Source organism: Silene latifolia, chromosome 7, assembly GCF_048544455.1.
Source record: "Silene latifolia isolate original U9 population chromosome 7, ASM4854445v1, whole genome shotgun sequence".
Classification (NCBI taxonomy): Eukaryota; Viridiplantae; Streptophyta; class Magnoliopsida; order Caryophyllales; family Caryophyllaceae; genus Silene; species Silene latifolia.
The window spans coordinates 37,447,759-37,591,937 of NC_133532.1; the positions used below are offsets into that span (position 1 = coordinate 37,447,759).

General features: G+C 38.5%; 1 protein-coding gene and 3 non-coding genes across 4 annotated transcripts; 2 read left to right on the plus strand and 2 right to left on the minus strand.

The window, feature by feature from the left end:
• Window positions 1-31,945: 31,945 nt before the first annotated feature.
• On the minus strand, window positions 31,946-32,052 carry LOC141593246 (small nucleolar RNA R71). Its single transcript, XR_012521348.1, has one exon. It is a non-coding gene; the product is annotated as a small nucleolar RNA R71 (small nucleolar RNA).
• Window positions 32,053-54,836: 22,784 nt separating this feature from the next.
• On the minus strand, window positions 54,837-103,694 carry LOC141589970 (uncharacterized). Its single transcript, XM_074410589.1, has 8 exons — window positions 103,287-103,694; window positions 103,173-103,226; window positions 102,988-103,128; window positions 102,733-102,903; window positions 102,413-102,618; window positions 101,423-102,326; window positions 55,600-55,749; window positions 54,837-55,136 (listed from the first exon to the last, which is right to left on the minus strand). Exons 1-8 carry the CDS (start codon window positions 103,692-103,694, stop codon window positions 54,837-54,839), a joined length of 2,334 nt encoding a protein of 777 aa, XP_074266690.1.
• LOC141593473 (small nucleolar RNA R71) lies at window positions 98,773-98,879 on the plus strand. Its single transcript, XR_012521554.1, has one exon. It is a non-coding gene; the product is annotated as a small nucleolar RNA R71 (small nucleolar RNA).
• Window positions 103,695-143,187: 39,493 nt separating the features above from the next.
• On the plus strand, window positions 143,188-143,294 carry LOC141593245 (small nucleolar RNA R71). Its single transcript, XR_012521347.1, has one exon. It is a non-coding gene; the product is annotated as a small nucleolar RNA R71 (small nucleolar RNA).
• The last annotated feature ends 885 nt before the right edge of the window (window positions 143,295-144,179 follow it).

A 144,179-nucleotide genomic window follows, 5' to 3' on the forward strand; every position in this document is an offset into this window, starting at 1 on the left:
GATCATATCGAGAGTGGTTTCCTCGATCTGGAGAATAACTGATTGACCGGATTTTATCTACCATAGATACCTTCCGAGCGTGGCCACGCATTTCCAGTTCATTGCTCCTCGAGTGGCCCTGAGATATTGTTTTAACCCTGACAAAGGGGTGGACAATTCCTATCGCACTTATTCCCTTCGACTAGCCACAGCCATCATAACCCAAAATATGCCCATTTGACCCCATTTACGAAGGTCGTAGTAACATAAATCAAAGTTAATCTGAAACTGTGCCACCTTAGGTGAACAGTCTTTAGTCAAAAGAATCGACTCATTAGAATACTATAGAAGCTCTCGCCACGACCAGGCTATATAAATTTGCCAGAACTCTATAAGCGGTCACTGCTCGACAAAGTGTTCCTAACAGTCTGTCTATGTGATCGACTAGTCATCTCACATGACTGTATGGCACTGAACTTGCCATCAATCGCATCAGACTCTAGTCACTTCGAGACGTCACCTCATACAAGTGACTATGGGCAAATATTATGTTAATCCGGGTTCACTTTAATGGGGTTCAATGTTGTCTCTACAACCCGTTTGGATGTAACAAAGTATAAAAGGAGTTTTTTTCAGCTTAAAAAACTCGAACGACAAATGTGATTATCACATATGAATAGTCAATACCTGATTACTATTTCATATTCTATAATCTAATTTGATCTTGTATGTAGTTATTGATCTCAATCCAATTGAAATGACATGACTCATCATGTTAAGCCTATGAGAAGGCTTTGGTTAGTAGGTTTTATCAACTTCTTGTACCTTACTCAACCTTACAACATACTCGTTTTCCTTTGTAATGTATACATTTGCATTACAAAACTTTCTGAGTACGTGTCGAGATCCAATCAAGACATAGGCCCTCTAGCCTTAGAATAGCTCCCACTATTTTCACAGTGTGCGGGACTCATCCTTCTTGCACATCTCATGATTGCAAGTGTACTCAATTTCCGTTGTAAATATTTCTCATTGTTCTTTATTGCCTAGAACGATTCTAGAAAATCTATTTCTTAAATAACATAGCCAAAATGGTATCTTAACCATCCTAATGTGTTTTGATTATGGTTTTGTCGGAAACCATGCGCAATCTCAATTGTCAATTGTCACTTGTGTAACACCCTTACACAAAATTGCATCAAAAACACTTTGCATTACATCCTTAATGCTTCTGCAAACACTTAAGGGTAATCTTTATGGCTTACTTGGTAACTATTACTTAAATTCGATTTGAAACAATTCATCATACTCAAATTATATGAAGTGTTATACATCATTTCCTATTTAATTGATTCGGCAGCGGAAGCAAATGGAATCAATCAAATATGTTCAACTCAATTGAACTAATCATGAATCTTATCAACATAAGACTTCTTCTTTGACGCTAATATCATGTAGATTTATCTCCATAAATCCGGATATTTAAAGATGTATTATAATACTCCAAAAGTCTTAAATCATTCCCAATGATCAATATGTCATCCACATATAAGACTAATTAAAATTTCCGTAACTCCCACTAAACTTCATGTATAAACATAACTTCTCAACCTATTGAGAAAAGTTTTATCACATGATCAAAATGTTGATTCCAACTCATTGATGTCCTACTTAAGACCGTCTCTTAAGTTTCACATTATCTTAGTATTGCAAGAATCGACAAAACTCAAGGCATGTATTGAATACATTCCTTCTAATATTAGAAGTGGGTTTTAGATTCACTTGCTATATGTATATCATCATAATGAAACACAATCCCTAAGAAGATCCAAATAGACTTAAGCATTTCAACCAGTGCAAAACCCTTTGCAAGCAATCAAGCTTTGATATCTAACAATTCACTTGGAATTTATTTCGGATTTTCATGGCTCTAAGCCTTGTATTGAGTTGTGACTTAAACATTCTCATGTAAGTCATATGTTCATTACTTTCTAGAAGTAATCAACTTGAATCAAACGATTTCTTTGTAACTTACGAGCTATTTACTTTCTTAAAAGTAACACTAATTCATCATCTTCAACAAGTGATGACTTTAACCTCCTAGGTTTTGAAGAAACAACGTTTTACACAAAACGTCTCATGTAGCCAAGAAAGACCAGTTTCTTGCGACATAACATTCTTTGGCACAATACAATTTGTGGCTCTTGAATATTTTCTCCCACTCTGTCTTCTAGAAATAAACTTGTATTTTAGGAAGAAAGCTTCACAAGCCACAAACCCATTGTACTCGTGATAATTGAAAGGGAAAAATGAGCATTTGTTTCTTGTTTAAGCTTACAAACATGGTACCCTACCATTTCATATCTCATATGATTCGTTTTAGATTTAGTGGAAAAATAATTTAGACAAAATGATAAAATCCCCAAAAGGATCAAGAGAGATTGACTTGTGATACTATATTACATTTCATTTGGCTTATATCAAAGTCTTCACTTTGATAATCCCATCACGACTAGATCGTGATTCATGGAACTCTTTGAACTCCTTCAAAGATTTCTCTTTTTAACTTATTAAGTAAACATATTGGTGTCAACTTAAATTGATGGTAAAATAAAATGATCAACCTATTCTGTATCAATGATTTATAACCTCGATCTCCTTTTCAACCAAAAGGCACGAGACATCTTGCTTTGAATACAAGATACGCATATACCATAAGATCTAATGGTTTCAAGAGTACTCGATAACTCTTTGCGTTCATCATTCCAGAATCTAAGGTTTAATCTTAGGTTACCAATTTGAGTCTTGCATCATCTTCATGATATATCATTCTAGTTTGGTTTAGAATATATTCACCTTGATAATGGGCTAGCCATACATCAAATCACGGTGTATAGGGTTATAACAGTGAAACCTCTTTTGTATCTTAACAAGTTTATATTCTTATTTAGAGTTTATGCACTTAATAGTCATAATTAAGTACAATTATAAACCCTAAACTAGATTGAGTACACAATGACTTTATCTCTCAACATCATTGTTGCTAGTCGTCATATTCTAATCATCCTATGTATCAAATACAATGATGAAAACCTCCATTGGTTTCTAATATTGACGAAGTAGTACTAGCAAAATTTATGTTAATCGAATAAACATTTAAAGAAGAAGGTCCCATTAGATGTCCCACAACTAACTTGTTGATTCTTCCATAATTTGGGGTAGTTTCCTTTCTAGCGTCTAACAATTAAGACAATGGAAACTTTATCGGTCGGGATTGAGGTTTAGTATTGTTATTCTCAATAACTTTAGTTTTAACATTACCTTGTATCAATTCCATTCTAATTTTACTTCTTTGAACCTCATCCCTTTCTTAACGGTTTAAAAGAATGCTCCCACTCATTTCAATGAATCTTTGCTTAGAGAAGCAAAATTGAATTTCATGAAGACTACTCTTCATTCGTTTGTTTAGTCTTAAAACTTTCATTGAAGTGGTTGCGGTATTTTGGTCAATTACGATTTCTAACAAATCTAATTACCAAAACAATTTATCATTTCAAGGTACTTAACTCAATTAAGCATGTGAGAAACAATCCATTGTAAGTAGATGTGTTTAGTCAAGAATCAAAAACCTGTTTGATAATGAATAACTTTAATCTATACTCTTTACAAGAGATCTTTAGCAATGGTTCATTTGAGGTTTTAGAAGCAAATTCATATTTGTCTTTAGTAACGATGTTTTAATGGAGATTTGAATCAAAAATCGAAATGATATCGTATATGAATTGTGGTAAAGAAATAGAACAATATGATAACGGAATAATGAAAACAAAATATTCATCGTTATAATAATACTTGTAAATAACAAGTAAAGCATTTACATAGTGACCTCTACCCAACTATGATAAATGATTCCAAGATCCAAATTCATATTAACTTGGGGCACGGTGTGCCGAAATACCCTTTATTAATATAACTCGGTGGATTAACTCTTTAATCGATTCTACTTTTAGAACTCTTGGTCGATAAAATTACATTAATATTTATCTCTAGCCCGAAACACATCCGGAAATCGTCGTGAATACTTTCGTTGAGTTCAACCCAAATTTCGAATAAATGTGTCCATGATCCAAACTCATATCAACTTAGGGCACGGTGTGCCGAAATACCCTTCATTAACATAAATTCGGTGGATAGACATTTATCACCCACTTCCCCTACGTAACAAGGTTTGTACCCCGGTGTGGCCGAGTGCACTCCCTCACGAAATAGGTTTTCATGGTTTCTACTTTTTGGTAAGGCTAAGTCTCAATTGTTTATTTAGCGAGAGATCATGTCAATTTATTATCTATCCCGTTTTAAGTGAACTAAAGCGGTGAACTACGATAATTGTAATTGACACGGTCGATAAACTCGATAAAATGATAATGCATGTTTTAGTTATGGCGATTTAGCGATGCATGCAACATATAAATAAAATGCAAAGCATAAAAATAAATCCTAGTATGGCCTTCCTAAAATAGTAAATCCAATAAACTATTACAAATTCGGAAACCAACTCCTTTGGTCCCTTGAACTTCGGTTTGGCACGTATCTCGAGGTAACACCGTCTTTAATGTATCGCCTTCTTGAGTGGCACCGTCTTCAAGGAACTCCGGAAAAAATAAATTACATAACAAATTACATAATTTCCTATTATACATTTGTAATTAAAATAAAATAAATCTATTCAATTACAAAACGATGATACGAGATCACAATAAATTACAACCGAATCGATATTCCCATACATTTCGGGTAATACCAATTAAAAAAAACGAAGGTCATACTAAGTAAAATTACATAATTCAAAAATTACATAAAATAAAATTATGACAATCATAAATAAAATGCAGCATTATAATATGTATGAACATGCCCAATTTTATGCTAAATCGCCTTTAAGGAGCCAATATCATATATTAATCTGTTTTTACGGATTTGCGTGATTTAACCTTTTGAAATCACTATAATTACATAAAATCATATTTATGCACAAGTTAATTACCCTAACCAACTTAGGACTCAAAATTAGTCTCCACTAACTATTTGACTATAATTAACTTATATTTCTTAAAATTGTTCATTAATGGACTCAAAATTACAATAAAATGCTATAAACTTCAAATACATCACAAAAAAATTCAAATAAATCCAAAATTTGAAATTTAAACTCATGAACATTCGGGAAAAATACCATGACACTCATAATGTCCAAAAAACTTAGGTTAAAAAATTTCAAAATTTATCGGGAAAAACAATGTTGCGGTTTATCGGATTTATCAATTAAAATCATAAAAACATGAGAAAAATTATATTTATCAACTTTTCAATTTTAGATCTGAAAAAGGTAATAAAATGCAACATGTGACGTTTTTTCTTAGTCATGAAGTATGTTTTAGCAATTATTCACTAATTAAAGTCACTATTTATGCTATTTTTCATCAAAAATTCATAAATCATGCATAAAGACTTCATTATAGCCTATTATTTTACACACATCTTGTAAATTTGCATGTGACAACATACTAAATTTATATGACCAGATTCGAAATATTTCTTATATTAACCTATTTTTGATTTAAATTCGATTTTTATTATGAAAAATCCATATTTCGAGCATAAGAACTCCAAAAATTATGAAAATTTACAGGTCATCTAAAAATAATATATGTGAAAACATATCCAAAAACCACTGGAAAAATCGAAGTTTAGCTATTTTTCGTCCAAAAATGATATTTTTATCATAAAAATCACATTTTAATGCCATTATTATATAAAATGAACAATAAAATCCATAAATTAAACCAAAATATCCTAAAACATTTTAGGACCAGAAACTTTAACATGCATAATAAATTTCGTGATATATCATAATAAACACAAATTTATAAGTTTTGTTTGTTAATCTTATAACTCGGAAAAACAATAACCGATTTGCATGCAAACAACCTAAGGCTCTGATACCACTTGTTAGAAATCTATATCTCATTAAACAACATATTCTTATAATGTTACAAATTAATTTAGTCATAAAATTAATTTAGATCTTATGCATGCAAACTAAATAAGAAGAGATAAGAAAATCGATTTCTCACCATCTAAATTTCGGTCATCATATGGGCACCAACAAGATCTCCTTCTTGTTAGTTCTTGAGCTTTCCAATAATGGATGAACATTCATGACTCCAAAATAGAAGCCCTCTAATTAGTAGCACCCAAGACTATCCCAAAATCCCACAAACTAATATGTACTAGATATTTGTAATGTGGTTTACCTTAAAATTGATTACTAATACTCATATACTACTACTAGTATTATTAGTTATTGATTTATACAAATTAGATTCATAAAACTTGATTTTATGATGAACAAGAGAGAGAAGTTTATGTTTTGTTTTAAACATAAGAGAATGAATGAATAATTGAGAAAAACTCTCTAATCACCTACCCAAAAACCGGTGGCCACTCTAGTATATGGACCATTTTTCTTTTTCCTTTTTGTCTTCACAAGACAAATGTGTAAACCTTTGTCCATAGTCATGTCACTATCAAGCATATTGGACAAATGAATAAGACAAATGGAAAAAGACAAAACTTCTCACATTGCCCACCAATTTTCGGTTTATATGTGTAATATGGAGTCCATTTTATTTTTGTCAATTGTACAATTGTATGTCATGTGACATGTGACATGTCTTATGTCATGTTTTAATTTAAAATGCATATTTAACAAATTAAATATCATTTACAAATTAAATAAATCACATTTAACAAATTGACTAGTAATTCAAAATTACTTTCTCATAAAATGGTCATTTAATTACTAGTTAGTATAATTCACAACATCTTGTAATTATAACTAACTTATCATTCTCATTTCGCGTGTTTCGCAAACACCGATTAATTTTAGTAATATAACTTCTTAAATTACTAAATAAAATCTTATTTAATCACATTATAATAAGATGTCATTTTCTCTCTTATGATAATAATTTGTTCAATTTTAAGGAATTAATTAATCTGTATCGGCATACAATTAATTAACCTTTTCAATTAAGGGAATCGTCCTTTAGGTGTGACCTTAAGGGATCAACTGATCACCACCGTCGCACGACAGTAATGTCAAACTCTAGCCAGCCAATCATTACCGATATGTGTGGACCAGTTGACTATATATGTAATGTATCATCCCTTTCGTATTCTTGTAATGAAATTTAAATATGTGATCAATATGATCGACAATTGTGATCGCATTATTGTCGGAGGACATATATTCCAACAGAACCTATCCAATGACTCGTTTATGATGCTTGAAAAACGTGCGGACATACTATCCAATGACTCATTTGGCTCCATACCGAATAGCTTATATTTCTGCATTAACAGATCTATGCGGTGTTTCATAGCAATGGAAGTACCTTCATAAGCTAATTCAAGTCCGTCCCATATCTCCTTGGCCGTGGAGCACGAAGAGAAGCGATCGAAATCTGCAGTTGTCATGCCATTTTGCAATAGACTTATTGCTTTAGAATTCTTTTCGGCTTTCTTGTAGTCACCCTCGACATAATCCTCTTCCTTTTTCTCGTAGGTAGTGCCTTCAGTGGAAGCAACCAATATTTTATACGGTTCACTTTGGATAATCTTCCAACACTCCCAATCATGACCTTTCACATAGTGAGTCATCATGTTTTTCCATAACCCATAATTCTTCCCATCAAAGACAGGACACTTGAGGTATTTGGAATCCATTTATCACGTGATAGGCAGCGGAATATAAAACGATAAGATAAATAAAGATAGACAGATCAGCCTCTTTGTGGTTAGGCAATCAAGAGCACGAGGCTCTGATACCAATTGAAGAGTATATCGATCCGAAATACTCAAGAGGTGGGGTGAATTGAGGATTAAAAACTTTGACCGACTTTTTCGATTGGAATTATATAATTAATTATTTAAAGTTTATTGATTAAACTTTAACTAGTTAGCTAATTAACGAATAAGAACAAAGCAAATAAACGAAAGGAGAAGAGATACACACGGTTTTTGAAGTGGTTCAGTTTCACAAATCGAAACCTACGTCCACTATTCTCGATTAATAAATTTAGTACCTTTCTACGGATTACAAATTTACTAACCCAACTCGTACAACTAACCCTAGCTGTAACTCAAGTGAGTACCGTTAAATACTCGAGTGACTAACTTACGCTAATAAGAAAGCACTAATGATTCTACTAAAAGTTCACGTTAATAAACGAGTAAGAAATCAATTGAGCACTATTATCTTATAACGATAACAAAAGAATGAATGCGCAAGTTTATAAACACACGACCTTTTCGAAAATTGTAAAAACGGTTTTCTTGTTTTGAAACACACGGTTTTTTGCTCTTAAAAATAAAATCAATTTATGCTTAAAGGTCTTACTTTTAAATGTGGCAAAGTGCAAAGTATTTATAAGAATGGAAGGATCATGGCACTCGGTTTCACACGAAACCCTAATGGCCGAAATATTAGATATGTAAATAATCATATCTTTGTTATTTCTTTCATTAAAACTCAAAGAGATAATAGAGAATATTCCAAAAGATAGTTATAAATTATTCTCCTATTATTCTTTCCTTAAATCTTAAGATATGATAAGATTTTCCATAACAAGAATATCCTTATCATAAATAACCATATTAAGCTAAATATAAAAGATATGTTAAGATAATTCTAGAGAATAAAATCTTAACAATAACAAATTTTATTCCTTAGGTTTACACGAAATAAACACGGCCCATATGCCTCGTTTTTTGTGAAAACCCTAGCTTGAAGTTAGATTAGATTTTAGGGTTTAAGAGTATGCCTTGTTAAAACCCTAATTAGTAATATGGCTCAACTCATAAGTTGATCCAACATAATTACTAATTATAAGTTTAAAGCAAAACCACACTCTAAAGAATTACGAGCTTCCTTATTAAATAAATACTTTTGCTAGAACATTTAAAAGAAACAAAAACATTTTTTCAAAAACAATTTGAAAACTTCTTGAGTCGTGTGTAGTACAAACTCATCATCTCAATGTTATAGTAGAAGAGCTATAACATTGAGCTCTTACATAAGTAATGTTATAGCTGTCAAGCTATAACATTACCAATATAAGAAATCCACTCATATGTTACCATTACGAGATAATCACCTACACTATTCTAATCTTCTTAGGAGATTTTCGAGTGTAGGCTACTTCATCATTCAAGTTTGATTAAACTTTAGACGAGCTTTGTCTTCTCATGATGCTTGAATAATTCTTCCACAATCTTGCAAAATCTTGATCCGTAGTTGAGGGCTTGATCATAATAAGTCTTGTATACTTTCATCACAATTCTTTAAGCTTGGCAAATAGTAAGTCTAATCTGAAGGGACTAAACAAACAATAACGCGCAACTAGTATATAAAAAGTAAAGCACTCTTGACATCATCAAAACATAAACATATATTCTATATGGTTCAACATAGGTAAAATTTTGTGAAAATGCCTAATTAGGAAATTTGACAAGTATATATAAGACAATTGTAGATACTTTTTGTCCTTGATACGTCGTTTGCTAGAATACCTCCAAGACACCCTAGGTTGTGTAATACTAGTATCTTTTGTCCCATGGACTAAGGCCTAGTCAAGGGTTTGCATATGAATCACCTATCCAACCCTATGATGTGAACGGACTTGGTTAACTTTTCTAGGGGACCTTGATTGACTCGGTGGTTTGGCAACCCAAAAATCATTTTCATTAATAAGTTTGAAGTGCCGCTCATTTCAAAAGTTTTGTAATGTGGAATCATTTTTAATTGACAAAGAAACCTCAAATGTTTTGAATTGTTGAATTACCGAGGAATTTGATGGAGGTGTACCACTTCGATGTGCTTTAGAGAGGGATCAATTGAATTGGGCCCCCACACGGTTGTGAATTCAACCGCCCAAAGACATCGTGACTATTACCCCGAAAAGCTATTGTCTAGAGGTTAACCGGTTGCCTAATAAGTGATTGGAAAAAACAAGGACATTAGCAAGGAAGGGACAAACCTCATCTTAAAATTTTGAAATGTGAAATGCGGAAGTTGAAATGAGGTCAAATTTTGAATGCTAGTCAAATTCACTCTCTTTTGTTTGATTGAATTGAGGATTTCATTTCCCAAAAACCTTTTGTTATGCCACCTTGTTGAACTTGGGACGATCCTTGGCCTTTACATTTGTAGAGAATCCAAGATTTGTCATATCATATGCCATTAACATCATAGGGATCATCCTTTCACCCCGTCCGATCACCCTTGACGAAAGCATTTAGCGATTGTGGACGAAAGTAGCCTAGTTTTACACCACTTGGAGGTGACTTGTTTGTATCCTCTTGGACTTAATGGCTTGAAAAACTAATATCTATAGTGGAGTGTGTACTCTTGAATTGTCCCTTTTAGTTGATTTCTGCCACTTGGATGAGGAAAGTGGTCATTCTTTTTATTGATGCATCCTATTGCCTATCTATGTGCTTCATGTTAGGATGTGTCCAATTTTCCGCAAGCCCCCACTTGCCTTGCAGCGAAGCACATACCTCATTGTGTTTCGTTGTGAGTTGAAGAGACGGAGAAGGCCCGTTAATAGCCTTTCATAAGATATTATTAGTTTGGCTAGTCTTCTTATATTAAGGGTCTCGATTTAGTTTAAATGAGCTTACTCGAGGATGAGTAAGGTTTAAGTGTGGGGAGATTTGATGAGTAGTATTTTGGTCGCATTTACCCCTCATTTATACCTTATTCCGACTCGATTTTGCGTGCTTAAATGATAAATAGCTCATTTAATTACTAATTATTATAATAATTAATCGCTTTAGATAGAACTAGTAATTAGTCGGATTCTTGTTTAATATTAGTATTACTATTACTTTATTATAATAATATGTAGGCAAGGAGGAATAATGAGACGGAGAGCGAGTAAAATGAGACTGAAATTGAGGAGCAAATTGGGTCGATACGGAAATAAGATGGGTTAAGACGAGTTATATGCTAATCAAATATTCAAATATATATAACAAAAGTCCATGAAACTAAAGTCAACCCACACCAAACTCTTGATCCATGCTCTTAAAAAAAAAAAAAAAAAAAAAAAAAAAAAAAAAAAAAAAAACTCTTGTTCCATGCTGCTACTTGGTTATATTGCTCTTCTCGCCTGCCTTCTACAGTTCTACTTCTACCTCATCGTTATCCCAAGTCCCAACACCATTTCGATCTACCATTTAACTATGCCAAAGTTTGGAATAAATAGCCAAGCATCCCATTGTTTAGTAAACCGTCCCAACCAACCGTACCTGCTCAACTCCGCCGAGATCACCAACCAACATCAACAAACACAACCACCATCATCTTCATTCCTGCCCACTAGCACCACCAATCATCACAACCTTCACCTCCATAACCAATTCAATCCATCATCACCGTTTGACCACAGCAGCAGCAACCCGACATCCACCATTCTGCCTCCACCATGGCTTACCTCGACAACCAAGAGTAGCCCCGAACATCGGCACGGAAAAACAACACCAATTGCAGCATCGAAGCCCCTCTGTCGGCCTCACTGGCTGCCGCCTTCCACCCCGGCTGGGACCACCCAAGAACTCAGTCCCTTTTTCTCCAGAAACTCCCCTGCCGGCAATGTAATACTCCGTATTTATAGTCTTGGGGGTACTCTATCGAGTAGCCCTTACTCTGTCGAGTAAGGGTAAGTGGCGAAATAAAATAGTTTCTGACCTGTTGGGCACTCGATCGAGTAGCTGGGGCACTCGATCGAGTAGGGGGGTACTCGATCGAGTACCTTGGGTACTTGATCGAGTGTCCGGTTTTACGGGGGAGTTTTCTCGGGTTTTGTTAATTACGCGATTAAGGTATTTAAACATATTCGTCATTGTTCTAAATCACTTTTTACAAAACCTAAAACCTGTTTAAGAGAGAAAGCAACTAGTCTTCTTCCTAATCGCGTTCTTGACAATTCCTGAGTTCGACGGACGGTCGTTCGTATCGTAGTTCGTGTCGTTGGATTCCTTGCGTCGAGGGTAAGCTTTTAATATAATTTATATAATGTTTTGTTAAGATTGGTGAAACCCTAATTTAGGAATTGGGGGTTTTTATGAGTAGTATTTGAATGGTAGCATCTATGTGTTGTATGATAGGAGGAGAATTCGTAGAGGAGCCGTTTTGATACAAATTGTGAGATACCGTCTGCGTGTTGTGCTTTCCGGCAGGATTTCCTACTCGTATTAGTCCCATAATGGGATATTGGTGATGTCTTTGTAGTTAGTTGTTTGATATGATGATTGTGATTGTGATTGTGATTGTGGTTGTGTTTGTTGATGGTTCTCGAGATGCGTTCTCGGTGAGTGGGGGTCACTTGCGGGAGTGATCTCACGCCCTAGTTTCGCCCTTCGTGGAACCCGCCACGAAAGGGGTTGTGCACATTAATGGACAGGGTTATCGCTCGTACGATGAGCGGGGCTTAGGTGGGAACGGCTGCGGTCCCCCATGGGGGCGGGTCCGGTGGACGGTCAAGATTGAGACGATGGGAGTTGGTGGTGTGTGTGTGTGTGTGTGTGTGATTCGGTTGTCTGTTTGTCTTATTGTTGTTATCTATATTGATTGTGTGATTAGTACTGACCTCGGTGTTGTTTTGTAAAACCTGCGGTGATCCATTCGGGGATGGTGAGCAGATATTGAACAGGTATAGAGATGATACTGGGATAGCTGGGATGGCCACGACATGACGATAGAGTCTTCCGCTGTAGTTTAGTATTTATTTACATTTCAGTTGAGTACAGATAGTTTGAATAATGTATCGTACCTTTAGTTGGTTTCATGGATTGTAACTATTCGTTAAACTATTTATAATAAACGTTGTTTCTGTTTTGTCTATTTGATTATCATACCTCGGGCGACCGAGATGGTGATGTCTTCATACCTGAGTGGTCCTGGTAAGGCACTTGGAGTATGGGGGTGTTACAAATGGTATCGAGAGACGATCCCGAAACCCGTAACCAATGAACTTAATGAACATAGGGAGTCAATTAAAATGAACCCGGGGTAAAAGTTGTAGGAGCTAGTGCAAAGGCTTGGGAGACGTCCTAAAGTCGCGGGGGTCGCCCTACAACTTTGAACCGGTCACATGGGGGAAATGTGTGTTGAGTTATGTGTGTGCTTAGTAACTTGCGTAACAATGTGATGGAATGTGTTGATGGTTGGATGTTCGAATTGGAAGTTGATGAGATGAAAGAAAAGTAATGTTATATATATAGACATTGTTGATGAAATGATAGCATGATGGAATGTTTTACAACGTGGCAATTAATAGCATGATTGTTATGATATAATGTGATTTATAAAGTTAGCATGTTAGTATACGACGTAATATGCGGGTAGCTCTTACGTATTGGTGGTACTTGATCGAGTGAGGCTGACTCGATCGGGTAGGTTTTTGGCGAATTTGAGTCCAGAATCGCGTTTTGGGGCACTCGATCGAGTAACAAGGGGTACTCGATCGAGTAGGGGGTCACTCGATCGAGTAGCCTAGATACTCGATCGAGTGGGTTAGAGATCGAAGGTCATTTGGTTCTGGAGTTTGGGTACTCGATCGAGTACATGGTGGCACTCGATCGAGTAGCCCGTTACTCGATCGAGTGGGTTTGGGTACTCGATCGAGTAGGTTCTGGGCAGCGCGTTTTCGTGTTTTGAGGATTAGTACGTGTGTTCATGTTTACCCTTTCTTATATAGCTTCAAGATGCCGCCCAAGAGAAATGCTTTGTATGCAAGAGCTGAGCTTATGACTACGGACGACATCGTCAAGATGTTAGAGGACCAGGATGCTCTTACTGAGACCTTAAAGAAAGTGAATGAGGACAAGAATAAGGATAAGAAGAAGGAGGTTGACCATGCTAAAGTCAGCCTCTATATTGCGAGGTTTAACCCGAAGGAGTACAAGGGAGTTGAGGAGCCTAACCTTCTTGATAGTTGGCTGAGGGAGATGGAGAACATACTAGATTTAGTTCGTCCCGATGAGATGAGAGTGGATCAGCTGCATTCTATCCGAGGGAGGCGGTGGGCAAGTGGTGGGATTCAGTGAAAGTGAGTGCCAAGGAGATATATACCAACCAAGGATTGCCTGCTATACCTTGGGAGGAGTTTCGTAGGGCTGTGAGGAAGGATTTCGTACCAGAACATGTGAGGAGTAAGTTGAGAGAGGAGTTCGACAAGTTTAAGATGACTGCTGAGATGTCCGTGGCTGAGTACTACAGCAGTTCAACGAGAAATCTAGATATCCGAGGATATGGGTTTGAGTGAGGAGAATCGCTTTGAGGTTTGAGAGAGGGCTAACCACGAAGATTATGGATAAGTTACCCGTGGGAGTCCTTATCGATGTAAAGGAAGCGTATGAGAGGGCCGGGAGAGCCGAGAGACTAGTGGAGATGGCTCGGAGAGGTCAGGTGGAGAGAAGAGGAAGTCGGAGAGCGAGGGTGGTGGCCAATCTAATTTCAAGAAAGGCAACCACAATCAATCTAAGGGATTTTCTTCTGGGTCTGGGTTTAGTGCTGGGGCTTCCTTTCGGCGTGGCCGTGGGAGTGCGAACAATAGTTGGGGAGTGACCTGCTTTGGTTGTGGTGGCGTAGGCCACAAGAGACATGAGTGCACAAGTGCACCAGGATCCTTTCAGAGACCTGCGCAGAGCTTTGCGAGCAACAGACCAGCTGGATCATGGCCAAACCGGGGAGGTCAGAGCTACCAGAGTGGAGGCAACCGCAACGGCGGTAATTCTTATCGGAAGACACCGATGAACAACAACAACAATCAAGGGTCGGGTGCTTTCGACCGCATCGCCTAGTATCTTGTCCAGGAGGTGGGCGGAAGACCGATGGCAAGTTGTTCATGATGGACAAGAAGGCGGAGGAAGATGTGCACGTTATCACCAGTATATTCCTTGTTAATGGTATTCCTACGTTTGTTTTGTTTGATTGGGGGCTTCTCGTCGTTTGTGTCTTGAGTCATGTAAAACAGTTGGGTTTGAGAGTATATGAGTCTGTTAGGGAGCAAGTTTTCATACCTTCGGGTGAGTCCGTATCGTGTGGGAGGTTGTTTAGAGATGTATCTTTGATAGTTGGGCAACTCGATTTCCCTGTAGACTTGCTAGAGTTTCCTTTTAATGGTTTTGAGATGATAGTTGGGATGGATTGGTTAGGAAAGTATAAGGCTAAGATAGACTGGCGTCATCAAAGAGAGTGTCCTTAGAGGTCCTAAGGGTGTAAGTGTGTCTTATCGTGGGTTTCTAGTCAAACCCAAAGTTAAGTTGATTGCAACTGTCACTTTGAAGTCGTATTCGAGGAAGGGATGTCCTTTGATCCCGTGCCATGTGAGAGATGACCGGATAGAGATCCCTATTGATGAGATACCGGTGGTGGGAGAGTTTGCGAGATGTTTTTCCAGAGGAGATTAAAGGGGTTGCCACCGAAGAGGGAGATAGATTTCACCGTTGAGTTGAAGCCGGGGACGGGGCCAATCTCTAAGGCACCGTACCGTATGGGTCCTAAGGAGATGGAGGAACTTAGGAAATAGTTGGATGATTTGATAGAGAAGGGGTACATTAGACCAAGTGTATCGCCTTGGGAGCACCGCCTGTTCGTGAAGAAGAAAGATGGGAGTTTGAGGTGTGCATAGATTACCGGAGCCGAACCGTGTGACGATAAAGAACAAGTATCCTTTGCCAAGGATAGATGACTGTTTGATCGTTGAGTGGTGCAACAGTCTTTTCTAAGATTGATTTGAGGTCGGGGTACCATCGGGTGAAGATTAGAGAGGTGGACATACCGAAGACACTTTCACGTCGAGGTATGGCCATTATGAGTATGTGGTGATGCCATTTGGGTTGTCTAATGCGCCGGCAGTGTTTATGGATTTGATGAATAGGATCTTCAGACAGTTCTTGGACCAGTTCGTGGTGGTGTTTATCGATGATATCTTAGTCTACTCTAAGACTAAGGAGGAGCATGAGGAGCATCTGAGGATCGTGTTGCAGACTTTGAGAGATCATGAGTTGTATGCTAAGCTGTCCAAGTGTGAGTTCTGGTTAGAGAAAGTTGCTTTTCTGGGGCATGTAATCTCTAAAGATGGGGTAGCTGTGGATCCGGCGAAGATTGAGGCGGTGACAAAGTGGGAAGCACCGAAGAATGTTGCTGAGGTGAGGAGTTTCTTGGGTTTAGGTTGATACTACAGACGGTTCGTGAAAGATTTCTCCAAGATAGCTAGACCGATGACAAAGGCGTTGATGAGGAAAGAGAATGGTTTCGTTGGGATGAGAGTTGTGAGACGGCGTTCCAAACCTTAAAGGAGCGTTTGACCACAGCTCCTGTCTTGGCATTGCCTGAAAGGAGCGAGAATTTCGAGGTTTATACAGATGCCTCGAAGAATGGGTTGGGATGTGTGTTGATGCAGAATGGTAAAGTGATCGCCTATGCTTCTAGGCAGTTGAAGCCTTATGAGGAGAACTACCCTACTCATGACCTGGAGTTGGGTGCAGTGGTGTTTGCTCTCAAGATTTGGAGACATTACCTTTATGGAGCAATCTTTAAGGTATGTTCTGATCACAAGAGTCTCAAGTACATCTTCACGCAGAAGGAGTTGAACATGAGACAGAGGAGGTGGATGGAGCTGATTGGTGATTACGACATGGAAATCATCTACCATGAAGGGAAGGCCAATGTTGTTGCTGATGCTTTGAGTAGAAAGAGTGTACATTCCTTGTGTACAGCTCTATCTTTGATGAGGCTGAGGGATGAGGTAGCGAGCTTTGGGATTCATATGATGCAGAAAGGAGATGCTATGGGTGATATGACAGTACATATGGAGTTTTATGATGACATTCGGGATAAGCTGGCTTTGGATCCTAAGATAGTGGAGTGGAAAGCTGGAGTAGAGAAAGGGACAAAGGCCCCGCTTTTCCATTCATACTGAGATGGTAGCTTCGAGGTTTGATGGTAGGTGGTGTGTTCCTAACGATGAGGAGTTGAAAAAGACGATCATGACAGAAGCGCATTGCACACCATATTCAGTGCATCCGGGTGGAGACAAGCTTTACAAAGATTTGAAGAAAACGTTTTGGTGGCCTGGGATGAAGAAAGAGACAGCTGAGTTTGTGTCCCGTTGTTTGACATGCCAGAGAGTTAAAGGGGAACAGAGAAGACCACAAGGTAAGGTTCAGTCTTTGGAGGTGCCTGAGTGGAAGTGGGAATCCATTTCCATGGATTTTATTGTGGGTTTGCCTAAGAGTCAACAAGGTAACAATATGATTTGGGTGATAGTGGATCGTCTGACCAAGTCAGCTCACTTTGTTCCAATGAAAGATATATGGACTAAGGCACAATTGGCTATGGCCTATCGAAAGAACGTGCTTAAGTTACATGGAGTCCCTAAGGACATAGTGTCTGACAGAGATGCGAGGTTTATATCAAGGTTTTGGAAGGAGTTGCAGGAATCGTTGGGAAAACTTTGAAGATGAGTACAAAGATTTCATCCCGCGACAGACGGCAGATCGAGAGAACAATCAAGACTCTTGAGGATATGTTGCGAGCTTGTGTGATGGATTTTGGTGGTAGCTGGGAGCAGAGGTTGGACTTGATAGAGTTTTCTTACAACAACAGCTATCACACTAGTATTGGTATGGCACCGTTTGAGGCTTTGTATGGGAGGAGATGTAGGAGTCCGATCTGTTGGGACGATAGTCCGAGGCAAAGTGGTTTTAGGACCAGAGATTGTACATGAGATGGTGGAACAGATTAAGATGATCAGGGAACGGATGAGAGCGGCTCAGATCGACTGAGAAGAGTTATGCAGATCTACACCGTCGGGACATAGAGTTTCAAGTTGGGGACAAGGTTCTTCTGAAAGTGTCTCCGATGCGTGGAGTTATGAGATTTGGGAAGAAAGGCAAGCTAAGCCAGAAGTTTATAGGGCCTTATGAGATCTTAGAGCGAGTTGGGGAAGTTGCTTATCGTTTGGCTTTACCAGTTGCGTTAGAAAGAGTGCATAATGTGTTTCATGTATCGCACATTTTTGCGGAAGTATGTGAGTGACCCGTCACATGTGTTGGAGGCAAAGAGCTTAGAGCTGGATGAGTCTTTATCATACCTTGAGGTGCCTAAGCAGATCCTAGACCGAAAAGTTAGAAAGACCAGGAGTGGTGAGACAGTTTTGCTTAAGATCCTTTGGTCTAACCATGAGACTGAGGAAGCTACATGGGAGGCGGAGGATATCATGAAAGAGCGTTACCCTTTCCTTTTTGATCAGGTATGTATGGTTACGGGGACGTAACCTTGTTTCTTTTAGGGGGGTAGGAGATGATCGCGAGAGTTTTTAAGAGTTTTTACACCCCTTTTATATGTTGTGTCGGTATGTTTGTCGGGATAAGTTGGGTTAGTATCATGCTTTACGTTGTGTTTTGTTTGACCTTCGAGTCGGGAGGCTTATGGGAGTACCTTTGTTTGGTAATGGTTTGAACTTCGGGGACGAAGTTCCTTTTTAAGGAGGGAAGACTGTAATACTCCGTATTTATAGTCTTGGGGGTACTCTATCGAGTAGCCCTTACTCTGTCGAGTAAGGGTAAGTGGCGAAATAAAATAGTTTCGACTGTTGGGCACTCGATCGAGTAGGGCACTCGATCGAGTAAGTACTCGATCGAGTACCTTGGGTACTCGATCGAGTGTCCGGTTTACGGGGAGTTTTCGCGGGTTTTGTTAATTACGCGATTAAGGTATTTAAACATATTCGTCATTGTTCTAAATCACTTTTTACAAAACCTAAAACTTGTTTAAGAGAGAAAGCAACTAGTCTTCTTCCTAATCGCGTTCTTGACAATTCCCGGAGTTCAGACGGTCGGTTTGCATCGTAGTTCGTGTCGTTGGATTCCTTGCGTCGAGGGTAAGCTTTTAATATAATTTATATAATGTTTTGTTAAGATTGGTGAAACCCTAATTTAGGAATTGGGGGTTTTTATGAGTAGTATTTGAATGGTAGCATCTATGTGTTGTATGATAGGAGGAGAATTTGTAGAGGAGCCGTTTTGATACAGCTGTAGATACCGTCTGCGTGTTGTGCTTTCCAGGTAGGATTTCCTACTCAGTATTAGTCCCATAATGGGATATTGGTGATGTCTTTGTAGTTAGTTGTTTGATATGATGATTGTGATTGTGATTGTGATTGTGGTTGTGTTTGTTGATGGTTCTCGAGATGCGTTCTCGGCTGAGTGGGGTCACTTGCGGGAGTGATCTCACGCCCTAGTTTCGCCCTTCGTGGAACCCGCCACGAAAGGGGATGTGCACATTAATGGACAGGGTTATCGCTCGTACGATGAGCGGGGCTTAGGTGGGAACGGCTGCGGTCCCCCATCGGCGTGGTGGGTCAAAGGTGGACGGTCAAGATTGAGACGATGGGAGTTGGTGGTGGTGTGTGTGTGTGTGACAGTTCAGCTGTCTGTTTGTCTTATTGTTGTTATCTATATTGATTGTGTGATTAGTACTGACCCCGGTGTTGTTTTGTAAAACCTGCGGTGATCCATTCGGGGATGGTGAGCAGATATTGAACAGTATAGAGATGATATCTTTGGGATAGCTGGGATGGCCACGACATGACGATAGAGTCTTCCATTTCGTAGTTTAGTATTTATTTACATTTCAGTTGAGAACAGATAGTTTGAATAATGTATCGTACCTTTAGTTGGTTTCATGGATTGTAACTATTCGTTAAACTATTTATAATAAACGTTGTTTCTGTTTTGTCTATTTGATTATCATACCTCGGGCGACCGAGATGGTGATGTCTTCATACCTGAGTGGTCCTGGTAAGGCACTTGGAGTATGGGGGTGTTACAGGCAACCCCACCGGCGGCCTACTACCCGGCTGACAACACACAACAACCATCGCAATTATTTCCCCAGCCACTCCACCGGCTGCCGACACCAGCACCGGCTCACACCACCATCAACAACTTCCATAAACCTACTAGCCGATTGCCTCACCGGCGGCCGGTAGGGCGGCGAGGTCCTCATGTGCGCTTTTCGTCCTTCGTTTTCCCGTTTTCTCCTCTTGTCGTGAGTCATTTGTGTGAGTGTGTCGTGTTTCGTTGTTTTAGAGGTTTTTATTATTAAGTCTTATATATATATATATATATATATATATATATATATATATATATATATAGAAATAGGATCTCGTGCGAACTTAAAGTTCGGTGCGAACTGTACGAACCAAGGTAGTCAGGGGCACTTTTGTATATCCAATAACATTCCCCCCAAATTAAACACACACTACACTTAAGTGACAACCACAAAACTCTTTTACTCTCTCTCACATTTACATCCACCACCACCACTGCCAGACACCGGTGGCCACCACCATAGTATCACCGCCGGAGCTAGTGAGTATCCCTTTTGTTTTTCTTCTCTTCAGCTTTCTCACTCATCAGATCTACTGACAAACCATCGCCACTGAGCGCGGCTCATCATCAACGCCTCCATTCCGTCATTGTGGGCGGCATTATTGGCTTAAGTTGAGGCAAGAGATCAAATTAGAGATGACGAGTTGCTGTATGTTTACGAGTTCTGTGGGGACTAAGGCATGGGTGGTGGCTTGAGTTGAGGTAAGAGATCAAATTAGAGATGATGGGTTGCATTGCCGGCGGCATTATTCGCCCAATCCCGTCGTCGTCCGATCGCCTACACCACCACTCTCGCTGAATTCATCTTAACATTCCTAATTTTGGTAATTATTTCCCCCAAATTTGACCTAGTTTAAAGAAATCGAACCTTAATTCGACACTTTGTATTTACTTTTCATCTTCAACCTTTGATAAAGTTTAGTTTCGCTTCGTCGATCATAAAACTTCTCATTATCTTTACTTTCATGAATCTCATTGTTTTAATTAATCATGTATGTTCGATTATTGCTGATTTCGTCTTTGTGAACTTTTCAGATAGTAGCGGAAAAAAGCGAACGAAGCCGAAATCACAGAGCAAGACTTACTTCTTCGGGTACGGAACTTCTCATCACATTAAGAACTCTTTCGATTATTTATTTATTTTCTAATTTTTTTACAAAAAGTCTACTTTTTTATGGGTGTTATGCTTGAAAATTGTTGAAGTTTTGATAAAACCACTTTTCTATAGCTTATAATAGTGTTCGAAATTTTATTATTAATTAGCAAGTTATTTTTTTCTTATTAAAATGTTGCATATTATGTTTTGTGCATCAGAATCGATGTTTCATGTTAATTAAGCTTGATTTTGTCGATTTGGTGCTGAAATTGTTTAGCTACTAATAGAAAATCTAATTAGTCTACGATACATCCCTTTGAATTACTAGATACATACATTTAGCTAGCTAGATACACTCCTTTAAGGTACTAGATACATTTATTTAACTTTCTAGATACACTTCTTTAAGATACCAGATACATTTCTTTAAATTGCTAGATACACTCTCTTTAAATTAATAGATACATACCTTTAGCTAGATAGATACACTCCTTTAAATTACTAGATACATTTCTTTAAGTTGCTATATACAGCCTTTTAAATTAATAGATACATACCCGAGTTTGATCTCATTCTTCTCATTTAGGGTTAACCTCCCCCTTTTAGGGTTTCCGCCCGCTTTTCGATTATAAGAAAAATGGTTTATGGTTGAATTAGATACACTCCTTTAAGGTAGTAGATACATTTCTTTAAGTTGTTAGATACACCCCTTTAAATTACTAGCTACATACATTTGGCTACCTAGATGCACTTCTTCAAGGTACTAGATACATTTCTTTAAGTAGCTAGATACATCCCTTTAAATTAATAGATAGGTACATACCCCAAGTTTGGTCTTATTCCCCTTGTTTACAGTTCATTCCCCTTTTTTGGGCATCAATACTAGCTACTGCCTCGCAATTTTGCAACCACCACTCGACATGAGTATGCAACAAGAACATGCCAGAGACATTCACTTGTTAGACACACTTATGTAATTGTAATTTTGCTAGATACAAGTTTTTACCTTGCTAGATACACTCATTTACCTTTTTAGTTACACATCTCTGGCAAGCTAGATACACTTGTTTATATTAGTGGATACATGGTTTCGCCTTGTTAGATACACTCATTTAATCGGTTTCAATAATTATTGTTAATTAAATGAGTAATTTATAATTCTGGTCAGTCATACGTCTATTTATTTGGATTTACTATAGTTTTCTTGTTTGATTTCTCAAACTTTATTTAATAAATAAAGTTAAGTTATATATCAGCTCTTGACAAGAAGGGTTTTGTTCACATAAGGAGGAGATAGATATTTACTCTGCTTCAGTTCTCTTGACACCACAAGCCTTTTAGATTCACTCTTCCCCTCTCTATTTTGAGCAACCAAAACGATACTATCTATAGCAAAAGAACACTTGGAAAGGACAGGAGGAGAATTAAGTCTGACCCCACCTTCATCCGTTAACTTCTTGGTTCTTATTTCAGTATCATCATCTTGATCCTGCATAAAGAGAGATTGTTTTAGAAGCAGCACTATCCTCACCTTTGGCAGGACCAAATATTCTAGAAGCATCAGGCTTCTCGGTTTCATCCCTGACGATATTTATTCCCATATTAGCATCACCATCCTCAACTTTCTTATGAGAGAGCACTTTAGCAGCGTCAGGCACCTCAGCGTCTTCCCTTGCATCATCTTTATTAAGTTCAGCATTGTCATTTAAATTTTCACTCGATGGTAAAACCTGGCTTAGTTCAGAAACATTTGCTTGTTGGCTCCTCTCCAAGCCCGAAATTCCCTTAGATGCATCCCTGGCAGCATTGTTTCTTCCAGAATCATTTATCTTTTCTCCAGAAGCTAAATTAGAGGTGTCAGTTCCGACATTCTCCTTCAAATTCATGCCTGTTCCTAGGTCCATTATTTCAGATTCGACATTAAGCTTATCTTCGGATATTATATCACTGCCTAGTTCAGATATATAACTTAACTTTATTTAGTAACTCAAACTTTCAGATGGCATAACTCTTGACTTAAGATGAACCACGAGGTGACCCATATACCAAATCAAAGCTAGTTGAGTTATATATCAGCTCCAACAAGAATCACCCACAATAATGACCTATAAATCGAGATATGGCGCTTTGAGTGGTAGCAGGTCAGCCATGACCTGTGCTATGACCTGTGCTGTAACATTCAGCATTCAATGGCGAATTTCAGATGGCACAACTACTGCCTTAGGATGAACCAGGAGGCCTACCCTATACTAAATTAAAGGTAAATGAGTTATCTATCACCTCCAAAAAAATTAACCGAAGGTGGTGTCTGGTTTGGGAGCTATGAACAGTTTAGTGCTGACAGGTCTGGTTTGTCGCCACTGAGGCATGAAATCGTATCAGTCTTTGAAGGCTTGCTGGGCAAAATCTACTCGGTGAAACTCGACCATTCCAACTCCTTGAGAAAGATGACATTCTCAAGATTTTATACATATAAAGAACACAAATTTTAACCATTTAAAACTCCAGATATGAGCATTTGAAAACGTAGCTGATGCAATGTGAACAAGGGTTACTACGATTATTACTATTACCTTCTGGCTTCTTTAAATGTCCTCAATTTACTGTACTATGTGTATTGTAGCTCGGCTTATGAACCAACAAAATTGGAGTGAATGGCAAAAGAAGTTATTGAGAAAGACACGGATGAAAGGTTGCCTTTGTTCAGGAATTCAGGTAATGTTTCGAAGACAGAGTAGCCAGAGGATTTTCTCTTTTTGGATTATGACATTTCTAAAACATGGATGAATTACTGTTTTTGTTCTAGCCGCACCACCACCACAATTACAGTCATCTTCAGCCGAAATGGAATCTATTTGACTCGAAATCTTGTAACAATGTCATTAGTGTGGTTAAAGGCTCGCCTCATACCCGGAGATCCAATGACTATTAGTGGCGATGAAGAAAAGAGGAGGAGAGTAATGAGATTGTGGGGGTAAGGTTGATGTGCTGTGTGCGGTGGCGGTGGATTCCTGGGGTTTTGTGGTGGTGGTGGTGGTGGTGGCGGTGGGCTATGATTAGTTGGGTGACGGATACACAAGCTAATCCTTCCGTATACACAAATTAATACTTGTAGATACACAAGATAATTATGTGTATCTAGGGATAATTACATGTGTATCTGGGTTAGTAAATATGTGTATATGACATTAGCCACTTGCCAGGATGTGATCGTGTCTACGATTAGCAGTGTATTGACTAAGCTTTTGTAATTTGTTAAGTTCTTGTGATATTTGCTTTAGATTCTGGTTTCTATTAATTAGTTAGTTAATTAAAAATTCAAAAGTATACATGCATCATTTATGGTGTACCACATCATTAAGCCATTTCACTAGTGAAAAGTTTTGTTTATAATTTAATAGTAATTTTACATTGTTATTTATGATCATCTTTTAATTTCAGTATTGTAAATTTGTAATTTGCTCAAGAGTGTATACACAAAAATTTCTCATAAATGCGGGCATTTATTATTTCCTTGCTTAGCGTTAAATATATTAAAATCATCTAATGTAAATTAAAATGGTTGATCCCATCTTGGAGATTATAATCCTTGCTAAATATACGTCTTTCCCGTACTGCTTAAGCCCCTTGTTTGATCTCATTCCCACTTGGAAATGTTTCACCCTTCCTTCCAAAGATAAATATCGTTAGCTTGTTAGATACACTTCTTTAAGTTACTAAATACATATCTTTAACTTGCTAGATACACTAAGTTACTAAATACACATCTTTAGATACACTCATTTAAGTTGTTAGATACAAACTTTTAGCTAACTAGATACATTCGTTTATAATAATATGTAGGCAAGGAGGAATAATGAGACGGAGAGCGAGTAAAATGAGACGGAAATTGAGGAGCAAATTGGGTCGAGACGGAAATAAGATGGGTTAAGACAAGTTATATGCTAATCAAATATTCAAATATATTTAACAAAAGTCCATGAAACTAAATTCAACCCACACCAAACTCTTGATCCATGCTCTTAAAAAAAAAAAAAAAAAAAAAAAAAAAAAAAAAAACATTTGTTCCATGCTGCTACTTGGTTACTGATGGGGCATATTCTGCACCCGCTGACCGAGTCAACATACTGAGTAAGGTCAAAGATATCCACAAGCAAGTCAACGACTTAGACGGCCCTAGCCGATCGGCTCATCGGCTTTGTCACTGGGTCTCGGCCGGGCAACTAGCCAGCCGGGGCACACATCCGCGAACTCATATCCAAGACCCCTCGGCGGCGAGTCAACAGGGCCCGCCGGCCTGCCATGGGTCCCTCGGTCGAGGGTAGATCAGTCTTTCCACCTGCTAGCCACTTGGCCACTTGACCACTACGTGACAAAAGGTGAAAGTCTATAAATACTCCTCAACCTTCATTGAGGAAAGGATGGACAATGGATCCACAACTTAACCTAAATACACTATTCATCTGGTAATATCTTCCTTATCTCTCTACAATACATACTTAGCCAAGTAACGCAACTTAATCCTTTAAGTTTACTGACTTGAGCGTCGGAGTGAGTACGCTTGGCACAAAGCCAAGCCCTCAGTTCGTTCATTGTTGCAGGAGAGGCCGAGAGGAACGAGTAAGGCAAGAAGGATTCAACTCAAGACATCATTCTACAAGCCGCGGGTGGTAACAATACTTGCTCTGGAATTACACCCGGAACAATTGGCGCCGTCTGTGGGGAAAGATACTAGAAGCTAGTCACATTCATTCCCAAACAAAAAAAAAAACTCAAAACAAAAACCCACCCAAAAAGCTAAAGAAGATGTCGAAACAACCAGAGAAGGTGTTGGTGGAAAACGAATTCTACCAAGACGACACATTCCACCACTCGGAAATCGGGCAGTTCCCCACCGGCCGTATCACTGATACGACGAACGGGACGCCAAAGGAACAAGATACGCCGCGTCGCCGACCAGGTCACCATCATGGGACATGTGGTTGATGCAAAGAAATCAAGTCGCTCCCTGGACCCATTGGTAGTAGTACGGCTCACACTGTCACACCGACAAGAGCGGCGGAACCCGTTTAGGAGACCAGGGCCCTAAATATAACTCCGAGAAACTTGAACGGAGTCCTAGAAGAAGCAGGCCGAACGAAGACAACGGGGGAGCCCAGAGTGCTAGTGGTAGACCTTAGTCCTTCCCGCACTCGCGGGAGGACGTCGTCGCCGCAGCACCGACGAGGCATGCCCCAGAGGAGTGAAAGAAGTCCGACTCACCAGAGTCGGAGAAGAAGCCCGACTCATCAGAGTCGGAGAAGAAGCCCGACTCACCAGAGTCGGAGAAGAAGCCCGACCCGCCACGGGGAGGGGAGCCGGATTAAGGATACAAGGAGCCGATCGCCGCGTGTCGTTCGACACGTGGTCAGACAGCCCCTCAATGACTATGTCCTTGACGTCCCGGTGCCGACTAAGCTAAAGTTGCCGCCCATATCATACAAAGGAGAAGGTGACCCAAGCGACCATGCCGAGGCCTTCGAGTCTCACATGTCGGTATGGTCACATGCCAAGCGACCATGCCGAGGCCTTCGAGTCTCTGTTGCCGAGGTCTTCGCCCTGAGCAAGAGCGAGGGTCAGAAGTGGGAAAGACCTCCCAGGACGAGGAGTGACGGTGACACGAGCCAGTACTGCGAGTACCACGGCCACACCGGTCACTTAACTGATAACTGCCGGCATCTGAAGAATGCCATTGAAGAACTGATCCGGAAGGGGAGCCTCAGCAAGTATGTAGCTGGAGGCCCAGGAACAAAGTAAATACAATCGAGCCAAAACCTCGATCACTTCGGCCGAAGCCAGGAGTGACGGGGGAACGAGCCGGTAAATGCAATCGAGCCAAAACCTCGATCACCTCGGCTAAAGCCGGGAGTGACGGGGGAACGAGCCGGTAAATGCAATCGAGCCAAAACCTCGATCACCTCGGCTAAAGCCGGGAGTGACGGGGAACGAGCGTAAATGCAATCGAGCCAAAACCTCGATCACCTCGGCTAAAGCCGGGAGTGACGGGGGAACGAGCCGGTAAATGCAATCGAGCCAAAACCTCGATCACCTCGGCTAAAGCCGGGAGTGACGGGGGAACGAGCCGGTAAATGCAATCGAGCCAAAACCTCGATCACCTCGGCTAAAGCCGGGAGTGACGGGGGAACGAGCCGAAAGATGCAATCGAGCCAAAACCTCGATCACCTCGGCCAAAGCCGGGAGTGACGGGGGAACGAGCCGAAAGATGCAATCGAGCCAAAACCTCGATCACCTCGGCCAAAGCCGGAAGTGACGGGGGAACGAGCCGGTAGATGCAATCGAGCCAAAACCTCGATCACCTCGGCTAATTAAAACCGAGGGCGACGGGGGAACGAGCCGATATGCCTAGATATTTACAACTAGCGATCGGAACGTAAACTCGATCACCTCGGCTAACTAAGACCGAGAGTGACGAGGGAACCACGACTTGCCCTCGGCTAATTAAGACCGAGCTTAAGAATGTATAAGTACCGTTGAGACGCAAATCTGACACCTCGGCGAATTAAGACCGAGCGTGAACGAGGACGCAATCAATAATGGTCTATAGATACGAACGCTGTCGCGCCGTAACCCCGATTCCCTCGGCCAAGGCCGGGAAGCAGCGGGGCCACAACGACCGATACGCTAACATGTTTACAGCGGCGGTTGGGACACACTCCTTGACAGAATGCCAATCGACGTATCTTCTTCAACACGTTCCTTGGTATCTACTTGCCAAACGGTCCACTCTCAACCCTGGTCTCGGCCAACGTCTCTCTCTTTTCCACATCGGATGTCCATTACACATCCATGTGGAGGGGGGATAGGGTACGGCCTAAGCAGAACCAAGCCGAGGTAGAAGAAGCCGGGGCAGAAAATTTTTACTTGCGCAGAATATACGCTCAACACACATCGGAGCCCATACCACGGCATAGACTACGCTGGGGGCAAATTGATGGGGCATATTCTGCACCCGCTGACCGAGTCAACATACTGAGTAAGGTCAAAGATATCCACAAGCAAGTCAACGACTTAGACAGCCTAGCCGATGCAGCTCATCGGCCTGTCACTTGGGTCTCGGCCAGGCAACTAGCCAGCCGGGGCACACATCCGCGAACTCATATCCAAGACCCCTCGGCGGCGAGTCAACAGGGCCCGCCGGCCTGCCATGGGTCCCTCGGTCGAGGTTAGATCAGTCTTTCCACCTGCTAGCCACTTGACCACTACGTGACAAAAGGTGAAAGTCTATAAATACTCCTCAACCTTCATTGAGGAAAGAATGGACAATGGATCCACAACTTAACCTAAATACACTATTCATCTGGTAATATCTTCCTTATCTCTCTACAATACATACTTAGCCAAGTAACGCAACTTAATCCTTTAAGTTTACTGACTTGAGCGTCGGAGTGAGTACGCTTGGCACAAAGCCAAGCCCTCAGTTCGTTCATTGTTGCAGGAGAGTCCGAGAGGAACGAGTAAGGCAAGAAGGATTCAACTCAAGACATCATTCTACAAGCCGCGGGTGGTAACAATACTTGCTCTGGAATTACACCCGGAACAGTTACATTGCTCTTCTCGCCTGCCTTCTACAGTTCTACTTCTACCTCATCGTTATCCCAAGTCCCAACACCATTTCGATCTACCAATTAACTATGCCAAAGTTTGGAATAAATAGCCAAGCATCCCATTGTTTAGTAAACCGTCCCAACCAACCGTACCTGCTCAACTCCGCTGAGATCACCAACCAACATCAACAAACACAACCACCATCATCTTCATTCCTGCCCACTAGCACAACCAATCATCACAACCTTCACCTCCATAACCAATTCAATCCATCATCACCATTTGACCACAGCAGCAGCAACCCGACATCCACCATTCAGCCTCCACCATGGCTTACCTCGACAACCAAGAGTAGCCCCGAACATCGGCACGGAAAAACAACACCAATTGCAGCATCGAAGCCCCTCTGTCGGCCTCACTGGCTGCCGCCTTCTACCCCGGCTGGGACCACCCAAGAAATCAATCCCTTTTTCTCCAGAAACTCCCCTGCCGACAACCCCACCGGCGGCCTACTACTCGGCTGACAACACGCAACAACCATCGCAATTATTTCCCCAGCCACTCCACCGGCTGCCGACACCAGCACCGGCTCACACCACCATCAACAACTTCCATAAACCTACTAGCCGATTGCCTCACCGGCGGCCGGTAGGGCGGCGAGGTCCTCTTGTGCGCTTTTCGTCCTTCGTTTTCCCGTTTTCCCCTCTTGTCGTGAGTCATTTGTGTGAGTGTGTCGTGTTTCGTTGTTTTAGAGATTTTTATTATTAAGTCAGGGGCACTTTTGTATATCCAATAACATTCCCCCCAAATTCAACACACACTACACTTAAGTGACAACCAGAAACCTCTTTTACTCTCTCGCACATTTACATCCACCACCACCACTGCCAGACACCGGTGGCCACCACCATAGTATCACCGTCGGAGCTAGTGAGTATCCCTTTTGTTTTTCTTCTCTTCAGCTTTCTCACTCATCAGATCTACTGACAAACCATCGCCACTGAGCGCGGTTCATCATCAACGCTGATGCGTGTCATTTATATGATGTTTTACACCCTATTTTACACGCATTTCAGAGCTCATTTATGTAGTTTATGCTACATTTCTCCCTATTCCCGTCTACTTCCGTATTTTTTGTACATTATTGCAGAAATGTGAAGAATTCAGCGGAAATCAAGCTAAATCCGTCCCAGAGTACCTTGCATTGCATTTGACATGAAGTTACTTACTCAAGGAACGAGCTTGGTGCGCATTTCGAGGCCCGAAAGACTAATACACGAAGTTTTAGAAGCGGACTACCAGCTAAAGCAGTCGATCGACCGATGCCTATGGTCGATCGACCATCATACGACTTACAGAAGCCACTGTACACTGAAGAGCAGTCGATCGACTGAGCATCATGGTCGATCGACCACACCGCTAATCAGACGTGAATAAGAAGATCGAGGAAAAGCAAGCCCATTGTGTTTAGGTTTTGATAATAAGTGTTACGTATATTTTCTATATAACATAACCTAGAACATCAAGTTTTACAGGCAGTTTTTATCAGTTTACTTCATAAAATAATTAGGGTTCTAAGTTGTTCGGAATTTTATACAATTTATCTTCGTTCGGTTTCTGATTCTTGCTCTGCAATTTCGGTATTCTTCTGCTCTTAATTTAGTTCGCTTTATTATCGTTTGTAGGAGAGAATTGCTAGTTAGTTTCCCGAAACCGTAATTATCGTTTTATGTTAATCGTCTGTTTAATCGTTTCAAGCATGAATTCAGTAGAATTATTAGTCAACTTATTCATTGTTGTTATTCCTAGTATGAGTAGCTAAATTTATTGTGCTAGGATGTAGGGGAATTATAGTGTAAGCGGCATTAGAATTAGGGACCCTGAATCGCGTGTCAATCGATCGACTGCCATACCTGGTCGATCGACTGACCACGTGAGGTATTACCTTCGTTTTAATTGATTTAATTCTATATTCGACGAATCAAGTGCACACGACTAGTTGAATGTTTAGGATATGACTGACCCATTAGATCGAGAGATAGGGACAGTTGTTAGATCACCAATTAAAATGACTAAACTATGCTGAGATCGAAAGATAGGTAAGGTTTAGATTTTTAGTCACTTCTCAGGACGAGAGTCAGTATTAGTGATATTAGGGACTTATAGCGAGATCGAGAGATGCTATCTGTTAAGAGTGGACCGAGAGGACCTCTTGTTTTCCCGCCTCATGTGTTTGATTTAGACCGACTTAGCTTGTTGCCGCCGAAACTATAGTGAACCGACCATCCTAGTACCCTTCTTTATATTTGATTTTATATATTTCTTTAGTTTAATTTTCATTGTTATTAGCTATAGACCAAATCAAATCAACCCCCACATTTGTTACCTTAGACTAAATATCAGACAACTATTGATTACATCTGCCTCTCTGTGGTTCGACCCGACTGCCACTGTCATTAGTAGTAGTTGGAATTATAAATTTATTTTTGGTACTCACAACGACGGGTATCAAATTTTGGCACCGTTGCCGGGGAGGCAATTGTTCTAATTTTTAGTTGTTTTATTTTAGTCTGTTTCTTAGTTTAAGGGACATTTGTTCCTTAAACTATTCTCATATTCTTTTTGTAGTTTTTTCTTATGCGCAGGTCACAGGGTGGTGAACTACTACCGATCAATCCTGAGATTGAAAAGACCCTGCGTGATTTGAGGCGATCATCTAGGATATTGCCGACAGAGGAAGAGCTGAGTACTCTATCTAGTTACTACGAGAACGCCCTATTTGAGGAGGATCCACCTTCATCTCTAGTTTCTAATTCATCGGCTGAGACAGTCACTTCTCCAGACTTTCTAGTAATGGCTGAAGAAGCAACTATTGCCAGTCACTCCGAGCCGACAGCCGCGAATCTTTATAAGGGATTTGCTTTACCTGGGACGGACCGAAAATTCGAGCCGAAGCCGTCCTATATCAACTTGGTTGAGAGAAACCAGTTTGGGGGAGCTGCAAATGAAGATGCAGCTAAGCACATGGAGACATTTATTGATTATTGATGTTCCATACCCCCACCAACCGGTGTGACCCAGTACCAGGTGAAGGAGACCATGTTTATATTCTCTCTTCGTGATACTGCAAGGGAGTGGTATAGAGACCTGGATCGAGCTGCCAGTGGGATAACTGACTGGAATTCGCTGGCCTTGGCGTTTTACAAGAAGTATTTTTCTGCCTCGAAGACCAATGCCATTAGAGCTCAGATCACGAGCTTTAAACAGGGGCCTGATGAGAACTTTCATGAAGCATGGGTCCGTTTCAAGAAGCTGGTGCGAACCATTCCGCACCATGGGTTCGAAAAGTGTAGTCTATGCAATCAGTTCTATAATGAGCTGTATGACGATCAGAGGGCTATCTTAGATGCTGCAGCTAGTGACCGATTCCAGGAGAATATAGGAGAGACTAAGGGGTGGAAGATCATTGATGACTTGGCCACCCATAAAGCTGAGTATGGGAATTCCAGGGGGAATCAAAGGAGAAGTGCTGAATCTCCTTCTGTGGCTGCATTAGAGGCTCTCACGGCAAGATTTGATAAGTACGAGTTGGGAGGAGCTTCTAAAGGAGGGATTTACCATGTGAATCTTTGTTTTTGCACGGTCCTTTCGTTCGTCAAAAGGTGTGGAGTTGAGGGACATGTTTCAGAAAAATGTCCTAGTCCCTTTGAGTCTTGTGCTGCCTTTCAACATTATAGGCAGACAAACACTTACTATGAGCCGAATGTCCACCCGAACTTGAGGTGGAGTAGCCAAAATGTCTTGAATCCAACTCAACCTCCACAGCATCAGCAGCAGCAGCCTTATGTGCCCCCTCATAAGCAGCAGCAGTACCAAAAGCCTTCGTATGTCCCACAAAGAAGAAGAAGAACAATCACAAGGTTTCGATTTTACCGAGTTAAAGAACTTGTTCTTTGAAAGAGTCCCAAGCTAGAGAGGCCGGGATGAAGATGCTAGAGAGCCAAATTGCTCAATTGGCCAGCAAGAATACAACTCGAGCTCCGGGACACTTACCGACTCAGACGGACCAAAAAGAGACCCTTAATGCTATCACTTTGAGGAGTGGGTCTACCCTGGAGGGGCCTGCTATGGTTGAGGATGCCCCTGAAAAAGATGAGCCGGAACCGAGTCAAAACAAAGCTAGAACGAGCAAAGGAAAGAAAAAGGCGTCCACCAGGTATGTTAGTCGATCGACTGACATACCCAGTCGATCGACCGTTCTGCGACAACCGTGAAGCTCATGTTTCTGACAGGTCGGTCGATCGATCGACCAACCCGATCGATCGATCGATCGGCTGCGATAGTGAACCTTTTCGTCCTCTGATGCCCGATAACTTGAGGGATCACTTGTTTTGGGGTACGACTACCCCGAAAATATTAAGGCCGGACCCGACTACTGATGGGTCCGTTCCGGTTCCGAAGTATGACCCTATGTCAATTAGTGGCTCACATTTGAGACGGTCTGAAGAAGGGTCAAGCTACAACAAAGAGAAGGTAGTGGACTTTCAGCCTAAGTCCACCGATGCCGGCACGAGAGATTTAGAGGAGAGGGCTAAGTTGCTTCTTACAGCCCCTTATCCAGAGAGATTGGTGCCGACGAAGGAACAGGTATCTTTTAATAAATTTGAAAATGTTGTTCGTAGTCTAAACGTACAAGTACCTTTCCTAGAATTAGTTAATCAAGTGCCTGCTTACATGAAGTTTATGAAGCAATTACTGTCTAAAAAGAAGTCACTTGAAACTGTGCATACTGTCGCACTAACTGAGGAGTCATGTTCTTATTTGACCCATACTGCACCCCTTAAGCTAGAAGACCCAGGTAGTTTTTCAGTCCCATGTAATATTGGCACCTTTCCTATTGAGAAAGCCTTATGTGACCTAGGAGCCAGTATTAGCGTTATGCCTTTGAGTCTAGCTAGGAAATTGAAGTTGAATAGGTTTGCAGTCACGAACATGACCGTACAAATGGCTGATCGAACTGCGGTCCAGCCAATAGGAGTCTTAGAGGACATCCCTGTGCAAATAGGGAAGTTTTTCTTCCCTGTTGACTTCGTCGTGCTTGATATGCCCGAAGATGCACACATACCTATCATACTAGGTAGACCATTTCTGCACATTGCTGGTGCAGTTATTGATGTTGGCTCTGGGACCTTGACCTTTAAGGTAGGCAAGCATTCCATTGTCTTTGCCCATACGGCTAGAAAGAAAGACCCCATGTGGCCCGTCACTTGCAATACGGTTTCTGAAAAGAAATCTTATTTTATACTTCCTGATATGCCCGTCTCTATTCCTACTCCTGTTGTGACACCTCCGCCCCAGATTGGGAGCAAATTGGAGGAAGATTCGTCTATTTCTAATATTGCAGGAGCTGGTTTGGGGAAGGAAGAGCCGGATGTTGCCCCAGCTGTGAAGGAGCCCATCGTTTCAAGGGGTGGTCTAGGATGCCTTAGATATGACACTGATGAGGAACTTGAAGATGAGCCAGTCAGAGTGAGAAAGTCCGACTTGGATTCTGACGAGCTAGAGGAGGTCATTGAGTGGGAAGATATCCAGGATGATCCGTTGAGTTCTGTGGGTGCTGAAGTTGTGAAGGGTGCAGCTGAGAAGATGAGCACCGTTGAGGCTACCTCTTGTAGCCAGAAGCCGACGAAGTGGGCCATTTCGTGGCCGTTCTTGATCAACTATTAGTTGATCACATGCTTTATCAAAAACCTTTATTTATTTGCTTTTGTTAGACTCTCTTTTTATTGCTTTTGTGTGCGCGAGACTTCGCATTTATTTATTTTGCTTAGGATTTTTAAGCACTTTAGACTCTACTTTGGGTTTTGCGCAATTTTGGGCGCGTATTATTGTGCACTTGCAGGTTTTTAGACCTCATTAGCTCAAGTTATTGAGCAAATACGAAGAAATCAGAAGTTACAGCAGTATTTTCAGTCGATCGACTGGTCTTTATGGTCGATCGACTGGCTGCACAGTTCCAGGAGCTTCTGTTCCTGTTCACTCTGGTCGATCGACTGGGCTATGTGGTCGATCGACCGCCCTGCATTGTTGTACCTGTTCACGATCTCTCCCCTGCTGTGTTTGGTCGATTTGCGGAATTGAGGGAGTTTTCTACTCCACTTTATCTTCCGTCCTATTATTTATTTCTTCTATTATTCTCAATTGTGCACATAATTACCGCTTCATATTTGCTTTCTCGATTTTATGCGTGGTAGTTTGTTTGTTTCTTTTCAGGCACTTTATGGTAGCACTGCTGGCTACTGAAACCTCCTAGCTCACGCTGGTTTGGGGAGGTTTCCTCTTGCTGCGCTTAAAGTCTTGTGAGTTTCTGAGCCCTTAATTTATGTCATATTTATTTATTTCTCGCAAATTCCCGTTTCTCTTTTCTTTCATTACATGATTTTGCACAATGGGGACATTGTGCGATTTGGTTTGGGGAAGGGTTTTGCATCGCATATCATTTGCTTGCATTCACGTTTACATTTTTGTTTTGCATCGTTTATTTCATTTCTTATATATACATAAAATCCAAAAAAAAATTGAAAAATTTCAAAAATTTCAAATAAATTTGCACGTTTATTTTAGCATATAGGTCGAGTCGGAACGGTAGTATTTCAATGATGACATTGCATTTGCATCTGTTTATGCCTAAGCCTTGCTAATTGACATGTTATTAGTAGAATCACAAATGCATAGTCTACGAGTTTTCGTTAAATTTATTGCTGAACTTGAGACTTGACTTAGATTTTTGGCAAGCTACATCATATTTCTGAGTTTTAGAGCCTATAACTGGTGACATCTATGACCAGTTTATCTAGGAATGTGAGTAGTTAATCCTTATGAGACATGTTTCATAAATTTGCATAAATATGAACTTGATCTACTTAAATACCTGTATGCATTCGGTTTGTGGTTTGTTGACACATGTGGTAGAGGTTTCCCCTTTCTTCATTTTGCCCATAAGCTCCACACTGCCAAAAATAGCCTTTTTGTTCCGTTAACTACACCCTACATTTAGCCTGCCCTTGTCAAGCTAGTAGTTTAGTTGTTGGGATTATCACTTTGTTTTTGGTAGCCTTTTGCTCTTTTGAGATGTTGTTGGGAAAATGAAAAGAAGGGAAAGAAAGATTGGAAGAAAACAAAAAAAAAAAAAAAAAATTATTTGAAAAAGAAGAAAAAAAAGATGCGCTGTACTGTTTGAAACGGTCGATCGACTGGTGTCCGAAATAGAAAAAAAAAAGAAATCAATTCGCATGATTCAAGTCTTTATTCAAATGGCGATTTTTGCTCCCATGTTGCATTTATATCTTATGGGGAGTTGATTGATTAGTTATACTGGAGATTGTGAGATTTGTGCTTGCTAATAGCACCGTTCTATTGGCTTATGAGCAAGAAGTTGGATGTCGCCATATGGTTCCGTTTTGGTACTAGCTTGATCATCTATACCTCCACATTCCCATAAATGTTTTGCCTCCTTCTTACCCATGACCTCACATATCCATATATACCTCGGCATGTGTCATGGTCATTTGTTCGGTTGGAATGCATATGTACGGTTGTAGAGATCATTTTCATATTAGATTGCATGCATGTTCTTATAGGTCGTAGTTAGGTGAGAGTCATTACAAATTACTTCTTTCTGTCTTTACATATATTCACCTTGTGCTTATTTGAGTGATTTGAGCGACCCGTGAGAGTCCAATTTGATAAGTCTCTTTAGTTGAAAGTTCAACAGGTTTTAACGACTTCATAATTCGTTTGCATGATTCACATTACTAATTGATTGTTAGTTGTTGCATTAAATTGGTTTAGGCTAATCGGTTTGCAATTCGCTCTGAGATTGAACTCGTTCCATTAGGTCATTAGATCGAGTCTAGTTCTTGCTTGGGGACAAGCAAGGGTTTGGTTTGGGGAAGTTTGATGCGTGTCATTTATATGATGTTTTACACCCTATTTTACACGCATTTCAGAGCTCATTTATGTAGTTTATGCTACATTTCTCCCTATTCCCGTCTACTTCCGTATTTTTTGTACATTATTGCAGAAATGTGAAGAATTCAGCGGAAATCAAGCTAAATCCGTCCCCGAGTACCTTGCATTGCATTTGACATGAAGTTACTTACTCAAGGAACGAGCTTGGTGCGCATTTTGAGGCCCGAAAGACTAATCCACGAAGTTTTAGAAGCGGACTACCAGCTAAAGCAGTCGATCGACCGATGCCTATGGTCGATCGACCATCATACGACTTACGAAGCCATTGACATCAAGAGCGCGATCGATCGAGCATCATGGTCGATCGACCACACCGCTAATCAGACGTGAATAAGAAGATCGAGGAAAAGCAAGCCCATTGTGTATAGGTTTTGATAATAAGTGTTACGTATATTTTCTATATAACGTAACCTAGAACATCAAGTTTTACAGGCAGTTTTTATCAGTTTACTTCATAAAATAATTACGGTTCTAAGTTGTTCGGAATTTTATACAATTTATCTTCGTTCGGTTTCTGATTCTTGCTCTGCAATTTCGGTATTCTTCTGCTCTTAATTTAGTTCGCTTTATTATCGTTTGTAGGAGAGAATTGCTAGTTAGTTTCCCGAAACCGTAATTATCATTTTATGTTAATCGTCTGTTTAATCGTTTCAAGCATGAATTCAGTAGAATTATTAGTCAACTTATTCATTGTTGTTATTCCTAGTATGAGTAGCTAAATTTATTGTGCTAGGATGTAGGGGAATTATAGTGTAAGCGGCATTAGAATTAGGGACCCTGAATCGCGTGTCAATCGATCGACTGCCATACCTGGTCGATCGACTGACCACGTGAGGTATTACCTTCGTTTTAATTGATTTAATTCTATATTCGACGAATCAAGTGCACACGACTAGTTGAATGTTTAGGATATGACTGACCCATTAGATCGAGAGATAGGGACAGTTGTTAGATCACCAATTAAAATGACTAAACTATGCTGAGATCGAAAGATAGGTAAGGTTTAGATTTTTAGTCACTTCTCGGACGAGAAGTCAGTATTAGTGATATTAGGGACTTATAGCGAGATCGAGAGATGCTATCTGTTAAGAGTGGACCGAGAGGACCTCTTGTTTTCCCGCCTCATGTGTTTGATTTAGACCGACTTAGCTTGTTGCCGCCGAAACTATAGTGAACCGACCATCCTAGTACCCTTCTTTATATTTGATTTAATATATTTCTTTAGTTTAATTTTCATTGCTATTAGCTATAGACCAAATCAAATCAACCCCCACATTTGTTACCTTAGACTAAATATCAGACAACTATTGATTACATCTGCCTCTCTGTGGTTCGACCCGACTGCCACTGTCATTAGTAGTAGTTGGAATTATAAATTTATTTTTGGTACTCACAACGATGGGTATCAAACGCCTCCATTCCGCCATTGTTGGCGGCATTATTGGCTTAAGTTGAGGCAAGAGATCAAATTAGAGATGACGAGTTGCTGTATGTTTACGAGTTCTGTGGAGACTAAGGCATGGGTGGTGGCTTGAGTTGAGGTAAGAGATCAAATTAGAGATGATGGGTTGCATTGCCGGCGACATTATTCGCCCAATCCCGTCGTCGTCCGATCGCCTACACCACCACTCTCGCTGAATTCATCTCAACATTCCTAATTTTGGTAATTATTTCCCCCAAATTTGACCTAGTTTAAAGAAATCGAACCTTAATTCGACACTTTGCATTTACTTTTCATCTTCAACCTTTGATAAAGTTTAGTTTCGCTTCGTCGATCATAAAACTTCTCATTATCTTTACTTTCATGAATCTCATTGTTTTAATTAATCATGTATGTTCGATTATTGCTGATTTCGTCTTTGTGAACTTTTCAGATAGTAGCGGAAAAAAGCGAACGAAGCCGAAATCACAGAGCAAGACTCACTTCTTCGGGTACGGAACTTCTCATCACATTAGGAACTCTTTCGATTATTTATTTATTTTCTAATTTTTTTACAAAAAGTCTACTTTTTTATGGGTGTTATGCTTGAAAATTGTTGAAGTTTTGATAAAACCACTTTTCTATAGCTTATAATAGTGTTCGAAATTTTATTATTAATTAGCAAGTTATTTTTTTTCTTATTGAAATGTTGCATAGTATGTTTTGTGCATCAGAATCGATGTTTCATGTTAATTAAGCTGGATTTTGTCGATTTGGTGCTGAAATTGTTTAGCTACTAATAGAAAATCTAATTAGTCTACGATACACCCCTTTGAATTACTAGATACATACATTTATCTAGCTAGATACACTCCTTTAAGGTACTAGATACATTTATTTAACTTGCTAGATACACTTTCTTTAAGATACCAGATACATTTCTTTAAATTGCTAGATACACTCTCTTTATATTAATAGATACATACCTTTAGCTAGATAGATACACTCCTTTAAATTACTAGATACATTTCTTTAAGTTGCTAGATACAGCCTTTTAAATTAATAGATACATACCCGAGTTTGATCTCATTCTTCTCATTTAGGGTTAACCTCCCCCTTTTAGGGTTTCCACCCGCTTTTCGATTATAAGAAAAATGGTTTATGGTTGAATTAGATACACTCCTTTAAGGTAGTAGATACATTTCTTTAAGTTGTTAGATACACCCCTTTAAATTACTAGCTACATACATTTGGCTACCTAGATGCACTTCTTCAAGGTACTAGATACATTTCTTTAAGTAGCTAGATACATCCCTTTAAATTAATAGATAGGTACATACCCCAAGTTTGCTCTTATTCCCCTTGTTTACAGTTCATTCCCCTTTTTTGGGCATCAATACTAGCTACTGCCTCGCAATTTTGCAACCACCACTCGACATGACTATGCAACAAGAACATGCCAGAGACATTCACTTGTTAGACACACTTATGTAATTGTAATTTTGCTAGACACAAGTTTTTACCTTGCTAGATACACTCATTTACCTTTTTAGGTACACATCTCTGGCAAGCTAGATACACTTGTTTATATTAGTGGATACATGGCTTCGCCTTGTTAGATACACTCATTTAATCGGTTTCAATAATTATTGTTAATTAAATGAGTAATTTATAATTCTGGTCAATAATACGTCTATTTATTTGTATTTACTATAGTTTTCTTGTTTGATTTCTCAAACTTTATTTAATAAATAAAGTTAAGTTATATATCAGCTCTTGACAAGTAGGATTTTGTTCACATAAGGAGGAGATAGATATTTAATCTGCTTCCGTTCTCTTGACACCACAAGCCTTTTAGATTCACTCTTCCCCTCTCTATTTTGAGCAACCAAAACGATACTATCTACAGCAAAAGAACACTTGGAAAGGACAGGAGGAGAATTAAGTCTGACCCCACCTTCATCTGTTAACTTCTTGGTTCTTATTTCAGTATCATCATCTTGATCCTGCATAAAGAGAGATTGTTTTAGAAGCAGCACCATCCTCACCTTTGGCAGGACCAAAGGTTCTAGAAGCATCAGGCTTCTCGGTTTCATCCCTGACGATATTTATTCCCATATTAGCATCACCATCCTCAACTTTCTTAGGAGAGAGCACTTTAGCAGCGTCAGGCACCTCAGCGTCTTCCCTTGCATCATCTTTTTTAAGTTCAGCATTGTCATTTAAATTTTCACTCGATGGTAAAACCTGGCTTAGTTCAGAAACATTTGCTTGTTGGCTCCTCTCCAAGCCCGAAATTCCCTTAGATGCATCCCTGGCAGCATTGTTTCTTCCAGAATCATTTATCTTTTCTCCAGAAGCTAAATTAGAGGTGTCAGTTCCGACATTCTCCTTCAAATTCATGCCTGTTCCTAGGTCCATTATTTCAGATTCGACATTAAGCTTATCTTCGGATATTATATCACTGCCTAGTTCAGATATATAACTTAACTTTATTTAGTAACTCAAACTTTCAGATGGCATAACTCTTGACTTAAGATAAACCACGAGGTGACCCATATACCAAATCAAAGCTAGTTGAGTTATATATCAGCTCCAACAAGAATCACCCACAATAATGACCTATAACTCGAGATATGGCGCTTTGAGTGGTAGCAGGTCAGCCATGACCTGTGCTATGACCTGTGCTGTAACATTCATCATTCAAGGGCGAATTTCAGATGGCACAACTACTGCCTTAGGATGAACCAGGAGGCATACCCTATACTAAATTAAAGGTAAATGAGTTATCTATCACCTCCAAAAAAATTAACCGAATGTGGTGTCTGGTTTGGGAGCTATGAACAGTTTAGTGCTGACAGGTCTGGTTTGTCGCCATTGAGGCATGAAATCATATCAGTCTTTGAAGGCTTGCTGGGCAAAATCTACTCGGTGAAACTCGACCATTCTAACTCCTTGAGAAAGATGACATTCTCAAGATTTTATACATATAAAGAACATAAATTTTAACCATTTAAAACTCCAGATATGAGCATTTGAAAACATAGCTGATGCAATGTGAACAAGGGTCACTACGATTATTACTATTACCTTCTGGCTTCTTTAAATGTCCTCAATTTACTGTACTATGTGTATTGTAGCTCGGCTTATGAACCAACAAAATTGGAGTGAATAGCAAAAGAAGTTATTGAGAAAGACACGGATGAAAGGTTGCCTTTGTTCAGGAATTCAGGTAATGTTTCAAAGACAGAGTAGCCAGAGGATTTTCTCTTTTTGGATTATGACATTTCTAAAACATGGATGAATTACTGTTTTTGTTCTAGCCGCACCACCACCACCACCACCACCACCACAATTACAGTCATCTTCAGCCGAAATGGAATCTATTTGACTCGAAATCTTGTAACAATGTCATTAGTGTGGTTAGTTTTTTAAATTTCTTCTTCATTTTGCATAAATCTATTATTTGAATCACAATTTTTTTTTTTTAAAATGAGACCTATTGTGGTCATGGAGGCCTGTTGGCACGATGCGATTTGTTATTTGACAGAGTTTTGTGTTGTAGTGGAGAGAGGAGGGCTAGTCACGGGAGCAACACCAGAATGGTCCGAGGTTGCCGGTGATATTGTCGGCAAGGTCTGTGGTTGCGTTGATGTCGCTAATGTTGCTGGAGTGGTTGGTGTTAGCTATCTTTGGCATTGGTTTACTACCCTTTGCTGGATGTTGGCGAGATATTTCCTCTTGCTGACGATCCTAACATGAAGCCTAGGTAAGACGATGCTGGCTTACACTACTTAAGTTTTGTGATTCTCTGATTCATAGTTGTAAAATCAAAGCGACACTCGTGTTGAAATTTCTGCCATACAATAAGATTTCAAGTTAACAAGTTAGAATCTCACATATGTCAGAGGCTCGCCTCATTTGTGTCTTGTTAAAGAACCGTCTTACATTATGAGGTGTTCTACAGGATTTGTATAAATGAACGTTCTACTGGCTCGCCTCATACCCGGAGATCCAATGACTATTAGTGGCGATGAAGAAAAGAGGAGGAGAGTAATGAGATTGTGAGGGTAAGGTTGATGTGTTGTGTGCGGTGGCGGTGGATTCCTGGGGTTTTGTGGTGGTGGTGGTGGTGGGCTATGATATTTTAGTTGGGTGACGGATACACAAGCTAATCCTTCCGTATACACAAATTAATACTTGTAGATACACAAGATAATTATGTGTATCTAGGGATAATTACATGTGTATCTGGGTTAGTAAATATGTGTATATGACATTAGCCACTTGCCAGGATGTGATCGTGTGTACGATGAGCAGTGTATTGACTAAGCTTTTGTAATTTGTAAAGTTCTTGTGATATTTGCTTTAGATTCTGGTTTCTATTAATTAGTTAGTTAATTAAAAATTCAAAAGTATACATGCATCATATATGGTGTACCACATCATTAAGCCATTTCACTAGTGAAAAGTTTTGTTTATAATTTAATAGTAATTTTACATTGTTATTTATGATCATCTTTTAATTTCAGTATTGTAAATTTGTAATTTGCTCAAGAGTGTATACACAAAAATTTCTCATAAATGCGGGCATTTATTATTTCCTTGCTTAGCGTTAAATATATTAAAATCATCTAATGTAAATTAAAATGGTTGATCCCATCTTGGAGATTATAATCCTTGCTAAATATACGTCTTTCCCGTACTGCTTAAGCCCCTTGTTTGATCTCATTCCCACTTGGAAATGTTTCACCCTTCCTTCCAAAGATAAATATCGTTAGCTTGTTAGATACACTTCTTTAAGTTACTAAATACATATCTTTAACTTGCTAGATACACTAAGTTACTAAATACACATCTTTAGATACACTCATTTAAGTTGTTAGATACAAACTTTTAGCTAACTAGATACATTCGTTTAAATTGCTAGATACACACTACTCCTTTTAAGTTTCTAAATAAATACATTTAGCTAGCTAGATACACTCATTTAAGTTGTTAGATACATATCTCTAGCGAGTTTTAAGTTACTAGATACATACCTCTATCTAGCTAGATACACTCCTTTAAGTTGCTAGATACATAACTATAAATAGCTAGATACACTCTTTCAAATTGTTAGATATATAGCTCTACTTAGAGATACTCTCTATCTTTCTCTCTCTTCTTTCAACTATCTCAACAAATTAATCAAAACCCATTTCTCCTACGCTTAAACCCACCTTAATCAAAACCCATTTCTCCTCCGCTTAAACCCACCTTAAATATTTAATCTTTTTTCAATTTCCGTGATGGAATTGTGTTCCCTTTCCTTATTCTAATTGAATTAGATTAGATTTTTGATATTTTTGTGATTAAGAAATTGTATTGTGTTTAGATCATAAAATTGGAATAAATAAAATGGTTTACTAAAGAGAAAAGAAGTGTAAACATTACTAGAACGCGAGTACTATATAAGGAATAAAATACAAAATGAAATGTTGCTATTGGTGGTGCCTAGTCTCGGTACCATTCTCTCATATACAGCATGTAGGGATCATTAAAATGATGATCCTATATAAGAGGCTTAAGAGCACGAGAGAGGATGGTACCGAAACTGGTATCACCGGTGACCCTATCATTTTTCAAATAAAATTAGTAGGGCAGGTCAAGGGATCCCAAACATACTACATTTTTATTAATGTCCTTGGTTACTGGTCAGTTTTTGGGTCGTAGACGCGATATAGAGTTGTGAAGGGATGGCTATAACGTTGAGCTCTCGGCACCATTGGATAATTTACCCTTCACTACGAGTTCCGAGAGGGAAAGGGTTGAAGAAAGTGTAAGTTCCACACTTCTAATCTGTCTTTAGGCTTGTAATTTTGCAACTGTCTTTAGGGTCAGTGATTAGGGACTTAGGGTGTGCGAGTTGAGCCTGATTTCGAGCTTCATTATCTTACTTTCTGTTTGATTCAATTATGCCTTATTAACATTGCTGCCCCGAGGCCAGGCTTACAGCATAATTAGCTTCTAAGGATTGCACTTTGCATGCTTTACATGCTGATAATTGTTGAGCTCCCTTAGCTAAGTGACTGGGCATTTATAGTGCTAGCAACTGGAAGTTATATGCTTTGTGATGCTGCTGCAGTTCTCATTATGTTTGTCTCGTCATTTCTATAGTTCTCACTGTTTAGTTCAGGTCTTCAGGAATAACTTGGAATTTTTCGCTGCTGCAAAAGTTTCATCATCATTTCCTCCACCTGATCTTCCGGAAATTGCATTTGCTGGTAACTACTTTCTGTTTACACTTCACCCCAACCAGCACTCATCATGAATTAGACTTGATCTCAAACATAATACATTTTTATTAATGTCCTTGGAAGATATTTCATCATAGCAAAAAGATCAAAACTCATTAGGAAAAAAGAGAAAACTGAGGCAACAGTTAATCGGATACAATGAACTGAATTTGCGAATGACGGCCGATCTATGGCAGTGGCAGCTCTAGATAAATAAGTCGATTTGTGTATCTTGTAGTACTAGCTTGTGTATCTGCGGTCATATATTATGCAACCAGCACTCACCACCTCACGACCACCATCACTGAATACCCGTACCCAAGACTAACACCTGACCCACCATGCAATACCGTCCACTAACCTCACCCATGAACCATCACCACCAATATCAATACCGACCCCTCAACGACTACTCCCTACATCACCGACCCTTACCGGCGAACTTCCTCCCATCGATAATTCGAATCCCCTAATCATCGATAGCCCATGACCACGGTGACCCACGCAACCCACCCGTGACTACCACACAGCGTAACCGTACGCCAATTACTTTTTTTTTTCTTCATAAAACTCGATTGAAATGTTAGATCTACCAAAAACGAAGTAAGATTTCAAAAATTTATTTGATCCAGCGAGGTTATCGGGAAGTTTGGAGCCGGATAATGGTCTTCGTCGACGTTTTCGTCAACGGCGAAGGTGAAGAATAAAGTTGGTGGTTGTCAGGATGGCCGAAAGCTGCGACGAGTGGTGGAGGATAAGGACGTCTGATGATGATGGAAGGAACAAAGGAGCTATGGTATTTTAGTTGACGGTGATGGAAGGCTTTCCTAATTGTTATGCGGGGAGTACGAGATTTATTTTGGGCCACTAATTGTTTCAATATAAGGATGGTAGTGGTAGTTCGTACGGTTCGCGCCGTACTTTAGTTCGCACCTGACCCCGCCCCTATATATATATATATATATATATATATATATATATATATATATATATATATATATAACCATATATATATATAACCATAACTTTTATTGAGATCAAAAACAAGTTTTACAAGAAATTGGTGGGCAGCCGAGATATAATATGGGCGCCCACTCCCTTAGCAATAGCAAAGCTAAGTCTAGTAAAAATAAAGGCAGCAGCGAAAGCACCAGCATCCTGGGACACAAAAAATCTCTGAATCCACTTAAGTAAGGCAACAGCATCTGTCCCCAACTCCCCCAACAAAGAGAAAGAAAAAGGTAATAACCAATAGCCAACTGCCTCACACAAGCTCTGATACTTGCCACATTTGCGCTGAGCCGCATCAACTACCACGAGTCCGGGCATAAAGTCAGACATCCCCGCCTGAGTCTAAGGAGATGATCCAGTCAAATCCACACGCACATGTAACACCCCCATACCCCAAGTGCCTTACCAGGACCACTTAAAGCATGTAAGTGCTACCATCTCGGTTACCCGAGGCAATGTATATCAAATAGATAATAGAGAAACGTACTTAAATAAAAAATTTTAAAGTGATACAAGTCCAAATCTCAAAACTGATAAAATAAATACAACTGTTTCTCAAAACTGTTAAACCAACTGAAATAAACTAAGTTCGTGACACAGCGGAAGACTCTAGTGACTCATGTGATGACTCCATCCAAGCTACCCCTCGCGCAAGCCATCTCATACCTGCTCAATAACTGCTCACCATCCCCGAATGGATCACCACAGTTTTTAAAACAATTAAATGGGGTCAGTACTAATTACACAAAACAACACAGCTGCAACAATATACAATCCAAACCAATCCACCATTCTCCATCACAACTCCACACACCTGACTACACACTAAAGTGTGTAGTCCTGCCAGAATACTCATCGCAACAAGTATTCCACACCGCCAGTGGGGGACCGCAGCCGTTCCCACCTAAGCCCCGCTCATCTCATCCGAGCGATAAAACCAAGTTCCTAAATGTGCACATCCCTTCTATGGCGGGTTCCACAGAAGGCGAATCAAGGGCGTGAAGCCACTCCCGCAAGTGACTTCACTCAGCCGAGGACGCGCCTCGCAAACCACAGACAGATATACAACAACCACATTATACTATCAACAATCACCAATTCCAAATCCAATACCGATACGATATACAACAACAACAACAACAACAATCAATGATCAACAATGCCATGTAAACAATACTGAGTAGGGAAACACTACCTGGAATAGCAACCACACGACCGTCACAGCAGCTAATCAATATCGTTCCTCTACGAATCCTCCTCCTATATTACATATGCATACAATTACCACCTAATCATCATAACACACCCAAATCCCCCAAATCTACCCAATTAGGGTTTTAAACAAACTTATCAAATCATTATAAAAATTATACTAGAAGCTTACCCTCGACACGACGATCACAACGGCGTAAAGAACAAGATAATCCGACGATCCTAGCCTTGGGATTTGCTAATAACACGATGAATGCGAACTACGTAACTCCTCTTTTTCTTTGAAAGGTTTTAGAAAGGTTAAAAAGTGATTAAGAACAATGACAGAAACCTTTTATATTAATCTCACGTTATTAACAAAACCCGGCTAAAACAATCTGTAAGACACACTTACTCGATCGAGTAAGTGACTTACTCGTTCGTGTGTCACACGTACTTGATCGAGTACCCATCAAGTCAGCTAATGTTTTGCGTAAAAAGATACTTACTCGACAGAGTAAGCCCCACTCGATAGAGTACCCATAGACATAGAAACTCGTAGTATTACAGTCTTCCCTCCTTAAAAAGAACTTTGTCCCCGAAGTTCAACCCATACACAAAAACAAAACATACTATCTCCACTCCGACACAACAACATAACCCAAAACTCAAAACAAAACTCCCAACCAACACCCAAACCGACTCTAAGCAACTATTAACTGTACTAAAACCAACATAAAGCATACAAAAACCTTATGCGACCATCTCCTACCCCCCTAAAAGAAACATGGTTACGTCCCCGTAACCACACATACCTGATCAAAAAGAGACGGATACCACTACCTCATGGCCTCTTCCGCCTCCCAAGTAGCCTCCACTACCTCATGGTTAGACCAAAGAACCTTAAGCAACACTGTTTCCCCATGTCTAGTTTTCCGAACCTTGTGATCAAGAATCTATTTTGGCACCTCAAGATAAGACAAGGACTCATCCAACTCTATGTTCTCTACCTCTAACACATGTGAAGGATCGCTCACATACTTCGGTAACTGCGATACATGAAACACATTATGCACTCTATCCAAAGCCGCTGGCAACGCTAACCGGTAAGCAACCTCACTCACACGATCCAAAATCTCATATGGTCCGATAAACGTCTGGCTCAGCTTCCCTTTCTTACCAAACCTCATGACCCCACGCATAGGAGACACTTTCAAAAGAACCTTGTCCCCAACCTGAAACTCTTTGTCACGGCGATGTAAATCTGCATAGCTCTTTTATCGATCTTAGGCCGCTTTCATCTTTTGTCTGATCAGCTTAACTTGTTCTATCATCTTCTGTACAATCTGTAGTCCTAAAACCACTGCCTCAGCTCTATCATCCCAACAAATCGGACTCCTACACCTCCTCCCATACAAAGCCTCAAACGATGCCATCCCAATACTCGTGTGATAGCTGTTGTTATAAGAAAACTCAATAAGGTCCAATCTATCCTCCCAGCTACCACCAAAATCCATCACACAAGCTCGCAACATATCCTCCAAAGTCTTGATGGTCCTCTCTGTCTGTCCATCAGTCGCAGGATGAAATGCAGTACTCATCTTCAAAGTAGTTCCCATCAACTCCTGCAACTCTTTCCAAAACCGTGATATGAACCTCGCATCTCTATCTGACACTATATCCTTAGGCACCCCATGCAAACGAACCACATGCTTCCTATAAGCCAAAGCTAACTGTATCTTGGTCCAAGTATCTTTCATCGGCACAAAGTGAGCTGACTTGGTCAACCGATCAGCTATTACCCATATCATGTTGTTACCCTGTTGACTTCTCGGCAAACCCACTATAAAATCCATAGAGATAGACTCCCATTTCCACTTAGGCGCCTCAAGAGACTGAATCTTACCTTGTGGTCGTCGCTGCTCTCCCTTAACCCTCTGACATGTCAAACATCGAGCCACAAACTCAGCTGTTTCCTTCTTCATTCCAGGCCACCAGAAAGTCTTCTTCAAATCTTTATACAATTTGTCACCGCCTGGATGTACCGAATATGGTGTGCAATGAGCCTCTGTCATGATCACCTTCCTTAATTCCTCATCATTGGGAACACACCACCTGCCATCAAATCTCACACTGCCATCTGTATAAATAGAGAACCTAGACACTGTACCTTTCATTACTCCATCTCTCCACTCCCCAATCTTAGGATCCAAAGCCTGGTTACTGTGAATATCATCATAAAGATCTGGCTCCACTGTCAAGTCCCCTCTAGCACCCCCTTTCAGAATCATATGTATCCCCATCTTCCCCACCTCATCTCTCAACCTCATCAAGGACATAGTTGTGCATAGAGAATGCACACTCTTCCTGCTCAGCGCATCTGCAACCACGTTTGCTTTCCCTTCATGATATATAATATGCATGTCATAATCCCCTATCAGCTCCATCCACCTCCTCTGTCTCATGTTCAGCTCCTTTTGAGTGAAGATGTACTTGAGACTCTTGTTATCTGAAAACACCTTAAAGGTCGCCCCATAAAGATAGTGCCTCCAAATCTTGAGAGCAAACACAACTGCACCCAACTCCAGATCATGTGTCGGATAATTCTCCTCATAAGGCTTCAATTTCATAGAAGCATAGGCAATCACTTTCCCATTCTGCATCAACACACATCCCAAACCATTCTTGGAGGCATCCGTATATACCTCAAAGTTCTCACACCCTTCAGGTAATGCTAAGACTGGAGCTGTGGTCAAACGCTCCTTTAATGTTTGGAACGCCATCTCACAACTTTCATCCCAACGAAACATGTTCTCTTTCCTCATCAACGCTGTCATTGGTCTGGCTATCTTGGAAAAGTCTTTCACAAACCGACGATAGTACCCTGCCAAACCCAAGAAACTCCTGATCTCCGCCACATTCTTCGGTGCTTCCCACCAAGTAACTGCCTTTATCTTGGCTGGATCCACAGCTACACCCTTCTTTGAAATCACATGCCCCAGAAAGGCAACTTCCTCGAGCCAGAACTCACACTTAGACAACTTTGCATACAGCTGATTGTCACGTAAAGTCTGCAACACTAACCTCAAATGCTCCTCATGCACCTCCTTAGTCTTAGAGTAGACTAAGATATCATCGATAAAGACCACAACAAACCGATCCAAAAACTGACTGAAGACCCGGTTCATCAAATCCATAAACACTACAGGTGCATTAGATAACCCAAACGGCATCACCACATACTCATAGTGACCATACCTCGATGTAAAAGCTGTCTTCGGTATGTCCTCATCTCTAATCTTTACTTGATGGTAACCCGACCTCAAATCAATCTTAGAAAAGACCGCTTCCCCATTCAACTGATCAAACGAATCATCTATCCTTGGCAAAGGATACTTGTCCTTCACTATAACCTTGTTCTGCTCTCTGTAATCGATGCATAGCCTCAAACTCCCATCTTTCTTTTTCACAAACAGAATTGGTGCTCCCCACGGTGATACACTCTGTCTAATGTATCCCTTATTAATCAAATCATCCAGCTATTTCTTCGGATCCTCCAACTCCTTAGGACCCATGCGGTACGGGGCCTTAGAGATTGGTCCCGTCTCTGGTTTCAACTCAACACTGAAATCTATCTCCCTATTTGGTGGTAAACCTGGTATCTCCTCCAGAAAAACATCTGGAAACTCTCCCACCACTGGTATCTGATCAACTGTTTAACTCACCATACTATGGTCTCTCACATGGCAAAAGATCAACAGACACCCCTTCCTCAGATAAGACTTCAATTTCACTGCTGCAATCAACTTGACTTTGGGTTTAACAACAAACACATGATAAGACACACTAACTCCCTTAGGACCTCTCAAAGAGACTCTGTTTTGGTGACAGTCTATTCTAGCTTTGTACTTACCCAACCAGTCCATACCAACTATCATCTCAAAACCATCCATAGGAAACTCTAACAAGTCCACTGGTAGGTCAACCTGCCCAGCTATCATAGATACACCCTTATACAACCTCCCACAAGATACAGACTCCCCCGACGGTATAAAAACTTCCTATTTTACAGACTCAAACTCTCTCAAACCCAAAAGCTTAGCATGACTCGATGATACAAAAGACTGTGACGCCCCCGAATCAAACAAAACAAAGGTAAAGACACCATTAACAAGAAAAGTACCCGTGATTACGTGAGCATCATCCTCACCGCTTTATTCTCCATCATGAACAGACTTACCATCGGTCTTCCGTCCACCTCCCGGACAAGATTAGCAGAAGTAGACGGCTTAGCGGCCGAGCCCCGGTTTTTTATTCGTCATTTGGTCTCGATATGAATTACCGCCATTGCGGTTAGCCCCACTGTTGTTGTTGTTCTGACCACCCTGATTGTTCAACGACCCAGCCGGCCTGTTACTAGCATAGCTCTGAGATGGATTCTGAGAGAAACTCCCCTGTGATGGTCTCTGGAAACCCCTGCCCACAGCACTGATACACTCATGTCTCTTGTGGCCCACACCGCCACAGTTAAAACAAGATAAACCTCAGCTGCTACTACCACCACCACGGCCACGCCCATAAGAAGCTCCACCACTGAACCCCGACCCCGAAGAGTAAGCTCTCACCTGGTTATGGCCTCCCCTTTTATAACTAGACTGACCACCACCCTCACTCTCAGCCTTCCTCTTCTCAGAAGCTCTTTCCCTATTCTCCTTAGCCATCTCTACTAACCTCTCAGCTCTCCCGACACACTCATATACCTCCTTAACATCAGTAAGGACTCCTACCGGAAGCTTCTCCATAATCTTGGGTGCCAACCCTTTCTCAAACCTCAGTGCCAAGTTCTCCTGATTCAGCCTCATATCCCCTGCATACCTAGACTTCTCGTTGAACTTGTGATAATACTCAGCCACTGTCATATCAGAAGTCATTTTGAAGTCATCAAACTCCTCTCTCAACTTACTACGCACATGCTCCGGCACAAACTCACGTCGCATAGCCCTCTTAAACTCACCTCAAGGTATAGCAGACATCCCATGTTTCACATATAGGTCTAAATCACTCTCTCTAACCTTATCCCACCACTCTCCAGCCGCATCCCTCAAGTAGAACGCAGCTTGTTCCACTCTAAAATCCTCAAGGAAATAAACCACATTAAGTATATTTTCCATCTCTCTGTGCCAATTATCAAGCAATAGTGGCGCTCCTGTGCCCATGTACTCTTTTGGGTTAAACCTTACAATGTTTATACTCATCTTGGCGAAATCCACACCCTCCTCTTTGTCTTTCCTGAACTTCTTTAGAGCATCAGTGAGAGCATCTTGGTGCTCTAACATCTTAACTATCTCATCGATACTCATGTTCTCAGCACTAGCATAAAACGCGTTTCTCTTTGGCGGCATCTTGAAACTATATAAGAGAAAGGTAAACATAAACACACATCCCATATCTCAAACACGCATATGACCTGTGTAGAACCTACTCGATCGAGTAACACAACCCACTCGATCGAGTTGAGCCCACTCGATCGAGTTGCCCACTTACTCGATCGAGTGCCTCACCTTAACCCGACTGCAATGCATCCAAAACCTCACTCGATCGAGCCACATACCTACTCGATCGAGATGACGCCACTAGATCGAGTGCCCCTGCCTACTCGATTGAGTGCCCAAAAAAAGTACATTGTCCAGAAACAAAAAATACCCCACTCGATTGAGAAACACCCACTCGATCGAGTCACTCACCTACTCGATCGAGTGCCCCCCACTCGATCGAGTCATGCTGACTCGTATACTACCCGCATGCTTTTTCAACACTTTCCCAACCAACAACCATACGTATATATATATAAAACAACAAACAAACGTGTGTATATATATATATATATATATATATATATGTATATATATATATATATGTATATATATATATATATATGTATATATGTATATATATATATGTATATATGTATATATATATGTATATGTATATGTATATGTATATGTATATGTATATGTATATGTATATGTATATGTATATGTATATGTATATGTATATGTATATGTATATGTATATGTATATATATATATATAACAAACAACATCCTATTTCACATGTTTCTAACAAGCCACGTTATAAATCATTCATCATGCAAATTTCGTTATTCAATCAACATACATACTCATATTTCTTATCACCTTTCACCACCACATCCTCCATCCTCCACATGCATTCATCCACCAATTTACACAACACCTTTTTCTACATAAACATGCAACATACTTAAATAAACACATAACGATCCCAAGACACACCCCATAGTGACCGGTTCAAAGTTGGAGGGCAAGATCCCGACTTTAGGACGTCTCCCAAGTCTTTGCATTAGCTTCTAACAACTCCTACCCGGGTTCATTTTATTTTGACTCCCTAAGTTCATTGGGTTCGTTAGTTAAAGGTTCCAAAATCGTCGCTCTGATACCACTTTGTAACACCCCCACAACCTAAGTGCCTTACCAGGACCACTTAAAGCATGGAAGTGCTACCATCTCGGTTACCCGAGGAAATGTATATCAAATAGACAATAGAGAAACGTACTTAAATAAATAAGTTTAAAGTGATACAAGTCGAAATCCCAAAACTGATAAAACAAATAAAACTGTTTCTCAAAACTGTCAAACCAACTGAAATAAACTAAGTTCATGACACAGCAGAAGACTCTAGTGACTCATGTGATGACTCCATCCAAGCTACCCCTCGCGCAAACCATCTCATACCTGCTCAATAACTGCTCACCATCCCGGAATGGATCACCACAGTTTTTAAAACAATTAACCGGGGTCAGTACTGATTACACAAAACAACACAGCTGCAACAATATACAATCCAAACCAATCCACCATTCTCCATCACAACTCCACACACCTCACTACACACTAAAGTGTGTAGTCCTGCCAGAATACTCATCGCAACAAGTATTCCACATCGTCAGTGGGGGACCGCAGCCGTTCCCACCTAAGCCCCGCTCATCTCATCCGAGCGATAAACCCAAGTTCCTAAATATGCACATCCCTCCTGTGGCGGGTTCCACAGAAGGCGAATCAAGGGCGTGAAGCCACTCCCGCAACTGACTCCACTCAGCCGAGGACGCACCTCGCAAACCACAGACAGATATACAACAACCACATTATACTATCAACAACCACCAATTCCAAATCCAATACCGATACGATATAAAACAACAACAACAATCCATTATCAACAATGCCATGTAAACAATACTGAGTAGGGAAACCCTACCTTGAATAGCAACCACACGACCGTCACATCAGCTAATCAATATTATTCCTCTACGAATCCTCCTCCTATAACACATATGCATATAATTACTACCTAATCATCATAACACACCCAAATCCCCCAAATCTACCCAATTAGGGTTTTAAACAAACTTATCAAATCATTATAAAAATTATACAAGAAGCTTACCCTCGACACGACGATCACAACGGCGTAAAGAACAAGATAATCCGACGATCCTAGCCTTGGGATTTGCTAATAAAACGATGAATGCGAACTACGTAACTCCTCTTTTTCTTTGAAAGGTTTTAGAAAGGTTAAAAACTGATTAAGAACAATGACGGAAGCCTTTTATATTAATCTCGCGTTATTAACAAAACCCCGCTAAAACAACCCGTAAGACACACTTACTCGATCGAGTAAGTGACTTACTCGATGGAGTGCCCCTTACTCGATCGAGTGTCACACGTACTCGATCGAGTACCAATCAGGTCAGCTACTGTTTTGCGTAAAAGATACTTACTCGACAGAGTAAGCCCCACTCGATAAAGTACCCATAGACATAGAAAAACGTAGTATTACAGCACATCTCGTCCCCTGTCCCAAGATTAAAGCAAAAGATCCGCCGGACGTAGGGGCTTATCATGCCCATCGATCAACCAATATCCACCTCCTTACCAACAGGGATCCCAGAGCGGAAGGAGATGTCAAAAAGGCTGTCGCGAATAAGGTTATGCCGATGCTTGATACCAACGGTACCAGAACACGACACGGCATGATCTCCGTAGATATCCCCATCAAAGACCCGCGAGCAAGCAGAACAAGGTCCAGGCACAGTAAATAAAGGAATACCCAGCCGATATCTACGCACACACCGATAAGACCTCCCATTCATAGTCTACCCTAACCTAGAAATAGGGACCGCAAGAAGCCAATCAGAAGTGTGGGAACCCTGGTGAGACTTCCACAAAGCTACCTGACGAGGAGTCAAAGAGAACGCAGATTCTGCAGTAACAGTAACCTTCGTGAAATATATGTCTTCCAATTTCTTCATAAGTTTGGGGGCAGCGATCTTACTCGGGTTACTCAAAAGATCAGAACCTGTTGTCTCATTAAACAGTCGCACGACACTATCAAAGGTAGGCCCAGGTGCCAGAATACCAGAAGGGCATAGCAGTTTAGCCTGCAACCCAGCAGGCTGCAAATGGGATGCAAGGAAGGCATAATGAAGAACATCCATAGCAGCATAGACACCAAGGCCCCCAAAATGAAAGGGGAAGGTAGCAAGGCGCCACTACCAGTCTCTAAAACCAGGCCCGGATGCAGTGACAATGCGTTCCAAACTAGAACGGAGTGCCACATCAAAGGGAAACTGAGCCGACTGGAAAACCTAGGAAGAGCAAGTACGTAAAGAAAAATAGAGTGTGGAAATACCAGTGCAAGCGCGGAGCAAAAGCAGCTCCGACTGTGGATCATCAAATTGGGCAACAGAATCCATAAGCTCTATGGTCCTGTTCACACGTTTCAACACAAGCTCACTGCTGAAAAGAGGACACACACCAACAGGACCACGAAGAACTTTGACACAACGCAACGGCCTAGAAATATCGGGGGAAAGTACCAGGAAGCCGACTCCTAGGATCTTCCATAGGCCAAAAAACCTCGGTTTTACCCACATTAAGATGAAGACCCAAGCATGGCCCATCCTCCATGATCAGCTCCAAAACCTTCCCCACTACCAAGGTATCGCCAACAATAGTGCCATCGTCCAAGTACCACGCTTGTTGACACAAGTCAAAAGAGTCCCAGATCTTACACACCAATGGGTGTAACACCAAAGCGAAAAGCAAAGGACCCAAAGGATCACCCTACTGGACTCCAACGACGTGCAGGTGACCAGTGATGGTGAAGGTGACGGACGGCAGCACTCATTCTCTCCTCTCTCAAAATCGCCTCCCCTCTCCTCTCTCTATTATTATTATTATTATTATTATTATTATTATTATTATTATTATTATTATTATTATTATTATTATTATTATTATTATTATTATTATTATTATTATTATTATTATTATTATTATTATTATTATTATTATTATTACTATTACTATTACTTTTATTAGTATTATTAGTATTAGTATTACTATTACTATTACTATTACTATTACTATTATTATTATTAATAAACTAGTATATTAGAACACTCTCATTATATTTATTCTACGCACACATTAGATTAGACTCTCATACTTAATTACTCTCTAATTTTGTATGACAAGAACCCTAACCAGAACATTTCTCTCTTTAATTCTCCTTCAATAAAAGTTGTAATCTTTCTTCATTATTAGTTTAATTCTTCTCTAGTTTAGTTAAGATATACTATTCTCATTAGTTTACATTTAGTTATTTTGGGTTGTAATTGGATGACAAGAAGACATCCATCTCCTTTATCAATCCAAGTTTCCACCTTTATTCATTGTTGGTATGATCCTTCCCTTAATTTTCGTTTATTTCATTTATTTACATGTTTATAGTCGCTTAATTACTTGTCTTTACATTATACTTGCTCTTGCTATTTAATTGCTAAAGTTTCCACCTTTTGCTTCTATTTTCATTACCATGTTTGAGTAGTGTATTACTAGGGTGGAGGGGAATCTTGTGTAGTTAATATGGGTAGACTATTAACTTGAATAAACAAGTAATTCATGGGTAATTTCTCCTCTAATTATCATGCATACAAGGTGTTTGTGGAAATGTTTCAATGAGAACTTGAGTCAATTCCATTATTTAATAACTTGTTGGGTGAAAGCTTAACTTATAACTAGATAATACATGACGATTAGTGGGTCTTGGGTAATTAGAGCGAGAATTCGATTACGCTTAACCTTGGGTTAGTCTCACATCGAGAGGTGAGGATTTACCTTTGAATTTGCCTTAATTAATTGTTAGCTATGTCATTAATTGAACCCTTGTCTACACGAGTGAACCCGATACCCTAGTTTCTTAGTTTCTTGAGTGAATTCGTCTCATTTATTTGCTTGCTAGTTAATTCTCTTATCTTAATTCATAGTTTTGCATTAGTTTATCATTCATTCAAAGCACTTGTGATGTGACTCTCATTAGCTTAGTCCCCTAACTAACCTAGTTCCTATGCTTTTTAATATGTATTAGAGTCGTTTCTCGTCTTTAGCTTCCTTCTATGCATATTCTATGAGGTTTGGTGTCTTTTGTAGGAGAAGAGCACTAACTTGGCTAGACGGAGTGAAACGGAGCTAAATTGATAAACATCTAACGACCAAGCACTGAAGAGGAGACTAACACTAAAGGCCTAAGTCAATAAAACAAGGAAATGGGCAATGACAAAGGACCCCCACGGCTCCTCAATGATCCCCACGGATCACGAGGCAGCCAAGCAAGAAGAAGAAGAAAAGCATTTGAGGACGGGCGACCTAAAGTTGGTCCGGGCGTCCCTAAGCTCTGGACGGGCGTCCCCCATGCCAGGTCGGCGTCTCCCCATACAGCATGATTATCTTCGAGCAGAGGTCGAGCGTCCCCTCCTAGGACTTGCAAGGCTTTGGACGTAAATTAAAGGGTTTAATCGTCATTTAATCCCTTAGTTAACCTAATCCTTATATGACTATATATACACTCTTTGTAATAAATTGAGGGTTAAGTCTTCTTAGTTAGGATTAAATTCCCTTAGTTTAGATTAAGCTCTCATTAGGAGTAGATTAGAATAGATGAACCTTTAATCATTCCACAAATTGCACTTTAATCTTTCCTTAATTATTGTTAGATCTATTTGGGCAATTGAAGATTATTAGGTTATTATTTGGAGAATTGACAACTCTTCATCAATCAATCAAGTTCTCTTCTATTATTCTTTCCTTCCCTTTTGTTCATCTTAAGATTGGTATAATTTCTTCACCCTTTATTTAATTATTGCTTTTTGCTTTACTCCTTCCATCATGTTTATACTTGTTAAGATGATTGACACCATTGTTAACATATTTTCCATGATAATGAGTGAGTAGTTCCCTAACTAGGGATTAGTGGGGGATTAGGGGAGTAATTATGGGATAAATCTATGCTTAATGAATACATATGAATTCTTGATTATTGTACTTTCAACTTATGCACATGTTATGTTTGATGAAATGCTTGATTGACAATCTAGTATGATTCTCTTATCCTTTCAACAAGACTTGTAAGACATAAACTAACTCAAGCCTTGTTAGACCATGCATATAGTTGAATAGGAAGAATTAAGTCGAATTATAGGTGTTGTAAAGTCTTGACCGACTCGGCTCCGAGACCCAAAACTTCCTAGGAATTGTAAGATATAAACTAACTCGATTCCAACAATAATAATTGCTTGCATCTATATGATTCGTTTATGCTATTTTCCCATGATTCCCCTATGATCCTATGATTCCCTAGTATTGTTAATCATTTGTTCACATCCTTGTTTTTATTGCTTGTTTTACTTTTCATTGCTTTTTATTGCTTTCATTAGTTTAGAATCATCAACCCAAACCAATTGTGACACTAGCATAAATTGAGATAGATAGACTTAGAACCCAAAGCACACCGTCCCGTGGATCGACCTCGACTTAACCACTATCTAGTTGTTTGTTGAGAATATAAATGTGTTTGATGGAGTGAACAACGACTCGCTACTTATCAAAATGGCGACGTTGCCGGGGACGGTGTTATGTGATTAAGTTCTTGCTTGTTTGTCTATTTTAATTGTGCTTTAACCTTGAGGAACTTGTTCCTCAAGGTCGTTCTTACCGTTTTTGTGTAGTTTCCATGCTTGTAGTTGTTTCCTTGTCTTAGCTATGATGATGGCTCAAGACTTGACACATGGAGTATGTAGTGGATCTTTTGAGTATGACTATAGGTATGGGGAGTTTGAGGAGCAAGTCAACACAAGCCTACCTTACAAATCATACAATGAAAATCCTAACTACTACCCCAACTTTGCCTACCAAAATATTGAAGGAAAAGTAGATCTATATACTTAACATATTTCAATATATGTTTTATTTTAATTTGTCATAAAATTAAAAGTGATCTTATGCATGCAAACTTATAAACAAAATAAAGAAGAAATCTTTATCTTACATTGGAATGTTGATTTATATGGGCACAAGAGATATCTCATTTCTCTCTTGTTCTTGTGCTTTCCTTAGTGGAAGAACCAAGATCCAAGTGTAGGATCTCTCCCAAAGCTTTATACCCAAAGCACACTCTTAATAAAATTAATATTATGAATACTAGTACAATATTAATTTTGTAGAAAAATTGACCCAAAAATATTTTATTTTGGTCTCCTCAAAACCGGTTTTAGAGAGAAGGAAGAGGAAGGTTTTTATCTTTCTAAAATTCTTATTTTTGATGATGAAGAATGAATAATACACTAACTACATTTTAGTGTATATTAGGTAAAAATAAGATGAAAAACCAAGGTGGTTTTTCATCTCAAAAACCGGGTGGAAGGGGGGATTAGAGGGAGCCAATGCATGCTTGAGTTGTTCTTCACAATGAGCATTAGGGTTGCATGGCTAGTTTAGTAGGTAATCATTGTGTTTACCACTCACATTATAAACACAATATTATCCTTAATCCTCCTTAATTTCGGTACATATGTGTAAAATGGAATCCATTTTATTTTTGTCAATTTGTCAATATGTCGCATGTCACATGTCACATAAAATTGTTATGTATTTTTAACATATTAAAAATCAAAGTATTAATAAAAATACGTCATACACAAAAATCGACTTAGTAATTCATAATTACTTGTACCAAAATATTTTACCAATTTATAAATCACAATAACTTGTATTTATAATAATTCATTCAATTTCAATTGTTTCCTTAAACAATAATTTCATCCGAGTAATGAAACAATTCGGTTATTTCAGACCGTATCTCATTTAATCAAATTTCAATGAGATACGTAAATAATACTTCCAAAATCTTCCGTCAATTTTAAATAATTTAATTGACTCGTAACGTTATACGATCAATTAAATGATAAATTAAGAGTGTTGCCCTATAGGTATGACCTAGGGGATCAACTGATCACCACCGTCGCACGACAGTAATGTCAAACTCTAGTCATCCAATCATTACCGATATGTGTGGACCAGTTGACAGTAAAATATTACTTCCCAATTGTATTCTTTATAATGAGACTTAAACATGTGATCATCATGATAAACAGTTGTGATCGCATTATTGTCAGAGGACACATATTCCAACAATCTCCCACTTGTCCTCGACAAGTGTGCGTCACCAATTCTCTTGTCCTATTACTATCTCCCACTCAATGCAAGGTGTCTTTCAGGTCGTACTTGTAAGTGATCATATCGAGAGTGGTTTCCTCGATCGGAGAATAAGCGATTGACCGGATTTATCCACCATGGATACATTCCGAGCGTGGCCACGCATTTCCAGTTCATTACTCCTCGAGTGGCCCTGAGATATTGTTATAACCCTGACTAGGGGTGGACAATTCCTATCGCACTCATTCCCTTCAACTAGCCACAGCCATCATAACCCAAAATATGCCCATTTGACCCCATTTACGAAGGTCGTAGTAACATAAATCAAAGTTAATCTGAAACTGTGCCATCTTAGGCGAATAGTCTTTAGTCAAAAGAATCGACTCATTTGAATACTATAGTAGCTCTCGCCACGACCAGGCTATATAAATTTGCCAGAACTCTATAAGCGGTCATAAGGCCCGACAAAATGTTCCTAACAGTCTGCCTATGTGATCGACTAGTCATCTCACATGACTCTATGGCACTTGAACTTGCCATCAATCGCATCACACTCTAGTAACTTCGAGACGTCACCTCATGTAAGTAACTATGGGCAAATACAATGTTAATCCACGTTCACTTTAACGGGGTTCAATTGTCTCCACAACCCGTTTGGATGTAACAAAGTATATGGTGAGTTAATAATAACTCAAACGACAAATGTCGACATCACACTCGGGTAGTTAATACAAGATTACAACCTTGTGATGCATATCGTAAGTGTGTAAACACTTGTTGATTTCAACAGAAGTTTAACATGTCATGTGTCCATGTGTTCAAACTTCTCAATTGTATTGTCCTTTACTTTCATGTTATCACTCATAGCATGAACCTTACCAAGTACACATCAAGGTTCCCGACCTTGGTTTCGGTTCTTTATCTCGAAAGAACTTCCTTATCGATTATCTCATAACAAACGAATTTGTGGTGAATGATATAACTTGTACTGATCAAGTGCTCCATCCACACACAATGCACTAGGTATATGTTTTGTAGAATCTTGCAACAATTGTCAAGATGATTAGCCTAGCACTTCTCACAAGTCCTAGCATATTAGGAAAGATTAGTTTTGAGCAACTTCTTATTCAACTAAGTATCTTTCCAAACTTCTTATTTCTCCTTTTAGCTTGAAAGGCTTAGGATTCTCATAAATCCTTATGTGTGTTCGGATTTTCTATAATATGTGCAACCTTTTGACACATAACAGAGTATTCTGTCAAACACCAAAATCGCTCATCAAATTCTTCTTGAGAATTCATGACGTTTCTTCTATAGCTTACCAATGATTCATCATGCTCTTATGCATATGATTCATAATTGGACATGTGCATGATTATTCTAATGGCGGAAACATTAGTAACTTTTAATCATGTTATCAACTATATTTATGTTCAAGGAACGACCATGACTGCTAATGGCAATTCCATTTTCATTTAAATGAATAACCTACGTATCTTGTTGATTCGATGTGTATCTTATAATACTTATCCAACATCTCATGATGTAGTTGGATTCATCATAGTCCATTTTCATCCAGAATTGAAAACTCAAATCTTCCTCTATGAAGGAAGGTATTAGCTCGTCATTCTTCAATGAGTGATGAGTTATAACCTTTTACAAGATGATTGCTCCCACTAAATTCCATGTCTTCACATGATAATTTCCTAGCTCCCACTCAATTCCACATGTTTGAAATTGACTTCTCAATCGAAACTTTTCAAGAATTGAAATATAAATTGCATTGCCAAGTTATTAAGATAAAACCATATATGTTCCCATCATATCCTTTCAAAATACCTATTTTGAAGTGGTCTCATCTTATCTTTATGGAAAGAGATTTTAATCTCTAACTCACACATATCATAATGATGTGTAGCAATGTCATTATTTAAATATAAAAAATATCTAAAACGCGCCCTTCGAAATACCCTTTTCGGAAGGTGGTTTAACCATTTCATTTTCATAATGAGGTTAAGTAATGACATCTGCGTGGTTAAAACTTGGCTATTGAAGATATCGGTATATCAATCCTTGCAACCTCTAGTCATAAATCTTGTTTATTTTCTAGGATGTTACTTGGATTCATTTAGGCTCTTAAGTAAATCTCAAGGTTTAAGCTATTGGTCAAAATTTATCATAAACTAGTCTAAACTTAGTTAAAACTCTTGTTAAGACTTTACATTAGTCATTTTTCTTCCAAAACTTTCTTTTGGTGTCCTCACGTAGTTATCTTAAGAATATGTTCTTTCGATTACTTCACTTGGTCTCATTAGTCATGTAGAACTATTTGAGACCATAGATCTCATCTATAGGGTATACTATATAAATAGATATACCTTCATTCAAATCATTCTCTCTTGCGTAGATCTCATTTACACAAGTACACAAACTTGTCTTGGTGTGAGTTTGAGTTGTGTCCTCATTTTTCTCCCACTCTATCTTTAGAATAAATACACTAGAGATTCAAAGATAGTATATGAGACACACACAATTAATTTGAAGTATAAGGAGAACTATCTCATAGGTTGACTAATAGTTTTAGATTTCGTTAGTGTACTTGGTGATTGACTTCCTTTAAGGGAGTTCATAGACTCAAAATCACTTTATAAATGATCATACACAAGCCTTAAGCATGTGGACATATAATGAATCCCGTCATTTTAGTTGTCTATTAGATCACTTTAAGTGAATAATCATATGTTTCTAAGAGCAAGCATTTAAATACGAATTTTAGAACAAAGGATAAAATGATAAAACGGGTGACTTGGGTTACAAACCTAGCCACCATTATCCAAAATACAACCAATTATCCAAAATACCTTTCCATGTCGAACACGGAAACTTAAAGGTTCTAAAAATCCAAAACATAATTAAAATAAGACAATGAAAAGCGAAGCTCCATGAAAGCTATTCCTAGCTTCTTGATGGTTTCTCATGCTTGCTTTTCCTTTCCCTTGTCTTTGCTTGGTGGAGGCCCTATTTACAATAAAAAGGGAAATACATTATCACAACTTTGTATCATAATACCATAGTTGAATTAGAAACATAAAAGAAGAGATAGTCAATTACCTACTGGAGTGATCTTTCCAGCCTTAATATCACCAAGGTATTTGGAACAATTTCTTTTCCAATATCCCATACCATTACAATAATGGCATTTATCAAGAGGACCCTTCTTGATTTTTGAAGTGCTAGCATCATTAGCCTTAGCTTTGGTGAATGTGGGAGTTAGCTTCTTACCCTTCCTCCCATTCTTCTTGAACTTCCCCTTACTCTTAGTGCTTATGTTAAGCACATCTTTGGGTGGGTTCACATTTAACCCCATGTCTCTTTCGGCTTGCACAAGTAACTTGTGCAATTCTTCAAGAGACACATCCTTGTCTTGCATGTTAAAATTCACCCGGAATTGAACATACGCATTGACTTTGGACAAGGAGTGTAGAATCCTATCTACAATGAGTTCTTTGGGGATTTCAACCTTTTGAATTTTCAAGGTCTCGACAAGCTCCATAAGTTTGAGCACATGAGGGCTAACCTTTTGGCCCTCTTTGAAGTCGAGATCAAAGAATGCCGCGGCCGCCTCATATTGGACGATCCGCGGAGTTTGTGAAAACATTGTCACAAGCTTGGAGTAAATCTCTGAAGGAAATGTAGATTCATATACATACTAACATACTCATATATGTAAAATTAATTTGTCATAAAATTAAAGGTGGATTTTATGCATGCAAACTTTAATAAAAGAAGATAAGAAAACATTTTCTCACCATAATAATTTCGGTCATATTGGGCACCAACAAGATCTCCTTCTTGTTAGTTCTTGAGCTTTCCATTAATGGATGAACATACTTGACTTCAAATTAGAAGCCCTCCAATTAGTTGCACCCAAAACTATCCCTTAATCCCACAAACTAACATGTACTAGATGTTTATATTGTGGTTTACCTTAAAATCTATTACTAATACTCATATACTACTTTTAGTATTATTAGTGTTTGATTTAAACAAATTAGATTCACAAAAATGAGTTTTGTGAAGAACAAGAGAGAGAAGGGAGGTTTTTCATAAAAAGTGAGAATGAATTAATTAGAGAAAAAATCTCTCTAAAGTTATGTATAGAAAACCGGTTGGGAGGGCATAGAGTAGACAAATTTTTCTTCCCAATTTGCTTTTGTTCTTCACAAGAAAAGCTAGCTAGTAGTAGGTGTTATCATGATGTTTATTTTATTATTTAAATAACAAAAACCATCAACACCCACTCACTACATATAAAACGGTTTTCCTTGTAATATTGAGTCCATTTTATTTTTGTCCATTGTACAATTGTATGTCATGTGACATGTGACATGTCTTATGTCTTGTTTTAATTTAAAATGCATATTTAACAAATTAAATATCATTTATAAATTAAATAAATCATATTTAACAAATTGACTAGTAATATAAAATTACTTTCTCATAAAATGGTCATTTAATTACTAGTTAGTATAATTCACAATATCTTGTAATTATAACTAACTTATCATTCTCATCTCGCGTGTTTCGCAAACACCGATTAATTTTAGTAATATAACTTCTTAAATTACTAAATGAAATCTCATTTAATCACATTATAATAAGATGTCATTATTCTCTCTTTTATAATAATTTGTTCAATTTTAAGGAATTAATTAATCTGTATCGGTATACAATTAATTAACCTTTTCAATTAAGGGAATCGTCCTTTAGGTGTGACCTCAAGGGATCAACTGATCACCACCGTCGCACGACAGTAATGTCAAACTCTAGCCAGCCAATCATTACCGATATGTGTGGACCAGTTGACTATATATATATTATGTATCATCCCTTCCGTATTCTTGTAATGAGATTTAATAATGATATTTAAATCATGTGATCGCACTATTGTTGAGGACACATTTCCCAACAATCTCCCACTTGTCCTCGACAAGTGTGCGTCACCAATTCTCTTGTCCTATTACTATCTCCCACTCAATGCAAGGTGTCTTTCAGGTCGTACTTGCAAGTGATCATATCGAGAGTGGTTTCCTCGATCTGGAGAATAACTGTTTGACCGGATTTATCCACTCTGGATACCTTCCGAGCGTGGCCACGCATTTCCAGTTAATTACTCCTCGAGTGGCCCTGAGATATTGTTTTAACCCTGACAAGGGGGTGGACAATTCCTATCGCACTTATTCCCTTCGACTAGCCACAACCATCATAACCCAAAATATGCCCATTTGACCCCATTTACGAAGGTCGTAGTAACACAAATCAAAGTTAATCAAATCGTGCCATCTTAGGCGAGGGTCTTTAGTCAAAAGAATTGACTCATTAGAATACTATAGTAGCTCTCGCCACGACCAGGCTTTATAAATTTGCCAGAACTCTATAAGCGGTCACTGCCCGACAAAGTGTTCCTAACAGTCTGCCTATGTGATCGACTAGTCATCTCACATGACTCTATGGCACTTGAACTTGCCATCAATCGCATCACACTCTAGTCACTTCGAGACGTCACCTCATACAAGTGACTATGGGCGAATACAATGCTAATCCGTGTTCACTTTAACGGGGTTCAATTGTCTCTACAACCCGTTTGGATGTAACAAAGTATAATAAAAGAGTTTTAAAGTAAAACTCGAACGACAAATGCGATTATCACATATGAATAGTCAATGCCTGATTACTATTTCATGTTCTATAATCTAATTTGATCTTGTACATAGTTGTTCATTTCAATTCAATTAAAATGACATGACTCATCATGTTTAGCCTTTGAGAAGGCTTTGGTTAGTAGGTTTTATCAATTTCTTGTACCTTACTTAACCTCACTACATACTCGTTTTCCTTTGTAATGTATACATTTGCATTACAAAACTTTCTGAGTACGTGTCGAGATCCAATCAAGACATAGGCCCTCTAGCCTAAGAATAGCTCCCACTGGTTTCCCAGTGTGCGGGACTCATCCTTCTTGCACATCTCATGATCGCAAGTGTACTCAATTTCCGTTATAAATATCTCTCATTGTTCTTTATTGCCTAGAACGATTCTAGAAAATCTACTTCTTAATAAACATTGCCACAATGGTATCTTAACCATCCTAATGTGTTTTGATTATGGTTTTGTCGGAAACCATGCGCAATCTCAATTGTCAATTGTCACTTGTGTAACACCCTTACACAATATTGCATCATAAACACTTTGCATCATAGCCTTAATGCTTCTGCAAGCACTTAAGGGTAATCTTTATAGCTTACTTGGTAAAGATTACTTAAATTCGATTTTGAAAACAATTCATCATACTCAAAGCATATGAAGTGTTATACATCATTTCTTTTTAATTGATTCGGCAAATGAAGCAAATGAAATCAATCAAATATATTCAATTTAATTGAACTAGTCATGAATCTTATCAACATAAGACTTCTTAATGACGCTAATATCATGTGGATTTATCTTCATAAATCCGGATATTCAAGATGTATTATAATACTCCAAGAGTCTTAAATCATTCTCAATGATCAATATGTCATCCACATATCGGACTAATTAAAACTTCCGTAACTCCCACTAAACTTCATGTATAAACACAATTTCTCGACTTATCGAGAAATGTTTTGTCACATGATCAAAATGTTGATTCTAACTCATTGATGTCCTACTTAAGACCCTCTCTCAAGTTTCACATTATCTTAGGGTTGCAAGAATCTACTAAACTCAAGACATGTATTGAATACATTCCTTCTATTGAAGAAGTGGGTTTTAGATTCACTCGCTATGTATTTCATAACTTCATAATGAAACACAATCCCTAAGAAGATCCAAATAGACTTAATCATTTCAATTAGTGCAAAACCCTTTGCAACCAATTTGCTTTGAAATATCTCTTTATTAGTGCAAAACCCTTTGTCACTAATCAAGCCCTTTTGATTCGGATTTTCATGGCTCTAAGCCTTGTATTGAGTTGTGACTTAAACACTCTTATGTAAGTCATATGTTCATTACTTTCTAGAAGTAATCATCTTGAATCAAACAATTTCTTTTGTAAGTTATAAGCTCTTTACTTTCTTAAAAGTAGCATGAATTCATCATTTTTAACAAGTGACGAATTTAACCTCCTAGGTTTTGAAGAAACAATGTCTTACACAAAACGTCTCATGTAGCCAAGAAAGACCAGTTTCTTGCGACATAACATTCTTTGTGGCTCTTGAATAATTTCTCCCACTCTGTCTTCTAGAAATAAACCTGTATTTTAGAAAGACAGCTTCATGAGCCGCAAACCCGTCGTGCCCGTGATAATTGCAAGGGAAAAATGAGCATTTGTTTCTTGTGAAAAACTTACAAACATGGTACCTTTACCATTTCATATCTCATATGATTCGATTTAGTGGAAAAATAATTTAGACAAAAATCCCCAAAATGATCAAATAACTCAAAGTAACTTGATTGAAATCCAAACCATATCGAATAGCGTTTGATTTCTTGGCTAACCACACATTATTCCATAATGCGTGATAAGAGAGATTAACTTGTGATACTATATCACATTTCCTTTGGCTTATATCAAAGTCTTCACTTTGATAATCCCATCACGACTTAAATCGTGATTCCTTGAATTCTTTGAAATTCTTCAAAGATTTCTCTATTTACCTTATTAAGTGAACACATTAGCGTCAACCTAAATCGTTGGTAAAAGAAAATGATCAACCTATTTTGGATCAATGATTTAAAACCTCGATCTCCTTTTCAACCAAAAGGCATGAGACATCTTGCTTTGAATACAAGATACGCATATACCATTAACAATCTAATGGTTTCAAGAGTACTTGATAACTCTTTGCGTTCATCATTCCAAAATTTAAGGTTTAATCTTGGGTTACCAATTTGAGTCTTGCATCATCTTCATGATATATCATTCTAGTTTGGTTTAGAATATAATCACCTTGATAATGGGCTAGCCATATATCAAATCGTGGTGTAAAGGGTCACAAAAGTGAAACCTCTTTTGTATCTTAACAAGTTTATATTCTTATTTAGAGTTTATGCACTTAATAGTCATAATTAAGTACAACTTTAAATCCAAAAACTAGATTGAGTACACAATTACTCTATCTCTCGACATTATTGTTGCTAGTCGTCATATTCTAATCATCCTATGTATCAAGTACAATGATGAAAACCTCCATTGGTTTCTAATATTGACGAAGTAGTACTAGCAAAATTTATGTTTAATCAAATAAACATTTAACGAAGAAGGTCCCATTAGATGTCCCACAACTAACTTGTTGATTCTTCAATAATTTGGGGTAGTTTCCTTCTTGTGTCCAACATTTAGGACAATGGAAACTTTATCGGTCGGAATTGATAGGTTTAGTATCGTCATTCTCAACAACTTTACCTTTAACATTACCTTGTATCAATTCCATTTACTTCTTGAACCTCGTCCTCATCTTAACAGTTTAAGAGAATGCTCCCACTTATTTCAATGAGTCTTTGCTTTGAGAAGCAAACTTGAATTCACGAAGATCACTCTTCATTTGTTCGTTTTAGTCTTAAAACTTTCATTGAAGTGGTTGCGTTATTTTGGTCAATTACGAATTCTGGACAAAACTAATTACCAAAACAATTTAACGCTTCAAGGTACTTAATTCATTTAAGTACATGAAAAACAATCCATTGTAAGTAGATGTGTTAGTCAAGAATCAAAAACCTGTTTGATAATGAATAACTTTAATCTATACTCTTTACAAGAGATCCTTAGCAATGGTTCATATGAGGTTTTAGAAGCAAATTCAAATTTTGTCTTTAGTTACGATGTTTTAATGGAGATTTGTATCAAAATCGAAATGATATCATATATGAATTGTGGTAAAGAAATAGAACAATATAATAACGGAATAGTGAAAACAAAACATTTATCGTTATATTAATACTTGTAAATAACAAGTAAAGCATTTACATAGTGACCTCTACCCAACTATGATAAATGATTCCAAGACCCAAATTCATATCGACTTAGGCACGGGGTAGCCGATGCAACCTTCATCAATATAACTCGGTAGATTAACTTTTTAATCGATTCTACTTTTAGAACTCTTGGTCGATAAAATTACTCTAATGTTTATCTATAGCCCAAAACACATCAACAAGGGCACGGGGTAGCCGATGCAACCCTTATCAATTACTTTTGTTGAGTTCAATCCAAATTTCGAATAAATGTGTCCATTATCCAAACCCACATCAACTTGGGCACGGGGTAGCCGATACATCCCTCATCAACATGAATTCGGTGGATTAACATTCATCACCCACTTCCCCTACGTAACAAGGTTTGTACCCCGGGGGTAGCGAGTGCACTCCCTCACGAAATAGGTTTTCATGGTTTCTACTATTTGGTAAGGCTATGTCTCAATTAATTGTTTTAGCGAGAGGTCATGTCAATTTATTATCTATCACGTTTTAAGTGAACTAAAGCGGTGAACTACGATAATTTGAATTGACACGGTCGATAAACTCGATAAGATAAAAAAATGCATGTTTTAGATATGGCGATTTAGCGATGCATGTGACATAAAATAAAATGCAAGCATAAAGATAAATAAATCCTAGTATGGCCTTTCCTAAAATAGAAAACTATTTATCGATTACATATTCGGAAACCAACTTCATTGGTCCCTTGAACTTCGGTTGTTTCACGCATCTCGAGGTAACACCGTCTTTATGTATCTCCATTCTTGAAGAAATCCGTCTTTGGGAACTCCGGAATGAATAAAATTACATAATAAATTACATAATTTCCTATTATACATTTGTAACTAAAATAAAATAAATCTATTAAATTACAAAACGGTGATACGAGATCACAATAAAAGTTACAACCGAATCGATATTCCCATACATTTCGGGAAATACCAATTAAAATCTAAGGCCATACTAAGTAAAATTACATAATTCAAAATTACATAAATTAAAATTATGACAATCATAAAGAAAAATGCAGCATTATAATATGTATGAACATGCTCAATTTTTATGCTAAATCGCCTTTAATTAGCCAATATCGTATATTACTCGGTTTTTACGGATTTGCGTGATTTCAACATTTTATAATCACAAAAATGCATAAACTCATATTTATGCGTAAGTTAATTACCCTAACCTCTTAGGACTCAAAATATAGTCTTCACTAATAATTTGACAATAATTAACCCATATATACAAAATTGTTCATAAATGGACCAAAAATACAAAAATAAGCCATTAAACTTCAAATAAATCACAAAATTTCAAATAAATTTGAAATTTGAAATTTAAATTCATGAACATTCTGGAAAAAAAATTCCATGACACTCATAATGTTCAAAGTCTTAGGTTAAAATTTTCGAAAATTTACCGGAAAAACAATGTTGCGGTTTATCGATTTTTAATAAAATAATCATAAAAACATGGAAAAATTATTTTCATTAACTTTTCAATTTTAGATCTGAAAAATATAATAAAATGCAACATTAGACGTTTTTCCTAAGTCATAGATTATGTTTTTATTAATTTTCCACTAATAATGTCACTATTTATGCTATTTTTCTTCAAAAATTCATAAATCATGCAAAAAGACTTCTTTATAGCCAATTATTTTACACACATCTTGTAAAATTGCATGTGACAACATATTAATTTTCTATGACCAGATTCGAAATTTAACTCATATTAACCTATTTTTCACTTAAATCCGAATTTAATAATGAAAAATTCATTTTTCGAGCATAACAAGTCCAAAAATTATGAAAATTTACAGGTTATCTCAAAATAATATATATGACAACATATCCAAAAATCAATGGAAAATTCGAAGTATAGCTAATTTTAGACCAAAAATGACATTTTTACTCATAAAATCACATTTAAATGCCATTATTGTAAATTATGAACAATAAAAATCCGAAAAATTAACCAAAATATCCTAAAACATTTTAGGACCAGAAATATTAACATGCATTAAATAATTTCGTGATATCTCATAATAACACAAATTTTACAAGTTTTATTTGTTATTCTTATAACTCGGAAAAACTTTTAACCGATTTGCATGCAAACAACCGTGGCTCATGATACCGATTGAAGGAAATGTAGATTCATATACATACTAACATACCTATATATGTAAAATTAATTTGTCATAAAATTAAAGGTGGATTTTATGCATGCAAACTTTAATAAAAGAAGATAAGAAAACATTTTCTCACCATAATAATTTCGGTCATATTGGGCACCAACAAGATCTCCTTCTTGTTAGTTCTTGAGCTTTCCATTAATGGATGAACATACTTGACTTCAAATTAGAAGCCCTCCAATTAGTTGCACCCAAAACTATCCCTTAATCCCACAAACTAACATGTACTAGATGTTTATATTGTGGTTTACCTTAAAATCTATTACTAATACTCATATACTACTTTTAGTATTATTAGTGTTTGATTTAAACAAATTAGATTCACAAAAATGAGTTTTGTGAAGAACAAGAGAGAGAAGGGAGGTTTTTCATAAAAAGTGAGAATGAATTAATTAGAGAAAAAATCTCTCTAAAGTTATGTATAGAAAACCGGTTGGGAGGGCATAGAGTAGACAAATTTTTCTTCCCAATTTGCTTTTGTTCTTCACAAGAAAAGCTAGCTAGTAGTAGGTGTTATCATGATGTTTATTTTATTATTTAAATAACAAAACCATCAACACCCACTCACTACATATAAAACGGTTTTCCTTGTAATATTGAGTCCATTTTATTTTTGTCAATTGTACAATTGTATGTCATGTGACATGTGACATGTCTTATGTCTTGTTTTAATTTAAAATGCATATTTAACAAATTAAATATCATTTATAAATTAAATAAATCATATTTAACAAATTGACTAGTAATATAAAATTACTTTCTCATAAAATGGTCATTTAATTACTAGTTAGTATAATTCACAATATCTTGTAATTATAACTAACTTATCATTCTCATCTCGCGTGTTTCGCAAACACCGATTAATTTTAGTAATATAACTTCTTAAATTACTAAATGAAATCTCATTTAATCACATTATAATAAGATGTCATTATTCTCTCTTTTATAATAATTTGTTCAATTTTAAGGAATTAATTAATCTGTATCGGTATACAATTAATTAACCTTTTCAATTAAGGGAATCGTCCTTTAGGTGTGACCTCAAGGGATCAACTGATCACCACCGTCGCACGACAGTAATGTCAAACTCTAGCCAGCCAATCATTACCGATATGTGTGGACCAGTTGACTATATATATATTATGTATCATCCCTTCCGTATTCTTGTAATGAGATTTAATAATGATATTTAAATCATGTGATCGCACTATTGTTGAGGACACATTTCCCAACAATCTCATTAGCGGTGCCCATTTTAAAGGCTCTCCTTTGGAGATCCGCCTCCATCGCAAATATCAAGACATTTTTCATTGCGGCGGACTCCTTATGGTAAGCCTCATATGCTTCCCTAGTGGTGGCGGTCGACCTAGTAGTAGGTTCGGGTGGAGAGGCATCGGTAAGGTAACGAAGCTTGTCGTCACCTTGGGGGGCTAGTTTGAGTTGGGCATCCCAATCGGAGAAATTTGACCCATTCTTTTCAAGTTTACATCGATCCATGAAGGATCGGAGCCATGATGAATTAGCGAGAGGCGTGGCGTTAGGGGTTGGTGTTGCCATTTGTTATGAGAAAAAGAAGTGGTCTACAAAAACAAAATAGAAGGAGTAAAACAAATGTCGTTTTAATAATAATAATCGTAAAAATTATAATTTAAACAAGTTTTATGCATTTTTCTAGTGACCTCTACCCAACTAGATAAATGATTCCAAGACCCAAATTCATATCAATTTAGGCACGGGATAGCCGATGGAACCCTTATTAATATAACTCGGTGGATTAACGTTTAATCGATTCTACTTTTAGAACTCTTGGTCGATAAAATTACTCTAATGTTTATCTATAGCCCGGAACACATGCGACTACGGTCACGAATACTTCCGTTGAGGTCAATCCAAATTTCGAATAAATGTGTCCATGATCCAAATTCACATTAATTTGGGCACGGGATGGCCGATGAAACCCTCATCAACACGAATTCGGTGGATAGACATTCATCACCCACTTCCCCTACGTAACAAGGTTTGTACCCCGGGATGGCCGAGTGCACTCCCTCGCGAAATAGGTTTTCATGGTTTCTACTATTTGGTAAGGCTATGTCTCAATTAATTGTTTTAACGAGAGGTCATGTCAATTTATTACCTATCACGTTTTAAGTGAATTAAAGCGGTGAACTACGATAATTGTAATTGAGACGGTCGATGAACTCGATAAAATGACAATGCATGTTTTAGTTATGGCGATTTAGCGATGCATGTGACATATAAATAAAATGCAAAGCATAAAAATAAATCCTAGTATGGCCTTCCTAAAATAGAAAATCTAATTAACTATTACATATTCGGAAACCAACTCCATTGGTCCCTTGAACTTCGGTTGTGGCACGCATCTCGAGGTAACACCGTCTTTATGTATCGCCATCTTGAAGAAATCCGTCTTTGGGAACTCCGGAATAAATAAAATTACATAACAAATTACATAATTTCCTATTATACATTTGTAACTAAAATAAAATAAATCTATTAAATTACAAAACGGTGATACGAGATCACAATAAATTACAACCGAATCGATATTCCCATACATTTCGGGTAATACCAATTAAAATCTAAGGCCATACTAAGTAAAAATTACATAATTCAAAAATTACATAAAATAAAACTATGACAATCATAAAGAAAATGCAGCATTATAATATGTATGAACATGCCCAATTTTATGCTAAATCGCCTTTAAATAGCCAATATCGTATATTACTCGGTTTTTACGGATTTGCGTGATTTCAACATTTTATAATCACAAAATTACATAAATTCATATTTATGCATAAGTTAATTACCCTAACCTCTTAGGACTCAAAATTTAGTCTTCACTAATTATTTGACTATAATTAACTCATATTTCTAAAATTGTTCATTAATGGACTTAAAATTATAATAAAAAGCTATAAACTTCAAATAAATCACAAAAATCAAATAAATTTGAAATTTGAAATTTAAACTCATGAACATTCTGGAAAAAATACCATGACACTCATAATGTTCAAAAAACTTAGGTTAAAAATTTCGAAATTTTTCCGGAAAAACAATATTGCGGTTTATCGGTTTTAACTAAAATAATCATAAAAACATGTGAAAAATTATATTCATCAACTTTTCAATTTTAGATCTGAAAAAGATAATAAAATGCAACATATGATGTTTTTCCTTAGTCATAGATTATGTTTTATTAATATTTCACTAATAAAGTCACTATTCATGCTATTTTTCTTCAAAAATCCATAAATCATGCAAAAAGACTTCAATATAGCCTATTATTTTACACACATCTTGTAACATTGCATGTGACAACATAATAAATTTCTATGGCCAGATTCGAAATTTATCTCATATTAACCTATTTTTCACTTAAATCCGATTTTAATAATGAAAAATCCATTTTTCGAGCATAAGAAGTCCAAAACTTATGAAACTTTACAGGTCATCTCAAAATAATATATGTGATAACATATCCAAAAATTACTAGAAAATTCGAAGTTTAGCTCATTTTAGTCCGAAAATGACATTTATACTCATAAAATCATATTTTAATGCCATTATTATGTAATATGAACAATAAAAATCCATAAAATAACCAAAAAATCCTAAAAATATTTTAGGACCAGAAACTTTAACATGCAAAAATTATTTTCGTGATATATCATAATAACACAAATTTAAACAAGTTTTATATGTTAATCGTATAACTCGGAAAAACTATAACCGATTTGCATGCAAACAACCAAGGCTCTGATACCGATTGAAGGAAAAGTAGATCTATATACTTAACATATTTCAATATATGTTTTATTTTAATTTGTCATAAAATTAAAAGTGATCTTATGCATGCAAACTTATAAATAAAATAAAGAAGAAATCTTTATCTTACATTGGAATGTTGATTTATATGGGCACAAGAGAGATCTCCTTTCTCTCTTGTTCTTGTGCTTTCCTTAGTGGAAGAACCAAGATCCAAGTGTAGGATCTCTCCCAAAGCTTTATACCCAAAGCACACTCTTAATAAAATTAATATTATGAATACTAGTACAATATTAATTTTGTAGAAAAATTGACCCAAAAATATTTTATTTTGGTCTCCTCAAAACCGGTTTTAGAGAGAAGGAAGAGGAAGGTTTTTATCTTTCTAAAATTCTTATTTTTGATGATGAAGAATGAATAATACACTAACTACATTTTAGTGTATATTAGGTAAAAATAAGATGAAAAACCAATGTGGTTTTTCATCTCAAAAACCGGGTGGAAGGGGGGATTAGAGGGAGCCAATGCATGCTTGAGTTGTTCTTCACAATGAGCATTAGGGTTGCATGGCTAGTTCAGTAGGTAATCATTGTGTTTACCACTCACATTATAAACACAATATTATCCTTAATCCTCCTTAATTTCGGTACATATGTGTAAAATGGAATCCATTTTATTTTTGTCAATATGTCGCATGTCACATGTCACATAAAATTGTTATGTATTTTTAACATATTAAAAATCAACGTATTAATAAAAATACGTCATACACAAAAATCGACTTAGTAATTCATAATTACTTGTACCAAAATATTTTACCAATTTATAAATCACAATAACTTGTATTTATAATAATTCATTCAATTTCAATTGTTTCCTTAAACAATAATTTCATCTGAGTAATGAAACAATTCGGTTACTCAGACCGTATCTCATTTAATCAAATTTCAATGAGATACGTAAATAATACTTCCAAAATCTTCCGTCAATTTTAAATAATTTAATTGACTCGTAACGTTATACGATCAATTAAATGATCAATTAAGAGTGTTGCCCTATAGGTATGACCTAGGGGATCAACTGATCACCACCGTCGCACGACAGTAATGTCCAACTCTAGTCAGCCAATCATTATCGATATGTGTGGACCAGTTGACAGTAAAATATTACTTCCCAATTGTATTCTTTATAATGAGACTTAAACATGTGATCATCATGATCAACAGTTGTGATCGCATTATTGTCGGAGGACACATAATCCAACAAATATCCACCTTCAATATCCACAACAAATGCCCACCCAAGACCCACTTTGCAACCTATGGATGTGGGGATTTGATCGCAATCCACGTGTTTGAAAGTCGTTTGGAGTCGCCACCAAATTTAAGGAAATTTGGGAACCATAAATGAGATTTGAGTTCGTTGTTGAAAGTACGTGATGGGAAGTTCGTTAATAAAACACCCACCCCCGCCCGTTGCAATAACGGCCTATACTAAGGGCTACGATGGCTAATTGGACAAGACTACGACTCCTTGTAAGAGAATGCAAAACATCATTTTGATCCTAACATGTGAGCTTGGTTTCTAATCGTTTAATGCATCTAATCAACTTTGTCAAAGTGATTTATCATGTGAGGTTGATTTAAACTATACTAACAAGCATTCAAAAACATGACTTAGATTGGAATGGGGGAGTCGTTGGGGAACTAGCTATTACAACCCAAACGATTCTCGTCGACTCGATTTGCAAACAATTGAAATAAAGATACAACTCGATCTAAATACAATTGCTAAAACACGACTTACGACTCACGTTTGACACGCCTATCTAGGCCTTGAAAAACGTGCCAATGATGAGGCCACGGCTCACATGGACTTCGTCCTTAGCCTTATCATCGTTTTGCGCACTCACTTTGATTTAATTGATTAAATACCTCAATTTAACCAACTAAAGCAAAGGTTTTGTAAAACCATTTTGACTGGAAATAAAAGACTTACTAGACCCATATTTTAAAGTACAAATTACATTGCTTGAATTAATTACAATAATTACAACGATTAAATAACAATAACAATTGAAATAAAACCGCAATAATTAAATAAGACAAAGAAAACGAACTAAACTTAGCACGAAAACCGAGACAACACATGGCCATACACACGGCCAACATGGGGGTGGTCAACGTCGACTATTCTAGTCATCGAGTGTAATGAATCGGATGTTAAGCATGCGCAATTCAACTAGCGAGAAATCGTCATAAGAAAAGATGAATTCATTTAAATTCTTTAAAGAAATTCATTTAAAATCCTCTGTCGGGTTTTGTATGACCTATGAATGTCTAATTCATTTAACATGCATTATACATATTAATTAGGCCAAGTTGATATTTAACAATTGATAACGATACAAATAACATGCATGCATCATAAATCAATTAAAACATGCGATTTAATCTAATTATTTCATAATTAAAATTAAACCAAAACACTAAACATGTGAATCAAATTAATTACTTCGTAATTAAATCATTAAACATGCGAGATCGAATTAAACTAATTAAAATTTCATTTTAACTGATTTAAAACATGTTATCGTCATACAATTGCAAACTATTTCATTAAACATGTTAATTATTCTAACTAAGCATGTTATCGTCATGAATTGAAAGACTAAACATATGATTAACATAGTATTTATTCTAAACAAAAATTAATCCATCATCAACATCATAATTATGAAACATTAACTAATGAAACGATAATTAAATGACGATAAAAAATGAGACAAAAGGAGGCCACGTGGCCGTGACATACACGAGTGAAAGGGAAGGAAGAGACGGGATTTTGTGCACCCTCAACTTACATGTAAACTTGGACACCACTCGGGATCCCGTATACAAGCTTTTCTTAGAAGGCGCGTCTTCGACGATCGTAAAAAAAACTTTTGAAATAATTTAACGAAAACAATTTCCTCACAAATTGAATCAATTTTCTAGGGTTTGGGCAAAAATTCGAAAATCCTAAATTGATTGAGGAATTGATTGAAGTTTGAAGAAGCAAGGAACATTCAAGCAAAATCTTGGTTTGTTGATACCAATTTGAGAAGGAGAATACAATGGCAAGGACCAAAGGCGGAACCAAGGCACCCAAAACAACAAATTTATCAAAGAGACAACAAGCTCTTCTTGCATCTAAGGCTTTAGTAGTGACCCAACCAAGGGAGGAAGTTCAAGTGACCGTCAATCCTATTGAGGAAGCTACCACATCTACTCCGGTTGTAGAACAATTGTCAAATTTTCCGGAGGTAACTTTCTTAACCAATGAGCATAGGATTGCATTTTTATCCCTTGCTAAAAAGACTATTGTGGCTACCAAGTTTATTTGTCAAGATGCGTTGAGAAAATTGGGTGTGCTTGAGCGAACTAGAGCTTTTTTCGAGTCCATGAGGTTGTTAACCCTCTTTGAAATGGATGAATTGACTTACCCTTCATTGACCATGGAGTTCATAAGCTCCTTGAGGGTGTATAATATAGAGACTCGAAATTATGTTGAGTTCCGTCTTGAGAACAAGAGTAGAAAAATGTCTAAAACCGATTTTGGTAAAGTGTTTGGTCTATTGCAATATGATCATTTTGAGAAAAAGCCTTTGAAGTATGATGCCGCACCCCTTGGGAAAGCTATTACCGGTCGAAAATTTGATTCTTTCCGGGAGTGCCATGCTTTATATGTTCACCATCCGGGCATAAGAGTATGGCACAAGTTTGTGGGCAATACCTTGATTGCTAGAAAAGGCACCAACCACTTCACCGAACTTGGTTTTGTCTACCTTGAGTCCTTCATGAATATCAATGGAAAGTTCATCAAAATGTACAACATTCTTCAACTATTGCTTGATCGGTGGCTTGAGATTGATAATGGGAAAGATGGAGCGGCCTTCATTGTAAACGGGGGCTTGGTAACGAGGCTAGCTAAGCACTTTAACCCGAATTTCAACAAAGAAAACACCTACAAACCGGTTAAAGGGAGCAACCTCCTTGATATGAGCACTATGATCAACAAATTCCATTGGGTCAAGAATGACAATCTTGACAACAAATATGAGTGGCTCATCAAAGAAGCTAAGTCCTTTGTCTTGCCTAGCAAGATTTGTCGTATCTCCGTCCGTAGACCAAACTACCTATTGCCCGTCTCCAAGGAAGCCGAAGTGATAATTAAGCAACATAGGGATCCAATTGCAAAGCCCTCCTCCTCCTCCATCGTGACTCTACCCTATCCTATTGCCTACCAAGAGTTCAAACCAAGTGACTCTAGTGTTCTGGTAGGCAATGACTACTTGACCCAATTAATGCAACAAATGCATAGAGAAGCTTATGAAGACCGGGTGAATGCCTATCGAGCCCGATATCCTCCCCGTCTACATCTAGCTAGGCAAGGACTTCTTGATCCTTCATGTCCTTTGCCTAGTTGGGAGGATAAAGAAGAGTTTTTCCCTTCTACTTCTCAAGATGTCGAAAGGGATAGTCGAGTGGCTAATGGAAAGGAGATTGTTGTTGTTGAAGACGGAGAAGGTATTGGTTCATGCCAAGAAGAAGAAGAAGAGCAAGGTTTAAGTTCCAATGATGAAGAAGATGGTGAATCCTCCGGTTCAATGGAGGTGGATGATGAAGAAGATGATGAAGAAATTGATGATGAAAGTGACGATGATGATGGCGGCAATGAGGCCGATGATGAGGATGTCGCAATGAGCGACAATTGAGGGTTGACAAGGCCTATTGGAGGATACCACAAGTGCGGGGTTGATTACTTGACTTCAACCTATTCCATTGTGAGTTTCCTACACCTCCTTTAGCTTTGTCTCTATATCATATTTTTAATCTTTACCTTGAGTATTTGTTTTGAGTCCTAGCAACATCTAAAGAACTCCCACCTCAGTTCCATTGAGGTGTCATATTTTGTTCCCAATTAAAAAATAAAAAATGACAATTAAGATTCATGCATTGCATCCTTTAATTTCCTTGTGCATGAACTCCCCCTATTTTTACACTAGAAATAGTGTCTTACTCGGTTTGGGGAAGTTCACTCACAAGAAATGCGAGTTAATTCAAATTAGCTCTCCTAACAATAGAAAGCATGCATCATATAGGGTAGATTAGATTGCATCACTTATATATATGTCATATAGTTTGCATATTAGTGTAGAAATCATGCATTTTCATTTAGTTTGCATTGCATAATTTCCTATCGTATTGGCCATTGAGGGCAATGCCCATACTAGTGTGGGGATGGGAAATTCTAACTTAACCTTGCATTCAAAAATGATAAAAATGATAAAAATTGAAAAATTCTTGAAAAATTCATAAAAATTAAAAAATTTCTCAAAAATACAAAAACATGTTCATTCCTTTGTAGTATAGATGTTCATTCCTTTGTAGTATAGAATTGTATATTGCGTATATACTTGTGTTTGTTTGTCCTCGGATCGACTACGCCATATCCGAGGCATGAGGAATATGAAGACCACATGTTATGATCTTTCCAAATCTCATTTTTCCTCTCTATGTTAATGACTATGTGGCTTTATTTTGGTTGATGCGGTACAAACCAATGTGATTCTAGGAGTTGCATGTAGTTTATATGGCATACTAGTTGATAGAAGCATATGCATTAGGTTGTAATATATGTTAGTTGCATCATGGCATGTAGTTGCATTTTAGGAAAAATTTTGTGAAAACATCTATTTGGGAAACTTGACAAGTGTATGTAAGGCCCTTGTAGATACTTTTTCTTCTTGAGACTTTGCTCATTAAAATACTTCCAAAATACCCTAAGATGTGTCATGCTAGTATCATTTGACCCATGGACTAAGGCCTAGTCAAGAGTACCTTGTGATGTGATGACTCCTTGGCTACCGTTTATTCCAAGGTGACCCTTGAAACCATGCAACCATATTCCACTTCTATTATCATTTTTGTCAACAAAAAGGGAATGGGCACAAAAATCTCAATTTGAGTTCAAGTACCAAAATGAAAGTCAAGAAGTTTGCACAAATTTGCATCAAAGAAAAGAGGAGTACAAAAATAAGAACTCCTATACTCAAATAAAAGCACCCTCGTTACAAATTGGGGTGACTTTGAAATTGTTCAAAATTTTCAAAAACTTGCCAAGTATCAAAATGCCAAACATCAAAGAAATGGCAAAGAAAATTGTTCTCAAAAATGTCAATTGCCACAAGAAATTGGGGGGAATAACAAAATCAAAAGCAAACTCCCATTATGAAACTCAAAGTACATTGATCCCTTTTTCCATTTGAACCCACTTTTGTGCATGGTGGAGAGGGGACGACCCTTCTTCTTGTCTAGGCAAGAAGGGGAATTCCGCGATCCTACAGTATTTCTAACACCATAAGGAGTCTACTCTTGACGAAAGCATTTAGCAATTGAGGACGAAGGTACCCTAGCTTGACACAACTTGGAGGTGATTTGTTGGTATCCTTCTAGGCTTAGTAACTTGAAGAAACCATATCTATAATGGAGTGTGTACCCTTAGATTGCTTCTCTTTTAGATAATTTCCGCCACTTAGATGAGGAAAGTGGCTATTCATTTTTGTAGATGCATCCATTACTTATTTTGTGTGCTTAATGCTTGGATGTATCACCATTTTGGCAAGCCCCACCTTGCCTTGCAAGAAGGCACTCTACCTCATGGATGTCTTGTTGTGAGTTGAAGGGGTGGAGTGAGACCCGCTAATTGTCTCATATCGGCTATATTAGTAGGCTAGTTTAAATAAAGGTCATAGTTTTAGTCACCTCTTTACTCGGGACGAGAAAAGGTTCAATTTGAGGATGTTTGATGTGACTCATATTTGAGCACATTTAGTCCCCGAATTAACCTCGTTCCCATGCTTTCTAGCATATATTAGGGTCATTTCTTATCTTTAGTTTCCCATTTTGCATATTCTTTGAGGTTTTATGTCCTTGGTAGAAGAGGATCGCTAACCTTGCATTTATGGAGCGAAATGGAGCTAAATGGATCGCATCTAATGACCAAGCATCGAAGAGGAGACCGACACTAGAGGCCTAAGCAAATAAATAAACTGAAATGGGCAATGATGAAAAGATCCTTGCATCCCCAACACGATCTTCGCGGATTGTTAAGGAGCCAAACAAGAGAAGAACCCTTTGCCACGATCCGAGCGGCCTGAGCTCAGGACTAGCGTCCCAAAGGCAGGATCCGAGCGTCTCCTAGATAATCCGAGCGGATCTTCTTACAGGACAAGCCATGCTTCAGGAGAGGACGAGCGTATCCTGGTGGGAGTTGCAGCACGATCCGCGCATGTCCCTCGGGATTAGCAAGATTGTTATGTTTTTCTTAGGGTCTTAATCATCATTTAAGCCCTTAGTAACCCTAATCCTTGTACTTGATTTTAGTATAAATACCCCATTGTACAATCTAATTATAATATCATATCATAATCCTTCTCTTAATTTAGTCTTAATCAAAGTTGTAATACACATTTCAATATTAATCACATCTTAATCTTTCCTTAATTTTCTCAATTGTTCTTAGTTTAGTTGGGTAATTAGAAGATTATTGGGGTTTATTGGAGGATTTACAACCTTCCATCAATCATCAAAGTTACTTCTATTATTCTTTACTTTATTATTTGGATCATCTCAAATAGGTATAATCTCTTTTTACCCTTGTTTAATTATTGTTAATCACATCATTTATTCATCATATTTTGCTTTGTTGGTATGATTAACAACCTTATTAGCATGCTAAACTTGATCATGAGTGAGTAGTCCTTTAGCTAGGGTTAATGGGGAATTAGGGGAAACAATCATTGGAATTAATCTATGCTTAATCTAATATGTTTTCATAATTAATTGCTTGCTTGTTGTTATTTCAACCTATGCACATGTTATGTTTGATGAAATGCGAGCCTATGAATCCTTGCATTTTTTACCCATCTCTTATCTTTTCAATGAGGCCTGTAAGACATAAACCAACTCGAGCCTTGTTAGACCATGCATAGAGTTGAATAGGAAGAGACTAAATCGACATGTAGGTGTTGTAAAGTCTTGATCGACTCGGCTCCGGGACCTAAATCTTCCTAGGAATTGTAAGATATACACTAACTCGATCTCATCACAACAATAAGTGCTTGCTTCTAATTGAGAACATGTTTGTATGATCTATTTCCATGATTCCCTTATGAACCCATGACACCCTAGTGCCTTTAATCAATTGTTTACAAACCCTTTTATTTGCTTACTTTGTTTTCATTCATCTTGTTGATTAGTTTAGATTACATCTCATCTCAACCCATAATTTATGACACCCTAAGACATACACTACTTGCAGTTGAAATCCTAAATCAATACCCGTCCCTTGGGATCCGATCTTTACTTACCTCTTTACTAAGAGTAGTTTGTGAAGTTATAAATATTGTTTTGGTTGGTAGCTTTGACGACGAGTTTAAACCGATACCAATAACAATTAATGAATAAAGATTAGCAAAGTAACCGTAATTTGGAAAGTAGATATGAAAGCAATGAAGTAGCCAAACTAAACTAAAACTAATCTAAGAGTTTTCTAGGAGTTTTTAGGTAAAATAATGCGTAACCTAATAATTAGCCACGAACTTCCTATTTATAATACAAATAAACCGACTTAAGGAAGTTTTACGGAAAGTAAGAAAATAGCAAAACACTCGATCGAGTATTGAACACTAGATCGAGTATAGAACACTAGATCGAGTGACTTCAGTCTCAGCTCAATTCTTCGTGTTTTCTTCTTTTCTTTCCTTTCATTCTTCTTGATTCTTGTGCCATTCTTCTTGTATTCCGTCTTGCTGACTCTGCGGTGCTTATTACTATCCAATTGTCCCTCGAATGCATGCAATCTGCATTAAACACCAAAAGGCAGAAGTATCGACATTTCTAACTTAAACGAGATATAATTAACATATTATGGTACAAAACCGTCTCAAAAGCAACTAAGGGGAGGCATAAATGTATATAATTATGACTCATTAACACGGAGTCTAGATTATCAGTTAGTTTACTATAAGACTATATTTAATTTTCGCTGCTTTGTATTAAATTTAACTAATCAATTGGTTTGACAAATGTAATAAAACCAGTTGAGGCAGTTTATGTTATTTATCTTAAAGTAGCTTTTGTATTGTTTGTCTTTCATACTTACTACTTCAATAAATTGAGATGGTAACACCTTTATTTACTTGGGAATGTCTTGTTAAAGGCTCCTGAATAAATGAGGGTGTTACACATTATGATGCACATTGGTTACTTGTGGATGTTGGAGGTTGTTGGTGGAGGTGGGTGGAGTTGAGGTTGTGTTGTGTGGTTATTGAGGAGACGTAAGACGGTTCGGGAGACTGTCTTACGCTTGAGTCGCTCCTTGGAGTTTCCCACTCCAAGGAGAGCGTGCACGTTAATGGCTTGAGGACGGAGGGATTTGAGTGTGTCGCGAATCTGACGGGGGTCTGGTTAGCGCCCGGGCTCAATACTTCGGGTGCGTCCCGGGTATCTTTTTACGGATGCGTCCGGGTATCCTTATTTTTTTTTTAACAAAATAAACTAGGTTTGTGACCCATGAGATTCACGGGTTTATTTGTTTTAGTTTTGTTATTTTTATCGTATTGTTCATATTTGTCTGAGCAACTAGTTGATCCATTTAAAAAATATAGTCTTTAAATACATAAAAGTTAGTTGGTTAATGCCTTATTTATTTGACAATTTTGGATTATTTTCAAAACTATGTATTGTAATTTAGTTGTTATTTAGATTAATATACTAAAAACATGTGGTTTTAAAAAAAGTTACCTTTCAATGAGTCCAGTAATTCATGACACCATGTAAAAAAAATTAAATGCTTAAGGTTGCTTTTTTATTAGATTGTATAGATTTTGTACTAAATTTTCTATGTAAAAGTTTGAACGTCGTTTTGTCTTCCGGCAAATAAAGTTAGTGAGTAAAGACGAAAGGGCAAATTAATGCATAATGTTGAATTATTTCTCTTTTTTTCCGTTTTTTTAGAATAATAAATCTCACAAGGTAAGGAGCTTAAAACATATTAAATTATAAGGTTTTTTATCTACTCAATATTTTAATTGTCATAAATCATATAGTAGCATAGTTATGAACTTTAATAAATGCTAGTCTTACTATATCATCTATACCAATTTGTCAAAAATTCTAAATTTTATATTTTTGCATAAATGATAAAATAAGTTAAATAATAGCCTACTACAAATCTCATTGCAATCTTTTATGTGTTATAAGACATATGCATTCGATAATATGACATGTATGCATAAATATTAGATAATAATTTACATTTAGCCATTATCTATGTGAATAGAATTTTTTTGTCCAACTTGTTAATAAGATTGAGATCCTCGCAACTCCAATTTCATTCTATGAGAGCTATTTTTCACAGGAAAAATGATGAATAAAAAAGAAACACATACCCAAATAAAACATACATTTAAGAGTTTCTGAAATACTAAATTTTATTTATGAACCTAAAAACAATTAGTCATTCACATTCATGTAGTCAATTTTGTAGTTAGTTTATAACATAATATTGAGTGGAATGGAGGGCACATTTGTTTAAACAATTCTAGTATTTCTCTTCTTCAAATGGTCTTCTTTTTCTAATGAACTATCCCTAAAAAAAATCCACTGAGTGATTAATAAAAAACAAAATGGTGGAATTTGATTTATGTAATATTAACCTTATCGTTATTAATTTAAGTTTTTCCTTAAATAATGTAAGAAATAGGGTATTGAATAATAAAGATGTAAGTATATTTACCTATGAATAGCACAACTCCACAAATCTTGATAGCCCCTAAATGAGAACAAAACAACATTTATGTGAAGGTTAAAAATGTGAAGATTACTTCATAACCAATGGAACTTAAAAATAAATAAATAAATTATTAATTTAAAATCTTAGTACACTTACCTTGATGTTGATACAATGATAAGAAATATTATTGACACATATATATAATTCTTTTGACGATGGAGGTAAAAAAATATTCGCTTGAATTTCGGCTCACAAATATTGTCTTCCATCAAACATTTATAGCCAAATGAGGATGCGTTTTATGACTTCTGGTTTTTTAAATTAATACCAAATTTAATATATACATAAATATGTATAAATGTTTTATGACTTTTGAGCATTTATTTTCATTATTAGCAATTTTAATATAGACATAAATACACTACACTAAATCTGGCCATCAATAACGAGCGTATCACAACGGTTTAATGCATATAATAACGACACTTAGATTACTGTTTTCCAAATATTGGCGGAAACCTAGACCGCGCTGATAAGAATAACGGGTTCCATCGAAAACCGTTGTTATTATAAAGTGACAACGGCTGCTTAACAAACCGTTATCAAAAACGTTTAACGGTTTCCAAAAACTTGTTATAGAATCACTCTTATCAACGGTTGTTAAACAACTGTTACCAGTTTAAGAAAACGGCATTTCGAAAACCGTTACTAAATTAACACGAGCAACATTTTGTGGTACCCGTTGTTATGTTATAGCTATGGGTTTCTTGTAACCGTTATCATTTTCTATTATGAAAGAACGGTTTTTCAATTCAACCGTTGTCACTATTTGATTAAATTTCTTAGTTTGACCACTGCATTCAAAACTTTATCAGAACTTTAATAAAAATTTAATTTGACCAATAATATTCAATTTGACCCAAATAATTCTATAAATATGTCTTCATAATGTTTTAGGTCAAAATCTAAATTATCAAACATTTATTCTTTAATTTCTCTCTAAATTTCTCTCTAAATAAAATATGGCTTGTGTATCGGAGCTACAATCACGTTCTCGTTATGCATAGCCTTTTACTTGCATTCTCTATAATCTCCTGGTTCATTATAATGAGAATGGAAAGGGTTTAAACCCTGATTTTGGGTGGTTGACGCAAATGCTTCATGAGTCCGGTTTCACCGCGGTTAAAAAAGTGTACCATGTGTCGACAAACAAGCAAGGTTTTGTAGGCTTTGGTTTTATCGAGTTTGACGAAGCCAACTGCCATGATAGTTTTCGTCATGCAAGAAAATTAGGGGCTATATTTGCGGGGGAAGATGCGGGGAAAAAGTTATATTCGGATGATATACAACAAGGCCCTTATCTATGGGTTGCGACCCATCTTGATCATCATCTGCTGAGACATTACAAGAGGCATCACATTCTTGCCACCGTGCCTATGTCATGGGAGAAAGAGGCCATTCCACCTGCGCTGCCCGGTGATAATGAAGGGCCGATCTACGACTTGCTCTATACCGAAATTCATGATAAGTATCCTAATACTTCATCAGATTTTAATAATTAAGTCTTTAATTTATTATCTGGCACTATAAGTTGTATTTGGATTAAAGTGGTTCTTTCAATTAAAGTTTAATTATTTATGTTTTTTGTTACGTTTTTTGTTACCCCATCCTCTGGAATATAGAGACAATATCACCAGAAAAATTCTTGTATCCTCCGGGAGTACGGTACTCCTTGCACTCAAAGGCAATCCACCAAATAAAATATTATAATAACATAGGTCTTTAGGAGTACATTAAAAATATCTAACTTTTATAATCTTTGCAAATACGTAGCTAAAGATATTTATCGCGTAAAACAAAGCGTTGACAAACGTGAAAAAGCAAATGTGTAGTGTGGAGTTGAATGGAGGGAGTATGTTTTTTTTTACCCCATCCTCTGGAATTCAGAGACAATATCACCATATATGTCTCTTTCACCTTCAGCCCAATCCACATAGTCGTTTTCCCATTTCAACGGCATTGTCCCCTGCTCGGCACTGCGACCTTGGCGGTGCAGAATCGGAAGTAGTAGGAGACGGTCAGATTCATTCGCAACCCATAAATATGGGTCTACCCGCTGATCATCGTGATCAAACCAGAGTCTCGAAGAGTCATTGTTATAAAATGCCCGCTCAAGTTTGCGAGCCTGACGAAAGCATTCCCGCTCCTCACCCCCGCCAAACTCGATGAGGGCGCACCGCCCGAAGCCATCAGGCGCATCATTGTCCGAGTAGATAGTTTGAAACAAATTCAATCCGGCTAACCGAATCAAACCTATTAACCAGTCAAGGCTATACGAGAGTATAGCCTTTCCATGCCCGTCCTCTGTGTACGGGAGATTGTGAATGATGCACGTAAAGGGTTTAGCGCACATAATTTCACTTGGGGGTCCTGCAAGAGGTTCATATGATACTTCAACATCATCATCATCAGCGGATGAATAATATGAACCACTATAAGTTGATGAACTTGACGACATAATCGATGTGGAAAATTAATGGAGGACTAGCTTTTTTTGTTTCTAAAAGAGGAAAAATTATAATTCTACTTATAATGAGTTTGGGTTGTATTGAAAATGGTATAATAAGATAGGGTAATAAGAATTGGATTCGGTATAATAAGATAAGAATTGGAAACTTAACAAGTTAAGAATTGGAAAATGGAAACGGTACAAGTTAAATTAGAATCGGTTAACTGTACCATTTTAAACATATAATCTTACAACCGTTATCCAAAACCGTTTTCCAATGAATAAAAACACAACGGTTATCCAAAAACCGTTGTCCAATGAGTAAAAACACAACTGTTATCCAAAAAACCGTTATCCAATGAGTAAAAACACAACGGTTATCCAAAAAACCGTTTTAAACTAAATTATTAAATAATGTCATCATATTATCAATTTAATTATTTGTGATTTTCTAGTGTTTGTGATTTGACTAATGCATGCCCCGTAATTTTTACTTTTTATGATTCAAAGTTGCAGTATTGATTGTTTGACCATATGTATAACACAAAATGATAACGGTTCTTTGTTAAGCCGTAATCATATTACATATATCAACAACGGTTATTTTAAAGCCGTTGTCATATACCAATAAACAACGGTTTTTCTTAAAACCGTTGTAAACACAGATCCACTGTGAAAACTGAAAAGTTTGTGATTTTACCAATGCATGCCCTAATATTATTGGTTGTTTGACCATTATTCACCGCATGCATGCACAATTAATACAAGTTTGAATGTAACATATTGATGAAATTAATCTAATTAATTATAGCTTTATACTATAAATAGCATCACATTTGCAGTAATAATAAGAATCACTTTATTATTACAAACCTATCTACTTCACTTTTTAAATAATATACATATACATACATATCATAATTAAAATGTCGTCGTCTTTATCATCCGCAGTCGGACCTCCTCAGCAATCGGTAACCCGCTATATCAATCCAATTACGTGCATAATTCACAATCTCCCAGTCATACGCGATGCTGCTGGGAAGCCAGCTTCTAAGAGCCTTACCCCGTAGAGGGACGTCCTTATTGAGAATAGGTTTTCAAATGTTAGGGCAATCCACCCGGCTTGGATTTCGAGTCGTGGGTTTCTTGGATATGATCTGATCGAGTTTCAAGGGGATGGTCTTGATGATTTTCGCCAAGCAAAACAACTCGCTGCAAGGTATGCGTCACGTGACCATCAAAGGGGAGAACGTGACTTTTATGCCGACGACCCTAAGGATCATTATGTACACGATGGGCCTTTTTTTTGGTAGAATGTAAGTTCTCATTAAGCTCAAACAACTATTACAAGCTAAATGGATTTAATAACATTGCATGGATCATCTACATTGCTGAAGATATCCAAGATACATCATTTGCATTAGCTATTACATTACAACTAGCCATTTTATGCCTGAGGATCATCTGAATTTGCTGAATCAAAACACTCGGCCTATTTAGTATCCCTTCCAATCGTGCTTTGTTTCACTGCTGCCACAAAGCATAGTACACTGCCATTATAGCACCCAAACAGATGCTCTTTTTCAGACGACTCCATGATCGGTCCGTTTCGTGTTCACAATTAAATAGATGTGGTCGTTGGGTCACGTCCGAATCAAAACACAATTTATAGCTTCACAAACAACTCTACAATTAGTAAAGAGGCAAGTAAAGGTCGGATCCCAAGGGACGGGAATTGAGATGATATTTCTATTGGAACTAGTGGTGTCTTAGGGGTGTCACAATTTGGGTTGATGTAGAAGGTCACTAAACTAAATAGCAATGAAAGTAAACAAGCAAGATGAATTGAAAGGGTTGTAAACAATTGATAAAAAGCACTAGGGTGTCATGGGATCATAGGGGAATCATGGGAGTTGATCATACAAACATGTTCTCAAATTATAAGCAAGCAATTATTGTTGTGATGGATTGAGTTGGGTTATATCTTACAATCCTAGGAAAGTTTGGGTCCCGGAGCCGAATCGATTAGATTGTACAACACCTACAAGTCGACTTAATCTTCCCTACTCAACAACATGCATGGTCTAATGAGACTCGAGTTGGTTTATGTTTTACAAGTCTCATTGAAAAGATAGGTGATGGGTAAAAAATGCAAGGATTCATAGGCTCGCATTTCATCAAACATAACATGTGCATGAGTTGAGATCAAAACAAGCAAGCAAATAAAACATGAAAGCATATTAATTTAAGCATGAATCATTCCCCATGTTGGTTTCCCCTAATCACCCATTAACCCTAGCTAAGAGACTACTCACTCATTATCATGTTGATCATGCTAGCAAGGTTGTCAATCATACCAACAAAATGAAACATGATGAATAAATGAAAGTAATTAACAATAATTAAAAAGGGATTAAGAGGATTATACCTACTAATGATTCCAATAATAAAGCAAAGATAAAAAAAGTACTTGATGCTTGATTGAGAGGTTGTCAATCTCCCAATAATAACCCAAATAATCTTCAATTACCCAAAATAAAGAATGAACAAAAGAGAGATTAAGGAAATAAAACTTGTATTAAAACTTGATTAATTGTTGATTACAAAACTAAAGAGAGATTTGATTGATATTAACTACTCTAAGAATTGATAAGAAGAACATGCTCTTCTAATTAGACTAATGGGGTATTTATAGTGGAAATTAGGGGGATGCATTACGGTTAACTAAGGGCTAAACTAGTAATTACACTTTTTAGATTGAGCAGGGAGGAGCCGGTATTTTTCGAAGGAAGGGCTTCTTTCTTTGTAGCTTGGAGAAGACGAATTTGCGCTGTACAGGAATCTGTGCGTTTTGGAGTCGGGACGGGCGGATTCTGGCGGTGGAACACGGGTGGCTTCAGGTGAATCCGGGCGGATTGTGGGTTGCAAACCCGAGCGTCTTGGGATGAAACCGCACGGATTGTGCATGTGGAGGACGGCCGGATTGTAGACAATCCGCACGGATTGTTCCTCAGCAACATTTCTTCTTCTTTTCTTCCCTTTTCTTCATAAATTCCTTGGGGATTTCCTTGAGGACTCAAGGATCCTTTCTCAACATTGCTCATCTACTATGATATGTACAAGGGCCTTCTAATCTTGTATCTCCTTGATGCTTGGTCATTGGATTCGATCAATTTAGTCTCGTTTTGCCATGAAAATGCAAGATTCTTACTCCTTTCCTACCAAGGGATCAAAATCTCAAAGAATATGTAAAACAAAGAATTAAAGATAATAAATGACCCAAATATGCACTAAAAAGCATGGGAACAAGGCTAATTCGGGGGCTAAATATGCCCTAATTATGGTCACATCAAATATCCCCAAACCGAACCTTTGCTCGTCCCGAGTAAAGAGGTGACAAAGACTAGGACCATTATTTAAACTAACCTAATAACATAGCCGATATGAGACAATTAGCGGGTCTCACTCCACCCTTCAACTCACAACAAGACAACCATGAGGTAGGATACCTTCTTGCAAGGCAAGGTGGGTCTTGCCAAAATGGCGACACATCCAAACATTAAGCACACAAAATCACATAATAGATGCATCTACAAAAGGAATAGCCACTTCCTCATCAAGCGGCGGAGGCACTAAAGAGGAACAAATTTAAGAGCATGTAATCCTTCACAAATACTAGTTAACAAATTACTAAGGCTAAGAGGATGGCACTAAATCACCTCCAAATGGTGTTAAACTAGACTACTTTCGTCCTCAATTTCCAAATGCTTTCGTCAAGAGCGATCGGATGGTGGTGGAATGATGATCCCTATGATGCTAGTAGCATATGACATGACAAGTCTCGAATTCTCTACAAAAGTAAAGGTCATGGATCGTCCCAAGCTCGACAAAGTGGCTTGACAAAAGGCTTTTTGGGAATGAAATGCTCAAATCTTTATAAACAAAGGGTGGATATGACTAGTATTCAAAAAAAATTGACCTCTTTTGACTTTCACATTTCAAAAATTTAAGATGGGGTTTGTCCCTTCCGGGCTAGTGTCCTTTGCTTTCGCCAATCGCTTATTAGGCAACCGGTTAACCTCTAGACAATAGCTTTTCGGGGTGATAGTCACTCTGTCTCTGGGCGGCCGAATTCACAACCGTGTGGGGGCCCAATTCAATGGATCCCGCTCCAAAGCACATCGAAGTGGTACGCCTCCATCAAAACGATTTAATTTCTCAAAATTTCAACATTTCATAACAATTGAGGTTTCCTTGGCATTAAATTACTTCCACATGACAAAACTCTTTGAAATGAGCACTTCAAGCTTATTGATAGAAAATATTTTTGGGTTGCCTTACCACAAGGTCAATCAAGGTCACCTAGACAAGTTAACCAAGTCCACATCGCATCACGGGGTTGGATAGGTGACTCACATGCAAACCCTTGACTAGGCTTTGGGTCATGGGTCAAAAGACACTAGTATGACACTATCTAGGGTGTTTTACAACCATTCTAGTAGTCAAAGTCTTAAGTTGAAAAAGTATTTGTAATGGCTTAGTTGCTCTTGTCAAAGTTCCTAATTAGGCATTTTTCAAAACTTTTCTAACATGCAACTACATGCTATGATGCAACTAATATAAACATCCTAATGCAAGTGATTCTATCAACTAATATGACATGTAAACTAAATGCAAGTCCTAAATTCACATTGTTATACCGCATCAATCAAAATAAAGCCACATAGTCATTAACATAAAGAGGAAAAAAGAGATTGGAAAGATCATACCATGCGGTCTTCAATATCCTCATGTCTCGGATGTGGCGTAGTCGATCAATGTGAACAAGGATAGAACAAACACAATATATACAAAACAATATATACAAGACTACACTACAAAAGGAAATAACTTGTTTTTGGATTTTCAATTTTTCAAATTTTTATGGATTTTCGAAATTTTTCAATTTTTTTGGATTTTAAAATAAAAGTTAAGTTAGAATTCCCATCCCCACACTAATATGGACATTGTCCTCAATGGCCAAAATGATGGGAAATAATGCAAAGATGATGCATGATTTCTATACTAAATGCAATCTATACTAATCTACACTACATGATGCATGGTTTTTGTTTATGACGGAGAGGATAATTTAGATTACCTCCCGTTGTGTATGCATTAACTTCCCCAAACCGAGTTAGACACTATTGCTAATGTCTTAAGGATGGGTGTAGTTCATGCACACACTATGCATTGCATGAAACTAATTTGTCATTTTGGATTTTGAAAGTGGGAACAATAAAATGAGAACACCTCAATGGTACTGAGGTGTGAGTCCTCTATGGTGCTAGGACTACTCCAACAATGATCAAGAAAAATAATTTAAAACAAAGAGAGAAATAGACAAACCATGAGAGGGTAGGAGCCTCCAAAGCTTGCTAATCTTCCATCATATCATCACTATCATCATTCTCCTCATTAGAAGTGGTCTCATTGCCACTTCCCTCTTCATTTGCTTCTTCACTTTCTTCTTCACCTTGCTCATCATCTTGCTCACCATCCTCTTCTCCTTCTTCACTTGCTTCCTCATCAATGTTATCATCAACTTCTTCATTACCGACAACCTCATTGTCACCCGAAATAACCCTAGATGCACCCGGAAATAAGACTTCTCTATCCGCCCAACTAGGCAAAGGACATGATGGATCAAGTAGTCCTTGCCTAGCTAAGTGTAGGAGGGGTGGATATTGAGCCAAGTAAGCATTTTTCCGATCCTCAAAGGCTTGCTTGTGCATTGCTTGCATGAGAAGAGTCAAATAATCATTTCTTGCTTTAATTCCATCGGGCTTGAACTCTTGGTACTCGAAAGGGTAAGGTGGTGTGACAATGGAAGAGGAGGGCATTTCAAGTTCACCCTTTTGTTGTCGGATAATATACTCGGCCTCTTTTGAAAGGGGAAGTAGATAATTGGTCCGTTGGACGCTTAGACGACAAATCTTTGAAGGCAAAGTAAACGATCTAGCCTCACTAGTGAGTCATCCATACTTGGTGTCAAGAGGGTTATGGGCAACCCACTTGTACTTGTGTATCATAGTATGCATATCAACAAGATGACCACCCTCCTTTGCCTCATACTTGTTATCTTTGTTGAAGTTAGGATCAAAGTATTTAGCTAGGATAGTGACTAGGCCGCCATTCACTATAACGGTAGTGCCTTTCTTCCCACAATCAATGTTGAGCCATCTATCTACTAAAAGCCTTAAAGAGTTGAAAGGCTTGGTGTGTACTCTTCCAATGTTCAAAGCCGATTCAAGAAGAATGAAATCAAGTTTGGTGAAATGGTTGGTATCTTTCCTTGCAATGATGGTGTTTCCTATGACCTTGTGCCATACTCTTATGCCCGGATGGTGGACTAAAAGAGCACGAATCGCATGAAAGTCCTCAAATTTCCTTCCGGAAATTGCCTCCCAAAGAGGGTCGGGGTCATACTTTCCATAATTCTTAAAATAGCTCGGTTCATCACTAAGACCCAAAATTTCACCCAATTCCCTAAAGGAAATGCATCTACTAACATTAGCTAGACGAAACTCGAGGTTCTCCCTAGACTCAACCTTGTTGACTTTCAAAGAACTCAAAAATTCCAAGGTAAGGGAGGGGTATATCAATTCTTTTGATTCAAACAATTTCTTCAACCCCATGTCTTTAAAGAAAACTCTAGTTTGCTCAAGGACACCCAACTTATCTAAGGTATCTTCACAAATAAACTTGGTGGATTGAAATGATTTCCTAGCAAACTTGGCAAAAGTATCTCTATGGGTTTTGGAAATAAAAGTTACCTCCGGATAATGCAAAAGTTGATCAATTTCCGGAGTAGTAGATGGTGTTGCTCCCATAGAAGGTTGTTGTTGTTGTTGCACTTCCAAGTTTAGGGTTGCTACCACCATAGCCAATGCTTTCTTTGCTTGAAGAGCCTTTTGCCTTGATGAAAGTGTCTTTGCCTTTGGTGCCTTTGCCTTTGTTGCTCCCTTAGTCCTTGCCATTGATGAATTAACCAAGAAAAGAATGAAAAATCTTCAATTTGTAGTGTACCCAAATCGATTTAAAGGTGAAAGGCTTTGCCTTTATGAATTCAAAAATCGACTCAAAGGTTGAAGAATTTGTGCTTGGTTTTGATTTTTATTGAAAAAGGAGTGATTGATTTGTTGTTGAAGGGATGTTTTGATTTGATTTTGGTGAATGTAGTTGAGGGATTTTGTTTTTGTGATGGAGAGGATGAGGGTTTTGATGTTTTGGAGTAGTGTTATGAATGTATGAATGAAGAAATGAAGGTGGGAGGGGTTTTATAAAGCCCGAAAAATTGAATCGCAGGGGCAATCCGTGCGGTTTCGCTCGAGACAGGCGGATTTCGCGCTTTCCAGGTTGGGAAAAACTCGCCTAAAGACGGGCGTCTTTCAGTGAAGACGCTCGGATTCGCTGACACGGGACGGGCGGATTCTTCATAAGACGGACGGATTCCTTCACAGCAATTTTTCTTGTTTTCCTCACCTAAGAAGACGGGCGTCTTCCCTTCAAGACGGGCGGATTTTCAAAGACGGGCGGATTTTGATTCAGGACGCCCGGATTCTCTTACAGTCAAAAATACTTCAAAAGTTCAGCTCAGGGGGACGTGCGTCTTCTACCCAATACGCTCGGATTGTCTGTAGACGGGCGGATTCTCCTGAATCCGCTCGGATTCGACCCCTTTGTACCCGGATTCAGCTCTATCCGTGTACAATGCGTATCCCTTATCAATCTTCCATTCTTCTTTATATCTTGTGTTCTTCATTGTGGGGGCACTACTAAGGCATGGATAGCTTAGGCAATTGCCATCCCCACACTAAGCTAAAGCACTACACATCAATTGTAATCATTAGTCCCTCCCTCACTTCTCTCAAACATGACAATTATCTTGATCAAAGTAAATAAAAATCCAAAGATGACAAAAATGCAATACAAGAATTGAAATGCGAGTTAGGGATTTAGAAATATTTACAAATGGTGGTTTAGGGAGGACTCCACCAAACTCTCATTCTTGATGAGATGTCAAGGGGGCATGTCCAAGGTGTTGTTAATGTTGCTCAACACCTTGAAGAAATAATCAAAAGCTTGTTCATTATCGTTATAAAGCTCTTCAATAGACCTTGGTCCTTGTTGTCGGTCTTGATCGATGGCATTACCAATGTAGGGATTAAAAATCCCTTCAAATTCGTCGTCCCAAAGACCACAAACTTCATTAAGTTGATCATTGAAAATCTCTTGATTTGATGGAGACAACTATCCCAATTTCTTGTCTTGGCCAATGAGGCCATCTTCTTCTTCTTTGGTTGATTTTGATGAGCTTTGCAAGCTCTCCTTGTCACAATTCACTTGCTCTTTGAATGGAGCATCTTCAATTTTCTTCTTCCATTGGAGTTCCGACTTCTTCCTATCATCCTTTCGGCTATAATGATCAATCATGAAACACGGTTCATGCAAACGAGGAGCTCTCATAGTCTTGTCAAGATTAAAGGTTATGCTTTCATCTCCCACTTCTAGAGTGAGCTCACCATGTTTCACATCAATCACCGCACCCGCGGTGTGTAAGAAAGGTCTTCTTAGAATGATTGGAATGTTGGAATCTTCCTCCATATCAACAATGACAAAGTCCACCGGGATGAAAAACTTCCCAATTCGTACGGGAACATCTTCCCATATCCCTAATGGTGTCTTCGTCGATCTATCGGCCATTTGGAGTGTGATATTGGTGAATTTAAGCTCTCCCATCCCCAACCTTTTACTCACCGAGTATGGCATAACACTCACACTAGCCCCTAGATCACATAAGGCTTTGTTGATCGTTATGTCGCCAATGTTACACGGTATTGAGAAGCTTCCCGGATCCTTTAGTTTTGGAGGTGAACTCCCTTGAAGTATTGCACTACTCACCTTAGTGAAGGCGATAGTCTCAAGTTTCCGGATTGACTTCTTCTTTGTGAGGATGTCTTTCATGTATTTCGCATAGGCCGGCACGTGATTGATTAATTCCGTGAAAGGAATCGAGACTTCCAAGTTCTTCACAATTTCCATAAACTTTCCAAGTTGGTCATCAAATTTGGGCTTGGCTTGACGACTTGGAAAAGGAAGTCTAATCACAATGGGCTCCTTCTCCTTGACCTTGTCTTCATTTTTCTTTGGACTTTCTTCTTTTGATAATTCTCCATCTTTGGAGTTTTGCACAATTTCTTCCTTATCACTAGCTTCCACATCTTCATCCTCAACTTGCTTCTTCGATGCTTCATACCTTGTACCACTTCTCAAGTGAATGGCACTAACTGTTTCATGTCTTGGGGGATTACTTTGAGGTGGTAATTGCCCCTTTTGTCTTTGTGAGCTTGAAGATGCTAGTTGAGTCAATTGGGTTTCCAACATCTTGGTGTGAGCTAGGATGTTGTTGATGGTGGTTTCCTTTGCTTGACTATCTTTTTGCATTTGAGTGAAAAATTCTTGTTGGTTCTTTTGCATTTGGAGGACCGCTTTTTGGACATCAAAACCTTGGTCATTTTGGTGATTGTATGGATTTTGATTTTGGTAGCCTTGGTTTTGATTGTAAAAGGGTCTTTGATTTTGGTTTCTCATGGGAGGTGGGGTGTATGTTGTTTGAGGGTTTTGAACATTTTGGCTTTTGTATGAGAGATTTGGATGGAATTTGGTGTTTTCATTGTAATAGTTGGAATAAGGGGTACCACTCTTGTATGCTTGGAAAGCATTCACTTGTTCATTTGTTCCCCTACATTCACTTTGGTCATGTCCCAAAGTTCCACAATTCTCACATATCCCACTTGGGATTGATGAAGATGCCGTCATGGCATTAACATGATGCTTTGGTTATTTTGAGACTTCTTCAAGTCTAGCCATTGCTTTTTCAAACTTCAAATTGATTGTGTCAATGTGAGCACTAAGTTGAGCACCCAATTGAGTAACGGAGTCTACTTCATGCTTTCCTCCTCTAGTAGCCTTGCGAGGTCTACTATATTGTGAGTTATGGACCGCCATTTCCTCAATTTTGTTCCATGTTTGATTGTCATCAACTTCGGTGAACATTCCATTTGACCCCATGTTGAGAATGTTCCTTGAATCTTCATATAAACCGTTCCAAAATTGTTGTACCAAGAACCATTCGCTAAGTCCATGGTGAGGACATGAGCGACAAATTCCCTTGAACCGCTCCCAAGCTTCATACAAAGATTCTTCATCCCTTTGCTTAAAACCCGTAATTTGAGCTCTTAGCATGTTAGTCTTTTCCGGTGGGTAGAATTTTTTGTAGAAAGCTAGAGCCAACTTCTTCCAAGAATCTATTCCGAGAGTGGCCTTATCAAGGCTCTTCAACCATTGTTTGGCGGTGCCAATTAGAGAAAAAGGAAATAAGACCCATCGAATTTGGTCTTGAGTTACACCGGTTTGAGAAATCGCATCACAATAGTCACAAAAGGTTTCCATATGAGAATGAGGGTCTTCACTAGGCATCCCCCCAAATTGGCTCCTTTCGACTAATTGGATAAAGGCGGATTTGGCAATGAAATTTCCGGTTAGATGTTGTGGTGTGGGAGTACCATTAGGTAGGTCCTCCTCGGTGGGTACGGAATGTGATGAAAACTTAGGCATTGTAGGTTGATTTTGTGGTTGATTTTGTAATGGGTTCTCCTCACCTTCTCTTGCAAAAGGGTTGATGAACTCAATAGTTGGTTGAATATCTACAACCTCACCAATACCTTCTACACATGCAAAATATCAAACAACTTGAAAACAATTAGAACAAACCTTGAGGAGTTTTACTTCCCCAAGGCAAAGAAAGACACAACTAATAACAATATAAGAAAAATCTAAATCAAGATAACCCCGTCCCCGGCAACGGCGCCATTTTTGATCGGTCCGTTTCGTGTTCACAATTAAATAGATGTGGTCGTTGGGTCACGTCCGAATCAAAACACAATTTATAGCTTCACAAACAACTCTACAATTAGTAAAGAGGCAAGTAAAGGTCGGATCCCAAGGGACGGGAATTGAGATGAGATTTCTATTGGAACTAGTGGTGTCTTTGGGGTGTCACAATTTGGGTTGATGTAGAAGGTCACTAAACTAAATAGCAATGAAAGTAAACAAGCAAGATGAATTGAAAGGGTTGTAAACAATTGATAAAAAGCACTAGGGTGTCATGGGATCATAGGGGAATCATGGGAGTTGATCATACAAACATGTTCTCAAATTATAAGCAAGCAATTATTGTTGTGATGGATTGAGTTGGGTTATATCTTACAATCCTAGGAAAGTTTGGGTCCCGGAGCCGAATAGATTAGATTGTACAACACCTACAAGTCGACTTAATCTTCCCTACTCAACAACATGCATGGTCTAATGAGACTCGAGTTGGTTTATGTCTTACAAGTCTCATTGAAAAGATAGGTGATGGGTAAAAAAATGCAAGGATTCATAGGCTCGCATTTCATCAAACATAGCATGTGCATGAGTTGAGATCAAAACAAGCAAGCAAATAAAACATGAAAGCATATTAATTTAAGCATGAATCATTCCCCATGTTGGTTTCCCCTAATCACCCATTAACCCTAGCTAAGAGACTACTCACTCATTATCATGTTGATCATGCTAGCAAGGTTGTCAATCATACCAACAAAATGAAACATGATGAATAAATGAAAGTAATTAACAATAATTAAAAAGGGATTAAGAGGATTATACCTACTAATGATTCCAATAATAAAGCAAAGATAAAAAAAGTACTTGATGCTTGATTGAGAGGTTGTCAATCTCCCAATAATAACCCAAATAATCTTCAATTACCCAAAATAAAGGATGAACAAAAGAGAGATTAAGGAAATAAAACTTGTATTAAAACTTGATTAATTGTTGATTACAAAACTAAAGAGAGATTTGATTGATATTAACTACTCTAAGAATTGATAAGAAGAACATGCTCTTCTAATTAGACTAATGGGGTATTTATAGTGGAAATTAGGGGGATGCATTAGGGTTAACTAAGGGCTAAACTAGTAATTACACTTTTTAGATTGAGCAGGGAGGAGCCGATATTTTTCGAAGGAAGGGCTTCTTTCTTTGTAGCTTGGAGAACACGAATTTGCGCTGTACAGGAATCCGTGCGTTTTGGAGTCGGGACGGGCGGATTCTGGCGGTGGAACACGGGCGGCTTCAGGTGAATCCGGGCGGATTGTGGGTTGCAAACCCGAGCGTCTTGGGATGAAACCGCACGGATTGTGCATGTGGAGGACGGCCGGATTGTAGACAATCCGCACGGATTGTTCCTCAGCAACATTTCTTCTTCATTTCTTCCCTTTTCTTCATAAATTCCTTGGGGATTTCCTTAAGGACTCAAGGATCCTTTCTCAACATTGCTCATCTACTATGATATGTACAAGGGCCTTCTAATCTTGTCTCTCCTTGATGCTTGGTCATTGGATTCGATCAATTTAGTCTCGTTTTGCCATGAAAATGAAAGATTCTTACTCCTTTCCTACCAAGGGATCAAAATCTCAAAGAATATGCAAAACAAAGAACTAAAGATAATAAATGACCCAAATATGCACTAAAAAGCATGGGAACAAGGCTAATTCGGGGGCTAAATATGCGCTAATTATGGTCACATCACTCCACTTCCTTCTACCAGTCCAAACAATGCCATTACCAGTAGGAACAGGAATATGCAGCCATTCACACACCCATGTCATAACCAAACTAGCATACCTGCAACTCTGGAACATATGCCAAATAGTTTCCTATCCACTATTACAGATGCAACATACCTCATCCTGACAAATACCATGTTTATAGAGCTTTTCCTGGACATTGAGGGCATTCCTGAGAATCAACCAACACAAAAACTTATGTTTTGGTACTGCCCAGCTCGTCCAAAGCAGCTTGGCCCATCCAACTTTCTGCTCTTTGTGCCTAAGCCACTCATACCCTGAGCTGACATTGTAGCCATCCTTATCAACAAGCCAAACCCCATTCACATACCCAGGTTTAAACACTTCTTTAATCTTGCAGATAGTTTTCCAGTTCCCACTCATATGGGTTTTAGGAACATGACTATCCCAATAGTTACCTTTGATATAAATTTGATGGACCCACTTGACCCATAAGCTATCAGGCTTGCTGTACAACCACCATACTACCTTCCCTACAGTAGCCATATTCCAAGTTGAACTGTATCTGATACCCAAACCTCCCTCACTTTGTGGATTGCATACATGCTCCCAGCTAACAAGGGGAGCTCTCAAGTAAATATTTGTGCCATCCCAAAGATAATTCCTACAGATGCTATCAATTTTCTTCATAACTCCTTTTGGAATCAAGAAAATGTTGGCCCAATAAGTAAAGAGAGATGTCAACACAGATTTAACTAAAATCAACCTTCCTGCATAAGAGAGCTTCCTAGCTACAAAGGACCTGATTCTCTCAATTATTTTTTCAATCAAGGCCTGACACTCTCTTTTCCCCAACTTCCCAGCAGTGATAGGCACACCCAAGTACTTGAAAGGTATTTGCCCTTCCACACAACCAGATATACCAATAATATAGTCTTTATCATGTCTCTGAACTCCAGTAAAATAAATGTTAGACTTCTGTCTATTCATATGCAGCCCAGAAGCTTCAGAAAACGTTGCAAATGATCTAAGCATCACCATAACAGATTGCTTGTCTCGTCTTGAAAAAAGTAGCAAATCGTCAGCAAACATGAGAAGCTACAGTCTGATCTTACTACAAAGAGAATGAAACTTGAAAGGTAAAACATCAGTTGTAAAAGCCAGTATCTGGAGAGATATTCCATTGCTATTGTGAATAAAAGAGGGGAGAGGGGGTCCCCTTGCCTCAATCCTTGCTTCCCTTGAAAGAAACCAAAGGGTTCCCCATTTAGCACCAGTGAGTACGAAGCAGTAGTCACACATTCCTTGATCAGTTTAATAAAATGAGGAGGAAAATTCAATGCCACCAGCATCTGCAATAGAAAGGACCAGTTCACCGAGTCATAAGCTTTTTTAAGATCAACTTTAATAAGACATCTAGGAGAGATTGATGCCCTATTATATAATCTTATGATATCCTGACACACAAGTATGTTTTCTATAATATTTCTCCCCTTAATGAAGCCACCTTGGTTAGGGCTAATGATACTGGGGAGTATCCTGGCTAGTCTAGTACACAGAAGCTTAGAGATGACCTTATATATTACATTACAGCATGGGATAGGCCAGAACTGTGACACATTCTCAAGCAAAGCCACCTTTGGAATCAGAGTAACAAAGGTGTGGTTCAATTATTTAAGCATTTTCCCCTGAGTAAAATAGTCCTTGATGGTAACACATACATCAGGTACTATTATATCCCAAGAATCTTTAAAGAAAGCACTCGAAAAACCATCTGGCCCAGGTGCTTTATGGTTTGGAATAGAGAAAAGTGCTTCCTTAATCTCAGCATTAGTCACTGAACTCAGAAGAATCTCCCAATGCTCCTCAGTACAAACAGGACCCTCTTAACCACTGGATCATTAACCTGTTTCACAGCATCTGATTCACCCAAAAGCTTCTTATAGAAGCTTAAAAAAGCCTGCTGGATGTTTCCAGGGTCAGTACATCATTGTCCCTGCTCATCTACTATTCTGAGAACCTTATTCCTAGCTTGTCTAGTTTTCATGTAGTTATAGAATGTCCTAGTATTATTATCCCCTTTAGCAAGCCATACCGCTTTAGATTTTTGAAGCAGGAAACTGTTACAAGCTTTCAGTAACTCTTGATAATCTTTCAGAGCAAGTAACTCAATACCAATAAGATCAGCATTGGTTGGATCATTTCTCAATTGTTCCTGAACATATTCTAAATGTTTCCAAGCTCTCATACTATTATTCTCCACATCACCAAACAATCCTCTATTAAGATCCTTTAGAGGATTCTTAAGCAGCTTAAGATTCCTTACAATTTGAAACATTGGAGTACCAGGAATGAAACTATCCAAATCTTTTGAACAGTAGGGATAAACTGATCTACACCACTCCACATATTGAAGTAGTTGAAACATTTCTTTTTTTGATAACCTGAGTTCTGCCTCTGAATAATGCACGGGGTATGATCAGAGTACCCCTCAACATGAAAGTGAGCATAGAATTCAGCTCTCTCAGAGGTCCATTCATGATTAACCAGAGCCCTGTCCAGCCTACTATAAACTCTGGTAGCTGCTTCCTACTTGTTATTCCAAGTAAAATAAGATCCAGACGCAACAATATCCACCAAGTTACAATTATCCACACAATTCTGAAAATCCTCCATTTCCTCTTCAGTAGACTGTCCTCCAAGCCTTTCAAAAGGGCTAAGAACAATATTAAAGTCACCACAGATGAGCCAAGGTTCTGTTATAGAATTCTTAAAATGACCTAGCCTATCCCATAAAACTTTCCTCTCCTGAACACCATTGAAGGCATAGACCATAGTGAGATAAAAGGAACCACCAGAAATCAACTCCTCAACCTTGACATGAATAAATTGGGCATTGTATTCTATAAAGTGAATTTGATAAAGATGAGGTTTCCATATCAACCAAACCCTTCCACTCTTATGCCATTAGGAATTAGTAGAGATACACCACCCAGCACAAATACTTTCTCTTAATCTATTTAGAGATGAAGGTTTTACCTTCGTCTCAAGGAGGCCAAAGAGTCCAATATTATGAGAATGCAGGAACCACTTAATATGCTTCTGTTTATCTAGACTATTTAACCCCCTTATATTCCAAAAACCTATCATTGTGACCCACCCCCCTCAGGGGGCAATATCACTGAACTTGTTCCTATCCCCACCTTAGGTGTTGCATTGTTTACGGCATCCAGAAATGAGTACTGACCAAAGAAATTTGAACTAGACCCCTAGTCTATCAATTCCTGCCTGCTCAATCTTATGATGGCTCTAGTAGGTGTATTAGCCTTATAGGTTCCAGTACTCATCCCTTGCACCATAGAATTCTTGGGCCTCTCCATAGGAGTATTTTGTATCACTTTCTGAGAAACAGGCAGCACAATTCTAGGTGTGACCACCCTAGGTGAAGTAGCCTTGGGAGCTGCAACTTTTGTGTTAGCTACCTTGGCCTGTTGAACTTGCACCTTAGGTTGCCATTTCTGAGTTATCTTTTGCCTTGGCTTCACCTTACTCTTAGCTCTCTTACACACTTGCTCCGTATGCCCCACTCCACCACATTCTTTATAGAGTATAGGGTTCCACTCAAACTCAACCTTAAGAGTAATTAATTCCCCATTTTCATCCAAAAACTTAACATCCTTGGGAGAGCTCTTCCCAACTGGGACATCAATTAGTACTCTGGCATAAGCCAACCTCGTACGATCCTCTGTAGGTCCATCACACCGAACATAGTCCCCAAGTAGTCCAGCTGTAACAACTCGGATTATAAAACCAAGGAAAAACTTATATAAAGTAAATATTAGAGTACGATACTGATAAAAGGGTCAAGGTGACGGAAACACCTGACCAATCCGGTTCGCTACTAAATCCAAAACCAAACTAATACATTATTCAAAGGTTCTTAAAACATAAAGCAAACTCCTATTTTATTATTAAACTCGCTTCGCACATTCCTCCAAGCAAGCATCAACCGGTCAGCAATAGTCTGAACAACCTGAGAATGGGGGTCGACAATCAGTCGGGAGTAACTAGATGCTCTCCTAGTCATGTTTACAACAATTGAATATAATTAACAATCATTAACAATTGAAAGGCATAAACAGTAAACATGTGAGACCATCTATACTCATGAAAACCAAATACAACTTACCATGACTTTATCAACCTTAGACGAATGCAATCGTGCAAACCTAGACCATATGCAACCACTAGACCATGACACTTACAAGACTAGTAGCGACAAACGACCCACAATAACTTAAGGCACAAAGCTAGCATTAAAGCATAGCAAACACGGTAACACACAATCCACAGCAACAGAAGGCACAAAGCTAGCAATCAAGCGTAGCGAATAGAGCGAACGCCCGTTAGAGCGTATAACCACTGCCTCTAACTTGCCAGAGTGTATAACCACTGCCTCTAGCTGATGGAGCGTATAACCACTGCCTCCATCGGTGTAGAGCGTATAACCACTGCCTCCACGGTACTATGTATAGCGTATAACCACTACCTATATGTCTAAGACCTGGCCAGACTCTCGGTGCAATAACTGTACACCGAACGACACTCGGGGAACAGAGCGTATAACCACTACCTCTGCCCAATCCCGAACATAGACCAAATAAATCCCGCATCAACAGGTGGCTTTGGTTCATTCCGATAGCACATAACCGTAACTACCGTAATCTATTCAAACTAGCCAACAAACAAATGCACAGTATAACCGACTGTACTAGCATGCGTGAACAACATCACGACTCAACTCATAGGATAGTATAACTGACCATCCTACTTATCATATGAACGAGAGTAACCAAAGATATATGCAAACACAATGTCACATAATAACTGAGCACAACATAACATGTGAAACAAGTATTAACGGTCAATGTTTTAGTAACCTTAACTATAACATCAACTCCGGATGCGAGGTTGTAGTAACCTCGACTATAACTTCAACATATACAACTTGAAGTTATACTTACCTCAACCATAACCTTGGCACGCAACTCAAAGTTATACTAATTCCAACTATAACCTAGAGCCATAATCTCAGGGTTACGTTAGTTTCAGCTATAACCTTAACTCGTATCCAATGTTATAGTAGATTCAGCTATAACCTGGATTCATATTTCCAAGGTTATACCTGTTTCAGCCATAACTAGAGCAACAACCCAAAGTTGTACTAACTTCAGCTATAACACTCGAATCATCATCAAGGTTATACAGCTTTAGCTATAACTTCGGATAGCACTCTTGGCCGCCTATCATTACGCCACTAGGGTTTATTCGTAAACCCTAATTGTGCTCATGACACCCATAATAAACATATAAACAACATACGATATATAATTAAAGCATTAAAACATATACAAACATGCGAAAACATAATTAATCATAATAATAAACAATCAAACATGTACCAATCATACAAATCAATCATTAAATCACATTAATTACATCAATTGGCATAAACACAATTAAAAGAAAATACCTAGTTACCTTATTAAGCAAATTAACGAAAACCTCCATAAAGAAAACGACCAACAAAGCCTTGTCTCCAACACGTATCAACGTTCCCAAAACCGACATCAAAGATGCATGAATCCAAATCCATGAAAACACCAAGAAAAACTTACCCATTAAAATAAGAGACCCAAAACGTAGGTATAAAGGTCTATACAAATAATCCCCATAAAAATATTTGGAGAAGAATATGTTGTAAAGATAAGAGCGAGGATTGTGGAAATATAATTTATGTATGAGTTTGGAAGAATAAAAGATATTCAACAATGAAGTAAAAGAGAGAAAAGAAGAACAAAAGAGAGAAAGAGAGGAAAGCCGTGAGGCACTTTCATGCGTTAAACCAAAATAGGTTGACCTAGTTGCTTGCTAGGTTAATTCTATTTATAAGGAGATTAACTAATGGGCTTTGGGTCCATTAGCTCATACAATGGATTATCTGATTATAAATCCGATTGGACCATATTAAAACGTAAGGAGAGCTTATATAAGAAAAGTAATTATTAAATTAAAATAATCAAATCATGCCCGGACATTTTAACCCTTCCAAAAGTAGATTAAAATGAGAAATAATAAAATAGAGAACGAAGACGATAAATATAAATATTTCCAAAATACATTAATATACTTCGAAATAATTAATTTAATAAAATACTTTTATAATAAAATATTATTATAAAATACGGGGTGTTACACCAGCAATACGAGGAATACACAGTTTCCCCAAAATTTCAGGGGAAGATCAATAATTCTAACCCATACAGGAACAACTGTAACCCCCGCTTTAGTTAATGGTTCAGTAGGAGTCCATGGTCTCACTATCAGAGGCTTATTTTCAAAGAGATAATGACCATGATGTAACACAGTCTCCATGTCATGCTTTTTGCGAAATCTCACTAGAAATATCCCAAATGGTAAGAAAAAAACTCTATCTACCCCATAATCAGCCCATATCCTATAGATAAAATCCTCCACAGACTCTCATGGCGGATTCGCACCCAGGGTGAAGCAAATAACAGAGTTCTTCCAAAAATCTAACTCCTTCTGAACATCATTCACAGAAAATTGTAACATACCTTCCGGTTCTTCCGCAATAGTAGCCAGTTTATGCTTGTTCTTTCCACGATTCTGGGTAATCCATTCTTCAGTTTCTTCATCAGTGATAAGATCTTCTAAATCCAAAGGTTCAAGGTCTACTGGATTTGATACAATCTTAACAACAGATGAAGAAGGACCTGCTACAGTAAAATCTAAAGGAGAAAACCGATTTTTATTTGTATTTTTGTGATTTTTTGCTGCTGAAAACGATGAAGATTGCCTGGTATTTTTTATCGTCGTCATACTGTCAGACCTAGGTTTTCCAATTGGTTATTTTCCCCTTTTTTTCGTGTTTTCTTTTTCTTTCTCTTTCTCTTTCTATCTCTAACCCATCACAATCAATTCTGACATTATTACACGTTGGGCCTTACTTATGGGTTGCCACTGCTCAGGACGCTCATCTGATGAGAAGGATTTTTTCGTACAGTTTTATTAATGTACCGAAATCATGGAAAGACGAAGAAGTGCCTCATTTTGATCACCGTCTTGATGCCGATGTAGTAAGCTTGATTTATAATCAAGTTTATCCTGATTACCCACCCCCTAGTCAAACTCCTGTTAAGGTGTTTAATTAATTTAATTAGCAAGATGTTTGTTTTTGTGGTTTTTTTTTATTGTGTTTCCTTTTTTTCCTTGTTGTACTGTTTTTTTTTGCCATTGTATGATACTCGTTTTAATATATAGTTCTACTCTTAATTACATGTAAATGCTTATTAACATATATTTTAAATAACTTGCGAACAGACAAATGAATGAAACAATAATAATGATTTAGGTTACATTAATTACAATAACATATAAATATTCAATCAAAAATTAAACAATCAAAATAAACATTTTCATACTTTAGTAATGAGTTTATAATATATTGACAACGGTTCTTATAGAATATAAACACCTCTAAAAATAAATGGAAATTGTAAGATATTAATAATATAATTACAACGGTTCGTATAAGAACCGTGTTAGATTATGCAATTGCTGAATAACATAGATTTTAAATAACCTACTTTCATTCTTTCATTCATTCTTTCTTTCTTTCTCTCTCTTATTACTCAAATTATGTCAAGTGGTAGCTCTTCTTCTTCCTCTATTTCAACAGGGACATGTAATTGCTCAGTTCCGGCAGCATTACGGACTTCTTGGACTTTGCAAAATCCGGGAAGAAAGTTTCTTACTTGCAAATTCTATAATCTCGAGACTAAAATGCATGGATGCAAATATTTCAAGTGGGTTGATAAACCAATGACTGAGTGGCAGAGGAAGGTTATAAACAGGTTAGTGAATGAGAAAAAGTGCATGGATATCGAGAATACTCAAGTGAGAAGTATACTACATCAACTTGAAGAAGCAAAGCGGGGAAATGACAGTGAAATATTGAAGGCAAAAGAAGAATGCAAGAAATTAACCATGGATATCGTAGAACTCAAAAATAATGAGGCATGGCTTAAGTTAATTGTCAATTTTTTTCTTCTAATTGTTATTTACCTAGTTTATTATGTATAGTGGTAGTTTATACTCTTTATGTGTAAACTTGTAATCCTTTAAATTAATGGAAATAAGCAAGATTTTCTGAGAAACATATTGTAATTAGCTGGCATATATCAAACTGCGGTTATAAACATTTTCTGCTGTTGCAGCGGGTTAGGGGAAAAACGTACCATTGTTCAAGTCAAAGGTGTAAAATACATATCTCAACAATGATGCTTTATTTCTTGGCGGTAAAATCAAAATAATGAAATATAAAATACAACGGTTATACCTAAACCGTTGTTCAGGACGTATACAGTTAAAACGGTTCAGGCCGTTGTTATCTATATAAAAATGATGCTTTATTTCTTGGCGGTAAAATCAAACAAAATGAAAGCCTTTAAGACAACGGTTATTTCTAAACCGTTGTAGATAATACTAACCCATTACAGTTTTAAACAAAACCGTTGTCTGTGTGGAAACAAAATACAACGGTTTTTCTTATACCGTGTTTATTACTTTCCATTAAACAAGGTCTTGCAAGGGTTGTATTATTCACACATATATACTCTGAGCTTCCCTTCCCCCACATAATATCCTCAAACACTGAGCTTTCCCTCAACCACCACCCTACCCCATCGCCGTCGCAGTCATCATCGTCATCGCCATTGCCGCTGCCAGATCAACCCGGATTCTCCTATTTAAAGAAGTAATAAATCCTCCTCTCTAGCGATTTGTTTGTTATTATAAGTATGCATTGTTATTATTTGTTTATTCATTTCTGCTTTAGATATGGTCGAAAAGGAGAAAAGAAACCATAGAAATGCGTTAGGCGACGACTCAGGTGATGAGAATAATTTGCAACACACTGCGGGTCGAATGTGCCACAAGGTTTCCCTAGAACTAATAAATTCAAAGATACCTAATCCTTTACAATGGGATAAAGATGCGGGGCTGCCATATGGTGAGAATGTCGGGTATTTTGCGAGTTGGATTGGTTGTTGTGTAAGACAGTATGTGCCTCTCGATACGCCGCGTATCAGTGAACTGAGTAAAATACGGAACACCATGCTAATAAACAGAATAAAGGTATGTATATACAGTAATATATGCTTTAGCTGAAATTAAGTTACTAGTTGATATGTGTATTAGCCGAAACAAACCAACTATGCTCACCATATATGCAGTTAGCTTACGTTGTCTCCAAAAAGTATGATAAGTACCTTAAAAAAAGACAGGGGAAGCCCTCAGTTCTTGGAAGTTAAAGATTACTGAGAGCCACTTGTTCAACAAGGAGACCAGGGAGATGAACAAGAAACCACCAATAACAAAGAAGTATCTGTATGTCAGTCAGGACCATTGGGATAGCTATATCGCTTATAGGCAGTCTGACAAGTTTAAGGTAACTTAATAAGTAAAGAAGTATACTTAGTTTAGTGTTTGCTCATGCTTACGTTTCTCGATACAATTTATTTGATGAAGGCTATGAGTGAGAGGAACAAGGCGAACATTTCAAAGAAAAAGACCGTCTTTTACGGCTCCCGAGGTGGTTATAGATTGATTAAGACGAAACTTGTAAATACATAATTCTTATAGTATTACACTATTAGGTGTTTTAGTCGATGTTATATATGTTCATAGTAATTGATGCGTGCCTTTTATATGATGTTTTACATCCCATTTTACACGCATTTCAGAGCTCATTCATGTAGTTTATGCTACATTTCTCCCTATTTCAGTCTACTTCCGTATTTTTGTACGTTATTGCAGAAATGTGAAGAATCCAGCGGAAATCGAGCTAAATCCGTCCCCGAGTATCCCGCATTGCATTTGACGTGAAGAATTCACTTAAGGAACGAGCTTGGTGCGCATTTCAAAGTCCTAAAGACAAGTCCACGAGAAATATGAAGTCAAGTAGCAGCTAAAGCAGTCGATCGACCATTACCTTCAGTCGATCGACCAACCATCGGGTACGAAGCTCGTATCAGACATCTGCTATCGATCGATCGACCGCCACTTGATCGATCGACCAAGACGCTATTCCAGACGAGAATTAAAAGATCGAGATTTATCAAGCCCATTAGCTACTAGGTTTAGGAATGATGTTACGTATACTTTCTTTATAACGTAACCTAATTCACTCAGTTTATCATCAGGCTTTATTCAGTAGTTTTACATTAAGTTTTTACATACAGTTCTTTGTAATTAATTAGGGTTTGGGATTATTGTTAAGCATTGGATCTTTGGTTCTTATTCCTAATCTTTCCTCTGCAAATTCGGTATTCATCTACCCTAATTTCAGTTTATTGCTTTATTCCATCATTAGTATAGAATTGCTAGTTAATTCCCGCAACCAATTTATTGTTTATGTTAATTGTTTTCTTTATTATTTCAAGCATGAATCCATTAGTTAATTTCACTGTTTATGTTATTGTTTTTACCCTTAGCATGAGTAGCTAAATCAATTGTGCTAGGATGTAGGCGATTTATGGCATAGGCGGCAATAGATTATACATGGCCTGATTCGCGTGTCAGTCGATCGACTGACATTCTTGGTCGATCGACTGACCTCGTGGGGTTTTATATTCGCTTTAATTGTTTTAATGTTGTATTTAACGAATCGAATGCATGCGACCAGTTAGATACTTAATTTGCGACTAACCCATTAGATCGAAAGATAGGGGAAGTTGTTAGACCGTCAATTAAATCGACTAGACTGTGCTGAGATCGAAAGATAGGTATAGTTTAGACCGTTAGTCACTTTTCAGAACGAAAGTTAGTATTAGTGATATTAGGGACCTTTAGCGAGATCGAAAGATGCTATCTGTTAAGAGTGGACCGAGAGGACCTCTTTATTTCCCGCCTCACTTGTGTTTGATTCAGACCGACTTAGTTTGCTGCCGCCGAAGCTGTAATGAACCGACCATCTTAATTATCTGTTTAATCCTTCTTTTAGTTTATTGTTTTTATTTACTCTTAGCTATAGACCAATCAATTCAACCCCCACAATTGTCACTTTAGACTTTTATTAGACAGCTAGAAATTACGTCTGCCTCCTTGTGGTTCGACCTTGTTACCACTAGCCTAGGTTAGTCTTAATAGGAAATATAAATTTTATTTTTGGTACTCACAACGACGGGTATCAAATTTTGGCGCCGTTGCCGGGGAGGCAATAGTTTTAATTTTTAGTTGTTTTAATTTTAGTCTTTCTTAGTTTAAGGGACTTTTGTTCCTTAAACTTTTCTTATAATCTTTTTGTAGTTTCTTCTTATGCGCAGGTCACAGGGTGGTGAACTAGTACCATTCGATCCTGAGATAGAGAAATCTTTGCGCGAGTTGAGACGATCACAAAGGGTATTACCGAAGAGAGGAAGAGTGAGTACTGTCTGTCAAGCTATTACGAGAACGAGCCGTACGAGGAAGACCCACGATCTTCACCGTTTCCACTTCTTCACCGAGACAGTCACTTCTCTAGAAATTCCGTCATGGCCGAGGAAGCGAGTATAGCTAGTCATTACGAGCCGACAAAGTAGAAAACTTATATAAGGGGTTCGAGTTACCAGGAGATGCCAGGAAGTTCGAACCAAAGCCTTCATACATTAATATGGTTGAGAGAAACCGATTCGGGGAGCCGCAAATGAAGATGCGACTAAGCATATGGAGACCTTTATTGACTCTTTCTTTGTTCCATACCCCCTTTGGTGGCGTGACCCAAGACCAGATCAAGGAGACCATGTTTATCTTCTCCCTTCGTGATCTTTGCAAGGGAGTGGTATAGAGATCCGGACCGAGGCTGTTCATGGGATCACCGATTTTGGAATTCCTTGGCATTGCATTCTACAAGAAGTACTTTTCTGCTTCAAAGACGATTGCTATTAGAGCCCAAATCACAAGTTTCAAACAAGGGCCAGATGAGAACTTCCACGAGGCATGGGTCCGATTTAAGAAGAAGTGCGAACCATACCGCACCATGGGTTCGAAAAATGGAGCTTGTGCAATCATTTCTATAATGGGATGTACGACGATCAGAGGGCCATTTTGGATGCTGCAGCCAATGGCCGATTTGTTGAGAACTTGGGAGCAACCAAGGGGTGGAAGATCATTGACGATCTAGCCACCCATAAGGCCGAGTATGGGAATTCCAGAGGGAACCAGAGGGAGAGTTGAATCTTCCTCTGTTCTTTGCGATTGAAGCTCTTCTGCGAGATTTGACAAGTATGAACTAGGAGGAGCTTCAAAGGGGGTATTTACCAAGTAAATCTTTGTGTCGACAGTCCTTTCGTCTGCGAAAGGTGTGGAGTGAGGGACATGTTTGAAGAATTGCCCTAGTCCTTTCGAGTCTTGTCTTTGCCTTTCAACACTATAGGCGGACAAACACCTACTATGAGCCGAATACCCATCCAAACTTGAGTTGGAGGAGCCAAAATGTCCTGAATCCAACTCAACCTCCGCCGCAGCAGCAACCTTATGTGCCCCCTCATCAAACGCAACAACAATATCAGAAACCTCCCTATGTGCCGCAACAATCGCAGAATTCTGAATTTTCCGAGCTTAAGAACCTGTTGCTAAAGGAGTCCCAAGCAAGAGAGGCCGGGATGAAGTTGCTAGAAAGCCAAATTGCTCAATTGGCTAGCAAAAGTAACACTCGAGCTCCCGGACACTTACCGACTCAAACTGACCAAAAGGAGACCTTAAATGCCATCACTTTGAGGAGTGGGTCCACCCTTGAGGGTCCTGCCATGGTCGAGGACGCTGCTGAAAAAGATGAGCCGGAAACAAGTCAAAAGAAAGCTTCACCGAATACTTCAAAGAAACAGGCGTCTACTGGGGTATATCGATCGATCGATCGATATACCCGTCGATCGGCCCGATGTGCGCACTACAGGAGCTTCTGGAACTGTTCATCTCAGTCGATCGACTGAGCAAGGTGGTCGATCAACTGAGGTCACTGCTGATGTCGAGGAATTTCGTCCTTTAATGCCCGATAATTTGAGAGACCATTTGTTTCGGGGTACCACAGTCCCAAAAATATTGAAGCGGAACCAGTCTTGATGGGTCGATCCCGCTCAAGTTCGATCCAATGACGGTCAATGGCTCATATTTGGGACGGTCTGAAGAGGGGTCAAGCTTCAACAAGGAGAAGATGACGGACTTTCAGCCCAAGTCCACGGATACCGGCACACGCGATTTAGAGGAGAGGGCTAAGGTACTTCTTACAGCCCCATATCCAGAAAGACTCGTGCCGACGAAGGAACAGGTATCTTTCAGTAAATTTGAAAAAGTTATTCGTAGTCTGAATGTACAAGTTCCTTTTCTCGAGTTGGTCAATCAAGTGCCTGCATATACTAAATTCATGAAACAATTATTGTCAAAGAAAAAGTCCCTTGAAACAGTGCACACTGTAGCACTCACTGAGGAGTCGTGCTCCTATTTATCTCACACTGCACCCCATAAGCTAGAGGACCCGGGTAGCTTTTCTGTTCCTTGCAATATAGGTACCTTCTCTATTGAGAAGGCATTATGTGACCTAGGAGCCAGCATAAGTGTCATGCTCTTGAGTCTAGCTAGGAAGCTTAAGTTGACCAGGTTTGCTATTACCGATATGACCGTCCAGATGGCCGACCGATCTGCGGTCCAACCCATAGGAGTTTTAGAGGACATTCCAGTCCAAATAGGGAAGTTTTTCTTCCCCATTGACTTCGTTGTACTTGACATGCCTGAGGATGCCCATATACCTATCATTTTGGGTAGGCCATTCATGCACGCTGCTGGTGCAGTCATAGATGTCGGTCTAGGAACCTTGACTTTCAAAGTGGGAAAGCATTCTATTGTCTTTGCCCAGCCGGCTAAGAAAAAGGACCCCATGTGGCCTGTGACTTGCAACACAGTTTCTGACAAGAAATCGTACTTTGTGCTTCCTGAATTGCCTGTCTCTATTACTACTTCTGTGTTATCCCCTCCGCCCCAAACTGGGAGCAAAAAGGAGGAAGAATCTGTTGTTTTAGATGTCGCAGGGGCTGGTTTGGGAAAGGAAGTCTTTGCAAGTTGCTCCCTGTAAAGAGGCCGATCATTCAAAGAGGAGGTCTTGGTTGCCCGAGCTATGGAATTGATGAGGTAGTTGATGACGAGCGGTCAAAGCCGAGAGAGTCGATTTGGATTCTGACAAGCCCGAAGAGATCCTTGACTGGGGAGATGATGAGAGTGTTGATCCGTTGAGCCATACGGACGTGGAAGCTAAGAAGGGTGCAGCTGATAAGATAAGCACCGTTGAGGCTACCTCTAGTAGCCAGAAGCCGACGAAGTGGGCCATACCATGGCCGTTTTTTATCAACTACTAGTTGGTCACATGTTTTCCGAACATTTTATTGCTTTTAGACAATTTTTTTTGCTTTTGTGTGCGGGAAACTTCGCATTTATTTTGCTTGCCTAGGATTTTATATGCTTTAGACTTTATTCTGGGTTTTGCGCAATTTTGGGTGCGTATTATTGTGCACTTGCAGGTTTTTAGAGCTTGTTAGTTCAAATCATTGCGAAAATACGAAGAAATAAGAGGTTGCAGCAGTGTTTTCAGTCGATCGACTGGCTCCAGTGGTCGATCGACTGATCTGCAGGTTCCAGGCGATACTGTTCATGTTTACCTGGTCGATCGACTGGGCTAAGTGGTCGATCGACCGCTGCTGCTGCTGTACTTATTCACGACCTCTCCCCTGCTGTGTTTGGTCGATATGCGGACTTAAGGGAGTTTTCTACTCCACTTTACTTTCCGTCAAATTAATTATTTCTTCTATTTTCTCAATTGTGCACAATTTTACCGCTTCAAAATTGTTTTCTCGGTTTTATGCGTGGTTTTGATTTGTCTTTCAGGTACTTATTGGTAGCACTGCTAGCTACTGAAACCTCCTAGCTCACGCTGGTTTGGGGAGGTTTCCTTTGCTGCGCTTAAAGTCTTGTGAGTTCCCGACTTTCACTTCATATCTTATTTACTTAATTTTCTCGCAAATTCCCATTTCTCTTTTCTTCATTACATGATTTTGCACAATGGGGACATTGTGCGATTTGGTTTGGGGAAGGGTTTTGCGTCGCATATCATTTGCTTGCATTCACGTTTACATTTTGTTTTGCATTGTTTATTTCATTTCTCTCATATATTCAAAAAAAAAATTGAAAAAAATTTCAAAAATTTCCATAAAATGCACGTTTATTTTAGCATATAGGTCGAGTCGGAACGGTAGTATTTCAATGATGACATTGCATTTGCAGCTGTTTTATGCCTAAGCCTTGCTTGATTGACATGTTATTAGTAGAATCGTATAAATGCATATCTACGAGTTTTCGTTAAATATCTCGCTGGACTTGAGACTTGACTTTGAAAATTGGCAACCTACATCATATTTCTGAGTTTTAGAGCCTATAACTGGTGACATTCATGACCGGTTTATCTAGTAATGTGAGTAGTACTCCTTATGAGACATGTTTCCTTAATTTGCATAATTATGAACTTGATCTACTTAATACCTGTATGCATTCGGTCTGTGGTTAGTTGACACATGTGGTAGAGGTTTCCCCTTATTCATTTTGCCCATAAACCCCACACTGCCAAAAACAGGCTTTTTGTCCCATTACTACATCCTACATTCAGCCTGTCCTTTGTCAAGCTAGTAGTTTAGTTGTTGGGTTTGTTACTTTGTTTTTGGTGGTATATGCTCTGTTGAGACTTTGTTGGGAAAATGAGAAGAAGGGAAGAAAGAAAGAAATAGAAAAGAAGAAAAAAAAATGAAAAAATGATTCGAAAAGGAAAGAAAAAAAGAGTTCTGTACTGTAGAAGCAGTCGATCGACTGCCATTTCTAGTCGATCGACTGAAGGTCCGCGAAGAAAGAAAAGAAATCAATTCGCATGATTCAGTCTTTATTTGGCGATTTTTGCTCCCATGATTCATTTTTATCGTATGGGGAGTTAGTTGATTACTTTTATTTTGGAGATTGTGAGTTTTGTGCTTGTTATAGCACCGTTTCTGTTGATTATGAGCAAGAAGTTGGATGTTGCCATATGGTTCCGTTTTGGTACTAGCTTGATCACCTGTACCTCCACTCTTCCATAATTATCTTTGCCTCTTCTTACCCATACCTCACATATCCCATATATACCTCGGCATGTGTCATTGGTCATCTGTTTGGTTGGAATGCATATGTACGGTCATATAATCATTTTCATATTTTATTGCTGGCATGTCTTCATAGGTCGCAGTTAGGTGAGAGTCTTTACAAAAATAAATTCTTTCTATCCTCTTATATATTCACCTGTACTTATGTGTGATATGAGCGGCCCGTGAGAGTCCGATTTGATAAGTCTCTACAGTTGACGGTTCATCAGTTTCGAACGACTTCATAACTCGTTTGCATGATTCATGTTACTAATTGATTGTTAGTTATCGCATTAAATTGGTTTAGGCTTTACATGTTGCATTTCGCTCTGAGATTGAACTCGTTCCATTAGGTTTTAGGATCGAGTCTAGTTCTTGCTTGGGGACAAGCAAGGGTTTGGTTTGGGGAAGTTTGATGCGTGCCTTTTATATGATGTTTTACATCCCATTTTACACGCATTTCAGAGCTCATTCATGTAGTTTATGCTACATTTCTCCCTATTTCCGTCTACTTCCGTATTTTTGTACGTTATTGCAGAAATGTGAAGAATCCAGCGAAAATCGAGCTAAATCCGTCCCCGAGTATCCCGCATTGAATTTGACGTGAAGAATTCACTTAAGGAACGAGCTTGGTGCGCATTTCAAAGTCCTAAAGACAAGTCCACGAGAAATATGAAGTCAAGTAGCAGCTAAAGCAGTCGATCGACCGTTACCTTCAGTCGATCGACCAACCATCGGGGTACAAAAGCTACTGTAAACTGCTAAGCAGTCGATCGACCGGCCACTTCAGTCGATCGACCAAGACGCTATTCCAGACGAGAATTAAAAGATCGAGATTTATCAAGCCCATTAGCTACTAGGTTTAGGAATGATGTTACGTATACTTTCTTTATAACGTAACCTAATTCACTCAGTTTATCATCAGGCTTTATTCAGTAGTTTTACATTAAGTTTTTACATACAGTTCTTTATAATTAATTAGGGTTTGGGATTATTGTTAAGCATTGGATCTTTGGTTCTTATTCCTAATCTTTCCTCTGCAAATTCGGTATTCATCTACCCTAATTTCAGTTTATTGCTTTATTCCATCATTAGTATAGAATTGCTAGTTAATTCCCGCAACCAATTTATTGTTTATGTTAATTGTTTTCTTTATTATTTCAAGCATGAATCCATTAGTTAATTTCACTGTTTATGTTATTGTTTTTACCCTTAGCATGAGTAGCTAAATCAATTGTGCTAGGATGTAGGCGATTTATGGCATAGGCGGCAATAGATTATACATGGCCTGATTCGCGTGTCAGTCGATCGACTGACATTCTTGGTCGATCGACTGACCTCGTGGGGTTTTATATTCGCTTTAATTGTTTTAATGTTGTATTTAACGAATCGAATGCATGCGACCAGTTAGATACTTAATTTGCGACTGACCCATTAGATCGAAAGATAGGGGAAGTTGTTAGACCGTCAATTAAATCGACTAGACTGTGCTGAGATCGAAAGATAGGTATAGTTTAGACCGTTAGTCACTTTTCAGAACGAAAGTTAGTATTAGTGATATTAGGGACCTTTAGCGAGATCGAAAGATGCTATCTGTTAAGAGTGGACCGAGAGGACCTCTTTATTTCCCGCCTCACTTGTGTTTGATTCAGACCGACTTAGTTTGCTGCCGCCGAAGCTGTAATGAACCGACCATCCTAGTACCCCTTCTTTATCTGTTTAATCCGTCTTTTAGTTTATTGTTTTTATTTACTCTTAGCTATAGACCAATCAATTCAACCCCCACAATTGTCACTTTAGACTTTTATTAGACAGCTAGAAATTACGTCTGCCTCCTTGTGGTTCGACCCTGTTACCACTAGCCTAGGTTAGTCTTAATAGGAAATATAAATTTTATTTTTGGTACTCACAACGACGGGTATCAGTAATCATACATATTTTGAGAGGATATCAATGTGATGAATGAATTGTAGGCAAAGCTTGGAAAATTCAGTCGTCACGACGCTTGGGTAGAATGTCACACTCCTAAGAATGGAAAGACGGAAACTGAATATGATAAGGACATCAAAGAGAAAATCGTAAGTTTGACTTAATATGTCACTCCTACCACTGGTGGTCGGAGTTATATAATTGTGTGTTTAAATAAAATTTAGTTGTTTAATGGTGTTTTGTGTATGTAGAGGATCTGTGAGAAGGAGGTAGAGGAAAGAAAATGGAAGCCTCAAGGACGTGATGACATTCTTGTTAGGGCAATCGGCAAAGCAGAGCATCCAGGTCGTGTGAGAGGCGTATCGACGCAAGTTGGTATCACTAAGTAATTTAGGAAAATTCCTCGAAGGATGATGAGTGGTGATAATTTCAAGAAGGTAATCATATAAATATTGTATTTGATTCAACATAATTTATTATATATGCTGACATTAATTTCTACTACACAGCTAAAGAAAATGGCCAGGTTGATGCTGAGAATGGTGGAAACTGGGAAAAAGTCATCAGAAGAAGAGTTGGATATGGTTCAAGAAGTCATAAAGGAAGCGGAGGCGGAGGAGGAGAAGGAGGAGGAGGAGGAGGAGGAGGAGGAGGAGGAGGAAAAAGAGTTAATAATATTTATGTCTTATATACAATGTGTTATATGATTTGGAAAATCAGTACGTGTTATATGGACAAGTGTTAATGTACAGAAGGAAGCCGAGGAGGACATGGCAAGGGAGAAGGAAATGGCAAAGGAGACTGAGGTGGGAGCAGAGGATCGATATCAGGCAGTTGAAGAGGAAGAGGAAGCCAGGAAGGCCGTGACACAGGATGAGGTGGAGGTAGTTGATGATCAGACGTTCTTCTCAACACTGAAAAAGGTAATAGCAGCTAGTTTATAATTATTCATATCATACATGTTTTTTACTTATGAAATTTATTAAAGGTAGTGCATGTATGTGTACTAATTGATTAAATCTGTCATGAAGGGCAATTGCAAGGTGGCTTGTCGTCTGTTCTATTTACAGGGGAAACAGAAAGTTGCTGTTGCCAGGGGATACCTGTTCACTTACGACCGGCTTCAACAAGTTAAGGTTCATGATATACCCCTTCGTGACAAATGCAGGAAAGTGGAAGTGTCCCAATTATATAAAGACGAGTATGGGGAAGTAAAAGTACCATTTCCTAATGAGGAGGTCACTTATTTGAAAGAAGCCCTAAGTTCTTATGTGCAATGGCCTGACAACCTCATCAATGTTGTCATCCCAGAGGTACCTATATGTAGACGTTAATTATTACTTATTCTTTAAATATATTAAGGTACGAATATTAACATATCGTAAGTACTTTAATCTTTACATTTGCAGAAGTTAAGTAAAGTCATGGCGGCAGCTAAAGCAATTACTACTACGTCAACGGAAAAAGTCACCGAAAGGACTGCGTCTTCCCCAAAAACAAAACCACACGACATACAATATAAGCCAGCTACTTTTGTTGCAGTCAAGCCTGCTTATGATTCTTATTATGAATCGTGTGCATATAAGCAAAAAATGAAAACTACTTCGCTGAAGGCTTTGCACAACCTGGTTGTAAAGAAGTCACATAGAGGGGATGTAGTCATGATTAACATTGAAGAGGAAATTATGGCGAAATGATGATATAGCCGTCTTGGACCGAAGCAACTGATGAAATTTGTCGACCTTGACAATTTAGATGTTGTTCACATTTTGAGTTGGATAAAGTAAGTTTTATTAATAAAACTATTTAGTCATTTCCATTTACTAATAATGATGTTTGTTTAAATTATCAATTACAATAACATTCTTCGTTCCATGTGGCGTAATAGGTACCTGAATATTGAATAATCAGATCGCTGAGAGGAAGTTTCCAATTCACGCCTACGGATTCTTGAGTTCTAAGGCGTTCTCTGTGCACAGAATTTCATACGAAGAACAAATCAATAGTATCGCTCGTCGGTTGATATCGACCAAAAAACTATGGCTTGCCCCCCTACAATGAGAATATGTATGTATAGTACGTGATTATTGTAATGAATCACGATTCTATAAATTTATTATTAACATGCTTACATGCGTGTAAATGAACTAATTAACAGTTCAATGTCTCAAATTGAATAGAAAGCATTGGGTGTTACTGGCAATCCAAGTGGAAACAAAAACAGTGTACTGGATTGACTCTCACGAAGGCAAACCCTCTGACAGTATAGTAAAGATGATAACTGAGTAAGTTTACAACATTCAATAATGTCATTTGTTATTGTACGACTTGAGCCATATATATGCAAATAATAATGGTACGTGTGTATATTTATGAATTAGTATTTTTGAAGCAAAAAGAAGATTATGTCCACTTGGGAAATATGAAAGCAACACCGATCCCAATTTTATCACGCCATTAGCAAGTGTATTCTTAATAATTACTCGTATCATTTAATTTATGTTTATGCGAGAGGTTGATTATCTAATTCAGCTGATTTGTGTGTGATTTATATAATAGTCTTCTAAAGCACCAGACGACAAACAATGCGCCTTTTATGTTTGTCAGTCCATGTGGGAGGTTATCAACGGAAATTATTCTACCATTCTCATACGGGTTAGTGTGATTTAAAAACTATTTCAGACGTAAATTGAGTTCAATTCTGTATACTTCCATGTATTCTGTCTATTTTGATTATGTATATTTTGAATTGTAGTTTCCACTAATACTCAACAAAGCCCCAGAATATTCGCCAGAGGATATCATCTAGTTGAGAAATATGTGGGCCAGTTATGTTGTTTCATTAGCGAATTCTCAATAGTTTGCTCGTGCTTTATGTATGTGTGTATATATAGAGCCGTTGTGTATTGACTTCTTTTGTTTTCTTGAGGAAGTTATGTATTGGCTTTTGATCATCTTGTTTGTACAGTTTTTAAACTGGGTTTAATTGATCATGGGGTGTAATATTTTGATGCAGGATTGAATTTTTGTAGTGCACAGCTGCTGGAATGCTATTTTTCAGCAGCTGCTGAAAAAAATAGCATTTCAACAGCTGCTAGAAACGCTGCTGAAAAATAGCTGCTAGAACAAGCTAAAACAATTTTTTTAAAAAAAAATTAAAAAGTTAACAGTTAAAAACAACCCGTTTTAAACAATTATTTGACAACGGTTTTATTTAGATAAATAACCGTTGACATATTTTCCCTCCTATTCAAACCGTCAAAAATATAAGATAACGAACGATAACCGTTGTCGAATTTAAAACTTTTACAACGGTTTATTTAAACATAACCGTTGTCAAATAGATAAATATAACAATGGTTTTGCATGCAATAAAGCCGTTGTCAAATAGATAAATTTAACAACGGTTTTGGAACCACTATACCGTTGTCAATAGTAAACTACGACAACGGATTTGAAAATATTATTAAGATTTAATAACGGTTTCTTAAAAGTATACCCGTTGCGATAAACATATTTAACAATAGTTTTATAATGGTTCTTGAGTTGTGATAACAGTATTATAGATCCGTTATTGATGTTATATAAAGGCCGCGTGTTTGTACAATCGTGGTATATATTTAACAACCGTCGTTGCAATAACGGTTCCGTGTTTCTATTTAAAAACGGTAATTGTATTATCTTACCGTTATTGAAGGACTTATTTGGCGTACTGATATAGAGTAATGAGAAATGAAATATGAAAGGTTTACTTTATTTTATTTTTTTTTTTATTTTTTTTTTTTTACAAAATACACATTGCATAAGAATTATTTAGGGAGTTATCTTACGAACTAAAAAATGGTAGATATTTTGTCTTTCCTTTTATTTATAAATCATATTTATAGATTTACATATGTATTCAATTTAATGAAATTGAGCAAGTTTATTGCAATAATATTTAAGAAGGAGTTGCACATATAAATAATTTAAAATTAGAGTGATGTAAATTTTTATTTTTCGTTTAACCAATTGTAGTTTTAAAAATTAAAATGTCAATGTTTAATGTTAAGTATATTATTATTTGCCCTTAATATTTACACATTCTTTATCATTTCATAAACGGCGTAAAATTACAATTATGTGATATTTATTTGTTACTTAAAATATTCTAAGAATAAACGTAGAAATTTAAAATTTAGTATGAATTTTGATTTTTAATTATTTTTTAATTTATCTAGAAATTAAAAAGGCAAAAATTTAATGTTTGTTATGCTAATTTATTTTTTATGTAAATATTTTTTAATTTGTGTATCGTTTTAAATGGATCATTACACGAACATGAATTACCCTCTTAATTAAACACGTCATACTACATGGAGGATTGATGACGTGGAATTTTGGTAATACAAGGTGACATTTAGTAATGTGAGGTGGTCTACGTGACTTTTAAGGTTTAGTCTTTTAATACTCCCTCCCATCCACTATATTATTCCCTCTTTCCTAAAACGGATTATTCAGGTTTTCTTCCATATTTCCTTATTTGGAAAGTTTTTATTAATATTATACTCTTACCTCTCTTCAATCACGAAACCCTACCATATCCTTTATTAATATTTAATACTAATTATTTCGCCCTCTCTTCAATAACCAAACCCCACCCATATCTTTTATTATTATTTAGGGCTTACCTAGAATCCATAGAATAATCACGGGGGAAATTTTATTTGGGTGATAATTACTAGGGAAATTAATTACTGAGTAATGAGTTTTTTGTTGATAGGTTTGGCATATAAGAGTAATGATTACCGAGCAGATGTTTTACTCCCTTAATCATTACCGAGGGGGGCAGGAGGGTGGGTAATGTATTACCCCTTCATGAGGGTAATAGATTCGGGAGGTGAATAATTACTCTCATACCAAACATGAAAAATGCACCTCATATATCACTCCTCTCTTTTACCCTCAATCCAAGCAAGCCCTTAATCTTTGTTTTGGTAAATTTCTACCAATTTAGGGTTAAAGTGGTCTTAGTGTTAGGTCTGTATTATGATTTGATCGATTGTTGTATGTTAACCTGTATGTGCAACGTAAATAAAGAACGCGAACGATTTTGGTGACGCGGAAAACCCGATGTGGGAAACAACCGCGGGGGGAGACGGAATCCCACCAATATTTTCACTATAATTCGGGAGGAAATACAGTTCGTACGTTTGCTATGAATGCTAGGGTGTAGTTCTCGTATTTTCTGATGATCTCTCTTCTTTGCATTGAGGCTCTTTATATAGGGAGAGCTCGTCAAGCTAGGGTTTCTTGCTTTCTTTCCAAGTTACTCCTAATTTGATGCTGTAGATACCCAGTATCTGCACCTTCCAAAAACCACCCGATGATGATCGGACTATAACGTGTATTTGATATGCGTGCGTGGATTGGCTATACATGAGACGGTTTAATGCACTACTCGGATATGAAAAATGATTTCAAAAGTTTTCTAACTTCATTTGCATTAAAATAACACTATTTAGAGTTAAAACCGTCTTCGGACCCAAAACCGACTCAGAAACCCGCAACTCGAGTCAACCTGAGTCAACCCGAGTCAACCCAAATCTCGAATGTCAAAAATAATGCCATGAATGTTTTCATCATGTCATTTCCATTAAAATGACCCTAATTAGAGTCTAAACCGTCTTCGGACCCAAAACCGACTCAGAAACCCGCAACTCGAGTCAACCTGAGTCAACCCGAGTCAACCCAAATCTCGAATGTCAAAAATAATGCCATGAATGTTTTCATCATGTCATTTCCATTAAAATGACCCTATTTAGAGTCTAAACCGACACCGAGCCAAAAACCGACTCGAAATTCAAATCCCGACTCACACGGGTCAAACCCGAGTCAAACACACAAAATACCTACCCCAAATATCACCCAAGAGGAAGCTTACACGGCTAAGCAAACCTCAAAGACCACAAATCACAACCAACAAAACATTGGTTAGAACAAATGCAAAATCCAAATTTGCGAAAGGGACAGTACACCCCATTGAGTCACGGGGTGGCTCGCGCCTCAATGGGGTGTCTCCTTAGCCTCCAAGCAAAATCGACCGACCTAACATCCCACATTTATCTATAAATACCAACCATCACACACCATAATATTCACGCGAGCGTCCGCCCCTTCACCTCTCCCTTAAACTTCTATACTCGACTTCCTAAGTCACAAAATCGACACGTGTTTACGACCTACCGATTGTAAACACAAGCCTTACACATATTGTTTGGTACCGTCGCCGTGCATTCGACCGACCCATTCGACCAACTCAACTTATTAATCAACATGTTTTAATTAACATATTTTCAAAACCAAATCCTTTTTTAAGGCACTCTTTTAAACTTCTTTGATCGTGAGTAGTCGCAACGAGAAAACCGTCTCTAAAGTCGTCTACATCACAAACATCAATACACGTAAGTTTGAGGGTGTAAATATCTCACTTTAATTCATGTCTTTACTGTTTTCATAACTTTATGAACATGAACAATGCATAACACGATTCAAATATAGGTTAGACGAGCCAAAACTGAGTTTTGGCCTGAGACAGAAGCTCCTTGCTATGCAAGGGAGCTCGCGCCTCTTGTGGGTCTCGGGTCAGACTCATCCGTGTTTGAGTTCGTCTTTCCTTCAACACTTTCTTTTATTTTTACTTCTTTCCTTGTACGGTTTTTACCATTGTAATTCATTTTTATGATAAACATATTTTGACCATTATAAAAATCATCCTTGGTTCTTTATACCATGACGGTTTATTCCGTGACTCGATGATATTATTGGTTAATTACATTTTAATGGGTATTTTAACACCCTTTTCTTTATTTACCATTTTTCTCATTTATTTACATTTGTAAATATATTAGTCATAATTCATAATCATCCTTGGTTCTTTATACCATGTCGGTTTAATCCGAGTACGATGATTAACTTGACTAATTACAAAGAAATGAACTTAACATGATTAGTTCAAATCAAATATTTTACATTTTTTACTTGTAAACTATACTTTTCAAATATACAAATCCGACAACGAATATTACTAATATGATAGTAATTATTTCGTGTCATGCAAATCATACTTTCAAATCATTAATCACAAAAAACGGTTTTAAACAACCTTTTTAACAACCAGGAGACACCCCTTGGTTCGCCCCATGGCTCGCGCCCCAAGAGGCCTTCTGCTTTCATATTTCAAAACCTGGGCAGAGCCCCTTCTATCGCCAATAGGCTCGCGCCCCAAGGATGCACATGCATGCATTTTACATGGATTAACAAACCGACTTAGAAAGCTCACATGTTAGGTTAAACTTTAGGATGCACATTCATGCATTTTACACCGTTTTATCAACTCTTGCACTTAAACAACCACGATCGATCAGTAGAGGCCGCTAACGCGGGCGGGATTGGGTGTCCGATTAAAGGGCTTCCCAATACGTACCCTCACCCCTTACTCAGAACCTTTGGATAGTGGATGGCCTTATCCAGGGCGCACGAGAGTCATTTTAGGCATAGAATGCTAAAAGGGGGACGAGTCCTTATCTTTAGTACCTATGTCAAACACCGCTTTTTGCCTTGGTTGACCTAGGTATAAAGTGGATTCAAACGGGTTCCAAGCATCCCACAAATGCTTGGTGGCGAATCCGAACATCTCTAATCGTTTCGAGACCTTTACCGAGACGAAACCGACCGATCTAAAGCGATCCGGTCGAAAGCATTTTTACGCCGCCGAGCGTGGCTTTCAAAAGACCGCTGTACGTCCACAGATTGGCCTGGCATGCAGGTGGCCCGTGATCGCGGACCGGTAGGCGGCCCAAATCCGCAGACCGAGACGTGGCCCATGTCCACAGTTTGGCGACTCCGCTGGGGAAAACTAGGACACTTGTGTCTTTGTGATCCTTAGAGGTGAAACTCGAACGAGATCGTGGTTAAAGTGCATTAATTGATATTACGGTCATAAGTCGAGTTCCTTGTCCGGGCCCACAACCTAACCTTTATCGACCAATTGGTTCGCCCCGTCGGCGTGAGTTTTCTCATCCCCGCATTTCGAATCCCGATTGAGTCAAACATACCGTTGACGTTACACATTTCTGTTTCGTCAAAGAGCTTTCATCACCTTCGAGCACGAGGCTAGGGCACCCTCCTTACACATTTTGTTTGGATTGGTATCCCTCTCGAAAATCGGGGTTTGATTGCTTGGTGTGTAACCCACCCTTTTAAGCCAAAACCTGTGTCAGCATTATGCATAATATAATGAACTGTGAGTACTTATGTGCTACTTGATCATAAGTCCTTCCGTGTCATTTTCAAACTTTCAAAAACACCTTTTTGCGCCGTTATAATGGCCGTTTCAAACCTCGGTCTTCCGCCGACCGTTGCACGCCTTTCTAGGCCGTCATAATGACGATTTTCAAACCCGGTTTTTCACAACCGTTTCAAACCTCAGTCTTTCGCTGACCGTTGCATTTCAAACAACACGCCTTTCTAGGCCGTCATAATGACAATTTTCAAATCCGGTTTTTTATAACCATTTCAACACGCCTTTCTAGGCCGTCATAATGACAATTTTCAAACCCGGTTTTATAACCATTTCAACACGCCTTTCTAGGCCGTCGTAATGACGATTTTAAAACCCGATTTTTTTTTTTACAACCGTTTCTAAGCACCTTTTTATGCCGTTATAATGGCCATACCAAAACCCAGTTTTTATAACCAATTTCAAATGCACCTTTTCGTACCGTTGTAATGACGATTTCAAAACTCGGTTTTCACAAGCCATTTCAAAATACCCTTTTTACGTCGTCATAATGGCCATTTCAATCCCCGGCATGTCACCGACCGTTGCATTCTCAAAGCGCCCTTTTACGCCGTCGTAATGACGAATTCCACCATCGAATTTTCAAATTCGAAATCAATTTTCAAACAGAAAATGTTTTTTTCTCAAACCGTCGTAATGACAATTTTAACCCGTGCAACTTTCCAAATTTCAATCTCATTTTCGAAATCAAATCTGGCTTTTCTAAGCCGCCGTAATGACGATTTCAACTCTCACACTTTTCGATTTGCATACCGTCTTTTAAAAGTTAAACGGTTTTCTAACCCGTCGTAATGACGAATTCAATCCTCACGATTTCCAATTTCAAATCTTGAAAACGAATTTGACCGTTTTCAAATTCCATTCAAAATCAAATCATTTGAAAACAAATTTAACCGTTTTCAAATTCCAATTCAAATCAAATCATTTGAAGGCCAATTTAACCGCTTTCAAATTTCAAATCCAATTCCAAATCATTTGAAAACAAATTTAACCGTTTTCAAATTTCAAATTCAAGATCAAATCTTTGAATACAAATCTATCCGTTTTCAATTTTCAAATCCAAAATCAGTTTTTTTGAAAACAAATTTAACCGTTTTGAAATTTCAATTCAAAATCAAATCTTTGAAAACAAATTTAACCGTTTTCAAATTTCAATTCAAAATCAAACCATTTGAAGACAAATTTAACCGTTTTCAAATTTCAATCCAATTTCAAATCATTTGAAAATAAATTTAACCGTTTTCAAACTTCAAATCCAACTACAAACCCTTTGAAAACCAATTTAACCGTTTTCAAATTTCAATTCAAAATCAAACCATTTGAAGACAAATTTAACCGTTTTCAAATTTCAATCCAATTTCAAATCATTTGAAAACAAATTTAACCGTTTTCAAACTTCAAATCCAACGACAAACCCTTTGAAAACCAATTTAACCGTTTTCAAATTTCAATTCAAAATCAAACCATTTGAAAAGAAATTTAACCGTTTTCAAATTTCAATTCAAAATCAAACCATTTGAAAAGAAATTTAACCGTTTTTCAAATTTCAATCCAATTTCAAATCATTTGAAAACAAATTCAATCGTTTTCAAATTTCAATTTAAAATCAAATTTTTGAAAACAAATTTAACCTTTTTCAAATTTCGAATTCGAACTCAATCTTTGAAAACAAATTTAACCGTTTTCAAATTTTCAACCCAATTTTAAATCCTTTGAAAGCAAACTTAACCGTTTTCATGGCCATTGTGATGACGATTCCAAATTATTCGATTCTCGATTTTCTAATCCGTGATTCGGAATTTCAAAAGCCGTCTTTGGAAACAACACTTTGTTTTCAGAGCCGCCGAAATTTTAACTCAAACTGTCTTTTGAAAACAAACCTAAGACAACTCTTTCAACTGATCGACTTTCGGAGATCCCTACTCTTCGGAAGTCGTCCATAAAACGACAAATGAATCCTTTTGAAAATTTCTATTTTCGAAAATTTCAGTCCACCTTTCCGATTCTGCCTCGAGTCGATTAGAGTCCAGTCGATTTCAAGTCAAGTCGTCTAGATAACGTCGAATCTCCGCCGAAGTTAGTACCTACCTTCTGGTCTAGGTCGTGTCGCCCAATTGTCGAGGCATTTCCAATGGAGTTAGCAGAGTCAATGTCCGTCGGGCATTAAACCCGTCTTTCCCCTACATTACGGGTCAAAGGTCAAGTTTGTGTACATGTCTTGTCCAACGGCGTCACGCCAGCAACAAACCTCCAAATCTCGTAAAAAGTTGTCTGTCTAGGCATCACTATGCCAAAGTCGACACTCGAGTCTAAAGTTCAATGTCATGCACCAAGGGTTCAAACACAAGAGGTCATTCACGATCTTTAATGAACTCATAACCTAGTCACACTGTCGCGTCTTCACAGCAAAACTGCCTTTTGTGCATATGTGTCGTACTTACCTTTGTTTGTGCCATCTCTTGCCAAGACAAGTTATAACGCCTATCGTTATGTCAAACACGAATCCCTTGGGTGCCATCAATCGCCAACCAGAAACTCAAGAAGCTGATCAACCTTCATCCGCCATGACTTTTTGTCGAAATCAGCAACATGGTCCTTCGACTCCTAGCTACCGTGGAAGACTTGAGCACTCGTCTCTCCCAAGTTGAGGACAAAATGATAACCGAGAATCTTCCCTCTTCTGATATTGAGCAAAGGGTTAAGCTTCTTGAAAGCCGGCTACTGGCCAACGACCAAACCAAAACCAGACGACCTCATAGGTCCTTCCCTGATTTGGGTATGCCTTATGCCACAGCCTTGGAAAGACTAATCTCCCAAGGAAAGCTTAAACCGATTGGTCCAACTCCAGACCCTCTACCAAACAAACGAGGATGTAGATGGGACGGAAAACTGTTTTGCCAATATCACCAAGGTCGCGGACACGATACTGAAATGTGTCTCCCCCTAAAAGGCGTTATCCTTGACATGATTGAAAAGGGTGAATTACCATTACCTCCCTCAACAAACAAAAAGAACAACCCTCCAGAAAACCCTATTGGACACAGTCAGGAATCTTCCCTAGATTGCTCTCATCTCATCTTTCCTGACGATGAGAAAATTCATGCAATTGACGAAGATGGCATACAAAGTGCTATAATGATGCTCTCCGTCTCCATCAACAACATATTCTCAAAGTTGCAAGTTGCTATCGATGACTTGAACACTCGGATAGCTAATTTGGAGAAAAGGTTTGGTAGTACCGAAAATGAACCTGACCACCAAGGAGAAAACCGACCCTCTGTTCACCAACCAACAGCTGTTGAAAATGAGGAGTCATCCGATGGTTTCCACATTCACGAACCTACCAACAAAGAAATCACCTCACCAAAATCCCATTCAAAATATCAAGCAACATCCCAAAAACTTCCCATTGACAACGACCCAATCCTGCTTCCGCCCAGGATTGACAAAAACAAAAGCAAAACTCACAAAAACATCCCCAAAAACACAAATGTGGGAACCGTTGGAAAACATCAAAGGGTATTCACAGATCTGGGAATAACATATGGCACCGCTCTGGGGATACTTGCTTCAGAAGGAATGCTGCAACCCATTGGTCCGACTCCGGACAAACCCGAACACAAAAGAGCCCGATTCTGGGATGGTAATGTCTATTGCCAATACCATCAAGGCAAGGGCCATGACACCGAAACCTGTTTCAAACTCAAGCATGCCATTCAAGATATGATTGAAGCTGGCAAAATCATAATTGCACCTCTCAGTCAAGACAATCCTCCTGAATGTCTCAAATCAAACAGCAAGGTTGAGCGTTCTCAAAGGACATTCACCAACCTCAACACAACCTATGTCGCAGCTCTTCAAAAGCTCATGACTGAAGGGAAGCTACAACCAATCGGGCCCACTCCGGACCCGTCTGAATGCAAGAAATCCCGTTTCTGGGACGGCAGTGCCTATTGCCAATATCATCAAGGAAAAGGTCATGACACTGAAACATGCTTCAAACTGAAACATGCTATTCAAAATATGATCGACAACCATCAACTGATAGCTCCATCCCTATTCCAACCAAGTGATGAAAACAACCCTAATGGACATCTCTTTCTGCAAGGAGATGAAAGCCTCATGGGTTGTTGTCCTCATATCATCCCCAACAACGAGAGTGAAGTGCTCAAGTGGGTCAATGCTCAAAACCAGACAATCAAGCCGCTGGATGCTGCGAAAGAAACCTTCGAGGAGGAACATGATGATTAGGAGTTCGTATCTACGATTAAGTCCGAGTCCGAGTCCGAGTCTTAGGCTTTCTCATATCTATCCTAGTGTCTGTCCTTTTATTCCTAAGTGACAACTGGGGGCTGTCCCCATGAGTCACACGTATTCATCGAGTCTGTGCTAACATCTTATTTATCTAAATAAAAGCACGATTTCCATCTATCATATATTCTCCCCTTTACCATTTTCCGTTGACAACGAGAATTGATTTGAGAATTGATTTAAAATGAACAACATGTTCCAATTCAATGTGAGTACACTCGAGTGACGTTTCATACCGAGTAAGCAGAGGACTCGAAACTCCGTGTCCATTTTCTTTACCTATTCCATGTCTGGCAATAGAAACCCTTCAATAGCACCCGATTTAGAACGAGCTTCTATCAAAGGGATCCTACGACGAACCTAGATAACAAACTAGAACATCTCCTTGTTCGTGATCAATGACGGAAGGCAAGCCCATTCCCCACAAAAAACACCTCATCACCAAAAATCAACCTCTCACCAACGGGTACATCCCTGTTTGCACCTTTATCTGCCTCGAACGAAGGACGGCAAAAAACCAATATATCCAAAGCAAAGCCAAAGCGAAAGGCCAAAATCAAAGGCCCAAGCCAACAGCCATTCACCCAAAGCCAAAGCTCAAGGCCAAAATCAAAGGCCCAAGCCAATAGCCATTCACTCAAAAGCCAAAGCTCAAGGCCAAAATCAAAGGCCCAAGATAATAGCCATTCACCCAAAGTCAAAGCTCAAGGCCAAAATCAAAGGCCCAAGCCAATATCCATTCGCCCAAAGCCAAAGTTCAAGGCCAAAGCAAAAACCAAAGCCGAAATCAATTCGCTCAAAGCAAAAAAAAACAAAACCAAAACTGATACCGTCGTTTAGTACCAAAATTAAATTTATATTTCCAAACTAAAACTATAGCTAGTGATAGTAAGGGTCGAACCACAGAGAGACAACGTTGATTTTGTTTGCTATTTTTCAGTCTATAAAAGTAACAATTAGTTGGGGGGTTTTGGATTTGGTTGATTAACTGGCTAATTGCTAACTTGAATATTCTCAACAAGATAAAAAGGGGATCAGGAACTTCGGTTTACCATGGCAAAAGTCAGGTCAGTAAGGTAGCAGAGGTCTTATAATACGGTCTCAGGGAAAATAAGCTAGCCTTTCGATCAAAGCTCAAATAACCTCACGGTCTATTAATTCCCTAGAATTTATCAAAGCTTTCGCTCAAGAGAAATTCCAAATCTAACGATAATTCAAATTACCAATCTTTCAATCTAGTAAAGAAATTTATCAAAAGATAACAAGACCAATACGGAAGAACTCATACTACAAAACAATCCTTATTTCTACCATGGCTCACCTCGTTCCCAATCAAAGAAATTACCTACACATAATTATAACTACTAACTTCAAAATTAATAGTAAAGAACAAATTTGACATAACGGAAGCGAACTAAAACAAAAGGGAAGAACTCAATCGCTGAAATTAAATTGATGAAAATAAGAATCGAAATAACAAGGAATTAAGGAAGAGAAAGAATTGCATAAAAAGCTTACTAATTGAATTCAAGAACAAAGTATTGATATCGAAGGTTTCCGTCTCCAAGCTAGATCTAAAAACTGAGTTTTTCCAATAATCAAAGCATAACCTAAAAGTTGCTGCGTTCTACTGATAAAAGGATCCGAAAGTTAATTACAAGTTGGGCTTTTAAAAGTCTAACACGAAGAAAAACGTATCAGCTCGAAAACTGGTCGATCGACCGGCCAGAGTGGTCGATCGACTGGAAAATGCAGAACAGCAGCATCTGATAAACTTCAGTGGTCGATCGACTGAACAGCATAGTCGATCGACCGGTTGTGTTGTGCAGAAAAGCTTCTTCTCTTCAAAAACAGCTCCTCACTCCAATGCACGCATCCCGAGGTGAGTGAGTACGACTCTTCTTCTTCTGGGCTTCCTTGAAGTTGCCTCCGGAGGACGAATTAGGCTTGATTTAGCTTACTTCCACTCATTCCTACAATAAATCATAGAAAATGCAAAGTAAACCGTTTCGGGAGAAATAGTAGCCTTAAGCTAACATTTATGCATGGAAATACGTGCCAAAACCGCAGATAAAGTGTATAGAATATGCACGTATCAAATCTCCCCAAACCAAACCTTGCTTGTCCCCAAGCAAGCACTATGACCCATATAAAAAAAAAACTAAATGGAAAGGAGTATATCTCAGAGCTAACTACAAGTCAATGCCAAACCGTTTAATGCACATAGTCAACTACTGCAAAGCTTAAATCAAGTGAACAAATTTATGCATATCATAGAATTAAGTCAGGCGTTCGACCTTGCAAGACTCATACAATCGGACTCTCCCGGATCACTCTTTTCTCAGCAAAGCAAATGGTAAGATTATATGTAAAAGAGAGGGAAGAAAAGTACAGTCTCTCACCTAGACTGCGACCGACAAAACATGCATGCTTGACTAGCATGAATAATGATTCTAGCTACCGTACATACGCACAACCACCGTCAAGGACTATCACATGCCGAACTATTGCAAGATTTGGATATGTGAGGCTAAGTGGGAAAGAAGGGGCAAAAACAATTATGGAAAAGTGAAGGTAAGAGCCAAGCTAGTACCTAACGATCCATTAGAAACCGTATCCCGTTCCTCCAACTCAAAATATAAACCATGGCTTTAAAAGAGTAGGCAACACAAAATCCCAAGACAACCGCCTCAAATTCATGAAATAAGCATATGAGGCGCGTTCTTATTCAACCAAAACCTTATTATTTTCAGAACTCCTCTTTTTTTTTCTTTTTCTTTCTTTTCAATTTTTTCTTTTTCTCCTGAACTGGTGGTCGATCGACCAGTGATGGCAGTCGATCGACCACCTTTTCACACCCAGACCTCTCTGCCCAGGTAAGTCAACTCTTCTTTTTTTTTTCATTTTCTGAATTTTTTTCCTTTCTTCCTGTTTTCAGGCTGAAATAATTCTTTCACTTTTCAAAAATACCCGCTCCAACATTACAAGAGCGAACCAAGACAGCTTAAATCGACAAATTCCTCTACTACTTCCTAGCTTAGCACAATGGTAGGCTAAGTATGGGATGTAGTTGAGGGCAACTGGCAGTTGTGGCTTATAGTGGAGTTAATGGGGTAAAATGAGAAAAGGGGAGGATGCAATAGTTCTCAAAACATGCAATACCGACCACAAACCAATGCGTATAGGCAATAAGCAATCAAAACTCATACACGTGCAAAACATGAAATGAAGGGAGTAACTACTCTCAATCCTAAATTAACCGGTCATGAATGTCACCAGTTATAGGCTCTATATCTCAGAAAGTATAAGTAGTTTGCCAAAAGTAATGAGTCAAGTCTAGTTACCCGAAATGAATTCCATAACAAAATTTGAGAAATCACTTATAGTTCTCGCTAAACAGCTGTGAAAAGGGCATGGAATGGCATATTTGACTAATAGTGCAAAATCATCATTAATAACTCCAATCCGACTCAACTATATGCAAAAGTAAACGTGATATTTTTGGTTTTTTATGAGTTTATTCAATTTTTTTTTCTTTTATTTTTTTTTTTTGAAATAGCACAAATGCAAGCTAAAATGCAGTAGACGTGTGACTGAAATGCAATAAAAGACAAATGCAGATGCAAGACAAAAGGCATATGCAAATACCCTCCCCAAACCAAAACGCACAATGCCCTCATTGTGCTCAACAGCAAATCACCAGCAGAAAAATGGGAGAATAAAAGCATAATAAAATAAAAGGAAGCTAATAGAGAAAGGAAGGGACTCACAAAATACGACCTCCCCAAACCAGCCAAAAACGGGGAGGTCACCAGCATCTAGTCGCCACCATCGTAGTCAGAATCTCTGTCCTCGTCGGACCCCGAGTCGCTCTCCTCCTCCTCCTCAGCAGCAGCGGGAGTGGCTCTCCTGGAAGTGGAGGCACCAGCAGTAGTAGTGGGAGGGGGTCTCCTGGCAGGCTGAGGGTAACCGCCCACAGGGGGAACAAAGTAAGAAGGGTGAGTCCAGTCACCTTGTGGAAGCATCCCCCCCCCCCCGAGCTAACTCCTCGTAGACTGGGTGCAGGGCTAAGGCCGTGTCCAACCTGTGCTGGTTGAAACTCCTGCACAAGTCACCCAAGAGACGTGACATTGCCCTCTGGTCCATGACCGGAAGGACAACCAAAGAAGGTGGTGGACGGAAAGTGGCAGGGTAGGCAGTGGGAGCAGTAGTGGTGGAAGAGGGTGCCTGTCCAGTGGAGGCACGAGCTTTCCTCGAAGTGCTAGCAGTAGCAGTGGCCGCCCGCAGAGGAAGCCTGTAACTAGGAAGGGGCGGCCGAGCTGCCCCCTCAACAGTGGTAAGGGGGCGGGACGGGAGGGTAGCCGATGTGATGGGAATGCGGTCACAGATGAAAGAGTCAATCTTCCACCGCATCTGTCTATCGACCCAATAGACACCCCTCGCGTAAGGAAGGTCCATGAAGCGTAGGTCAGGGTCAATGGGGTCCTCCTATCGGGGGAAAAGTAAAACAAGGCGGTTGGCGATACGTGTCACCAACCCGCCACAAGCAATGGTGGTCAAGGTGCACTCACTGACAGTCTGAAAGTGAGCGGCAGTCAAGTAGGCAATGTTATAAATACGGGCTGTCCGACTGTCAACGTTCAGATAGCCCGCCAAAATCGAAAGCTCAATATTATTCACATTATTAGACTCTTTGCGGCCAAAAATGGTATTACCCATTAGCCGCAGAAAATAACGAAGAGGGGGCAAATGGACGGAAGTGCCCGTCCTTTTTGACCCGTAAAAGTCACTGATACATGACCACATGACTCGATGAGTATCATAGGTGTCCGAGGTTCTGCCCTCGAAATAAAGACCCAGAAAACCCGCAAAATCAGCCAACGTCAGAGAGTAGTTGACATTGAAAAGTCGAAAGGAAATGCAAGGGTTGGTCTTATTAGCCAAGTAGGCTTCCGAGTCAAAAGCATAGGACGAAAAGAATTCAAGGGTCAAAACATAATACGACTCAGCCATGTCCACTAAACCTGTCATACCCGTCCCATTTAGCAGGGACACAACCGACTCATAACAGCCTAATTTCTCCAAAGTATCTTTATGGAGAAATCGGGTAGCTGTGACCTTCATCTTCGAAACAAACAGAGAAAACTTAGCACGTTGCGTAGAATTAGCAAAGATGACCTGCGGATAGTCAGGTAGACTATCCGTGGTAGCTTCTATCAGCAGTGGCGGTCCTCGTGGCCGCTTGGCAGCCCCTTGGCTTGATTGTCCCTCGTACATGTGCCCCTTTCCTTTTGTCATTTTTATTACCTGTAATTGACGCATTAGCAACGAGAAACCCCTTAGCAATGTCAAATTCTGGAAACCCGAATCAAAATCAAAACTGGAAAGCGAATTAGGGTTTCGAAAAAAATTGGGGGAAACGGCTTTAAACACATCCCAGCTGCTTATTTGCTTTGAAAATCAAGGGGGAAAGGGTAGATTAAGCAATTAAAGTATAAGGAAGGCAAGAAATCAACCCAAAAGTCGATTTCCCCAAATCGATTTTTTTCATCTCACAAGCATATAACTCGAAAATTTCGCATAAAGACCATAATAAACTCGAAAAATAGAGCATGGAAGTGAGATTAGAGACATACCTTGAAGAAACTTTGAAGATTAAAGCAAGAAAAACAAGTGCAAGACGGGATTTAGGTGAAAATCGAAAAAGGGGAATGCAACTTAGGGTTTGCTGAAAAATTTATGTGTTCGTGAAAATGAATGAGTGAATGAGTAAAACTCCCTTTTTTAGTTGTAATCTGATCCCGCATAGTGGTCGATCGACCACTTTACTCGGTCGATCGACCGAGCTGCCACTTAACAGATTCTGGAGTCCCGTGTATTGGTCGATCGACTCATTGACCCAGTCGATCGACCAATATTCTGATAAGCTTCGGTTTCTCTGCTTGATCGATCGATCGAACCACCTAGTCGATCGACTTAAAGAGCTGGCAATTAGACCTTAATTCCTCCAAATTCGTTTGTGTCATCATAACTTCTTGTCTTCCTTTCACAAAATCCAGCATTCTACCCACGCACTTTGCGTAAAATAAATTCCTGCAAAAATTATCAAAGGCGCACATATTCCCAAACCAAGAAATTGCAAATTAGAAGAAATTAAGGAATACAAAAAACAAAAAAACTCAAAATGCAATTGAAATGAAATAACAAAATAAAATTCCTAAATTACAAATAATTACAACCCGGGTTGCCTCCCGGTTAGCGTTGGTTTAAGAGGTCCCGCACGACCTTTTTACCTCACTTTGCATCATCTGATAGCGGGTCGAAGTACAAAACCTCGACTTTCCCAACATATGCATCTGATCCATGATAGTGCTTCACATATTGGCCATTAACCTTGAACCTTTCTCCGCGAGAGGTCTCAATTCAACCGATCCGAACTTTGTAAGCTCTTTGTGACCGTATAGGGGCGGTCCACTGGATTTTGACTTACCAGGAAATAAACGGATACGAGCGTTAAAAAGAAGTACCTTATCGCCAATATGGAACTCGCGCTTGATGATTCTCTTGTCGTGCAGCGCTTTGCTTTCTCCTTGTAGATCTTTGCATTGTCATAGGCCAGTGACCTAAATTCCTCTAGCTCATTAATTTGTGTCATGCGTTTCTCACGAGAGAGGTTAGGATCCAAATTCAAATCACAAATAGCCCACCAAGACTTACGCTCTAACTCAACAGGTAAATGACATGTCTTACCATAAATCAATCGGTATGGTGACATCCGATTGGCGTTTTAAACGCAGTTCTATAAGCCCATAAGACATCATCTAACTTAAGACTCCAATCTTTCCGTGATTTAGAAACAACTTTAGCTAAGACTTCTTTCAATTTCTCATTAGAAACCTCAACACGACCACTAGTTTGGGGATGATACCCCAAACCTCTACGATGTTGGACACCGAATTTAGTCAATAAAGCACTAAGTTGTTTCTCTTTAAAATGCATTCCCCCATCGCTAATGACAACCCGAGGGACACCAAAACGAGGGAAAATGATCTTTTTAAACAGTTTAATCACGGCCTTTGCATCGCAATGGGGGGTAGCGATAGCTTCCACCCATTTGGATACATAATCTACTGTTCTACGAGGATATATTTATTACCTTGATGCTCGGAAAAGGTCCTTGATAATCAATGCCCCGGACATCGAAAATCTAAACCTCAAGAATGCCTACCTGTGGCATCTCATGTCTCTTGGAAATATTCCCCGATCTTTGACAAGCATCGCACTCAGCAACAAAATTGCGACAATCTGCATGCAAAGTTGGCCAATAGAAACCAGATTGGAGTACCTTAGCTACGGTCCTGGACGGACCGTGATGACCACCATAAGCAGAAGAGTGGCAAGCCTCTAGGATATCCTTCACCTCCCACTGAGGTACGCATCTCCGAATGAGACCGTCTGCGCATTCCTTGAAAACATAAGGATCATCCCAAAAATATTGTCTAGCATCGTAGGCAAACCGCTTCTTCTGCTGCCATGAAAGCTCAGGTGGTATCCTACCTGTCACAGCAAAGTTAGCAAAATCAGCAAACCACGGAGGTGGGTAAGGCCCTGAAGTAGTCATAGCTAACAGACTCTCATCAGGAAAAGAATCATTAATAGGCAACGAATCCTCCCTTTCTGTCAGCTGCAGACGAGATAAGTGGTCAGCTACCACATTCTCCGCTCCTTTCTTATCTTTGATCTCCAAATCAAACTCCTGCAAAAGGAGTATCCACCTCAAAAGCATCGGCTTCGCATCTTTCTTAATAAAGAGAGTCTTCAACGCTGCATGGTCAGTATAAACAATAACCTTAGAACCTAACAAATAAGACCGAAATTTGTCTAAGGCAAAAACAACAGCTAGAAACACTTTCTCAGTGGTAAAATAATTTACTTGAGCCTCATCAAGAGTTCGGCTCGCATAGTATATGGCATTCAAAGCTTTATTCTTTCGCTGTCCCAGAACTGCACCGATCGCATAATCGCTGGCATCACACATGATCTCAAATGGGAGGTCCCAATCAGTAATTTGAATGATTGGCGCAGAAACTAGGGCCTCCTTTAACCTGTTAAAAGCGACAAGGCACTCATCAGTAAATTCAAAGACAGCATCCTTAAGGAGCAATTGTGTAAGTGGTTTAGTAATTTTTGAAAAGTCCTTAATGAAACGCCGGTAAAAACCAGCGTGACCAAGGAAACTCCTCACTCCTTTAACATTCACGGGAGGAGGTAATTGCTCAATCACCTGCACCTTTGCCTTATCAACATGTATACCTCTATCAGAAATCAGATGCCCTAACACAACTCCCCCATTGACCATAAACTGACACTTTTCCCAGTTTAAAACAAGATTAACATCTATACAACGCTGCATGACTTTATCAAGGTTAGCTAAACAACGATCAAAGTCACTACCATAAACTGAGAAATCATCCATGAATACTTCCATAATATTATCTATATAATCAGAAAAACTCCCCATCATGCACCTCTGAAAGGTAGCAGGGGCGTTACACAATCCGAAAGGCATTCTACGATATGCAAAAACACCCTGTGGACAGGTAAAAGTGGTCTTACTCTGATCGTCCGGATGAATAGGGATCTCAAAGAACCCTGAATATCCGTCTAGAAAACAGAAAAATTTGTTAGAAGCAAGTCTTTCAGTCATTTGGTCAACAAAAGGGAGGGGGAAGTGGTCTTTCTTGGTGGCGGCATTCAACTGTCTATAATCAATGCACATCCGCCACCCTGTCACTACTCGGGTTGGTATTAATTCATTTTTCTCATTTTTAACCACGGTAGTCCCTCCTTTCTTCGGGACTACCTGAACTGGGCTAACCTACTTGGAGTTGCCAACTGTATAAATAATACCTGCATCGAGTAGTTTCATCACCTCGGCCATAACAACTTCCTGCATCTTCGTGTTCAACTTGCGTTGACCCTGCTCCCCTCGTAAGGCTTGTGGCCTTCCTCGGCTCTATCTGTGCATACAAACATCGGGGTGATGCCCTTAATGTCATCCAAAGAGTAACCCAAAGCCTTCTTGTTTTTCTTAAGCACACACATCAAAGCGGACATATTTGGTCATCATTAAGCTTAGAGCTAACAATAGTAGTCTTGCTCGTATCATCTAGAAAAACATACTTAAGATTAGGAGGAAGTGGCTTACGCTCCGGTACCTTTACCTCTACAGCATAGACAGAATCAGCTTCAATGGTATAGCAAGTGTTGACCAAGTTCTCGTTGGCCAAGCTCAAGAGCATCTCATCTTCTTCCTCATTGAGCTCGTAGCTCTCCATTGAGGCTACCAAGGCATCTGGCTCCTCAGCATTCTCCACTGTATTACCTGCACACTCACCTAAACGGGTTAGATCAGCTAAGGGATCCTTGGCTAAGGATTCCCTCCAATTACAAGTAACTGACCATCAACAATATCAATGGAATAACACGTATCATCGTCAAGCAATCGCCTTGTGAGCAAGATGAACTCAATGGTGTCATCCCCTACCTCTAAGGTGATGGTTCAGCGTTTGACATCTATTATTATTTTTGTATGTATGTAAAAACGGTCTGCCTAAAATAATAGGTATCATTGTCCTCTACAATGTCCAAAACAACGAAATCGACGGGGAATAAAAAACTTACCCACTCGAACGGGTACATCCTCTAGAACACCTATAGGTCTCTGAGTCGATCTATTTGCCATTTGAACGGTAATATCGGTCACCTAAAGTCTACCAATGTTCAACCTTTCGCAAACAGAATAGGGCATGACACTGACACTGGCCCCTAAGTCACAAAGGGCCTTTCCAATTACGTGGTTACCTATAGTGCAAGGAATTGAAAAACTACCCGGGTCCTTTAATTTAGGTGGCACATTAACTTGCGAGAGAGCATTACACTCTTCCACAAAAGCAACATTACCATCATCGCGAAAATTTCTCTTACGATTGAAAATATCTTTCATGAATTTAGCGTAAGAGGGTACCTGGGTAATTAAATCAGTGAAAGGAACCGTTACCTCGAGATTTTGGACCATCTCCAAAAACTTACCAAACTTGCGCTCCAGCTTGTTATTCTTCAAACGCTCCGGATACGGGACTGCAACACTGGTCGTAGGATCAGTAACCTTCGGCTTCCGTAAGTTTAAAACCTCCGTCAAATCATCAATAAGTGAAGAATCATGCAAACTAGTTGACGGATTTGCATCTTGTACTGGGAAGTCAGTCGATCGACTGATATGGTCAGTCGATCGACCAACTTGGCTGGACGTGAACAGTTCCTGTTCAGAATTGAGTTCGTCAGGTGATCCAGTCGATCGACTGGCAATGGTGGTCGATCGACCACTCGTGCTGGGTGTGAATAGTTTCTGATCAGAAACTATTTTATCTGACGCTTCAGTCGATCGACTGACAATGTTGGTCGATCGACCTGAAGTACTGGCAATTAAGCTCGTTTTTGCACCAGAATTTAAACGAGCTTCTTCATCATTTCCCAAGTCTTCCTTTGGCTTGTCGGGACTTTCATAAGAGAGGCCACTCCTGAGATTAATGGCATTGATCGTTTCAATCGGCCCTTCACATTTGCTTGAAGAATTAGCGGCTTGCTTAGCCTCTATATTCTCCAATTGCTTCACAAAATTCCTTGAAGACTCAATTCCGGCTGCTTCCATATTCGCCACTTGAACCAAAAGGAGTTGGACCATTTCTCTCAACTTCTCGATCTCATCCGAGTTTTGAACAGGTATTTCAACTTTCTCCTTGGAAGCTTCAGAAATCTCGAGCTTCTCGAGACGGGCGATAATAGAAGTTATAAGTGTCACAACGGCACTCATTTCATCACTTTGCTTTCGTGACTTTCCACGTGAACTTCCAAACTCAGCTCTATGGACTGCCATCTCCTCAATAGTGTTCCAACCTTTGCTTTGACCGGTATTGTTTTGGAACCTTCCATTAGCAGCTGCATCCAGGATGACCTTGTAATCATCATATAGAGCATTATAAAATAGGTTGCAAAGATACCATTGCTGGAAACCATGGTGAGGGACAGCTCGGACCAAACTTTTGAAACGTCCCCATGCTTCGCAAAAATCCTCATCCGCTCCTTGCTGGAAACTAGTGATTTTACTTCTCAAGGCGTCAGTCTTTGAAAGTGGGAAGTACTTCTTGTAGAAGGCTAACGCTAGAGATGTCCAGTCCGTGACTCCAGCTGCTACCCTATCAAGGTAGCGGTACCAATCTCGCGTTGAATCCTTCAAGGAGTATAAGAACATCAACCCCTTTACTTCATCCTGAGTCACCCCAGCTGGTATAGGTATAGAACAGCAGTAGTCTGTGAAAATCTCCATATGCTTCAAGGGGTCCTCATCTGGTAAACCAGCAAACTGATTTCGCTCCACTAAATCGATATAAGAGGAACGAAAATCGAAGTTACCCGTAGTAGGGGTAGGTAACTGGTGCCCCTTTGGAATATGGTGTTCCTTTGGCTGCAGATTGTCATATATTGTAGCCATAATTGCCAAAATGAGAGTACTCAAGTCTTCCTCTCAAAAACCTGTCTTCTAACTGTGCAAAAGCAAAACTAGAAGCAAAGGTAACCAACGGCCTCAAGGAACCAAAGTTCCTTGAGACAAGAAAAATAAACTAAAATAAAGCAAACAGAATTACACCGCCTCCCCGGCAACGGCGCCAAAATTTGATACCGTCGTTTAGTACCAAAATTAAATTTATATTTCCAAACTAAAACTATAGCTAGTGATAGTAAGGGTCGAACCACAGAGAGACAAGGTTGGTTTTGTTTGCTATTTTTCAGTCTATAAAAGTAACAATTAGTTGGGGGGTTTTGGATTTGGTTGATTAACTGGCTAATTGCTAACTTGAATATTCTCAACAAGATAAAAAGGGGATCAGGAACTTCGGTTTACCATGGCAAAAGTCAGGTCAGTAAGGTAGCAGAGGTCTTATAATACGGTCTCAGGGAAAATAAGCTAGCCTTTCGATCAAAGCTCAAATAACCTCACGGT

Excerpts from the sequence above, each read along its gene's own strand:
- LOC141589970 (XM_074410589.1), bottom strand. The coding sequence starts at position 103,694 with ATGTTTCAACTACTTCAATATGTGGAGTGGTGTAGATCAGTTTATCCC. Across the intron at positions 102,904-102,987 it reads GGGATATAATAGTACCTGAT|GTGGCTTTGCTTGAGAATGT; the intron begins GTATGTGTTACC and ends CTGATTCCAAAG. Across the intron at positions 55,137-55,599 it reads TTAATGTGGGTAAAACCGAG|CCTGCTGGGTTGCAGGCTAA; the intron begins GTTTTTTGGCCT and ends TCCCATTTGCAG.